Source organism: Phocoena phocoena, chromosome 16, assembly GCF_963924675.1.
Source record: "Phocoena phocoena chromosome 16, mPhoPho1.1, whole genome shotgun sequence".
Taxonomy (NCBI): domain Eukaryota; kingdom Metazoa; phylum Chordata; class Mammalia; order Artiodactyla; family Phocoenidae; genus Phocoena; species Phocoena phocoena.
Window position 1 is genome coordinate 24,380,174 of NC_089234.1, and position 124,785 is coordinate 24,504,958.

The 124,785-nt window shown below is 39.2% G+C and overlaps 1 protein-coding gene across 1 annotated transcript; it reads right to left on the reverse strand.

Moving 5' to 3' along the window:
* Positions 1-14,626: 14,626 nt before the first annotated feature.
* Positions 14,627-120,886, reverse strand: CFAP58 (cilia and flagella associated protein 58). Its single transcript, XM_065893888.1, has 18 exons — positions 120,842-120,886; positions 120,368-120,649; positions 118,188-118,336; positions 115,633-115,789; positions 114,516-114,710; positions 112,334-112,471; positions 110,103-110,262; positions 106,440-106,522; positions 102,418-102,609; positions 90,445-90,606; positions 89,643-89,789; positions 83,519-83,659; positions 82,545-82,768; positions 79,974-80,085; positions 77,416-77,520; positions 21,364-21,483; positions 18,411-18,544; positions 14,627-14,738 (listed from the first exon to the last, which is right to left on the reverse strand). Exons 1-18 carry the CDS (start codon positions 120,884-120,886, stop codon positions 14,627-14,629), a joined length of 2,658 nt encoding a protein of 885 aa, XP_065749960.1.
* Between the last annotated feature and the right edge of the window lie 3,899 nt (positions 120,887-124,785).

The following is a 124,785-nucleotide window of genomic DNA, read 5'->3' on the forward strand; positions in this document are numbered from 1 at the left end:
TGATTTTTTCCCCTTTTCCTCTTTTTGTGAGTGTACGTGTATGCTTCTGTTTGAGATTTTGTCTGTATAGCTTTGCTTCCACCATTTGTCCTAGGGTTCTATCCATCTGTTTTTTGTTTTTTTGTTTAATTTGTTTTTCTTAATAATTATTTTTTATTTTAATAACTTTATTTTATCTTATCTTACTTTATTTTATTTTACTTTATCTTCTTTCTTTCTTTCTTTCCTTCCTTCCCTCCTTTAGACAACGAATCATCCCAAATTGAGGAGGTGGACTTTGAGAGCAAGATTTATGATTTTTTCCCCCTTTTCCTCTTTTTGTGAGTGTGTATATGTATGCTTCTGTGTGAGATTTTGTCTGTATAGGTTTGCTTCCACCATTACTCCTAGGGTTCTATCCATCCGTTTTTTTTTAATTTTTTTTCTTAATAATTATTTTTTATTTTAATAACTTTATTTTATCTTATTTTATTTTATTTTACTTTATCTTCTTTCTTTCTTTCTATTTTTGCTTCCTTCCCTCCTTCCTTCCTTCCTTCCTCCCTCCCTCCTTTCTTTCTACTTCTACTAATTCTTTCTTTCTACTTTTTCTCCCTTTTATTCTGAGCCATGTGGATGAAAGGCTCTTGGTGCTGCAGCCAGGAGTCAGTGCTGTGCCTCTTAGGTGGGAGAGCCAACTTCAGGACACTGGTACACAAGACACCTCCCAGCTCCACATAATATCAAATGGTGAAAATCTCCCAGAGATCTCCATCTCAACACCAGCAGCCAGCTTCACTCAACGACCAGCAAGCTACAGTGCTGGAAACCCTATGCCACACAACTAGCAAGACAGGAACACAACCCCACCCATTAGCAGAAAGGCTGCCTAAAATCATAATAAGTCCACAGACACCCCAAAACACACCAACAGACGTGGACTTGCCCACCAGAAAGACAAGATCCAGCCTCATCCACCAGAACACAGGCACTAGTCCCCTCTACCAGGAAGCCTACACAACCCACTGAACCAACCTTAGCCATTGGGGACAGACACCAAAAACAACGGGAACTACAAACCTGCAGCCTGCAAAAAGGAGACCCCAAACACAGTAAGATAAGCAAAATGAGAAGACAAAAAAACACACAGCAGTTGAAGGAGCAAGATAAAAACCCACCAGACCTAACAAATGAAGAGGAAATAGGCAGTCTACCTGAAAAAGAATCCAGAATAATGATAGTAAAGATGATCCAAAATCTTAGAAATAGAATAGACAAAATACAAGAAACATTTAACAAGGATCTAGAAGAACTAAAGATCTATGAACAACACAGTAAATGAAATTAAAAATACTCTAGATGGGATCAAGAGCAGAATAACTGAGGCAGAAGAACGGATAAGTGACCTGGAAGATAAAATAGTGGAAATAACAACTGCAGAGCAGAATAAAGAAAAAAGAATAAAAAGAACTGAGGATAGTCTCAGAAACCTCTGGGACAACATTAAACGCAACAACATTCGAATTGTAGGGGTTCCAGAAGAAGAAGAGAAAAAGAAAGGGACTGAGAAAATATTTGAAGAGATTATAGTTGAAAACTTCCCTAATATGGGAAAGGAAATAGTTAATCAAGTCCAGGAAGCACAGAGTGTCCCATACAGGATAAAACCAAGGAGAAATAGGCCAAGACACATATTAATCAAACTGTCAAAAATTAAATACAAAGAAAACATAGTAAAAGCAGCAAGGGAAAAACAACAAATAACACACAAGGGAATCCCCATAAGGTTAACAGCTAACCTTTCAGAGAAACTCTGCAAGCCAGAAGGGACTGGCAGGACATATTTAAAGTGATGAAGGAGAAAAACCTGCAACCAAGATTACTCTACCCAGCAAGGATCTCATTCAGATTTGATGGAGAAATTAAAACCTTTACAGACAAGCAAAAGCTGAGAGAGTTCAGCACCACAAAACCAGCATTACAACAAATGCTAATGGAACTTCTCTAGGCAAGAAACACAAGAGAAGGAAAAGACCTATAATAAAGAACCCAAAACAATTAAGAAAATGGGAATAGGAGCATACATATCGATAATTACCTTAAAAGTAAATGGACTAAATGTTCCCACCAAAAGACACGGATTGTCTGAATGGATACAAAAACAAGACCCATATATATGCTGTCTACAAGAGACCCACTTCAGACCTAGTGACACATAGATACTGAAAGTAAGGGGATGGAAAAAGATACTCCATGCAAATGGAAACCGAAAGAAAGCTGGAGTAGCAATTCTCATATCAGACAAAATAGACTTTAAAATAAAGAGTATTAGAAGAGATAAAGAAGGACACTACATAATGATCAAGGGATCGATCCAAGAAGAAGATATAACAATTGTAAATATTTATGCACCCAACATAGGAGCACCTCAATACATAAGGCAAATACTAACAGCCATAAAAGGGGAAATCGACAGTAACACATTCATAGTAGGGGACTTTAACACCCCACTTTCACCAATGGACAGATCATCCAAAATGAAAACCCTGAGAAAACCATAATTTAAAAAGAGTCATGTACCAAAATGTTCACTGCAGCTCTATTTACAATAGCCAGGAGATGGAAGCAACCTAAGTGTCCATCATCAGATGAATGGATAATGAAGATGTGGCACATATATACAATGGAATATTACTCAGCCATAAAGAGAAACGAAATTGAGTTATTTGTAGTGAGGTGGATGGACCTATAGTCTGTCATACAGAGTGAAGTAAGTCAGAAAGAGAAAGACAAATATCATATGCTAACACATATATATGGAATCTAAGAAAAAATAATGTCATGAAGAACCTAGGGGTAAGATGGAATAAAGACACAGACCTACTAGAGAATGGACTTGAGGGGCAGGGGAAAGGGTAAGCTGTGACAAAATGAGAGAGTGGCATGGACATATATACACTACCAAACGTAAAATAGCTAGTGAGAAGCAGCCGCATAGCACAGGGAGATCAGCTCTGTGCTTTGTGACCACCTAGAGGGGTGGGATGGGGAGAGTGGGAGGGAGGGAGACGCAAGAGGGAAGAGATATGGGAATATATGTATATATATAACTGATTCACTTTGTTATAAAGCAGAAACTAACACACCATTGTAAAGCAATTGTACTCCAATAATGATGAAAAAAAAAAAGAAAACAAGGACACAAATATATACTTGTTCATGAATGTTCATTGCAGCATTATTCACAACAGGTAAAAGGTGGAAACAATTCAAGTTCCCACCAAGAGATGAATGTGTAAACAAAATGTAGTATATGCATACTATTGAATATTATTCATCCATAAAATGAAGCTCTGAAGCATGCTAACAACATGGATGACTTTTCAAAACATCAAGCTAAATGCAATAAGCCAGACACAAAAGGACAATATTGTATGATTCCACAAATATAAAATACTCTAAAATAGACAAGTTAGTAGAGCTGGAAGGTAGATTGGGGGTTACCAGGGATGGGGGGAAGGAGGGAAATGGAGAGTTATTGCTTAATGGGTACAGAGTTTCTGCTTTAATTGATGAAATAGTTTTAGAAATACATAGGAGTGATGGTTGCACAACACTGGAAATGTAATTAATGCCACTGATTTGTACACTTAAAATGGTTTAAATGAAGTGTTATATTTTATATATGTTTTAACAAAATAAAACCCAAAAACTACAGGGATGACATGGTCTGAAAAAATATATATAATAATAAATAAATAAATATGTATCTAACATAGGAGCACCTCAATACATAAGGCAAGTGCTAACAGCTATAACAGAGGAAATCCACAGTAACACAATAATACTGGGGGACCTTAACACCTCACTTACACCAATGGACAGATCTTCCAAACAGAAAATTAATAAGGAAACATAAGCTTTAAATGACACAATAGAGCAGATAGATTTAATTGATATTTATGGTACATTCCACCCAAAAACAGGAGATTACACTTTCTTCTCAAGCAGGCACGGAACATTCTCCAGGATAGGTCACATCTTGGGTCACAAATCAAGCCTCAGTAAATTTAAGAAAATTAAAATCATATCAAGCATCATTTCTGACCACAATGCTATGAGATTAGAAATCAATTACAGGGGAAAAAACTGTAAAAAACACAAACACATGGAGGCTAAACAATACGTTACTAAATAACCAAGAGATCACTGAAGAAATCAAAGAGGAAATCAAAAAATACCTAGAGACAAATGACAATGAAAACACGAGGATCCAAAACCTATGCGATGCAGTAAAAGCAGTTCTAAGAGGGAACTTTATAGCTATACAAGCCTCCCTCAAGAAACAAGAAAAATCTCAAACAACCTAACCTTACATCTAAAGGAACTAGAGAAAGAAGAACAAACAAAACCCAGAGTTAGCAGAAGGAAAGAAATCATAAAGATCAGAGCAGAAATAAATGAAATAGAAACAAAGAAAACAATAGCAAAGATCAATAAAACTAAAAGCTGGTTCTCTGAGAAGATGAAGCAAAATTGATAAACCATTAGCCAGACTCATCAAGAAAAATAGGGAGGGGAATCAAATCAATAAAATTAGAAATGAAAAAGGAGAAGTTACAACAGAAACTGCAGAAATACAAAGCATCCTAAGAGACTACTACAAGCAAGTCTATAACAATAAAATGGACAACATGGAAGAAATGGACAAACTCTTAGAAGGGTATAATCTTCCACAATTGAACAAGGAAGAAATAGAAAATATAAACAGGCCAATCACAATCACTGAAATTGAAACTGTGATTAAAAATCTTCCAACAAACAAAAGTCCAGGAACAGATGGCTTCACAGGTGAATTCTATCAAACATTTACAGAAGAGCTAACACCCATCCTTCTCAAACTCTTCCAAAACATTGCAGAGGAAGGAACACTCCCAAACTCATTCTACAAGGCCACCATCACCCTGATACCAAAAACCAGACAAAGATACTACAAAAAAAGAAAATTACAGACCAATATCACTGATAATATAGATGCAAAAATCCTCAACAAAATACTAGCAAACAGAATCCAACAACACATTAAAAGGATCATACACCATGATCAAGTGGGATTTATCCCAGGGATGCAAGGATTCTTCAATATACACAAATCAATCAATGTGATAAACCATATTAACAAATTGAAGAATAAAAACCATACGATCATCTCAATAAATGCAGAAAAAGCTTTGGACAAAATTCAACACATATTTATGATAAAAACTCTCCAGGAAGTGGGCATAGAGGGAACCTACCTCAACATAATAAAGGCCATATATGACAAACCCACAGCAAACATCATTCTCAATGGCGAAAAACTGAAAGCATTTCCTCTAAGATCGAGAACAAGACAAGGATGTCCACTCTTACCACTATTATTCAACATAGTTTTGGAAATCCTAGCCACGGCAATCAGAGAAGAAAAAGAAATAAAAGGAATACAAATTGGAAAAGAAGAAGTAAAACTGTCACTGTTTGCAGATGACATGATACTATACACAGAGAATCCTAAACATACCAACAGAAAACTACTGGAGCTGATCAATGAATTTGGTAAAGTTACAGGATACAAAATTAATGCACAGAAATCTCTTGCATTCCTATACACTAATGATGAAAAATCTGAAAGAGAAATTAAGCAAACACTCCCATTTACCATTGCAACAAAAAGAATAAAATACATAGAAATAAACCTACCTAAGGAGCCAAAAGACCCGTATGCAGAAAACTATAAGACACTGATGAAAGAAATTAAAGATTATACCAACAGAGGGACAGATATACCATGTTCTTGGATTGGAAGAATCAATATTGTGAACATGAGTATACTACCCAAAGCAATCTACAGATTCAATGCAATCCCTATCAAATTACCTATGGCATTTTTTTTACAGAACTAGAACAAAAATCTTAAAATTTGTATGGAGACACAAAAGACCCTGAATAGCCAAAGCAGTCTTGAGGGAAAAAAACAGAGCTGGAGGAGTCAGACTCCCTGACTTCAGACTATATTACAAAGCTACAGTAATCAAGACAATATGGTACTGGCACAAAACAGAAATATAGATCAAAGGAACAGATTAGAAAGCCTAGAGATAAACCCATGCACCTATGGTCAACTAATCTATGACAAAGGTGGCAAGGATATACAATGGAGAAAAGACAGTCTCTTCAATAAGCAGTGCTGGGAAAGCTGAACAGCTACATGTAAAAGAATGAAATTAGAACACTCCCTAACACTATACACAAAAATAAACTCAAAATGGATTAGAGACCTAAATGTAAGACCAGACACTATATAACTCTTAGAGGAAAACATAGGAAGAACACTCTTTGGCATAAATCACAGCAAGATCTTTTTTGATCCACCTCCTAGAGTAATGGAAATAAAAACAAAAATAAAGAAATGGGACTTAATGGAACTTAAAAGCTTTTGCACAGCAAAGGAAACCATAAACAAGACGAAAAGACAACCCTCAGAATGGGAGAAAATATTTGCAAATGAATCAACGGACAAAGGATTAATCTCCAAAATATATAAACAGCTCATGCAGCTCAATATTAAAGAAACAAACAACCCAAACCAAACATGGGCAGAAGACCTAAATAGACATTTCTCCAGAGAAGATATACAGATTGCCAACATACACATGAAAGAATGTTCAGCATCACTAATCATTAGAGAAATGCAAATCAAAACTACGAGGTATCACCTCACACTGGTTAGAATGGGTATCATCAGAAAATCACAAACAACAAACTCTGGAAAGGGTGTGAAGAAAAGGGAACCCTCTTGCACTGTTGGTGGGAATGTAAATTTATACAGTCACTATGGAGAACAGTATGGAGGTTCCTTAAAAAACTAAAAATAGAATTACCATATGACCCAGCAATCCCACTACTGGGCATATACCCAGAGAAAACCATAATTTAAAAAGACACACGCGGGCTTCCCTGGTGGTGCAGTGGTTGAGAGTCCGCCTGCCAGTACAGGGGTCACGGGTTCGTGCCCCGGTCCGGGAGGGTCCCACATGTCGCGGAACGGCTGGGCCCGTGGGCTGTGACTGTTGGGCCTGCACGTCCGGAGCCTGTGCTCCGCAGCGGGAGAAGCCACAGCAGTGAGAGGCCCATGTTCTGCAAAAAAAAAAAAAAAAGACACGTGCACCCCAATGTTCATTGCAGCACTATTTACAGTAGCCAGGTCATGGAAGCACCCTAAATGCCCATCGACAGACGAATGGATAAAGAAGTTGTGGTATATATACAATGGGATATTACTCAGCCATAAAAAGCAATGAAATTGGGTCATTTGTAGAGACGTGGATGAATCTAGAGACTGTCATACAGAGTGAAGTAAGTCAGAAAGAGAAAAACAAATATTGTATATTAACGCATATATGTGGAACTTAGAAAAATGGTACAGGTGAACCGGTTTGCAGGGCAGAAATTGAGACACAGATGTAGAGAACAAACGTAGGGACACCAAGGGGGGAAAGTGGAAGGAGGGTTGGTGGTGGTGTGATGAATTGGGATATTGGGATTGACATATATACACTAATATGCATAAAATGGATAACTAATATGAACCTTCTGTATAAAAAAATAAATAAAATAAATTTCAAAAAAAAAAACCCAAAAAACAAAATACAAGATGAAACATAAAATCCAAATAACCCTATATCTATTTAAAACCTTCCCACAAGAAAAATTGTAATTTCAGGTAACTTTAATGGAAAATTATATCATGTATTTAAAGAAGAAATAATACCAATCCTACACAAAGTATTTCAGGAAATAGTGGAGAAGGATCATTTCCCAATTCAGTTTGTGAGGCCAGCAAAACCTTGAAACCAAAACCAGACAAAGATATTATAAGAAAAGAAAACTACAGACCAATAACCCTGATGAACATAGCTGTAAAAGTCTTTAACAGAAAGTTAGCAAATCTAATTCAACAACATATAATAATGATAATATGTATAAAAATGACCAAGTGGGGTCTATGCAAAGAATACAAAGTTGGTTGAACATTTGAAAGTCAAGGTAATTCACCATGTTAACAAAACAAATGAGAAAAAAAAATATGATTAACTCAATACACGCAGAAAAGGCATTGATGAAACAGTATCTATGCATGATTAAAAACTTAGTAAACAGGCAATAGAGGGGAGCTTCCTCAACCTAATAAAAGGCAACTATGAAAATCCTGCCACTAACATCATACCTCATGATGAAAGACTCAAACCTTCCTCCTAATGTCAAGAACAAAGCACCACTTTAACAATTATTTGAAGTCCTAGCCAGTGCAAGTATGGTGATTACGAACAAAGAAACAAACAAATAATAAAAAGCATACTGATTGGAAACAAAGAAAAACTGTCTTTATTTGTAGAAAACATGTTTATGTTTACAGAAAATCCTAAGTAATTCCAAAAAGCTGTAAAATAAATGAATTTAGCAACGTCATCAGATACAAAATATATAAAAATCAGTTGTATTTCCATATACTAATAACAAACGGAAAATAAGAGGTAAAATACCATTTACAATAACATCAGAAATTGCAAAATACTTAGGCAAAAATTTAACAGAATATGTGCAATATCTACACTGAAAACTATAAAATGTTGCTGAGAAAAAATTTTTTAATCTAAATAAATGGGGATATGTGCCATGTTCATGGATTAAAAACCTCAATTTTGTCAAAATGACGGTTCTTCCCAAATTGATCTCTAGATTCAGTGCAATCCCAACAAAATTTCCAGGAGGCTTTTTTGTAGAAATTGATAAGCTGATTCTAAGCTGTATATAAATATGGATAAAACCTAGAACAATTAAATGATTTCTATAGAAGAAGAAAAAAGTTGAAGACCTTGTACCATTAAATTTCAAGACAAAGTTATTGTCATCAAAATAGATAGGTATAGAGTTACAGAACAGAACAAAGTCCATAAATAGAACTGTTCAAATAAAGTCAACTGATTTTCTATAAATAGGCCAAGGTAATTCACTGGAAAATGACAGTCTTTTCAGCAAATGGTGCTGAACAACTGGATATCCATATGGAACAAAAATGAAGCTCTACTGTAACCTCACACCACACATAAAATTAACTCTAAATGGACCATAAATATAACATAAAAACTAAAACGATAATAAAACTTCTAGAAGAAAACAGATATAAAATCATTACTATTTCAGAGTAGGCAAAAATTACTTGGGACAAGAAAAGTACAAACTACATAAGAAAAATAAGGATAAATTGGACCTCAGTAAAATTTAAAAGGTCTGCTCTTCAAAATACACTATTAAGAAAATGAAAAGGTAAGCCAGAAGCCAAGTGGAAATATTTGCAATGAATATATCTGACCATTTTTAAAATTGTCAAAAGATCTGAAGACACTTCACATATGAATGACAGAAAGCACATGAAAAAAATGTTTAACAGGGCTTCCCTGGTGGCGCAGTGGTTGAGTCCGCCTGCCAATGCAGGGGACGCGGGTTCGTGCCCCGGTCCGGGAGGATCCCACATGCCGCGGAGCGGCTGGGCCCGTGAGCCATGGCCGCTGAGCCTGCGCGTCCGGAGCCTGTGCTCCGCAATGGGAGAGGCCACAACAGTGAGAGGCCCGCGTACCGCAAAAAAAAAAAAAAAAAAAAAAAAAATGTTTAACATTATTAGTCATCGGGGAATACAAATTTAAACCACAATGAGATATCACTATGTATCCAATAGAATGGCTTAAAAAAATACTGACAATACTGAATACTGAAAAAGATTAGAGTAACTGGAATTCACACACATTGTTGGTAGGAATGTAAAATGGTCCAACAGTTTGGCAGTTTCTCATCAAATTAAATGTATACATACCCTTGAATTGATCCAACAATTCCATTCCTGGAAATGATAATATCTGTCTACATAAAGACTTGTAAGTGAACATTCATTGCAACTTTATTCCTAATAGCTAAACACTGGAAACAACCTGAATTCCCATCAACAGGTAAACCAATAGACAAATTGTGTTGTCGATATAATGGCACATTACTCAGCAATAAAAATGAATTAATTACTGATATAAACAACAACATTGGTGAATCTCAAAAAAACATTAAACTACATGAAAAAAAGCCAGGTGCAAAAGAGTGCCTACTGTATGATTCCATTTATATGAAATCTAAGAAAGACATAACTAATATAAGATGAAAAACAGATCCATTGTTGCTTAGGCTGGATGGGGGCTGTGAATATTGACTGCCAAGGGGCATAATGGCATTGTTGGCAGTGGTGGAGGGCAGGGGTTGCAGTTGTGGTAGTGATTGTGGTAGTGGTTACTTGGGCATATGCATTTGTCAAAACTTACCAAACTGTACACTTAAAATCCATGCTTTCATTATATGTGAATTATATCTCAATTACATCTTTGATTTTTAAAAAACAAAATATATCTATATATACTTATTTTAAATGTCCAGAAAGATACACTCAAAATTATAAAACAGTAGTATTTCAAAGGTGATATACAAAATATTTAACAATTGGGAATTACAAGCACCAACCAGTCAGAAGAGATGGTGGGCATGAACAATTGGTACAGCGGATGAGACGTGCATTAGCCCAGGAAAACAATAGTTATCAATAGATGGGGGGATTATTGATGTCCTCTTTCTTTTTGCTTATTGGTATTTTCTAATTTTCTATCTGTAGTTCAAACAGGTACTTTAAAATAGGGAAAAAATCTATTTTTAATTATAAAAAAGAAAAATCGTACCCTGTTGACATCACATTTCATACTGTTATAAAATTCTAATGGATCTCAAAACCCTAATGGAACTTTTAAATAATAGATATGAGAAATGGTATACTAAAACAGCATTGAATTAGAAGTTAAAAATGGATAATGCCATAAAAATACTTCCTATCTACTACAAAGAAAATAGTGATATATATATATATATATATATATATATTTTTTTTTTTTTTTTTTTTCGGTACGCGGGCCTCTCACTGTTGTGGCCTCTTCCGTTGCGGAGCACAGGCTCCGGATGCACAGGCTCAGTGGCCATGGCTCACGGGCCCAGCTGCTCCGCGGCATGTGGGATCTTCCCAGACCGGGGCACGAACCCGTGTCCCCTGCATCGGCAGGCGGACTCTCAACCACTGCGCCACCAGGGAAGCCCATGAGATATATTTTTAAACTATTTTACTATTTTAAAATGCCCTCCCTTTGCTTCTATTACAACTAGGTCTCCATACAACTGATTATGTTTAAGACAGAGAATATCTTTCCTCAAATTGTCTGGGCTCTGAAATGCCATTCTGCTCTAAAGTCATGATATAGTATTTTCTGATGGGTATCTTGGCCTAGGTCAAACTTCAGAATCTGGTTGAGCAAGCCGGGAAATCAAACAATAATTATCAACCCTGGATAAATTTTTATAGCAAAATTACAGCCCATGACAAGGAGAGTTGCTGCCATCTCCTCCTAGCATGACAACCTCCATCCCTACGGCTTATCACAGCAACAAACCTTTGCTCTGAGCAACTTCTTCAGATGTAAGCACAATAAAAACCTGGCCTAAGAGCAGTCGCTGAGAAGCTATGATCAGCAAATAATGCCCAGGGAGTCCCCTTTATCATGTGTCTATCAACAGAGAAACCATACCAGCTCCCCATCAGCCCAGTTGAGAGTCAATGGCTGGTTTAGCAACAGGACTCCTTTCTGAAACGCTCAAAACCCTGGGGTAAAACGATGCTACTGTATAATCTCCTAATGTCGCTTTACAATGCAGCTCAAATATGTGATTTTAAAAGCACCTTAAACCCACCGTGAGTTCACAGTTATCTTTAATGATCTGCAAATCTCAGTGTTTTTAATAGCTCATTTTTGTACTGTGGCTACAGTGGCAACACCTGCACCTAAATAGTTATTGCTTTTAATACCCTGGGCTGTCAGGATGTGCAGTAAATGAGAGGCAGCAGCAGTATCTTCCGCCTTTTCTAAGCCTTAATCTACTCTTCCTCCGTTTGAACATAAGTGTATTGAGTTGATAGAGCTGCTGCGTCAGCTCCCAGAGCCTGTGCGATCTTGGCTCATGGGACCAAGATCAGAGGTCATCAGCAGAGGCTGACCACCCTTCTCCATTACATGGAGAGAAACAAGAAGAAAATGGTAGCTAGAGGCCACCAGGGTCTTTCCCTCTGGAAGCTCCAACTCCTGAAAGTGAAGGATCTGTCCCCAGGTCACAGTTATAAGAAAAATATACAGAAGTTTTCATGAGGTCTCCAATATGGCATTTCTGCAAGATACTAAACTATAAATTGCATTAGCAAATCTAGCTTCATCCAGACATTTTAATGTCACTCACCCGCTAAACGAGGATAAGAATCATCTTTATAGTTGATATAATAAAGTATTATGTAACAACTTTGATTCTCAAATTTCAAAACATAAGGTATCTCTTATGTAATAATAGTAGCAGGTATTTATTGAACAATTACTATGGGCCTGACATTGTTCTAAAGCTTACATACATTAACTCATTTAATCCTCAAAACAACTCAATTGTTATGACGAGCCAGGATTTGAACCTGGCATCTGTCTCCAGAGTCTTTGCCATACTGCAATAGATCAAGAATCACAGACCCCATTTCTCTAGAGAAGTGAACCTCTTACAAAGCCACCCAAGGGCACAGAAGGAAGTTGGCTATGACTATACTTCAAAATGTTCCTGAATGGATGGGAAACCCTCCAGTGCTGCACATGTCATAACTGTCTTGCCTCACCTTACCTGTAAAAGTCTTCTGTCTAAACAGAATGTGGTTGGCTCTGAGGGAATACAGCATCAGTGATTTTCAAAACTGGAAATGGCCCCATTGTGATTCTTCAGGTTTAAGGTTTTCTAAGCAAATTCTCTTGTGTATATAACCATTCTTATGCTCCCGCATGGTACACAAAGTGCTGATGATCACACCTCACCACAGGGTCACCAGCTACACTGGAGGTTGATTTCCATCTGCAGCTCTCGACTGTGATCATGTGAGAGAAGCAAGAGGATGACACTGCCTGACTCAGTTCCCCCAGCCCTTAACCACTTCTGCTTCCAACAGTCAGCAACCACTGTCTCTTTGAGAGCTGGTTTGCCTACAGGGAAGACCAGAAAGACCCTTCCAGAGCAGTCCTTGGCCAGTGACTGGAAGCATGGGGGATATAAATATCCCAGTTCCCTCACCCTGATGGGGACAACTCTGAGATGTGATTACATTGTCTCCAGAGCTCCCTGAAAGGTCCAGCCAAAGTCTCCCACCATGGAACTTGACATTGAGTCTTAGGTTGGTCTCCTTCCCTTCCCTGTCCTACTTTCCCAACTCTTAGGATGTTTCCTGGGATCATTTCAGAATCAATCGCTTTCACGGCCATCATTGCATTGGGTCTGCTTCTGGCGGTGAACTGAGAGGGACAGCGGAATATGATTTTAGATCCCTCTAAACTCCCACCTCTCTGGATAATCTAAACAAACATCTTGGGGCCATTAAGTCTCCTGCTCCTCTCAATGGGAACCTCAGTTCTGCAGCACAAATGGAATGATCTACTTACTTATCCATAAGCTACTTACTCCTCAATTATTTTTAAAAATTACAGAGGTCAAGTTATTGGGAGAGAGATGGCCAGAGTGTCCCACATAATATTACTGACTGAACACTTTAAACAAGGGAACTTTGAACTGATGCCCACATAACTGTGGCTTCAATACAAAGAAAATACAATGGATTCAGCGGCTCAAAATGCTGGCCTGCAGCCTGGAAGGCAAACAGATCTCTGTCCCATGTAACTCTGTTCTCCAAGTGTGAGGTCTAGAAAGGATAGACCTTCAATGGATACCAGCCCAAACCCCTCACTTTACAGTCTTGGTTCCTCTGAATCACATCCTTGGGTTAAACATTTCTCACAGTAGTTTTAAACTTTAATTACGTACTCTACCAAAGCAAAGATCAAAATCTCTACAAAGGTTCTTTTTATTTTTTATGATGAAGCATTTATTAGTATGTCTCTTTGGAATAGATTTTCATACCCCAGGCCTGAAAAGAACTTCCACATAGAAATCACTCTCAGAACATTTTTTAAATACTCGAGAGCGTGTCCTTCTTTCTCATCTCATCAATGACTTGTTAATGAGGAATAATTATAATAGATTCTTATTAATAAGAATGCATTGCATTTCAAAAAAATTTTTTAAAAATATAAAACCTATGCACTGATGTCTATAATAGACATTAGGATCCAAACTTTCATCCGTACAGAGTATCTAGATGTGGTGCATTTCAAAATAAATCAATGTGGTAGTAACAAAAGATCTGCTTCATGGAATGGGTTAGCCTAATTGAACAGATATAATTACACTCTGTTAATATCCATGTGGACTATGTAGAATGTCATCACTCTTATATGTACATGACTATAATAGTTCTGCGTTTCTTTCCATCCTGGAATCTGAGGACTGATTTCCCTAAATGTCTGTGATCCAAGGGATTTCAAAGAGATTCCTCCAAAATGCTCCAGAGTGAATTTCATGAGCTGTTCAACTGGACCCAGCCAGCAGCTCGGAGTTAGGACTTCATCTTGGATGACTTGCTGAGGGGAAATCCACCCCCCGTTAAACGAGGGCCAGTTAGTTTGGCCATTGAGAAGGCATTCTCCATGCCTATTCTGTCCTTGTTCCTATAAGAGAGGAGGTGAAAGTTAACTTCCTTACCATCTTTTTCCTCTTCTATGTTTGATAGTTCTTAGGGTGAATTAGCCACTGAAAACTGCTTTGATCAAAGCTTCCAGTTTGAGACAAGGTGGTGGTTTAAATCTAATTAGGTGTTACTGATAACACACAGAATTAGGGAAAGACACAATTAAATGTGCTTTCCTAATGTTGCTCTAAATACGGACAGAAGGCATCATAATAGCTCAGACCCTGTGGACTGGAGGCTCCTGACTTGTAATCATCTTCCTATTTTATAAAGCATTTGTTTAAGTTCCAAAGATCAGTCAGAAGAATCTTTCTCTTGGCTCAATTATAATGACTAATTCATCATTTATCAACTTTTATAATCCAAAGTTTCAGTGGAAACATAAATATTTATCACACACACAAGGTATCTTCATCAAACTTGGACATTTATAAAATACAAATTTTCCTATAACTTTAGATGAGCAGCAGTTATTATTAGAAATAGTTTAAGATACGAGAAAAGCTGAGAAAGATAAATAAGATGGTATATTTGGCAATAGATAAAGGAAGTTCTAATCTAAAATCTACAATGTATCTTCTATGCAGATCTTCTTTAAATACCCACACATACCCATACACACACACACACACACACACACACACACACACACACACACATTCAGGTTTCCTGCAGAGGTATCTTAAATTTATAAAAATTACCTATTGAATAATTAGGGTCTTATGGAAAACATCTTTGGAGTCCCTTTTTAAAAATAAAAACTGAGCAAACTACTAAGACTAAAACCAATTAGATTTGGCTAATAGAAGTGATTTACTTCAGGGAAGAGAATTCTACCTTTTGCAAAAGAATCTGAATTGTACTGCAGACTCTAGACCAGCCTGGAGGTCCAGAGTAGGGGAGTCAAGGGCAGGTGGGTAGGGGTGCAGGTCAGGACTGGAGCATGATAAAAACAGGGTTTGAGAAAAGTGAAAAAAAAAAGGCAAAAAGGTAAAAATGATATGAGTTGCTATTTTATAAAGAGTATGTGTGAGGAGAATAGCCACAGAGATTATTCTAAATTATTCCATTTGAAAAGAACCTGCAGAAAATTTGTTAATCAATCCAGCTGTCCCTTAGCAGAACTGATTTCATTATTATAAAAGCCGTCCTCCATAAACAGGACAAAAGCTTTAGCCTTGAGTGGGTCCAGCAAAGAAGATTCCTTCAAGTACCCTGACAATTTGTCTACCTCCTGACTATTGCTAGCTGCAGGCAGTGCCCCCCTCCCCCTGCCCCCTCTCGCCTTAAATAACCTAAAATTTCCTCTCTGAAGGAACTTAAGCTTAATGCTTCTGGCCTGATCTAAGTTGACTAATGGGAATAATGTCTCCTTTATATGATCTTTTTAATGCATTTATAGACCATCTTAATGACTCCCTTCAGCCTTCTTCCTTCCAGTCTAAACCATCTCAGCACTTTTGTTCTTGCCTGGGCATATTTCCCTTCAGCTCCTTAATCTTTTTTTTTTCTTTTCCCTGTTCTCCCATGAACTCATAACTCTCTGTCTCCCTCCAGTTTATGGATCCCAACTAAATGGAACGACCAAATGATGCCCTAGCCAGGTCAGACTGGCCACAAGGAATGAGGATTCAAGGCAAAGGCAGAGTCTAGAGCAGTGCTATCTGATAGAACTTTCCATGATGGTGGAAAAGCTCTGTATCTGAGCTGCCCAATGCGGCATCCACTAGCCACACATGGCTACTAAGTAGGTGAAATGTGACTAATGCAATTAAGGAACTAAATTTCTAATTTGACTGAATTGCAATTCACTTTAATTTAAATAGCCACCAAGTGGCATACTGCCCGGGGGCAGTGCAATTCTAGTGAATGGGCCATTGGGAGGGAATGAGCTATCAGAGGGGTGTCCCTCTGTCAGCATGCTCCCTGTGTCCAAAAAACTGTGTGTGCCTGGCCGGAGGATCAATAAGGTCAATGGAAGCTAGGCCAAATCCCAGGGCCAAGGCAGGTGAGTTAATTAGCTCTAGGAAGGCAATTAACTGTTTAGCCAAGCCAGCTGTTTATAACTGTTTCGATTGGACCACTGGTCTCCAAAATGGAGTGTGTGAACTCTACAAGATGAGTGGGATGACCTGTTGTCAAGTGGCAAGAAGATATTAGAGATTCAATATTTTATCTTTGAAAATTAAAAATCTTTCTTTACTAATAATTACTCACAAAGTGACAATAGTATTTGTTTGTACTTTATAAATTAAAATATATTGGAGGTTAAAAACTATTCCATTTAGTATTTTTTTAATTTTAAAAACTATATGCGTATATATTAGGGGGGCTGCAAGTTCAAAATTGTTTTACTGATAAGAGTGCACACTCAGAAAGTCTGAAGGCCACAGAGCTAGACAACTGCCTCACGTGGAAACTAGACATGACATTTGATAAGCACAGCTTTGGTGCCCTAAAAGAAAACTAGTGTTTCTACTCCAACATCCATTCAATTCACATCATTAACATCGGTGGTTCTCAAACATCAGTGTGCATGGAATTCACCTAGAGAGCAATTAAACTGCAGGTTTTTGAGGCCCATCCAGAACCTGCTGAATCCAAATATCTGGAAATGGGGCCTAGGAACCTGCATGTTTAATAAATCTCACCAGTGATTCTGCATCAGACAGTTGCTAGACCCACACATTAAGCCAGACCCATCTAAATTAGCTATAGTTTTTAGCAATATTTTAGTCTACCAAGGAACTGGCATCTAAATGTGGAATGGAGGAATATTCTGATATACAAAAAGGATAGATTTTTACTGGCAAATGAATTCGCATCCAGCTACTTTAAGTAGCTGTTTGCCACTAATGGATTATTGGTGGATGCGTTCAAACCCTGTTTCACCATGTCCTTGAAACGCCCATGTGGATGAAATACCAAGCCTGACTATCAACTCACAATGTGAGCCTCTACAGAATGAACAAGATGATTTGGGCAATGCACACAGCCAAGGTTCAAACCTGCTGATTCATCTGGGCCCACTCACTCACCCCAGGATTAGGCAAACAATAACAAAGTGAAGAGAACATTTACTCTTCAACATGTACGCATCCTGAAACCCAAAATATTCACCTGATACCTGCATTATCATCTCCTAGAAGAGCGCTCATGCTGACACCCTACAGCAGATGCTGAAGTCAGGTACTAGACACAGAAATGGTTCAGAGACAGTTTATCTAAAACATAGGTGAAAATTCCTTGTGAACTGCTCATAATTACGGTGGTTTTAAGCATGAATATGCTTCAGCCCATACAAGGCTAATCGTGAACCTCCTCTGCAGACATAGTTATGGAATGATTATCTCCAAACCGTGAGAACTGTGTGGGGGAAAAAATCACACTAGGTTTCCTCTGCTCCACACAAGGTCCACCAGTGAGCTGATATTAATGAATCCCTGTTAGGGTCCTAAGGAGGGGTCTCAGTATCAAAGGAGACACCCGTCTTGCTCTAACACCAGCCCACTGAGGGACCTGTAGAAAGTAATTTGCTCACCCCTGATTTAGTTGACCCCAGTGAAGTCTGTGACTCTGTGACTGTCTTCAATTATTTTCTTATCAGCAGTTAAAAGGCACAACAGAACTAGAACATTTGACTAATTCTTACTTCTGAATGTATTCTTTACGTTTCTGAGCAAGGTATTTCTTCTTTAAGTTCAGCAGTTCGTTGCTAAGTTTCTCGATCTCATACTTATATTCTTGGCTCTGTGATTCATACATATTCAGTTCTGAAGACAAAACCTAGCGTGACAAATAAAGCAGCGTTAACAGAAGATGCGCGGTGAGACAATATCCTTTTCTGAAAAATCTTTTTAATCTGCGGCCACTTACCTCAGTGAGGCTAGAGATACAAAACCATGCCCAGGTTTAACAATTAATCCGCACACTTCTACCAGTTCAAGGTCTGTATCTGGGTAAAAATCTGATGGAGGTCTGAAGACTCATAATCCAGTGGCAAACAATGGAACCTCATTCCCCTGCTTTAAAGGAGAACTATCAGGCACATGCAAACAGGCTCACGTATGAATGGTGTAATGTGGTTCAAGAATACTGTGAGTGGAAACAGAAAAACTCCCAGACGTACAGCATAAAATTGCTTTTAAAGCCTTTTTTAAATAAAGCATTCAGAAAAGTCATTGCAAGGGAGCGTGATTCATCTGAGGATTATTGTAAAAATTACTCAGAATCATCCTGCCCCCACCACCACTCAGTAGGTATTCAATTTATATGTTTTCCAAGGCTGTTGTTCTGCTGAATGTCAGTCACCTCTTTACTGTGCCCTTTGGGACTATTCACAGGTTCTCTCTTTATCCCAGCACCGGGACTTACCTCTAAGACGCAGGGGGCTATGATATCTGCAGGGAGAGTGTACTGCATGCGAGGGGCTCTAATAGGAAGCCTAATTACCTGCCTCTTGCACTGTGAGTTCAGCACAGTGGTTTCAGGCTGGACAGGGAAAGAGGGAATTTACTCACCTAAACGGATGTGTAGAGCACACTAAAACAAGGGGTACCCCCAACAAAAACCAAGGGGAAAAAAAGGAGGCTACTGTCCTAAGGGGCATGCAATAGATTTGATTTGTTTTTCGTCTAGTTCTGCATTTTTAAAAAATTTGCATAAAAGGCAGATGTTTATCTTTTGAGTGTTCGTCTGCTTCTGAACTATTTCCTCTTAACTGCTGTGAAAAGGATTCTGACGATGTTATCATGAGCTAAAGAATACGCTTTTCATGTTGGAAGAAAAACTGTCTTCAGCCATAAAAAGAAACAAAATTGAGTTATTTGTAGTGAGGTGGATGGACCTAAAGTCTGTCATACAGAGTGAAGTAAGAGTCAGAAAGAGAAAAACAAATACCGTATGCTAACACATATATATGGAATCTAAAAAAAAAAAAGGTTCTGATGAACCTAGGGGCAGGACAGGAATAAAGACGCAGACGTAGAGAATGGACTTGAGGACACGGGAGGGGGAAGGTTAAGTTGGGATGAAGCGAGAGAGTAGCACTGACATATACACACTACCAAACGTAAAATAGATAGCTAGTGGGAAGCAGCCGCATAGCACAGGGAGATCAGCTCAGTGCTTTGTGACCACCTAGAGGGGTGGGAGGGAGACGCAAGAGGGAGGAGATATGGGGATATATGTATATGTATAGCTGATTCACTTTGTTATACAGCAGAAATTAACACACCATTGTAAAGCAATTTTACTCCAATAAAGATGTTAAAAAAAAAAATAGTTAAACTCTTAGAAGCAAAGACCTTGTTTCCAAACAATGAATGTAGAATTTCCTAAAAGAGCCCAGATAATGAGGACAAACTGGTGGACAGGCTTGGTATTATCCACCCCTGAATCTTCCACCAGGGGGCACATGTCATTCAGAGCAAAAATCTGGATATCCTCAGATAAAGGCTTAAAGTAACAAAAGTCTGCTATGAACCACTGAATACAATCCAGCGCTAAGTATGCCTATCTGAGAGTAGTGTAAAGACATGTGCTTTTCTAATTTACACCCACCCCTGAGAAAATAAGTTTTTATTTTATTTGATATATTCAATTGTTTAAAGGGATGAAAATAATCAAAAGATTATGCCTCCTACAAATCTCAAATTATGTCTCAGGATACTCATGTAAAATGAATGCTTAACAGTGATAAGTTGAAAATTAATGCTGTCATTACGTTTCTGTTTCATCTGCCCTTTTTAAGTAAAAGGATGCAATTTTACAACATTGTATTTGTGAAAGGATTAGCAGCGTGGCGTCTATTTTACCCCAGGCAGAAAGGCAACGATTATTACCATCACTGCACAGAAAAGTGCCAGAATTCGGCTACCATGCGCTACATTCTGTGCATGTGTGTGTATAAGGCTTCCCTAACGTGCCAAGAATATCTAAGTACTTTTTAGGAGGTAAAGCTGAGGATATAGTGGGAACATGCAGTTTTTGAGAAAACTTTAAAAAGGCACATATAATACTAAAACATTCCATCTCCCCAGCTAATGTTCTTATGTCACTTAGAAGGGAACTTACACTAACAGAATCCGAAAATGATTTTACTTCCCTTTCATGGCTTCTTATTTCATAGATGGTCATGAAGCAAGGTTCCTGGGGACTGGGGAGTAGCCTGTGTTTTGTGTACATGTATTTCAGGTGGAATGAATAGTAAAAACCTGCTTTGACACAATGATCTGCTTCAGTGGGCAGTGGTGTTAAAATATTCCCTCTGTTCTTTCCCACCATCCGAATCCTCTAAATCATCTTGAGACAATCTATACAAACGTTGTCCCCCAAATTTCTATCCCATTGCCATCATCCTCTCCCCAGCTCTTTCTCCACTTGTTCATCTCCCTGTTTTGTGGGAGTCTATTAGCTTAGGAGCAGAGGGGTAGCTTTAAGGCTTGCCCTGTGCCTCCCAGGACTAGAACACTAAAAAAGCTGATACCAAAGGAGGACAGCATTTGGGAGACTGGCTCCTTGTACTGAGGCAGTAGACTTGTCCACGGGTATTCCCCAGAGTGTGTCTGTCCTTCAGCCAGGAAGGAGCAGAGGCTACCACTTACTTTAAGCTGCTTGGTCTTCTCCCGCAGCGTGTGGCGGTAGATCTGTAGCTGCTCTGCAGCCTCAGGCCCAGGCTGCCGGGCCAGGATATGCTTTAGTTCCACATACAGTTTCTCCTTTTCCTGGTGGAGAGTATAACCACAAGTGGAGATAAATAACCGCATCAAGACAAGGGAAGCGCCTTTAACAGCATGGTCAGGATGATTTGGGATCATGTTAAGGTCCTTCCCAGCTCCACACTGATTACATTCACACGTAGATTCATTCAATCAAGCATCAAGCCACATAGGGACCCGGCACTGCCCACCAGCAGGCCGGCAGCAGCCTTGCAACCCCCAGGTTGTGTGGCAAACCACATGGGAAGCCTACCCTGCCCTCCAGGGGACTTGCAACAACTGCATGAGGAATGGCCTCCCAGCCAGCCCAGCCAGGGGCCAGCTCCACCTACCAACAGTGTTTTGTGACCCACAGTAGTCAGCCCTGCCACAACAGAAGGACACATGCAGTCCACAAAGGGGGTACCACTAGAGCATACAGCTCTGGTGATCAGAAGGGAGTGTGTTGCTGGGCCCTAAAGGATATCTCCTACATAAGGCAACTTCCCCAAGATTGGAAAATGTAACTGATGTACCTAACACATAGAAATGAACACAGAGAATTGGGCAAAATGAGGAGACAGAGTAATATATTACAAATGAAGGAACAAGACATAACCTCAGAAAAAGAACTAAAAGAAGTGGAGATAAGCAATCTATCCAACAAAGGGCTCAAGGTAATAATCATAAAGATGCTCACTGAACTTGGGAGAAGAATGTATGAACACAGTAAGAATGTCAACGAAGAGTTAGAGAATATAAAGAAGAACCAAACACAGCTAAAGAATGCAATAACTGAAATTAACAATACACTAGAAGGAATCAACAGTAGATTAGATGGTACAGAGGAACTATAAACCAGAAGATAGAGTAGTGGAAATTACAAAGCTGAACAGAAAAAAGAATTTAAAAAAAAATAAGGATAGTTTAAGAGACCTCTGGTATAACATCAAGTGTAATAACATTTGCATTATAGGGATCCCAGAAGGAGAAGAGAGAGAGAAAGGGGCACAGAAAATATCTGAAGAAATAATAGCTGAAAACTTCCCTAACCTTGGAAAGATAAGACATCCAGGTCCAGGAAGCACAGAGAGTAGTCTCAAACAGAATCAACCCAAAGAAGACCACACCAAGACACACTGTAATTAAAATGGCAAAAATTAAAGATAAAGAGAGAATATTAAAAAAGCAAGAGAAAAGCAACTAGTTGCATACATGGGAATTCCCATAAGATTATCAGCTGGCTTTTCAGAAGAAACTTTGCAGGCCAGAAGGGAGTGACACAATATATTCAAAGCGATGAAAGGAAAAAACTTACAGCCCAAAATTCTCTACCCAGCAAGGTTATCATTTAGATTTGAAGGAGAGATAAAGAGTTTTACAGATAAGCAAACGCTAAAAGAGTTTAGCACCATTAAACGGGCTTTAAAAGAAATGTTAAAGGAATTTTTCTAGGTGAAAAAGAAAAGGATACAACTAGAAATATGAAAATTATGAAAGGAAAGATCTCACTGGTAAAGCTAAACATACAGTGAAGGTAGTAAGTCAACAATGTATAAAGCTAGAGGAAGGCTGTAAGCTAAAAGTAGTAAAATCATCTATATCACAATATATAGTTAAGAGATACACAAAACAAAATGATGTAAAATATGACATCAAAAACATTAACCGTGGTAGGTGGGGAATGAAAATGTAGGCTGATTAGAATGCATTCAAACTTAAGAGATCAGCAACTTAAAATAATCACATATATATATCACATATATATATATATAAATATATAATAATAGATACACACAAAAAGCAAAAGGCATTCAACCGTAACACTACAGACAGTCATCAAATCACACGGGAAGAGAGCAAAAGAAAAAGAAAGGAACAAAAAACTTTGAAAAAGAAATCAACAAAACACCAATAATTAAATGTAAATGGACTAACTGCTCCAATCAAAAGACATAGAGTAGCTGAATGAATACAAAAACAAAACCCAAATGTACGCTGCCTACAAGAGACTCACTTCAGATCGAAAGACACACACAGACTGAAAGTTGGGGGACAGAAAAGAAATAATAAAGATCAGAGAAGAAATAAATGAGATAGAGAAATAATAAAGAATCAGAGCAAGGACAGCCATCTGCTGGTTCACCTGTTGGTTGCCCCAGAGGGTATCCATGGGCAGTGTAATGGGAGTGTTGTCCAGCCATCATATGATGCTGTCAGATATGCCAGACAGATGTCGCTCAATGTCACAAGGCAGGCAGATGATAACATTGCAGAAGGGACCACAGCGGTAAGTTGCCATGGCAGTGCACTATGGTCAGCTTTTCCTGCTTATATTCTCTCACCCTGAAGTTTCCCTGTTATCTGGTTCTTTCATTCATGGTCACGTGTGGGGGGGCGTGGCAAGTGGTGTAACTGGAAGTGGAGATTGCATCAGCCAGAAATGCAGGAAGCGCATCACTGGAAGTGGAAACGTCATCAAAGCATAACAGGGCAGGGCTAGGGTTGGGGTTAACCTCACCAAAGGGAGTGAGCAGGGCCACCTTTGAAGAGAGAGAGAGAGAGAGAGGACCCAAATAAACAAAAAATCAGAAATGAAAGAAAAGTTACAACCAACACCACCAAAATACAAAGGATCATAAGAGATTACTGCGAACAATTAGACGCCAGTAAAATGGACAACCTAGAAGAAATGGATAAATTCCTAGAAACCTACAATCTCCAAAACTGAATCATGACAGAAGAAATAGAAAATATGAACAGACCAATTAATGAAATTTAATTGGTAATAAAAAATATCTAACAAAGTCCAAGATCAGATGGCTTCACAGGTGAATTCTACCAAACATTTAAAGAAAAGTTGATACTTATTACTATCAAGCTGCTCCAAAAATCTGTGGAAGAAGGAACATTTTTTTTAATTTTTAAATTTTATTTATGTTTTTATACAGCAGGTTCTTATTAGTCATCAATTTTATACACATCAGTGTATACATGTCAATCCCAATCGCCCAACTCAGCACACAACCATCCCCACCCCCCTGTGGCTTTCACCCCTTGGTGTCCATACGTTTGTTCTCTACATCTGTGTCTCAACTTCTGCCCTGCAAACCGGTTCATCTGTACCGTTTTTCAAGGTTCCACGTATACGTGTTAATATACGATATTTGTTTTTCTCCTTCTGACTTACTTCACTCTGTATGACAGTCTCTAGATCCATCCACGTCTCTACAAATGACCCAATTTTGTTCCTTTTAATGGCTGAGTAATACTCCATTGTATATATGAACCATATTTTCTTTATCCATTCATCTGTCAATGGACATTTAGGTGGCTTCTATGACCTGGCTATTGTAAATAGTGCTGCAATGAAAATTGGGGTGCATGTGTCGTTTTGAATTATGGTCTTTGCTGGGTATATGCCCAGGAGTGGGATTGCTGGATAATAGCGTAATTCTATTTTTAGTTTTCTAAGGAACCGCCATACTGTTCTCCATAGTGGCTGTATCAATTTACATTCCCACCAACAGTGCAAGAGGATTCCCTTTTCTCCACACCATCTCCAGCATTTGTTGTTTGTACATTTTCTGATGATGCCCATTTTAACTGGTATGAGGTGATACATCATTGTAGTTTTGATTTGCATTTCTCTAATAATTAGTGATGTTGAGCAGCTTTTCACATGCTTCTCGGCCACCTGTATGTCTTCTTTGGAGAAATGTCTATTTAGGTCTTCTGCCCATTTTTGGATTGGGTTGTTTGTTTCTTGAATATTGAGCTGCATGTGCTGTTTATATATTTTGGAGGTTAATACTTTGTCCGTTGATTCGTTTGCAAATATTTTCTCCCATTCTGAGGGTTATCTTTTCGTCTTGTTTATAGCTTCCTTTGCTGTGCAAAAGCTTTTAAGTTTCATTAGGTCCCATTTGTTTATTTTTGTTTTTATTTCCATTACTCCAGGAGGTGGATCAAAAAAGATCTTGCTGTAATTTACATCAAAGAGTGTTCTTCCTATGCTTTCCTCAAAGAGTTTTATAAACTCTGGTCTTACATTTAGGTCTCTAATCCATTTTGAGTTTATTTTTGTGTATGGTGTTGGGGAGTGTTCTAATTTCATTCTTTTACATGCAGCTGTCCAGTTTTCCCACCACCACTTATTGAAGAGACTGTCTTTGCTCCATTGCATAACCTTGCCTCCTTTGTCATAGATTAGTTGATCATAGGTGTGTGGGTTTATCTCTAGGCTTTCTATCTTGCTTCATGGATCTATGATTCTGTTTTTGTGCCAGTACCATATTGTCTTGATTATTGTAGCACTGTAGTATAGTCTGAAGTCATGGAGTCTGATTCCTCCAGCTCCTTTTTTTTCCCCTCAAGACTGCTTTGGCTATTCGGGGTCTTTTGTGTCTCCATACAAATTTTAAGATTTTTTGTTCTAGTTCTGTAAAAAATGCCATAGGTAATTTGATAGGGATTGCATTGAATCTGTAGATTGCTTTGGGTAGTATACTCATTTTCACAATATTGATTTTTCCAATCCAAGAACATGGTATATCTCTCCATCTGTTTGTATCATCTTTAATTTCTTTCATCAGTGTCTTACAGTTTTCTGTATACAGGTCTTTTGTCCCCTTAGGTAGGTTTATTTCTAGGTATTTTATTCTTTTTCTTGCAATGGTAAGTGGAAGTGTTTGCTTAATTTCTCTTTCAGATTTTTCATCATTAGTGTATAGGAATGCAAGATATTTCTGTGCATTAATTTTGTATCCTGCAACTTTACCAAATTCATTGATCAGCTCTAGTAGTTTTCTGGTAGCATTTTTAGGATTCTCTATGTATAGTATCATGTCATCTGCAAACAGTGACAGTTTTACTTCTTCTTTGCCAATTTCTATTCCTTCTATTTCTTTTTCTTCTCTGATTGCCGTGGCTAGGACTTCCAAAACTATGTTGAATAATAGTGGTGAGAGTGGACATCCTTGTCTTTCCTGATCTTAGAGGAAATGCTTTCAGTTTTTCACCACTGAGAATGATGTTTGCTGTGGGTTTGTCATATATGGCCTTTATTATGTTGAGGTAGGTTCTCTCTACGCCCACTTCCTGCATAATTTTTATCATAAATGTGTGTTGGATTTTGTCAAAAGCTTTTTCTGCATCTATTGAGATGATCATATGGTTTTTATTCTTCAATTTGTTAATATTGTGTATCACATTGATCGATTTGCATATATTGAAGTATCCTTGCATCCCTGGGATAAATCCCACCTGATCATGGTGTATGATCCTTTTAATATGTTGCTGGATTCTCTTTGCTAGTATTTTTTAGAGGATTTTTGCATCTATATTCATCAGTGATATTGGTCTGTAACTTTCTTTTTTGTAGTATCTTTGACTGGTTTTGGTATCAGGGTGGTGGTGGCCTCGTAGAATGAGTTTGGGAGTGTTCCTTCCTCTGCAATGTTTTGGAAGAGTTTGAGAAGGATGGGTGTTAGCTCTTCTCTAAATGTTTGGTAGAATTCACCTGTGAAGCCATCTGGTCCTGGACTTTTGTTTGTTGCAAGATTTTTAATCACAGTTTCAATTTCATTACTTGTGATTGGCCTGTTCATATTTTCTATTTCTTCCTGGTTCAGTCTTGGAAGGTTATACCTTTCTAAGAATTCGTTCATTTCTTTCAGGTTGTCCATTTTATTGGCATAGAGTTGCTTTAGTAGTCTCTTACGATGCTTTGTATTCTGCAGTGTCTGTTGTAACTTCTCCTTTTTCATTTCTAATTTTATTGATTTGAGTCCCCTCCCTCTTTTTCGTGATGAGTCTGGCTAGTGGTTTATCAATTTTGTTTATCTTTTTTAGTTTTATTGATCTTTGTTTCTATTTCATTTATTTCTGCTCTGATCTTTATGATTTCTTTCCTTCCACTAACTTTGGGTTTTGTTTGTCCTTCTTTCTCTAGTTCCTTTAGGTGTAAGGTTAGATTGTTGGAGATTTTTTTTGTTTCTTGAGGTAGGCTTGTATAGCTGTAAACTTCCCTCTTAGAACTGCTCTTGCTGCATCCCATACATTTTGGATCGTGGCCTTTTCATTGTCATTTGTCTCTAGGTATTTTTTGATTTCCTCTTTGATTTCTTCAGCGATCTCTCGGTTATTTAGTAACATATTGTTTAGCCTCCATGTGTTAGTGTTTTCTACATTTTTTTTCCTTGTAATTCATTTGTAATCTCATAGTGTTGTGGTCAGAAAAGATGCTTGATATGGTATCAATTTTCTTAAATTTACTGAGTCTTGATTTGTGACCCAAGATGTGACCCATCTGGAGAGTGTTCCGTGCACACTTGAGAAGAAAGTGTAATCTGCTCTTTTGGATGGAATGTACTATAAATATCAATTAAATGTATCTGGTCTGTTCTGTCTTTTAAAGCTTGGGCTTCTTTATTAATTTTCTGTTTGGATGATCTGTCCATTGGTGTAAGTGAGGTGTTAAAGTCCCCCAGTATTACTCTGTTACTGTGGATTTCCTCTTTTATAGCTGTTAGCAGTTTCCTTATGTAATGAGGTGCTCCTATGTTGGATGCATATATATTTATAATTGTTATATCTTCTTCTTGGATTGATCCCTTGATCATTATGTAGTGTCCTTCCTTGTCTCTTGTAACATTCTTTATTTTAAAGTCTATTTTATCTGATAAGAGTATTGCTACTCCAGCTATCTTTTGATTTCCATTTGCATGGAATATCTTTTTCCATCCCCTCACTTTCAGTCTGAATGTGTCCCTAGGTCTGACGTGGGTCTCTTGTAGACAGCATACATGTGGGTCTTGTTTTTGTGTCCATTCAGCAAGCCTGTGTCTTTTGGTTGGAGCATTTAATCCATTCACATTTAAGGTAATTATCGATAAGTATGTTTCTATTCCCATTTTCTTAATTGTTTTGGGTTTGTTTTTGTAGGTCCTTGTCTTCTCTTGTGTTTCCCACTCAGAGAAATTCCTTTAGGATTTGTTGTAGAGCTGGTTTGATGGTGCTGAATTCTCTTAGCTTTTGCTTGTCTGTAAAGCTTTTGATTTCTCCATCGAGTCTGAATGAGATCCTTGCTGGGTAGAGTAATCTTGGTTGTAGGTTCTTCCCTTTCATCACTTTAAGTATATCATGTCACTCCCTTCTGGCTTGTAGAGTTTCTGCTGAGAAATCAGCTGTTAACCTTATGGGAGTTCCCTTGTATGTTATTTTTCGTTTTTCCCTTGCTGCTTTCCATAATTTTTCTTTGTCTTTAATTTTTGCCAATTTGATTACTGTGTGTCTCTGTGTGTTTCTCCTTGGGTTTATCCTGTATGGAACTCTCTGGGCTTCCTGGACTTGGCGGCTATTTCCTTTCCCATGTTAGGGAAGTTTTCAACAATAATCTTTTCAAATATTTTCTCTGGTCCTTGCTCTCTCTCTTCCCCTTCTGGAACCCCTATAATGCGGATGTTGTTGCGTTTAATGTTGTCCCAGAGGTCTCTTAGGCTGTCTTCATTTCTTTTCATTCCTTTTTCTTCACTCTGTTCCACTGAAGTGAATTCCAGCATTCTGTCTTTCAGGTCACTTATCTGTTTTTCTGCCTCAGTTATTCTACTATTGATTCCTTCTACTGTAGTTTTCATTTCAGTTATTGTATTGTTCATCTCTGTTTGCTTGGTCTTTAATTCTTCTAGGTATTTTTTAAACATTTCTTGCATCTTCTCGATCTTTGCCTCCATTCTTTTTCCAGGGTCCTGGATCATCTTCACTATCATTATTCTGAATTCTTTTTCTGGAAGGTTGCCTATCTCCACTTCATTTAGCTGTTTTTCTGGGGTTTTACCTTGTTCCTTCATCTGGTACACAGCCCTCTGCCTTTTCATCTTGTCTGTCTTTCTGTTAATGTGGTTTTTGTTCCACAGGCTGCAGGACTGTAGTTCTTCTTGTTTCTGCTGTCTGCCCTCTGGTGGATAAGGCTATCTAAGAGGCTTGTTTAAGTTTCCTGATGGGAGGGACTGGTGGTAGGTAGAGCTGGCTGTTGCTCTGGTGGGCAGAACTCAGTAAAACTTTAATCTGCTTGACTGTTGATGGGTGGGGCTGGGTTCCCTCCCTGTTGGTTGTTTGGCCTGAGACAACCCAACACTGGAGCCCACCTGGGCTCTTTGGTGGGGCTAATGACAGACTCTGGGAGGGCTCACGCCAAGGAGTACCTCCCAGAACTTCTGTTGCCAGTGTCCTTGTCCCCATGGTGAGCCACAGCCACCCCCTGCCTCTGCAGGAAATCCTCCAACACTAGCAGGTAGGTCTGGTTCAGTCTCCCCTGGGGTCACTGCTCCTTCCCCTGGGTCCTGATGTACACACTACTTTGTGTGTGCCCTCCAAGAGTAGAGTCTCTGTTTTCCCCAATCCTGTTGAAGTTCTGCAATCAATTCCCACTAGGCTTCAAAGTCTGACTCTTTAGGAATTCCTCCTCCCACTGCCGGACCCCCATGTTGGGAAGCATGACATGGGGCTCAGCACCTTCACTCCCGTGGGTGGACTTCTGTGGTATAAGTGTTCTCCAGTCTGTGAGTCACCCACCCAGCAGTTATGGGATTTGATTTTACTGTGATTGTGCCCCTCCTACCATCTCATTGTGGCTTCTACTTTGTCTTTGGATGTGGGGTATCTTTTTTGGTGAGTTCCAGTGTCTTCCTGTGGATGACTGTCCAGCAGTTAGTTGTTATTCTGGTGTTATTGGAAGAGGGAGTGAGAGCACGTCCTTCTACTACACCATCTTGGTTCCTCAAGGAAGGAACACTTCTGAACTCATTCTACAAGGCCAGCATCACCTTGATACCATGATCAAGTGGGATTTATCCCAGGGATACAAAGATGGTTCATTACGCACAAATCAATCGATGTGATACACCACATTAACAAATTGTAGAATAAAAATCATATGATCTTTTCAATAATGCAGAAAAAGCTTTTGACATTCAACATCTGTTTATTACAAAAACCTCAACAAAGTGAATATGGTGGGAATATACCTCAACATCATAAAGGCCATAAGTGACAAACCCAAAGCAAACTTGATTAAAAGCTGAAAGCATTTCCTCTAAGATCAGAAACAAGACAAGGATGTCCACTCTTGCCACTTTTATTCATCATAGTATTGGAAATCCTAGCTACAGCAATTAGACAAGAAAAAGAAGTAAAAGAAATCCAAATTGGAAAGGAAGAAGTAAAACTTGACTGTTTGCAGATGACATGATACTACATATATAGAAAACCCTTAAGATGCTACCAAAAAACTATTAGAACTAATAAAGAAATTCAGTAAAGTTGTAGGGTACAAAATTAATATACAGAAATATGCTGCATGTCTATACACTAATAACAAACTATCAGAAAGAGAAATTAAGGAAACAATCCCATTTAGAATGGCATCAAGAAGAATAAAATACCTAGGAATAAGTCTAGGAATAAGTCTAACCAAAGAGGTTAAAGACTTATACTCTGAAAACTATACGACACTGATGAAAGAAAATGAAGGTGGCACAAACAAATGGAAGGATATATCATACTCATAGATTGAAAGAATTAATATTGTTAAAATGACCATACTTCCCCAGGCAATCAACAGATTCAATGCAATCTCTATCAAAATACCAAAGGCATTCTTCACAGAACTAGAACAAATAATTTTAAATATTTGTATGGAAACACAAAAGACCCCCAACAGCTAAAACAATCTTGAGAAAGAAGAACAAAGCTGGAGGTATTATGCTCCCTGATTTCAAACTATGCTGCAAAACTGCAGTAATTCAAACAATATGGTATTGGCACAAAAACAGACACATAAATCAATGGAACAGAATTGTGATCCCAGATATAAACCCATGTTTATATGGTCAATTAATCTATGACAAAGGAGGCAAAAATATACAATGGGGAAAAGACAGCCTCTTCAATAAATAGTGTGGGGAAAAGTGGACAGGCACATGCAAAAGAATCAAACTAAACTCATTTATCGGACTTCCCTGGTGGTGCAGTGGTTGAGAATCCGTCTGCCAACGCAGGGGACACAGGTTTGAGCCCCAGTCCAGGAGGGTCCCACATGCTGTGGAGCAACTAAGCCCATGTGCCGCAACTACTGAGCCTGCACTCTATAGCCCACGAGCCACAACTACTGAAGCCCATGCACCTAGAGCCCATGCTGCACAACAAGAGAAGCCACCGCAATGAGAAGCCCATGCACTGCAATGAAGAGTAGCCACTGCTCACCACAACTAGAGAAAGCCCACACGCAGCAACGAAGACCCAATGCAGCCAAAAATAAATAAATTTAAAATATTAAAAAATAAGAACATAGAAAAAATAAATTGTATGCTTACCCACATAAAAAATAAATTAAAAATAAATGCTTTTTTTAAAAAGTTGAAAAAAAAAACCAACTAATTTATCACACCATATACAAAAGTAAACTAAAATGGATTAAAGACTTAAGTGCAAGGCCTGAAGCCATAAAAACTCCTAGAAGAAAACATAGGCAGTAAACTCTTTGACATCAGTCTTTACAATATCTTTTTGGATCTGTTTCCTCAGGCAAGGGCTACAAAACCAAAACAAAAAAACAAATAGAACATGTATAAAACTAAAAAGCTTTTGCACAGAGAAGGAAACTATCAACAAAATGAAAAGGCAACCTACTCAATGGGAGAATATATTTGCAAACAATATAATCAGCAAGGGGTTCATATCCAAAATATACAAAGAACTCATACAACTCAAATCAAAAAAAACCCCAAACAACTCTATTAAAAAGCAGAAGACCTGAATAGGCATTTTTCCAAACGTTTTCCAGACGGCCAACAGACATATGATAAGATGCTCAACATAACAAATCATCAGGGAAATGCAAATCAAAACCACAATGAGATACCACCTCACACTTATCAGAATGGTTAACATCAAAAAAGACTATAAAAAGTGTTGGCGAGTTTGTGGAGAAAAGGGAGTACTTGTGCACTGTAGTGGGACTGTAAATTGGTGTGGCCAATTTGTAAGTTGGAAAGGAGTGTGGAGGTTCCTCAAAAAATTAAAAATAGAACTACCATATGATCCAAGAATTTCACTTACGGGTTTTTGCCTGAAGAAAACAAAAACACTAATTCAAAAAGATATATGCACACCAATGTTCATTGCTGCATTATTTATAATAGCCAAGATATGGAAGCAACCTAAGTGTCCATTGATAGACGATGGATAAAGAATATGTAGTATATGTATACAAAGTGATATTACTCAGCCATAAAAAATTGAAATCTTGCAATATGCAAAAACATGGATGGATCTAGACGGTATTATGCTTTGTGAAATAAGCCAGATAGAGAAAGACAAATACCGTATGATCTCACTTAAATGTAGAATCTAAAAAACAAAATAAAACAGACTCAGGTACAAAGAACAAATAGGTGCTTGCCAGAGGGGAGGTGGGTAGGGGGAGGAAGAAATAGCTGAAGGGGATTAAGAGGTATGAACCACCAGTTATAAAATAAATAAGCCATGGGGATATAACATACAGCATAAGGAAAATGGTCAATAATATTGTAATAACTTTGTGTGGGGACAGATGATTACTAGACTTAGTGTTGTGATCATTTCATAATATATGTAAATGTCAAATCACTATGTAGTACACCTGAAACTAACACAATATTCTACATCAATCATATTTCAACTTTAAAAAGTTGTGATATCCCAACCCTGATCAAGGGCCCAGGATGTGCTAGCATTTGGATACAAATAATAAGACAAATGAGGAAGAGACAGTCCCTCTCTTCCTAAACTTATGTCAGATGACTGAGAGACAAGGATGGTGACAGAAGATTTCTACAAAGTGTTGTGGCCAGTAAAAGCAGGGAGTGACTAACTGTTTGGAGGAGTTGGGGGAGAGTTCACAAAAATGTCACTTAAACTGTCCCTTGAAGAATGAGTAGGAGTTTTCCCCAAGCAGAGAGAGAAAAGAAGAGCTTTTTAGGCCAAGGTTCAGTGATGAGAACAGGAGAGAGGTGAGTCCAGCTCAGCAGGTACATACACTAGGCAGGTACACGGAGAGAAAATGCTGGGTGCGTAGGTTGGCACATGCGATGTGGTTTAGGACCACATCCTTTAAGCAACTGGGAGCCAAGGATGAGCCATGCCTGGGTTTGTCTTCAGAGGAATAACTCCAGCAGGAAAGCAGAGAACAGAATGAGGGGACTGCTCAGGGGACCAGTACAAGCAGAAGATGAAGAAAGCTGGACCCAAGGCCGCTAGAATGGAAAGTAGGTAGATGTGAAGACATTTCTGAGGCAGAATCAGGGAGATTTGGTAAATGACCAGACAAGGGAGGAAGGAAGGAACAGGAGCCCAGAGGACTTCAAGGTTGTTACTGTGGACACCTCGGGGGGTGGAGGTGTTGGCATTGGAGGCAGACAGGCTAGGAGAGGGGAGGATATAGGGAGAGGGGAAGGGAACTGTTACTACATTCTCTGCTGATGATCAGTGGGTTCCTGAAATGTTAAGCTTGAGGCCCTGTGGGACTATCTAGAAGAGAAGTTGAAAATAAGGTCTCAGACTTGAGAATTGAGGAGAATGTTGGAACTAGAGGTAGATCACATCCAGAGCCATGGGAGTGGATCTGTCTACTGGGATGGCTTACAGGGAGGGCCAAGGCAACCCGATTTTTGAGAAAACTAGCATATAAGGGGTAGGTAAGTATGAGAGACCCAGAGAAAGAGAATGAAGGAGAATAATTTACCCCAAACCAAGAAAAGGCAGACGTTTAAAAAGGAAGGAAAGATTTGAATCATCAGTGACATCAAAGGGGTTAAAGAGAAGAAACAGGAGAAGGACTGAAAACAGCCTCTGGGGTGGGCTGTGAGGACAAAGCAACCTTGGTCAGAAAGGCTGGAGTAACGTGTGGGGGTAAAGGTCACAGAGACTGAAGAACAAGTCAGAAGTAAAAAAGAAGTGAGTCTTTAAAGAAACATGGCATGAGAAGAACTGAGATCTGGAACTGATTTGAGGGAGTAGGTAAAAATTCAGGAAACCTAAGATATACAAATTTGTAGAACTAAAAGAAAGGACTTCCTAGGATCCCAAAGCAAATCATAATTCTATGACTTATTTAAACCAATAAGCAATACAGAATTCCCATTTCTACCCTGAAGTTTAATTGCTTGTAATGTATTTTCAGATCCTTGAACTAAAGATACTACACATGAGCCAAGATTTATTTCTAAGGCATCTCAATTCTGGATTCCCATTTCTCTGAACTGCAGTCACCTGAACAAGCACTGATAAAGACTAGCGTGTCGGGCTTCCCTGGTGGCACAGTGGTTAAGAATTTGCCTGCCAGTACAGGGGACATGGGTTTTGAGCCCTGGTCTGGGAAGATCCCACATGCCGCGGAGCAACTAAGCCTGTGAGCCACAACTACTGAGCCTGCACTCTAGAGCCCATGAGCCACAACTACTGAGCCCGTGTGCCACAACTACTGAAGCCCATGTGCCCAGAGCCCATGCTCCGCAACAAGAGATGCCACCGCAATAAGAAGCCCGTGCACTGCGATGAAGAGCAGCCCCCGCTTGCCACAACTAGAGAAAGCCCATGCGCAGCAAAGACCCAACACAGTCAAAAATAAATAAAATAAATGTATAAAAATAAAAAACAAAAAAGACTAGTGTGTCTACTCATTTGTCTCTGTACTTTTACATTTACTTCCTTAAGGTAATTAATTATGCTTAAGGAAAAATATATAAGTAAATGCCCTCTCATTAAATAAACATCCAATCAACTGGAAACTAATTTTTTCCTAGAGTTAACTAATCTTACCATTGTCATCAAATAATCTGTTTTTGCCAGAGAACATAAATGTCATCTAAAAAGTAGGTAAAAGAAAATTCATTAACCAGTCATTGTTACCATTTGTTTTAGTTTTCCCTTGTCGAATTACAGAAAATTTATAACAAATAACATGGCTCTACTTTCAAAAGAGTGTATGCAAATTAAAAATTAGTCAGATGGGATAAGCTTCTGGAGAAACAAATATCAAGATAATACTCACGAGAGGACCTTCAAGATGGCGGAGGAGTAAGACATGGAGATCACCTTCCTCCCCACAAATACATCAAAAATACATCTACATGTGGAACAACTCCTACAGAACACCTACTGAACACTGGCAGAAGACCTCAGACTTCCCAAAAGGCAAGAAACTCCCCACATACCTGGGTAGGGCAAAAGAAAAAAGGAAAAACAGAGACAAAAGAATAGGGACAGGACCTGCACCTCTGGGAGGGAGCTGTGAAGGAGGAAAAGTTTCCACACACTAGGAAGCCCCTTCACTGGCAGAGATGGGGGGTAGCGGGGGTAGGGGTGGGGCAAAGCTATGGAGTGATGGAGGAGAGCGCAACAACAGGGGAGCAGAGGGCAAAGCGGAGAGATTCCCACACAGAGGATCGGTGCCGACCAGCACTCATCAGCCTGAGAGGCTTGTCTGTTCACCCGCCGGGGTGGGTGGGGGCTGGGAGCTGAGGCTCGGGCTTCAGAGGTCATATCCCAGGGAGAGGACTGGGGTTGGCTCCGTGAACACAGCCTGAAGGGGGCTAGTGCGCCACAGCTAGCTGGGAGGGAGTCTGGGAAAAAGTCTGGACCTGCCTAAGAGGCAAGAGACCACTGTTTCAGAGTGCATAAGGAGAGGGAATTCAGAGCACTGCCTAAACAAGCTACAGAGACGGGCATGAGCCACAGCTATCAGTGTGGACGCCAGAGACGGGCACGAAACGCTAAGGCTGCTGCTGCAGCCACCAGCAAGCCTGTGTGCAAGCACAGGTCACTATCCACACCTCCCCTCCTGGGAGCCTGTGCAGCTCACCACTGCCAGGGTCCCGTGATCCAGGAGCAACTTCCATGGGAGAACACATAGCGCATATCAGGCTGGTGCAACGTCATGCCAGCCTCTGCCGCCGCAAGCTCGCCCCGCATACCATACCCCCTCCCTCCCCCCAGCCTGAGTGAGCCAGAACCCCATAAGCAGCTGCTCCTTTAACCCCCTCCTCTCTGAGTGAAGAACAGACGCCAGAGGGCGACCTACACAGAGGAGGGGCCAAAACCAAAGCTGAATCCCCAGGAGCTGTGCAAACAAGGAAGAGAAAGGGAAATCTCTCCCAGCAGCCTCAGGAGCAGCAGATTAAATATCCACAATCAACTTGATGTACCCTGCGTCTGTGGAATACCTGAATAGACAACGAGTCATCCCAAAACTGAGGTGGTGGACTTTGGGAGCAACTTGTAGACTTGGGGTTTGCTTTCTGTGTCTAATTTGTTTCTAGTTTTATGTTTATCTTAGTTTAGTATTTAGTATTTAGAGATTATCATTGGTAGGTTTGTTTACTGATTTGGTTGCTCTCTTCCTTTTATATATATATATAAAATATGCTTATATATATATACTTTTTCCTTTTTCTTATTTTGTGATTGTGTGTATGTTTCTTTCTGATTTTGTCTGTATATGTTTGTTTTTACCATTTGTCCTAGGGTTCTGTCTGTCCATTTTTTTTAGTATAGTTTTTAGCTCTTGTTATCATTGGTAGATGTGTTTATTGGTTTGGTTGCTCCTTTTATTTTATTAGTTTTTTATTTTCATAATATATATATATTTTTAATAACTTTATTTTATTTTTTTCTTTCTTTCTTTCTTTTTTTTCTTTTCTCCCTTTTCTTCTGAGCCATGTAGCTGACAGGGTCTTGGTGCTCCAGCTGATGTCAGGCCTGAGCCTCTGAGGTGGGAGAGCTGAGTTCAGGACATTGGTCCACCAGAGACCTCCCGGTCCCTCATAATTACAGTCAACAAGAGCTCTCCCAGAGACTTCCGTCTCAACGCTAAGACCCAGCTCCACTCAACAACCAGCAAGCTCCAGTGCTCGACACTCCATGCTAAACTAGCAAGACAGGAAAACAACCCCACCCATTACCAGACAGGCTGCCTAAAATCATAGTAAGTTCACAGAAACCACAAAATACACAACCGGACACAGTCTTGCCCACCAGAAAGACAAGATCCAGCCTCATCCACCAGAACACAGGCACCAGTCCCCCTCCACCAGGAAGCCTACACAATCCACTGAACCAAACTTACCCACTGAAGGCAGACACCAAATACAATGGGAACTAGGGACCTGCAGCCTGAGAAAAGGAGACCACAAACACAGTAAGTTAAGCAAAATGAGAAGACAGAGAAATACATAGCACATGAAGGAGCAAGGTAAAAACTCACAAGACCAAACAAATGAAGAGGAAATAGGCAGTCTCCCTGAAAAAGAATGCAGAGTAATGATAGTAAACATGATCCAAAATCTTGGAAATAGAATGGAGAAAATACAAGAAACATTTAACAAGGACCTAGAAGAACTAAAGAGCAAACAATGATGAACAACAAAGTAAATGAAATTAAAAATTCTCTAGAAGGAATCTATAGCAGAATAACTGAGGCAGAAGAATGGATAAGTGACCTGGAAGATAAAATAGTGGAAATAACTACCTCAGAGCAGAATAAAGAAAAAAGAATGAAAAGAGTTGAGGACAGTCTCCGAGACAGCTGGGACAACATTAAATGCACCAACATTTGAATTACAGGGGTCCCAGAAGAAGAACAGAAAAAGAAAGGGACTGAGAAAATATATGAAGCGATTATAGTTGAAAACTTCCCTATTATGGGAAAGGAAGTAGTCAATCAAGTCCAGGAAGTGCAGAGAGTCTCATAAAGGATAAATCCAACGAGATACACGCCATGACACATATTAATCAAACTATCAAAAATTAAATACAAAGAAAAAATATTAAAAGTAGCAAGGGAAAAGCAACAAATAATATACAAGGGAATCCCCATAAGGTTAACAGCTGATCTTTCAGCAGAAACTCTACAAGCCAGAAGGGACTGGCAGGACATATTTAAAGTGATGAAAGAGAAAAAACCTACAACCAAGATTGCTCTACCCAGCAAGGATCTCATTAAGATTTGATGGAGAAATTAAAGCCTTTACAGACAGGCAAAAGCTAAGAGAATTCAGCACCACCAAACCAGCTCTACAACAAATGCTAAAGGAACTTCCTTAGGCAGGAAACACAAGAGAAGGAAAAGACCTACAATAACAAACCCAAAACAATTAAGAAAATGGTCATAGGAACATACATATCAATAATTACCTTAAATGTAAATGGATTAAATGCTCCAACCAAAAGACATACACTGGCTGAATGGATACAAAAACAAGACCCATATATATGCTGTCTAAAAGAGACCCACTTCAGACCTAGGGACACATACAGACTGAAAGTGAGGGGATGGAAACAGATATTCCATGCCAATGGAAACCAAAAGAAAGGTGGAGTAGCAATTTTCATATCAGACAAAATAGACTTTAAAATAAAGACTATTACAAGAGACAAAGAAGGACAGTACAGAATGATCAAGGGATAAATCCAAGAAGAAAATATAACAATTGTAAATATTTATGCACCCAACATAGGAGCACCTCAATACATAAGCCAAATGCTAACAGCCATAAAAGAGGAAATCGACAGCAACACAATAATAGTAGGGGACTATAACACCCCACTTTCACCGATGGACAGATCATCCAAAATGAAAATAAATAAGGAAATACAAGTTTTAAATGATACATTAAACAAGATGGACTTAACTGATATTTATAGGACATTCCATCCAAAAACAACAGAATACACTTTCTTCTCAAGTGCTCGTGGAACATTCTCCAGGATAGATCATATTTTGGATCACAAATCAAGCCTTGGTAAATTTAAGAAAACTGAAATCATATCAAGTATCTTTTCTGACCACAAAGCTATAAGACTAGATATCAATTACAGGAAAACAAACTGTAAGAAATACAAACCCACGGAGGCTACACAGTACGCTACTAAATAACCAAGAGATCAATGAAGACATCAAAGAGGAAATCAAAAAATAGCTAGAAACAAATGACAATGAAAACAAACACAACTACCCAAAACCTACAGGATGCAGCAAAAGCAGTTCTAAGAGGGAAGTTTATAGCAATACAAGCCTAGCTCAAGAAAAAAGAAAAATCTCAAATAAACAATCTAACCTTACAACAAAGGTAATTAGGGAAAGAGGAAGGACAACAACAACAACAAAAAAAAAAACCCCAAGGTTAGCAGAAGGAAAGAAATCATATAGATCAGATCAGAAATAAATGAAAAAGAAATGTAGGAAATGATAGCAAAGACCAATAAAACTAAAAGCTGGTTTTTGAGAAAATACACAAAATTGATAAACCATTAGACAGACTCATCAAGAAAAAAAGGGAGAAGACTCAAATCAACAAAATTAGAAATGAAAAAGGAGAAGTAACAACTGACACTGCAGAAATACAAAGGATCATGAGAGATTACTACAAGCAGCTATATTCCAATAAAGTGGACAACCTGGAAGAAATGGACAAATTCTTAGAAAAGTACAACCTTCCAAAACTGAACTAGGAAGAAAGAGAAAATATACACAGACCAATCCCAATCACTGAAAATGAAACTGTGATTAAAAATCTTCCAACAAACAAAAGCCCAGGAACAGATGGCTTTACAGAGTTAACACCTATCCTTCTCAAACTCTTCCAAAATATAGCAGAGGGAAGAACACTCCCAAACTCATTCTACGAGGCCACCATCACCCTGATACCAAAACCAGACAAGATGTCACAAAGGAAGAAAACTACAGGCCAATATCACTGATTAACACAGATGCAAAAATCCTCAACAAAATACTAGCAAAGAGAATCCAACAACACATTAAAAGGATCATACACCATGATCAAGTGGGGTTTATCCCAGGGATGCAAGGATTCTTCGATATGCGCAAATTGATCAATGTGATACACCATGTTAACAAATTGAAGAATATAAACCATAGGATCATCTCAATAGATACAGAAAAATCTTTGGACAAAATTTAGCAAAACTCTGCAGGAAGTGGGCATAGAGGGAACCTACCTCAACATAATAGAGGCCATATACAACAAGCCCACAGCAAACATCATTCTCAATGGTGAAAAGACAAGGTTGTCCACTCTCACCACTATTATTCAACATAGTCTTGGAAGTCCTAGCCACACCAATCAGAAAAGAAAAAGAAATAAAAGGAACACAAACTGGAAAAGAAGAAGTAAAACTGTCACTGTCTGCAGATGACAGGATACTATACATATAGAATCCTAAAGATGCCACCAGAAAACTACTAGAGCTAACCAATGAATTTGGTAAAGTTACAGGATACAAAATTAATGCACAGAAATCTCTTGCATTCCTATACAGTAATGATGAAAAATCTGAAAGAGAAATTAAGGAAACACTCCCATTTACCACTGCTACAAAAAGAATAAAACACCTAGGAATAAACCTACCTAGGGAGACAAAAGACCTGTATGCAGAAGACTATAAGACACTGATAAAAGAAATTAAAGATGATACCAACAGATGGAGAGATATACCATGTTCTTGGATTGGAAGAATCAATATTGTGAAAATGAGTGTACTACCCAAAGCAATCTACAGATTCAATGCAATACCTATCAAATTACCAATGGCATTTTTTATGGAACTAGAATAAAAAATCTTAAAATTTGTATAGAGACACAAAAGACCCTGAATAGCCAAAGCAGTCTTGAGGGAAAAAAACGGAGCTGGAGGAATCAGACTCCATGACTTCAGACTATACTACAAAGCTACAGTAATCAAGACAATATGGTACTGGCACAAAAACAGAAACATAGATCAAAGGAACAGGATAGAAAGCCCAGAGATAAACCCATGCACCTATGGTCAACTAATCTATGACAAAGGAGGCAAGGATATACAATGGAGAAAAGACAGTCTCTTCAATAAGTAGTGCTGGGAAAACCGGACAGCTACATGTAAAGGAATGAAATTAGAACACCCTAACACTATACACAAAAATAAACTCAAAATGGATTAGAGACCTAAATGTAAGTCCTGACACTATAAAACTCTTAGAGGAAAACATAGGAAGAACACCCTTTGACATAAATCACAGCAAGATCTTTTTTGATCCACCTCCTACAGTAATGGAAATAAAAACAAAAATAAACAAATGGGACCTAATGAAACTTAAAAGCTTTTGCAAAGCAAAGGAAACTACAAACAAGATGAAAAGACAACCCTCAGAATGGGAGAAACTATTTGCAAATGAATCAATGGACAAAGGATTAATCTCCAAAATATATAAACAGCTCATGCAGCTCAATATTTAAAAAACAAACAACCCAATCAAGAAATGGGCAGAAGACCTAAATAGACGTTTCTCTAAAGAAGAAATACATATGGCCAAGAAGCACATGAAAAGCTGCTCAGCATCACTAATTAATAGGGAAATGCAAATCAAAACTACAATGAGGCATCAACTCACACCAGTTAGAATGGGCATCAGAAAATGTACAAACAACAAATGCTGGAGAGGGTGTGGAGAAAAGGGAACTCTCCTACACTGTTGGTGGGAATGTAAATTGATACAGCCACTATGGAGAACAGTATGGAAGCTCCTTAAAAAACTAAAAATAGAACTAACGCACGACCCAGCAATCCCACTACTGGGCATATACCCAGAGAAAACCATAATTCAAAAGGAGTCATGTACCACAATATTCATTGCAGCTCTATTTACAATAGCCAGAACATGGAAGCAAGCTAAGTGTCCATCGACAGATGAATGGATAAAGAAGATGTGGCACATATATACAATGGAATATTACTCAGCCATAAATAGAAACGAAATTGAGTTATTTGTAGTGAGGTGGATGGACCTAGAGTCTGCCATACAGAGTGAAGTAAGTCAGAAAGAGAAAAACAAATACTGTATGCTAACACATATATATGGAATCTTAAAAAAAAAAAAGGTTCTGAAGAACATAGGGGCAGGTCAGGAATAAACACACAGACGTAGAGAATGGATTTGAGGACATGGGAAGGGGGATGGGTAAGCTGGGACGAAGTGAGAGAGTGGAATGGACATATATACACCACCAAATGTAAAATAGATAGCTAGTGGGAAGCACCCGCATAGAACAGGGAGATCAACTCGGTGCTTTGTGACCACCTAGAGGGGTGGGATAGGGAGGGTGGGAGGGAGACGCAAGAGAGAGGGGATATGGGGATATATGTATATGTATAGCTGATTCACTTTGTTATACAGCAGAAACTAACACATCATTGTCAAGCAATTATACTCCAATAAAGATGTTAAAAAATAATAATAATACTCACCATTTAAGAAATAATTCCAGAAATGACACGGAAACCCAAAAGTCCATGCAAAAGAAGAAAACTTGGACAAATAGAATTCCAAAGTGGTGATTCTCCTTTACTGTACAACACCTCCTGTCACACCTTACAATATAATGTTCCCAGTAAATGGATGTAGCAAGCAATGAGAAAGATATCAGGAAGTGAGTTTATTTTCTCTAGCCACTTAATGCCTGCTCTGTTGGAAAAATAACACTTCTGACAAGGCTTCAAGCTTCAATTTGGAGAGGGTAATAAATATGTGGGGAAGCCCATGAAACCGTTTTGTCCATTTCTGTCATCTCATCTTTCTCTATACCCAGAGTACAAGTCGACTTGAAAAGTAAAGAATCTCCCAATGATGAGGAGGAAGCATCTGGTTTGGAATATGATAATGTCTTAAACCGAAAAGGCCATCTTTCTCCAAGAACCATTCAATGTTTCACAGGCATAATTCTTTTCAATTGCTCCTGGTAGAGAGGGAAGAAAGACTCACAGAAAAGACTGGAAGAAGCAAATCTCTTTACCTCATCTCACAGATAAGAATCCCAAGGTCAACAGGAATGAACGATGCGTCCAATTCTTCGACAAGCCAAAAACCTTGTCATGATATACTCAAGGATCACTTTTCCCATGCAACACCTCCTCTGGGGCTTGAAGATATGTTACAACCCTGAAAGAATCTGGATCAAATTGAGCTACGTAATTCCTAAAGGCTACACGATAACATCAATAGAAGAACGGAGTCAGGTTCAAAGCCAGGTGAGAGGGTATCAGAGGTAAGAGCCCAACTCAGCTCCCACTTCTGCTGACCCACTCCATCTGAATGAGCCTTGCCATGTCCTCTAACAGGACGTGCAATCTCCATATACAGACAGAGTGGACAATGTTGCCACTTATCCTGTCTTCTTCTGTAACTTCCTGGAGTTTTATCAAGGCTATAAAATGAATTGAAATGGATTTATTCTAAAGAATAACTGAGTGAACAGTCAGGGTCCACAAGTGTGGAGGGGAAAATGAAGAAACTGAGTGAATGACCATGAAAACTGCCTGAGTATTCAAAGTCAAAAAGTTCTTAGGGTGAAATAACCCAGGAGAAGTGATGCATGTGCATTCATGGTGGATGGAAAGAATACCAAATGAAACTTCAGGGATGAAGACAGTGGGAGAGGGAATGGAGGGTTCTGGTTGAAATGCACTGGCAGGCTTCAACATGCATGAACTTGGGTCTATGCTTACAATAAAAAACCTAGCTTTTGATAAAAGCAAAGTGAAAGCTGGTCAGCATTAACATTCTACCCGTGTGTATCACACAGATTTGTATTTGGGGAGAATGTGCTAGTAATTTAGATAAACATGGAGTGTTTGATGGATTGAAGGTCTTAAGTACGATTGTTTTCCAATTTATTTCTCTCCTAACCCTCTACAAGGGCCAACTAAGCTCTTCAAACATTGTGCAATGGTGTGTATAATAACCCCATTTAGAGACAAAGCATGCAATTCTATTATAAAGAGAATCTAATACAACAGAGACTCGTTAGCTGTCCGACGTATATCGTCTCCATAAGCCAGCAGTGGCAGAACCAGCTGCCTTGTAATACATATCCTGTCCTTCTTCACTAAGCTGCATCCATTTCTTTTTAAACCAAGTCAATTAATTTCTCACTGGGTTAGAAGAACCATATGTCAATGAAATATCATAAGAAAATCACAAATAGTTTATTATTTCCCCACCAACAAAAGATAGCATCTTCAGGTCGGCACTTCTTTATTTATTCAGAGTTTGTGCATAATGCACATCAATATTACTTTGTAGCATGCCTCACTCTTTAAATTATTTTATGAACAGTTGTACTGGGCTATTAACACCAAAAGACTAGCCCTCTCTTTGGCTGAGCATAGCATTAACCTTACTACGTCCATCCTTGAAATGACGTTCTCTTCCTAGACAGCCCAGTCTCTCAGTTGGACAGACCGTCAGACGTGGTTATGGATTCTTTTGCTGCAAGAGACTCTGCCAAGTTATGCTGGATAACAGCACGGCTCATTGTCAATATTGGCTGAGTACATTGGTAAAAAATTAATTACAGTATTAGCTTCAAATAATGCTGTCATTACATGGTAACAGTCTGTAACCCCATATTGGAAGCTCCAGATATGGAACCACTCAGACGTTAGGTATTTGTATTTAAACTGACAGTAAATTAAAAGTCTACATTCTGAACAGTCTATGCAAATAAGAGTCAGTGTTATTCTGCGTACAATTCAGAGGAAGAAATTGAGCTGTTCACAGAACTCCTTTCCCCACTGAGCTACAATTTTATATTCACTGTCTGTTTCTATTCTGTGTCTTCTGATTTGCCTCTTCAGCTGAAAACAGAAGGTAGTTCACATTCAGTGTACACCCTAACACTCTTCTTCCTCAGCTCGCCTACTTGAGGCAATAACTGACTAAGAGGAACTAATTTATTCTGTTTTAATCTGAATCTGAGCTTGGCAAATGACAATGCATTGATTCTGCTCACCCTGGATGCATCAATTTGCTTGCACGAGCATTAGGAATAATCACCTCACCCTGTGGGCTAACTACCTCATGTGAAACAGGCAGCTTTCCTCCTGATCTAAATACACACACTTACCTACACCCGCCAGGGTGAAAGTCACCCACTCAGATGCTTGGATATCACACACTCTAAGGAGAGAGACACCATCTTGCCTTCACTCCTGCTCACCTAATGGGTTCAAGATGAAGTTGATTTTCTTTTTAAATCCCATAACCGCTACTTCTGAGAAAGCCTACTTCACAGGATATACAGAAAATCTCGTTTCCAAAATGTCAACAGATGCCATATGTGTTACTTCAGTATTTAATCTTTATGAGTCCATTCTTTCTCTCCAATTGAATTATGAGCCTTTAAGGTCAGAACCACAATGGATCATTCCATAGCTCCCTTGCAGCTACTGTTGTTCTCTACTCATCCTAGGTGCTCAGTAATTTTGTTGCTTGCAATTATGCTGTCAGCAAACTATGTCCATCATACTTTAGTAGGACACGTCAATAGAGGTAAGATATATTTATGTTGAACTTTTACTTGAATTAGACCATTGGGTACAATCTTCCTGTTAACAGAGCTTGTATATAATTCACCCCAGTGAGCCAGTACTATAAGTTTCACAGATTTGAGCTAAACGTTTTCATTGTGTATACTGTTTATAACTGAGGAAGTCACTTGATCTTTTAGTTATATGTTTATAGTGGTTTTCTGATAGTTCAGGTTGTTTCAAATGCCTTTTTTAATTCAAATGTATTCACTTAATTGGCTCTGAAAACTCTACTTGTATGTGCACATACATACTGATACATGTAAGTATGAAAATGCAAGCATAACTCTTAAACTATAGTCCTCAACTAAATAATATGCTGGCTTTTTCAACAGCCTCCTTAAATACAGAAATTCTAACTGCACACATAACTCTTTTCCATAATTAAAAATAAATGTAATACACTTTTGCCTCTTTGCTTGGTTTTAGTCTTTTTCTATCCTCCCACCCCCATCCACAATTCTTAACAATAGACTAAAGACAAAAGACTAAGATTTAAATGTTTAAACAAAATTGCTTCCCTCTCTCTATAAAGCCGACTCCAGAACATTGCCTAACTTATCTAGGAATGCCTGTTTTCATTAGTAGGAAAATAAATTAGAAACTGTGTAAACATATTACATTTCTATCTAGCTTTAGAAAAGGAAAAAATAACAGCTGATACCTTGGGGCTTTCTTGTTTATTAGCTTTATAACAAAAATGTCAGCTAGACTGAACTCTGGACCTATCTTGTTTATGATGTCATGAAGTAGTAAAGGCCCCTGGAGAGGATGGGAGATGCTGGATTTGGGGATAAAACAGAATTATACAGCTGACTTCCTTATGAGCATGGAACTACTTGGTTACACCGTGGTTCTAGGCTTCAGATGTAGATGATTAAGTGTTTTATGAGGCATACGAGAAATCTGCATGCACTAACCTTCACCATTTTTGTGACAATAGAAAATACTTCTGGCGCTTTCTGATATAAGCAACACAAACTTTCTTTTTTCTTCTTTTTTTAACACAAACTTTCTTGAGAGATCTTTTCACAAGGGATTTTATTTCCGAATGCAAGTATATGTTTATGAAGTCCTGTACAAAGTATATAATTGTCTAGAGGAGCCTGAACTTCATTACCATGACTGTTGGCTTGTTTTACCTTTGTACCTTATCTAGCAACTTAATGTATATGAAGAATTTGCACATGTTAAATAATGATAGTGTTGAGTTTAAGCTTGTAATGAAACAGGTCTAGAAAACTGCAAGTCAACTAAGTTTTTATTTAGTACCAATACCATGCATGTGATTGTCCCAGTTTCATACATACAAAGACAAGTAAGATAAAAAACTTCAAGGAGCTTACTATTCAGTTGAGGAAAAACAAATAATAAGTTATAGAGCAAGACAGAGTAACGCCAGGTCCACAGAGAGGTGGTAGGAGTGGTGTGCAGTGTGTGAGTAGGTTCAGAGGTAGAGATGAGAGCCATTGGTGGGCCATAGAGAGGGAAACAGTTCATTTAGATCTTCATGGGAGTATTAGTAGCAGCAATAATATTTGTATTCATGAATTAGAAAAGGGCCTCACTATCAAAGGACAAATTTAATAGCTAAAGCCACTTGAAGTCAATCCACTTGAAATGTGATCATTTTTCATAGTAAATAAGGAAAAAAGTTTGAATGAGATTTTTTTCCTTGAAAAACTCATCTAAAACTCATAAAAAGAAGTTTATCTTGTCTTACTTAAATTTTTATATTTTAATTGTAGTAATATACTACTTACTAGAACAAAAAATCAATTTAAATAATTGGTTTTTTAACACAACTAACATTATTTTATAGTACAATTTGACTTCATATATCTGACTTTTGCAATACACCATTTTCTTAAATTTTTATTATTTAACAACCACACAAAAGAATATCTATACCATATACAACTACAAAGCATAATAAAAAAATGAATGCTTGTGATTAATCCATCCCCCAACTTATGAAATAGAACATTATCAATACCTAAATCTGTATACCCCTTTCTCTGTCCCATCCCTGTGCCTACACAACTGTCACCATTAGCCAAGGTAAGCACCATTCTGAATCCCATTATCATCATTCCCTAGATTTTTTCATATAGTTTTATCATATACCTATCATTTAATTTTGCTTTGCTTTGAGCTTTATAAAAATATATCCAAGTGTACCTACTTTTCTTTGACTTGCTTGTTTTACTCACCATGATGATTCTAGATTTACTGATGTCATTTTACGTTTCTGCTCATGTAGTTCACTTGATATTCTATTGGATGAGAATTCTACAGTTTACTCATTCTCCGGTTGGTGGGCATTTGGATTGTTTCTAGGGCTTTGTTTTTACCAGCAATGTTGCTATGAACATTCTCGTGCATGTTCCCTAGCTCACAAGTACAAGTCTTCCCAGCATGTAGACCTAAAAGTGGAATTGCTGCATCTTAAAGATACATGAATGTTCAACTTTGTAAGACAATGTAAAATTATTTTCCAAAGTGTTGTATAAAAACTGATCTGCATCTTTGCCATTACTTGGTGTTGTCAGGCATTCCTCAGCAGAGGACCCAGCTAAGCCATACCCATACTCCTGATTCACTGAAATTACAAAATAATGTATATTGTGTTAAGCCGTGAAATTGGTGGTAATTTATAACAGAGCAATAGATAAACAAACAACTTTCATCCCTCTAGAAACTGCAAAATTGTGCCTCAGTGAGGTTGTATATTTCATTCCTCTGCTTATAAAATAAGGTTGAACATTTTTTTTCAAGTTCATTCATCATTCATGTTTCCTCTTCTGAGAAATGCCTATTCACATACATCATTTTCCTGTTTTTCTACTGAGTTGTCTTTTTCTTGTTGACTTGAAATTCTTTATATATTCTGATAGATAAAGATATATAAAGTTTGTGACTTGCTTTCTTTGACTTTTTTTGAGGAGCACTCTTAATTTTAATGTAGTAAGATTTACCCATAATTCCTTTCATGGTTAATGCTTTTTGTATCTTAGTTAAGTACTCAGACCAATTATTTTTAAAAGACTTCCTTCAGCAGAAATATTCAAAGCTCTCATCAATTTCCCCCAAATCCCCTCTTAATCCTTTGATATTTAAAACATTCTTTTTTGAGGTACCTATACTTTACTTGTTCAATTTTCTCTTTTTCCACCAGATGCTGATTTGTCATTGCCTTTGTATATGATTCCATCATTTTTCTAATATCACTTGTGTTGACTTCATGAGACCTGACATCTTTTGCAAAGTTTGCATTTTCACTTTACAACTGCTTTGCATTGTATTTGCACTTCCTGTTGGGTATTAATAACACTGGACAATCCTACTGAAAAATGAGACCAACAATGTCAAGATGGGCAGGAGTCAGTCACATGATGCTGGTTAGGAGGTCTGAGTAGTAATAGTCATATAAATGTCAAGCTCATGATTGAACATATTTATATTATGACAACATACACTTTCCTGCACAATGTCACAATTTGGGATAAGTGGACAAAAGAAAACTTGAAAAAGAGTATCAGAAGCAGTAGCAGCAGCTCTCATTTGTAGAACAGGTTTTATGGATGTGCCAGGCATGATGCTAAGCTCAACACGTGTGTTATTTCAATAACTCATCACAACAAACCTGAGAACTGATGGTTATTATTCCTGTTTTCCAGATGAGGACGTCGCAGCTCTGAAGTGTCAGTGCCTTAGCCAAATGAAACAACTAGAAAGTGGAAGAACCAAGATCTGAACCTATATTAAACAGAACATTTCAAAGACTGAGATATATCCATTTTGCTCTTATGTAACACATGTACTGCTTCTTACAGCAAGTGGAGAGTAAAAGAAGAGAAAAATACAAAGATATAAAGGTAAGGAGTGAGAACACAGAAGACTGCAGATTTACTAGACTAGAAAGGAGGATTGCATGTGTCTTGAGTAACAGGCGGATGAATTTGTTTTCAACATAACAGGCAGTAGAAACCAATGAGGGTTTCTTGGTGGATAATATATTATTACTGTAGTAATAATATTAATATATTCTTATATATTGTATATATGTACTACTCTAATAAATTATTTACAAGATATTGAATATATATAAAATAGAACATTTTAAAGACTGAGATTAATATATATATATATGTATGCATGTATGTATGTATAAATCCTAATATTTTCTTCCAACACTCAGTGGATTGTCTTAAGTGCCCCACTTTGAAGAACACAGGTCTAAGAGAGTAGAAATGAGAACCTAAATCAAGATAGTGGCTGGGAGCAAAAATATAAGGTTAGAAACAGATGCAAGAGCATGTGGAGATGGAATTTACATGACTCAGCAACTGACATGGTGGGAAGAGGATGGCGGAGTCAGACATGACTCTGGTATTTGAAGCCTCTTGGTACCTGGAAAAGCCGCCACACCATCAACGTGCACACACAAGCCAAGGACAGAGCTGGCTTCAGGAAGATGGCGAGTTCAATTTTAAGGGGTGAGTCAATAGGACATCCTTTTGACCAACAAGTATTAAGAAATATGAATCCAAATACAGGAGAGTCTAGATTAGCCACCAGGACTGTATCTACATAAAGGTGAAAATTGAAGCCTTAATAAAGAACAAGATCCTCAAGGGAGAAAGCAGTAAAAGCAATATTCAAAGATATGCCTTGGAGATTGGTTACCATTTAGGGAAGAAGAAAAGAAGAAAAAGAGCCAAGAAAGAAGAGAGAAGGGACAGTCAGCAAGGGAGGAGAATCAGCAAGCTTGTGAGCCCTGAGATAAAGGCAGAAGAAAGTGCAGAATGTGTTTGACAGTATCAAATATGGTTGAGGTCAACAAGGACAAGGGTTGAAACCAATCCACTCATTGTTTACTCGTCCATTTAAAAGTAAATTCCAATAGCCAAGACATGGAAGCAACCTAAATGTCCATCGACAGATGAATGGATAAAGATGTGGTGTGTATACACACAGACACAGACACAGACACACACACACACACACACACACACACACACAGGAATATTACTCAGCCATAAAAAAGAATAAAATGATGCCATTTTCAGCAACATGGATGGACCTAGAGATTATCATACTAAGTGAAGTAAATCAGACAGAGAAAGACAAATACCATATGATATTGCTTATATGTGAAATCTAAGAAACATGATACAAATGAACTTACATACAAAACAGTAATGGACTCACAGACATAGAAAACAAACTTATGGTTACCAAATGGGAAAGGAGGGAGAGGGATAAATTAGGAGTTTGGGATTAACATATACACACTACTATATATAAAATAAATAACCTACAAGGACCTACTGTGTAGCACAGAGAACTAGACTCAATATTTTGTAATAACCTATAAGGGAAAAGAATCTGAAAAAGATAGATAGGTAGATAGATATATGTGTGTAACTGAATCACTTTGCTGTATATCTGAAACACATTGTAAATCAATTTAAAATATTAAAAATAATAATAATAAATAAACATACATTTGTTTGACACCCATTCACCCAACCATTCGTCTATCTATCCATTCAACATGTGCTCATGGATACCCCAGGCGCTGTGCTACACTCCAGTGACATCCCCACTGCTGCTGTGATTGTTCTCATCATCACCAGCTACCATTTTAAGCAACTACTCTATGCCAGTCACTTTTCACAAATTATATCCGATCCTTATAACAATTCTTTCAATGAGTAGATGTCTTCACTTTACAGATGGGGAAATAGGTTAAGTAGGTGACCAAGCTCACTAGTGCTACAGCTATGAAGCTAACCTAATTCCAAAAGACCATACTCGTCCTTGTAGACTGTGTGGTTCTCAAGCGATTTAGAGTCTATGAGAGAGACAGAGAAGTGACTCAACAATGTGTTGTGATAAGAGCAATTCTGGACAGGCACAAATGATACCATAAGAATCAGAGAAAGACAACCCTAAAAAGGAAGGCCCCTGAGATTCCATAACTAATATTGGTCCATCATTTCCCAAGGGCTCGAGGGGTTCATCTGCAAAGGCTGCCTGGCTGGGTCCATATGTTTCTTTCCCCTGGATCTCTCTCTCTCTGGGACCCTTGCATCTTGGTGATTTGTTCAGGGGTGGCTGAACTAGGCTGCATGAATATTGGGGTTCTAGAGAGAGACAGCCTAGGGGGATGCTTTAATCAAGCACACATTTTTTGGTCCTAAAAGTGGCTCCCTCCTCAGGCCCTGTCTAAATTGTCTAAATTAGAAGGAGATCCCAAGGCTTCCTATACTCTTCTTCTTAAAGCCTGGGGTAAAGAGGTCAGACAACGAACTTCCAGCTTCCTCTCACTGAGGTAGGAGATACAAGGAAAATTCTAGAACCATAAAAAAATTAATTAGGCCTATCATATGAATGATCCATTGGGGATTAATAGGAAAAGGCAGGATGATTCCAATTATTCATAAAATAGTAATTATAATAGCTAACACTTATTGAGCACATACCACAAGATCTGAAAAACACTTTACAGACATTATCCATGTAGTCCTCATATATCAACTCCATTTCACAGATGAGGAAACTGAGGCTCAGTGAGGCTAAGTAACCTGAACAAGATCACACACCTATGAATTACAGAGACAGGATTCTAATCCAGGCCTGTGTGACTCCAGACCTGGACCAGCACATTCTTGGCTTCTTCCAGTCTGTTGTCAAACTCCCTCCACCACTCTCAGCCAAACCAGAGGGAGTGAGGGATCAGGGGAGAACAGAGCAGCTTTGTAGCTGTTCATCGACAGTGGTAACTGTTGCATAAAAAACACTACACAACGAAGTTACTAAAACATGCAACGTGGCCAATGAGAGGTAGCTCAGGGAAATCTTGCTAACTTGGAAAATTCTTCAGAAAGTGCATAGCTTTGCGTAAGCCAAATTCAATTTTAAAACAAGAAATACTCTGATGGAATTACATACTCAAGTTGAAATAACTCCAAGTAACTTAGATTTTGTGATTAAACCTTAAAAGCTTCCAAGCAAAATTAGATTCATGACATCACAGGATGGGCTCAGAGTAGAGAGCACTCCATCTTTACTCTGCTCCCCTTCATGTTTCCTGTGAGCCCATCATGTTAAGTCGTTGTCACTCCCTGATCCACCAGACTCTTTTAAGCTTTCTTGCCTTTGTACCGGCCACTCATTTCTCCAGCAAGCCCTTTCCCTACTCCCACCTCCACCCTTGGTCAAACACCTTCTCATCCTTCAAGACCCTGCTCAACCTTGTTAGGAGTAACTTCCGTAGGAGGACTTTCCAATTTCCTCCAATTAACTGCCTCCTTGGCGTTATCACAGTGTTGTTTAACCTTGGGTTGATTTACTCATATTCTTCAATTCATGATACATTATTCATCACTGGTCCATCTTTAAATTTATACATGGTATAAATAGCCCTACAATAAGCATCTTCAGTACAACATTTATACACAACTGACTTATTTTCTCTGAATTAATTTCTTAAAAAGTACAAATTCTGAGTCAGAGTTTGCACATTGTAAGACCTTTAATACATACTACCAACGTCACTTCTAGAAAGTTTACATCAATTCAAACTCCACCTACAGTATACAAAAGTATCTATTACCCCATACATTCTCAGTAAGACTAGGTATAATCAATCTTTTGTCAACTTCGCTAATCTGATAGGAAAAAGGATAGTTATTCTTTTAATTTTCATTCCTCTGATTACTAATAATGTTAATCATACTGTTATATGTTTATTAGCCATTCATATTTCTTCCTTTGTGAATTACTTGCTTATGGTCTCTATCAAATTATTCATTGAGGTGATCATCTTTTCCAAATTGATTTGTAAAAGTTCTTTATATACTAAACATATGGATCCTTTCTCTGCCATATTTGTTGCAAATGTTTTTTCTTCTTTTGCCCTTCCATTGTTAAAGTGTTTTCTGCTATACTGATGATGTTTCAAACTCTTTATGTAGACAAAGCTATCACTCTTTTCTTTTGTGATTTCTGCCTTTGACATTACACTTAGAAAGTTCTTCCCCAACCTCTAGGTACATAATCTAGAGGGATGTCCATCTATGTGTACAAGGAGACTTGTACGAGAAAACCCACTGAAATAGGTTTACAGTAGTGAAAGTTTGGGGGAAAAACTAAATATGCATTGTAAAAAAATAAACATAGTAAAAATATAAATATAGTAGATAAATATGGTGAAATATACAACAAAATTACCTGTAGAATCTATGTGTATCTTCATGAATATTTCTCAAAATATAATGTTGATTCTTCAGAACCTTTTTTTTTTTTTTTTTAGATTCCACGTATATGTGTTAGCATATGGTATTTGTTTTTCTCTTTCTGACTTACTTCACTCTGTATGACAGGGGCTGGACAGGAATAAAGACACAGACGTAGAGAATGGACTTGAGGACACAGGGAGGAGCAAGGGTAATCTGGGACAAAGGGAGAGAGTGGCATGGACATATATGCACTACCAAATGTAAAATAGCTAGCTAGTGGGAAGCAGCCGCAGAGCACAGGGAGATCAGCTCGGTGCTTTGTGACCACCTAGAGGGGTGGGATAGGGAGGGTGGGAGGGAGACGCAAGAGGGAGGAGATATGGGGATATATGTATATGTATAGCTGATTCACTTTGTTATACAGCAGAAACTAACCATTGTAAAGCAATTATACTCCAATAAAGGTGTTAAGAATATATATATAATGTTGAGTAGGGAAAAAAGAACAAAATGAATAATAATACCTGTACTATATTACCACGTGTATAAATATAAGTAATTCTCTATGTTGTTTGTAAATGCGTCAATTTGCAGTAAAAGCATAAAAACATACTGAAGGAATAAACGTCAAATTCATATAGTTGTTGCCTCTAGGAAAGGCAGGGAAAAAAATCAGACTTTGAAGGGGTACAAAGAGGCATTTACCCGATCTGAAAGATCTACTCTATTTTTAAATCAAAAACAAACACGCATCCCAGCCTCACCACCAACCGCCATAAAAACCCCAAGCAAGTTTCCTGCCCCTGCTCTTTCTCAAGCGATTTTTGGATGTGCTTGACAGCCACTCTTATCTCCCCAGAAAGCCTCACTGTTTTGAGTAATAAACCTTTTATAATAACCCTCTTTAAAAAATGTGACAAAACATTAGTCTTTACCATTCTGGATGGGTAGTGAGTTCTTTTGTTTTATTACACTCTATTTCTCTGCACTAACATTTTTCCCCAAATGAAAAAAAGGGGGGCTTACCCCACCTTCCAAGAATATATAGAAATTCACTTTTCTTTTATTCTATAACATGTGCAATATTTCTTAAAATTCAGGATATAAAGTATGACTTGAATGAATGAATGAAGCAACAAAAATGAGTGAGTGAATGAATGAATGAAAAGAATGAATACATAATTCATCTAAATGACTAAATAATTCTCTGCCACTCAAATTCAGACGATATAAACATACTCAGCAAATCAGAAAGAATATAACAGCCAAGCTGATATTCCAGTAATCGTGGCCGTAAGACAGATCTATGCCAGTCACTATGGTAGCCACTCGGCATATGTGGCTTATCAAGCACTTGAAATATGGGTAGTCTGAATTGATACGTGCTGTAAATGTGGAATACATACTTGATGCTCTAGACTTAGCATCCCCAAAATGTAAAATATCACACTGATAACTTTTAAACTTCATTTCATGTTAAAATGATATTGTGGATAAATATTTGGATAAAGAGTGAACAATGCACACTATTAAAATTCATCTCACCCGATTCTTTTTCCCTTGTTATCGGGACTACTAGAAAATTTACAGTTACAGATATCGCTCACGTTACATTCTTACTGGACAGCAGTGAAACAGAAAAACAATGTTGTTTTAAATCTAAAATTACAGAAGAAAACAACATGCTCACTTTTCACATTTGCCTGATCTGAATGCAAATCAACCACATCTTTATATAAATAATGGCATGAAACTAGATGAAAAAATATGAGGTCATTTTGCTACACAGCCGCCAACTTGGAAAATTAGCCCTTATGCAAATTGTTCTACAAAGCACTTAATAAAATTTTAAGGAAGTGGAAAATTTTGTATTAAGTTTTGTGATACAAAATAGATTCATTTGCAAAAGAAGACCATAAGGTGAGAAGGTAACATGAAAAACAACAGCCATAACAAAATGACGTTTTGTTGTCAGTCTTCTAATGTTTCTGTTGCCCCGGGGATCATCACTGTGTCAGCACGCTATTTCAATGGTCATGGGGTCACTCTCTTTTTACTGTGGTCTGTCCTTGACTGGAAAGTGATGATCCTAGTGCAGCCCTATTGATACTAAGACCTATGTGGTCCAGTCACAGAGAAGGACCATGGTCAAAGAAAGCTACTGAAAAAAGTAATTTCAGACTAACTTCAGTACTTCCTTGGTATCAACTACTATAAAGGGGCTATATTATCTACATCAGTTCTTAAAATCCTCCTTCCCTCATAATCTGCAGCTATTCCCACATCCTTGACTTCACAATTCCTAGAAAAACTTCGTTCATGTGCTGCCCGTCTATCCATCCTTCACTGTTACAATGATTATGTATCTCAAAAGCCAAGAGAACTACTCAGATAAGGACAGACACCTCCCTCCAAGTGCAGAGGAGGGCCTGACAGTGAGAGGGCAAAGCCAGAACCCTCTCAAGCAGGCAGAAAAAAGGAAAGGCTGTGGGGAAAAAAAATTAAGTTTATATTTGGTGTCGTGTCCAAACCAGTCAAAGCTATTCTGAGGGTCAACATGAGTAGGTAAACATCTGAAAAACTAAGATTTTATAAAGAAAAGGTGAAGGGTGGTACAAAAATGTACCTTCAGTCATTTTTTACTTAGGATAAATTCAGGATGTATCAGACCTTGCAGAATGGAAGGATTTCACAAGTCAGAGAGCATCTGTAATAGTCTATGTTAAAGACGAATCGAGACTTCTCCAAATACATGCCATTGGGAGACATAATGATTTTCAGAAATGACACTAAGGGATGCTTCAATAACAAGGAAATTTTCATAAACAAATTCAGGGAATAGAGTCTGATATACCACTATAGGCACCGGCTTTTTTTTTTTTTTTTTGCTGTTATCCAGTTGAAATAGTATACCTGAAGTTCCATAGCCAGTTTAATATGAATGCCATTAATCCAAGAGCAGGCTTTAAAATGCTCCAGCTCCATGTTCCCCTCTCTGAATGCAGACTCCTAACCTATTATTTCTCTCCCTCCTTCACTCTCTGCCCTCCCTGGGACCTACAGTCATTCAACCTTCCCGCTCCACTCAGCCCACTGGCCTCCTCCTGGCTTTACTGTTTTGCTTCCCCAACTCCTACCCCACAGTCAAATACTTCCAAGTGCCCTCTACACTCTCAACTCCCTCCTCCTCAACCTTCTGTCATGCCTGCCGTGCACACTCGCAGTACGACCTCTGTCCGACTGTCCAGTTTCTCAGCTCCCAGGCCACCAGTGCTGCTGGAGGGAACTACAGAACAGATGTGCGGAGTGGGGCCATTACTGAGTCCAGCTGTGCACGGTGACATGTTCCCTCCCTCTCCTCAGCAATCCTCACTTTCATGTCTTGTGAACACCCAGATGTCACCTCCTCAGCAGCCTCTCCTGACCTCCTTCCTCGGGACTCCAATTTCACCTTGGTCACACTCCCTCTCAGCAGATGACTTGATCTGAACACACAGAGGTGTCTTAAGAGACCCCAATCTTCATCATAAGACATCAGTGCTAATAAAGGCTCTCTTCCTTCCTGTCCATGTTGAATGAAGAGCTGGACACCTTCATCTGCTCTCCCAGTACGTGTGGATGAATAAACATATGTAGACATACACCCACGCACAGAAAATCACACATACTACACCGCCCCCCCCCCCCCCCCCACACACATATCATGCCTACCTTGAATCTCCTCCTCTCCTTCTTCTGGGCTTACTCTCTGCACTCATGCCTGACATTCACAGTAATCTCACCCTTTCTCTCTAAAATGTTTACCAAGGATTGAAAGAGCACGTGTCACTCCATTACACTCAGGGATGCAACGAAAAGGGACAGAGGTCTTGCATGGTTTATTCTATGTTTCTAAATTCTTTGAATCTTTTGTAACAGTTTATATGTATGTTTTTGAATTTTTTATAATAGTTTACATGTATGTTTTAAAAAACTTTTTCCCCAATCCTTCACAGCCAAATGTCTTACACAAGTAACCCAAGTCTACCTCCTCCATTCTCTCACCGTCTCTTCCCTTCTGGGCCTCTGGTGGCCAGGCTTCTGTGCCCAACAACCTCGCAGAACTGGACTCTAAAAGGGCATCAGTGGGCGGCTTCCTTGTGGTCACATCCTCCCCTCTGTCCTACTCTTGGAAGATGCCAACAGTGATGACCTACCCACCTCTTTGAAACTCTCTCCTCTCTCGGCCTCTACGAGATGCCTTCTGAGTTCCATTGAAAAACTGGACACATTTCACTGAAAGATCCTGCAAGCAATCAAAGGAGCTTTCCCTTTCCTTCTCCTAAAATCAAAGGAAGTAACGGGAGCTGCAGAATGGGAGCCTCTAGATGCATGTATGTGTGTTTGCTTATGAAATGTCATCCTCTAAACAGCACACTACACACCCTCACACAACCTTCTCCACTGCCTCTACTTTGGGGGAAAGCCAAAGATGATAAGGCCACACCAAAGTTTCCATAACCCTCAGCACTGCCAAGAGGACTTCTTGTCAACCATCCTCTCCATATGCCTCCCCCGAGGGCCACAGGGCTGGGTCCTCCCTTCCTGAGCTCCTTTGCTCAGCTTCCCTCCACTCCACCTCTGTCCATTACCTCTCTCTTGTGAGGAAGGAGCAAAGATAATGTCTTCCTTGAACAGGGTTTTGAGAAATGAAGAGAGGTTCAGCATGTGGACAAGGCAAGGAAGGACATTCTCCGTGGGGAATTTCATTTTCAAAGACAGAAAAGAGAAGTCTGCATGTAGAAAACCACCATTAGATAAACGTTTTGGGTGCACACTAGAAACCAGTGAGTGTTGAGTATTCAATGAGGTCATGTAGGTGGGAGGATTTTGCAAACTGTAACTTGCTGGGCAAATGTTAGATACTTCTCTTGTCATCTATCTCACAGAGTTGTTGGAGACCAAATGAGACAATATATGGAAAACGGCTTTGTCAACTGGAAAAAACACTTACAAATTGTAATTAGTATGTGATGTTTTGCCTCTAGGTAGATTAAGAATCAGGCCATGGCAATACTGAAGAAAATTAAAATACTGGCTAATTTCTTTTAAATCTGCATTCCTGGAGCAGTTTATAACCTGAGACTTCTAATTAATTTCTATCTTCTCAACTCTTTTCAGATGAATTGATTGCAGTAAACTTCAAACTCTATTAACAACGGAGTCAAGTTCCCGGTGACTTCTAGATTACCAAACTTTGGATTTGAGGCCCGAAAGTCATCTTTTGTGCCCGGGCCACAATAACAAGGCCAGCCCATTTTCTCTTGTGACTTCCTTTCAATTTCCTTGGGCATCATAACATCATGATTCTACTGCAGTAGCCTCCTGGCCATTCACTCAATCTTTAGCCTCTCTGATTACAATCCATCCTTCCTACAGATGCTCAAAAAAATCAACATTATTTTTGTTATTCCAACTAATTTTTTTAAATATCGATATTATAAACAAAGTGATGAGTCAGGAAACAAAAACAAATTGAATAATTATTGGAAAGGAAGAAGAAAATCATCACTTCTTAGAGAAGGTATGATTATATACCTAAAAAGCCCAGAAAATATACTGAGAAGCTATTTAGTGTGGTGGGTTGGATACAAATAAGCATGCAAAAATCAACAGCTTCCCAATATGCCAGCAGTAACCAACTGGAGTACATAGTGAGGGAAAGATTTCTTTCACTCTAACTGCCAGTGCCCACCAGAGGCACAGTTAGGAAGAATGAAAGTGGGGAGGAAAGAATTACTGGAGTCCCTCTTTTTTCTGTAATGATAACTGCAGCCCTTATGTGACACGGGGTTTCTTTCCTGTTTTATTTTCACCTTCTGTTCAAGATTTAGAGCCTCATGGTCCGAGTTTCAGCCGGGGCAGCTCTGTACGTGGGTGGGGAGGTGGGAAAATGGTGGGAGAGTAGGAGCAGGGTGGGTGTGATGTAGTTAACAGGCCCCAAGGCAGTGATCCGCTGCACCAACCTGGCAGTTGTCACTGGCAGGATGGAAAACTGAAAGCCACCTTTGACTCTTCTCCTTTGTCCTGCACAGACGTTCAATTGCCAAGTCATATAAATTGATCCTTTTAAAGATTTCATGCATTTACTCCTTTCTCCTCAACCCTAGTACCTGTCCCTTGCCAATATCCTCAGTAACTTGGGCCTAAATTACAACCATCTCTTAATGGCTCCTTCAGCCCCAGTCCCTGACTGGGGACTTTCTGTCTTTCCTTCTCATCTCTTTTACTGTGTCACACCCCTGACTGGTTAATATCCTATAGAAAGTAGGCCTGGCAGGCCAACCAACCTGGGCTAGAACACGGGGTTCACCTCTCACACCAGACTGAATGGGTTTGAGCCCCAAGTCTGCCACGGGTTAGCTCTGTGACCTTGACCATATCGCTTGATCACTCTGAGCCTCAGTTTCCTTGTTTGTAAAATTGGCCTAATGCATAGTCACAGGAATTATTGTGAGGATTAAAAATAATACATAAAATACAGAACCCATCATAGGACTGGACACACAATAATACAACAGGCATTCAAAACCCATCACTGTTGCCATGAGAATTGTGGTCGTTATCATGATTAGAGTCCATAGTTGTCTGCTGGAGCACGTTTAATGCTGGTACTTGGTCTCTAAGACCATATAATTGGTCCCCACCCAACTTATCCAAGGCACTCCCCAACACAAATTAGCCAGTTATGCATCCCTGCTATTCAGTCCCATCTCCACACCCCAAATGTACTCACCCCTATCCCAGAACTTTGACTCTCCATCTTCCCTCGGCCTAAAGTGCCCTTTGCACTTGTTTCCAAATATGCCTCCTTCGGGAACTCCTTCCATTACCCCACCCTTGTGTCTCCACAGTGCCTTTTCCACCCCAGAAGCACCAACGTCACACGCAGTGAGCTCTTACCACCCCACATGTCCAGCTCTGTCGTGGGCAGTTTGAATGAGTTACCTCATTTCATCCTCACAACAGCACGAACAACCAGGTACTATTACTCTCGCCACTTTACAACTGGAGTCACTGGGGCTGTGAGAGGGTGAATTGTTTACCCAAGGTCACAAAGTCAGCCACTGGTAAAACGAGGACTCAAAAACTAGGTCTGCACTCTCAACCACTATCCCATCCTTCCTCAACTCATATTTTTAGGTAATGGCTGGATGAGTCACCTTAACACATCAAAGTCCAGCCCAATCACATCTTCTTTGCCCTTGAGGGAGCCAGTTCTTATTACTCTCCCCTGCTCTTACCCCTTGGCACTTACAGCTGTTTTAAACAGCAAACACCGTACTATATACTGCCCTAGACCGCATCTATACTGCATAACAGGGCGCTCACTTTTGTCAGTATCCAGTATAATGTGATTAATCATAATTGGGTACCCTTCACTAAGTGGAACCATAAAGTAATGATCTGGATTTTCACACGCTGCTCACAGAGACCAGTCTCATTTCTTCCCAGATATACCTCAGGAATCTTCTCAAATAGAAATGTCTTGCAGGTAAGGATCACATCCTGCATTTCTTTGTGTCTCACAAACTTCTGCAGATATTAGAGATACCCCAAAACATCTTTTGGCTCATAATTGGTCTTCCAAGCAGGCTTTCTTAACTGGGGTGGCAGCGTGGGGTGAGGTGGGGGGGAAAGGGCAGGTCCCTGGAGGTATGCAGGACAAAAGGATCCAAGATGGAATGACCTTCTGTTACTATGTCAGAGCAGAGAGTACACCTGGGTCCCTGTACACATTGGGAAAAATGTTTCCAGCTCTCAGAAGCCTGAAGCAAACTGGATTTGATGGCATCAATATAATGCTTAATATGCTACATATTTAGCATCTGTTCCAGAGAAGACTGTGTGTCAGGAACTCAGAAGAGGTCTCCTGGGCATATAGGCAGCTCCCGGTCTGTCTCCTACACATTAAATATACTCAGGGTAGGGAATACATATTTTTAGATGCATGAAACATGAGCCAGACTTGACACCGATCTATCAGAGCTGCTTTAAGGATAATAAAATCAGTGCTGCCATTATAAGGAGAGGGAACTTGATGACCAACTAGAGATTTCTTCCAATCTAAACGATTCTATAAATTCCCCTAAAATCATAAATAAAAAACAGATTAAGGATTCAGTAGGTGTCTGAACTACAAATACAAATTAATTTCTGCTCCAGCTGCAGTTTTTTCTCATCCTTGTGAGAAGCACCTCTAACTCTGAGATATTTCTGGGTGAAACATAGCAGCTAAAAATAGGACTCCCCCAGGTTATCGTTGGCAACTATTTTCTTCTAATTTCACAAGTAAATCTGCATCTTGAAATGAACTGAATTGAATCTTGCTGCTGTCCAGAAACATTTATCACTGGAAATCTGTTTCGTTTGGGGAGTAAGATATAATTATGCACAGATTCAATAAGAACCTAAATGTTCCACTGAGAAATTCTTTATTGAGAATGTTTTGTTTGAACTCTAAGTAATCTATTTAGTTCCATTTTCAGTTACTAGCCATATTACTGCTATCTGTTTTTGCATTAAAAATATCCTGTTTAAACACTGCTCTCACAAAAAAAAAAAACTTGAATAGTTTCTGACGCCAAAACCCCACGTTATTCTGCTTATCACTTGGTTTTGTGAAACTCTATTCAAACTGGCCCTTATAAAATAATTTTTTTAAACATTCCCTCATCTATTAGAGCTCAATAACTAGAAATCAAAAGAAAATAGTAAATAACATTTTTAAAAGGTTAATTTATCAACTTACATATTTTTGGTTCACATATTTGCTCTTATTCAATATGAAGTCAAAGACCAAAATAGAAATAAACAAGTGGATTATGGGTCATGTTTCCAAATGCATGGGGATAAATGCATATCCCTAAGGAAACGTGCTCAGTTATGACATCACAGCTGTTTCTCCTATAAAAAGAACTATGTCCTTCAGCAAACTATAATTTCCCAAATAAAGAGAATAAAAGATTAAAGAAAAGAAAAACATGTCAGCAACAAAATCCAAGGAGAGCGACCAGATGCCAAGCATATTAAAATACCATATCTGACAAAGGATTAAAAAAAGAGATCTTATACCACTCGAATGCTTAAGTGCAAAGTACTTCCCCTCAGATCCACAGAAGAAAGGAGACTGTGGTATTACTGTTGCAATAATGGCTGCATGTCTCACGATCTTAGTCCTCTTCCACATTCACTCTGGGCTTGGCCATGTTACTTGCTTTGGTCAATGGAACATTAGCAAGCATGACACAAATGGAGGCTCAAAAAGCACGTGCATGTTGGGGCTTGTCCTTTCTTGCTGCTCTTGGAAACCCTGAGACTGACATCAGGAGAATAAACCTGGGCTAGCCTAGTGGACACATGTGGTCTGTCACTCCCATCACTCCAGCCAAGTGCCAGCACTAGCACCATACATGTGAATTACACACCGTCTAAGTCAACCAGCCCCTAGCAGCCTGCCAGCTGCCTGCAGAAACACAAGTGAGTCCAGACAAGCCCAATAGAAAAACTGGCTGGCTGAGCCCAGCCTAAATGGCCAACTGATAGGATCAAAATCTAATAAATGACTTTGTTTTAAGCCACTACGTTTTGGATTGGTTTGTTATACAGCAAAAGCTATCTGATACCAATGTCATCTCAGAACCTATTTCATGAGCACACCAGTTAATGCTCCAATCACCACAGAGAGAACGTGAGAGGCTTCCCTAAGAATGTGTGGGTCTATGTAATTATTCCCAAAAGTAAGTTTGCCTATGAAATGCTGAGTTGTTATACTAAGCCATTTATAAGCTACTAGTTTGGGAATCCCTCTAAAATCTACATCCAATGGGCAATCTATGATAATAGCAGCTAACATTCATTCAGTGCAAGCATGAGGCTATGTGCTTGATACAAATGATCTTGATTAATCTACACAAAAACCTCATATGAAAGGTATTATTATAATCTGTATTTTACAAATCAAGAACTGAGGCTTAGGGAAGTAAAGTAACTTGGTTGGGGTCACACAGTATTATGAGTAACCTTGGACTCACACATCTGATTTGCTCAAGAGTCTGAGCTCTTAATCACTATGCTTTTCTATCTGATATCACCCACACCATCTGCCATGAAAGGCTTCTCTTGTCCATTGGGCTGGATAATTGTTGGGACCAAGAGATTTCATCTCTCTCTCATCCATCTCTCTCTCTCTCAAGATACAGAGGATTTAGGGTGGACGGTGGACATGGTGGATCTTGCCCTGGCCTGCTGACCTCTGACACAGAAACTGGAAGAGCAAGAGAGCTTCAGCACAGGGGCAGGAGCTATTTAACATATGACGACCTGGCCCACCAGCAATAAGTGGCCCAGGTTTCAGGCTGTGACCAATCAGATGAGCAATGACTCCCTTTCTGGTCTTGGGGGGATGAGGGTGGGGAGGGCAAGGAGTCTTGGAAGGGGCTGGAGAAATGGGTGGGAAGTTGGGCAGAAGTTCCTTTCTTCTCGTGGGTATAGAAGGTGTTCCCATGAGGAGAGGGAGGAGCCTCCGTATCTACCTCAGACTTACTGTCTGTCTGTTCTTTGATAATGAAACCTCTGGAATCAGGCCTGCTTTGCCCTGGATTTCTGACACTTTAAAATGCCTCAACCCTAACTCAATACTGGGATGAAAATAGGGGTGAAGAGAAGGAAGTCGATCAAGACAGCCCCTTTCAAAACTACTTGTTTCAAATCACATAACATGAACAAAACCCTTCCTAACCAAATCAAAGGTCTAGCCCACCAGTCAGCTGTGGGAATGCTATGGGTACCAAGGGGGAATGAGGGGGGTGGGAGGAATTGGGAGATTGGGATTGACATATATACACTATTGATACTATGTATAAAATAGATAACTGATGAGAACATACTATATAGTACAGGGAACTCTACTTAACGCACTGGGGTGACCTAAATGGGAAGGAAATCCAAAACAGAGGGGATATATGTATATGTATAGCTGATTCATCTTGCTGTACAGTAGAAACTAACACAACATTGTAAAGTAACTATACTCCAATAAAAATTAATTTAAAAAAAGAAAGGAATGCACAAAAAAATAAGAGAATGCCATTTCAAAAAATAACATCCTACATCTCCAAAGGCAAGAAAGGACAACGGAAAAAGAGAGGTCCCCAAAACTAAAAAGTAAAATTGGCTTTATGCTACACATTGTGCTCTTTCATTACAAACCAAAGAATATTTGTTTGGAAACATACAGAGTTTCCCAATCCCCAGTCGAACATTTGGGAATGACTGAGATACAATACATGGAAGGCACTTTGATAATGTGCCCATCAGACACTAATGGTTGCTGTGGTGCTCTAAGATCATGAGTGAGGTGCCACCCTCTCTAAGCGCTCACACTGAGGCTGACTAAGACAGACCAGGTGGATAGAGGTATATGGTGCCCCGCGGGCCACCCACATGGATGTGTGTGCATCTCTGTGTTGGGCCAGCATTAGCAGCTTGTTTTTTAACAACCCATCTCCAATTGCTCCTTCCATCCTCCCTGACATGGAAGAGCATGTGCAGGACAGCAGGAATCCTCTGGGATTCCTGGAAGAGGTGGCAGGGTAGCAGCAGCCCACCAGGAACATGCTGGGGAAGAAGCCACCGCCACCAGTCCCAACACATTATATATTCTCTGGTGAGGACAGCAAGGCTCTCCAGGAGGTAATCCCCCTCTCACCTCATTCTTCTTCACTTTGATTTTAGACCAGAACAAAAGCCTGCAGACGGGCTTCTAGTCAACAGCTTCAGCTTACACTGTGCCTTTCAGTCCCTCTGTCTCTCTAGGGAGGGAACATCTTCAACCACTTCAGCTCTGTTTGGGGAGCATGGTCACTTAGCTATCCTCGAACACAATGGGCAAGAATTGTGGTTGGTGTCCATCACACCACCAGCAACTGGGACATGATGTTAGAATTCACCTTCCATATCTTAAGGCAGTGCATTAATAATTTTATAATTACTTTGGAATTTGGGAGAGAAAGTGGTCATGTAAATGGGATGCTTAGTGGCTTTATGAGGAGGCACCATAGAACAGTGGTGAGAGGCTCTGTTCTGGATTTCAGTGACAAAGGTTTCAAAGAGGAGGCAGGAAACCCTTCCTATAAAAGGCCAGACAGTAAGTCCTATGGACTTTGTGGGCCACACAGTCTCTGTCACAACTACTCAACTCTGCTGTTGCAACATAAAAGGAGTCGTGTACAATAGATGAGTGGATAGGCGTGGCTGTGCACCAAGAAAGCTTGATTTGTGGACACTGAAATTTGAATTTCATATCATTTTTACATGTCACAAGATATTATTCTTTTGATTTTTTTCTAATCCCTTAAATATGTAAATACTATCCTTACTGTGGGCCATATAAAAACAGGCGGTGAGGGCTTCCCTGGTGGCGCAGTGGTTGAGAGTCCGCCTGCCGATGCAGGGGACACAGGTTCGTGCCCCGGTCCAGGAAGATCCCACATGCCGCGGAGCGGCTGGGCCCGTGAGCCATGGCTGCTGAGCCTGCGTGTCCAGAGCCTGTGCTCCACAACGGGAGTGGCCACAGCAGTGAGAGGCCCGCGTACCAAAAAAAAAAAAAAAAAAAAAAAAAAACAGGCGGTGAGCCAGGTATGGCCCACTGCAGGCCATAGCTTACTAAACCCTGGTTTATAATTGTAGCTCTGAAATTTCTTAGCCATAAAATCTTGGGCAAGTTTTGTTTCCTAGCCTCAGTTTCCTCCTCTGTAAAAATGGAAACAATAACAGCCTCAACCTCAACTGGGTTTCCTATGGATACAATGAAAGCAAAATGTTTTCGCACAGAGTTGCTGCGCGTGCTCGCAGCAGGCAGTAAGTGTGAGCTGTCACTGTCATTTTCCTCCACTCTTCAAAACGCTCCGCAGCTTCTGCCAAATGCATCCAGGCTACTATCAAACAGGATCAAGGATCCTCATGCCTCTATTAACAAAGAAACATTCCAGACTTTTCATACTAACATCAGTAGCCTTCAAGAGTTTATGGGGTCCTAAAACATGCCTCAAACCCTGGGTGCACTCATTTGTCAGTTTCCTCCCAGATCTCAGTCCTTGGAATTCAAAAGCTGAGGACCGAAGTGTCAGGTTAGTATGCTGCAACCCAGAAATACAGTCATCCCTTGGTATCCATGGGAGGTTGGTTCCAGGACCCCACACAGATACCAAAATCCACGGATGCTCAATTCCCTTATATAAAATGCCACAGTATTTGCACCTAACCTACACACATCCTTCCATATACTTTAGTCTCTAGATTACTTATAACACCTAATACAATGTGAATGCTACGTAAATAGTTGCCAGCATGTGGCAAATTCAACTTTCGCTTTTTGGAACTTTCTGGAATTTTTAAAAATATTTTTGATCTGCAGTCGGTTGAATCCATGGATATGGAACCCACAAATATGGAGGAGGAGCTATAACAATATTTTTTGAGCACTGGCCAATTCTCAAGCCCCCTGGCATCTGCTAAGTGCTCTATGCAGTTCTTTCCCTTCATCTTCACAACAACAAAAGGATGCTGACAAGACGATGAGCTCCAAGTTTCAGAGAAGGAGGCCAAAGTATAAGAAGATTAGATTACTAGGCAAGGCCATGCATGTAGTAACCAAGAATCGTGGGGTTCCTTCCTGAACCATGGCTCTTGCTTTGGAGCTAAGAAAGGGGCCTCAGTGCTTCTCTGTCTGAACCAGTATCCTGAATGCCTAGGGATTTTGTTATAATGCTGGTTATGATTTATTAAGGCCTGGGGAGGTCCTGAGATTCTGCATTTCTAAAAAGCTGTCAGGTGATGCCAATGCCACTGGTCCTAGGACCACGCTTAGAGTGATAAGGCTCTAGATGCAGTGAGAAATGAGACCTTTCCCCATTAATGACCAATGTGGTCTGCAGATGAATCAAATCAGTGACCTAGTTTTCCATGGAGCCAGACTGCCACAGTTAGACTCAAAACTCCACCAAATGCCAGACGTGTAGCCTTGGGGACAAGTCTCTAAACTTTTCTGTGCCTCATGTTTCCTGCCTGTGAAGGGAAAGATAATAGCTCTTATCTCATTGGGGTGCGACAATGATTAAATGACATAATACATACACAAAGCATTTAGAACAAGGTCTAACCCTTTGTAAACATTCAATAAATGTAAGACAACCAGAAGATCAAGAAAAATGAAGATCTTACCAAAGGATTATCTAAAAATGTGCTCTATGAGGTTTGCTCTCCCTGCACAGCTAATAATTTGCACAGATCCACCCAAACCCTCTTATCATTCAAGCCATTTTACAGTTAAGTAAACCAACTTGCATCCAGTCATAAAATTAAATTAGAGAGAAAGTTCACCTTGAAAGGGCAGGACCCAGATGCCAAGAAGCAGCAGCTTTCCATACTACTCAGCCATAAAAAGAAATGAAATTGAGTTATTTGTAGTGAGGCGGATGGACCTACAGTCTGTCATACAGAGTGAAGTCAGTCAGAAAGAGAAAAACAAATACCATATGCTAACACATATATATGGAATCTAAAAAAAAAAAAGGTTCTGAAGAACCTAGGGGCAGGACAGGAATAAAGACACAGACATAGAGAATGGACTTGAGGACATGGGGCGGGGGGGAGGGAAAGCTGGGACAAAGTGAGAGAGTGGCATTGACACATATACACTACCAAATGTAAAATAGGTAACTAGTGGGAAGCAGCCGCATAGCACAGGGAGATCAGCTCCGTGTGGGATAGGGAGGGTGGGAGGGAGACACAAGAGGGAGGGGACATGGGGATATATGTATACATATAGCTCATTCACTTTGTTATATAGCAGAAACTAACACAACATTGTAAACCACAGTAAATTCCAGGCTCCTGCAAAGTTAGAAGTTAATAACAGAAATGCAGAGGCAACAGGAACAATAATTCCCATAACGTCTCAGAGCTCAAAGACAGAACTCAAATGACTGTGGGACACGTCACTTATTGAAGGACCACCGTTCTTGCAACATTTAATCAGTCACTAAATAAATATTTGCGAGGGATGAAATAATCATTGTGATAGACATGGGAACTGCCTTTGTGAAGCTTATGGTCTAGCAGGAAAGTCACTAAGCACACAATTGCAAGTATTTCATTAATTACAAGTGTGACAGTGGTAGGAAAGCAAAGTCAAGGTATGGGAACGTGTACCAAGAAACCTAACCTAGAGACCTAAGAGGGACCCCTGAGGAGCGAGCATTTAGTCTCAGGTCTAAAGGGTGAACAGGAGTTGCCCAGGCAAAGAGCCTGTCCATCTTTACTGAGCACTTATTAATGCCTGGTCCTGTATCAGGCATTGGGGTTAGAAGGATTAATTAACAAATGCCTTTCCTCAAAGAACTCAGTCTACTGGGGGCAAATAAACTTCCATTACATCTGCTGCTGGGAAATAATAGGGGCTCTTCAGCACCATGTAACAGATTAAACAATCATTTAAAAAATGTTCTGATACTAAGAATTCCACCAAAAATCTTCCTAATTGCAAAATGTTCTGTTGTGAGTTTAAAGAACTTCTCTAATAATTTAATAAAACAGATGAAATTGAGAAACTGTCAAACCCCGTGGAGCACCCGGTGTTTCACCAAGATACCAAGGCTTGCTTGTCAGCAGATGCGCAAGCTCTGGAAGAAAACTCACAGCAGACCCAGGGCAGCCCAACCACCCAAAAGAGAGGTGAAATGAGAAACTGGACAAAGGGGAGTGAAGCAGGATATTAAACTTTGGAGACCTGGAAAAAAATGCTTTTTGGTTAATAATATTAACAATCATCACCATAATGTTAATGATAACTAAACACTCTGGTCAACCTGTATGTGCACCTCCACTCAATTCTGTGGGTGGGTACTTATTGTCCCAGTTTATGGATGAGAAAACTAGGGATTAGAATAAACAAGAAATTTCTGTTTATGGCATTATGGCATACTAAATAACCTGAAAACTAAAGTCCACAAAGCATTAGACTTGCTCAACAAAACAACACATTCTTTTAATAACAAAATGGAGTTTGCAAGTAGTTTGATCCTCAAATATCAAAATCAAAGGGTGAACTGCGTATTAGAGCAGTAAATAGGAACTGCAGCTCTCCCTTGGGGGCTGACTGGGACAAATGGCTGGACTCGCTGAACAAGGAGCTTGGAGTTTAACGGCCATAAGAGGATAAAAGATGAGGTACTGAGCCTGCGTGAAGTGGGTAGATAGTACTGAGACGCCTCCACATAGAGTTAGGAACTTAAAAGAGTTACAGCCTCAGTGTAAAGAGACAACAAAGAGAAATTCACCCACTGGGACAGGAAGACCACAAGGAAATCCAACTATCTCTCCTGGGTACTGCATGGGGAAAAAAATGCCTACCCTGAGAATTTGTATCCATGGGTCTTCTATCATAAGAGTTTAGAGTTCTAATATACATCAACCAGGTAGTCTAGAAAGCCCCAAAATGAGAATTTAACATAAAAAATTATCCTAAGCAAGTGATATGTCTTACAGCATCCAACAGAAACAAATGAAAGGACATACCCTTAACCTGGACCATTTCCAAGTTCCATAAATAAAGCCTTTCTGAAAATGAGTTCATAATCCAAAATCCAACACAAATGGAAAAAGTCCACCATGAATGAAAGTCAGCAGTCACAGTAAACAATAGGAAAGACCTCCAAGACCTTCAAATAATAGAACAATCAGATAAAGACTCTAAAATAAATGTTTCCATTAATTGAAGACATAAAGAAAGGAATAAAAACATAAAAGATCAAGATACTATCAACAAAGACCAGTCATATGTGAAAAAGAATCTCTAGAAAATAAAAATTAAATTATTGAAAATAAAATCTCGATGGATTGGCTATTAGCAGATAAGCACACCTCAAGAGAGACTTAGTGAACAAGAAGATAAAGCTGAGAAAATGTAACACAATAAATAAAGAGAAGAAAAATATCAAAGAGGTCAGTAGACAAGAAAAAAAGAATGGGAAGAAGTCCAACATACATCTAATAAGAGTTCCAGAAGGAGTGAAAATAGAAAGATAAAGGAGAGATTATTCAAAGACACAGTGTTAAAAAAAGAGACAAAAGGCCCAAAACGCAGTCACTTGTGTTAAGCCCACATCAACAAACTGAGACTTAATGCCTAACCCAATTGCAATTTCAGCCTTTCCGAGAAATGTAATCTCAACTGGTCAGTCTGAAATTACCCAGTCAGCACTGGTCATTCCTGGTCAGTGAGGAAATCTGCCTGACAGACCCCTGCTGTACCCCAAAGGAAGGTGACCTTGCCTGAGACAACTCACTCTTTGCTAGTAACTTCCTGGTCCTGCCCCCTTCTGCCTATAAAAGTTTTCCATTTTGTACAGCTCTTTAGAGTTCCTTTCTAATTGCTAGATGGAATGTTGCCCAATTCATGAATTGTTGGAAAAATCCAATAATATCTTTAAAATTTACTCAGTTGAATTTTATTTTTTAACAACAGGAATCCTCAGATTCAGGAAACACAATGAGTCCTAAGCATAGTAATTATTGTGCTGAAATTCCAGAACATGAAGGACAAAGAGAAACTCTAACAATCAAACAAAGAAAGGGCAGGATACTTAAAAAGGAGCAATAATAATTAGACTGACAGCAGACTCCTCAATAACATCATTAAAAGCTAACACAGAGGACTAACATCTTCAAAGTACAAGTAGAAAACGGTTCCAACTTAACCATTTACAAGTAAGGCCAAAATAAATACATTTTCAGACAAGCAAAAGACAGTGTTAGTCATTGAAAAATTTGTCATTTTAAGAACTATGAAAGGATGCACTTCAAGAAGAAGGAAATGGAACCTAGAGGTAAGAAACTGGAGAGGTGAAGAAACAGAAAACAAAAGAACTGGTAAATATTCTGGTGAATCTGAATAAATAATTCATAGACTCTATAAAATACTGATGATGATGACTAATACTGGGAAGACTGTAGGAGGTAATTGGAGTTAAAACATTCCAAGTCCCTGCACTGTTTGTAAGAAGGATAAGGATATTGATCAACTTTACATTTGTTTAGACTTGATGTCAACTATGCATGTTAAACTTTTAAGGAAATCAGAGAGAGACAGAATTACACTGAGCGGTGGTACTATTCAGCAAAAATAAATAAATACACCAGGAAAAGGAGAATAGGGAGCAATGAGGAGAGAGAAGTGAGTGGTGGAGGGAAAAAGAGGGAATAAAGAAAACTCAGTCCAACAGAAAGCAGGAACACACTATTTTTGAGCATTAAAAAAAAAAAATCAGGGTAAATAATAGAAAATAAGAAGTAGAAATAACCCTAAAATTATCAATAAATATAAATAGACTAAACACACAAGTCAAAAAACAAAGATATCAGATTAGGTTTGTTTTTTTATTACAAGAGACTCACGGAAATATAAGGACACCAAAAGTTTAAAAGTACAGAAAAATGATGCAAAAAAAACTGGTAAAGCTATATTAATATCACACAATTTTACAAGTAAAAGCATTAAGGATTAAGGAGGGTTCTTGCATAATATTAAAGGAACAATTCAACAGGAAGAAGTATTAACTATAACCTTTTCCTCACCTTGTGAACATAATCTAAAATGTACTTAAGGCCAAAAACTACAAGGAAAAATAGACAAATCTCCAAACTTTTTTTCTGTAATTAGGTAGACAAAAAAATTAGGAAAGGTATAGATTTAGACAATGCAATTAACAAGGTTGGTCTGACGAACATCATATAGACTCCCGAATCTTTAACATTTGGAGAATACATATCTTTTTCAAGCACCTAGGCATTGGTTATAAAAACTGACTATCAGCAGAAGCAAGAAGAACTACAATTCTGCAGCCTGTGGAACAAAAACCGCATTCACAGAAAGACAGACAAGATGAAAAGGCAGAGGGCTATGTGCCAGATGAAGGAACAAGATAAAACCCCAGAAAAACAACTAAATGAAGTGGAGATAGGCAACCTTCCAGAAAAAGAATTCAGAATAATGATAGTGAAGATGATCCAGGACCTCGAAAAATGAATGGAGGCAAAGATCGAGAAGATGCAAGAAAGGTTTAACAAAGATCTAGAAGAATTAAAGAACAAACAAACAGAGATGAACAACACAATAACTGAAATGAAAAATACACTAGAAGGAATCAGTAGCAGAATAAGTAAGGCAGAAGAAAGGATAAGTGACCCAGAAGACAGAATGGTGGAATTCACTGCTGCGGAACAGAATAAAGAAAAAAGAATGAAAAGAAATGAAGACAGCCTAAGAGACCTCTGGGACAACATTAAACACAACAACATTCACATGATACAGGTCCCAGAAGGAGAAGAGAGAGAGAAAGGACCGGAGAAAATATTTGAAGAGATTATAGTCAAAAACTTCCCTAACATAGGAAAGGAAATAGCCACCCAAGTCCAGGAAGCTCAGAGAGTCCCATACAGGATAAACCCAAGGAGAAACACACAGAGACACACAGTAATCAAATTGGCAAAAATCAAAGACAAAGAAAAATTATGGAAAGCAGCAAGGGAAAAACGAAAAATAACATACAAGGGAACTCCCATAAGGTTAACAGCTGATTTCTCAGCAAAACTCTACAAGCCAGAAGGGAGTGGCATGATATACTTAAAGTGATGAAAGGGAAGAACCTACAACCAAGATTACTCTACCCGGCAAGGATCTCATTCAGACTCGATGGAGAAATCAAAAGCTTTACAGACAAGCAAAAGCTAAGAGAATTCAGCACCACCAAACCAGCTCTACAACAAATGCTAAAGGAGCTTCTCTAAGTGGGAAACACAAGAGAAGACAAGGACCTACAAAAACAAACCCAAAACAATTAAGAAAATGGTCATAGGAATATACATATAGATAATTACCTTAAATGTGAATGAATTAAATGCTCCAACCAAAAGACACAGGCTTGCTGAATGGATACAAAAACAAGACCCACATGTGTGCTGTCTACAAGAGACCCACGTCAGACCTAGGGACACATTCAGACTGAAAGTGAGGGGATGGAAAAAGATAGTCCATGCAAATGTAAGTCAAAAGATACCTGGAGTAGCAATACTCTTATCAGATAAAATAGACTTTAAAATAAAGAATGTTACAAGAGACAAGGAAGGACACTACATAATGATCAAGGGATCAATCCAAGAAGAAGATATAACAATTATAAATATATATGCATCCAACATAGGAGCACCTCAATACATAAGGCAACTGCTAACAGCTATAAAAGAGGAAATCCACAGTAACACAATAATACTGGGGGACCTTAACACCTCTCTTACACCAATGGACAGATCTTCCAAACAGAAAATTAATAAAGAAACACAAGCTTTAAATGACACAATAGACCAAATAGAGTTTATTGATATTTATAGGACATTCCATCCAAAAACAGCAGATTACACTTTCTTCTCAAGTGCGCACGGAACATTCTCCAGGATAAGTCACATCTTGGGTCACAAATCAAGCCTCAGTAAATTTAAGAAAACTGAAATCATATCAAGCATCTTTTCTGACCACAGTGTTATGAGATTAGAAATCAATTACAGGGAAAAAAACGTAAAAAACACTAACACATGGAAGCTAAACAATATATTACTAAATAACCAAGAGATCACTGAAGAAATCAAAGAGGAAATCAAAAAATACCTAGAGACAAATGACAATGAAAACGCCACAATCCAAAACCTATGGGATGCAGCAAAAGCAGTTCTAAGAGGGGAGTTTAGAGCTATACAAGCCTACCTCAGGAAACAAGAAAAATCTCCAACAATCTAACCTTAAACCTAAAGGAACTAGAGAAAGAACAAAAAACAGAATCCAAAGTTAGCAGAAGGAAAGAAATCATAAATATCAGAGCAGAAATAAATGAAATAGAAACAAAGAAAACAATAGCAAACATCAATAAAACTAAAAGCTGGTTAAAAAATAAATAAATAAAACTGACTATTTAGCTGGTCACAAAACAAGTCTCAATGAATTCCAAAGAATCAGTATAATACAGATCACAATGCAAAAAGTGAGAAATCAATAACTAAAAGATAACTTAAATAACTATATTTTAGAAATTTAAATTTGTACTTTTAATTATCATAGGAGAAACAGTGGATATTTTTTAAGACTTACTCTCAAAATAGAAATAATTTTGAAAATAGAAAATATTTAGGACTAGATGAAAATGAAGATACCACGTTTCAAAACCTGCAGGAAGAAATGAAAGTTTTTCAAGGACATTTTGTACCTGTAAATGCTTAGTTATATTAGCAAAGTAGGCTGAACATTAATGAGCTGAGCACCAACCTTAACCAGGTAGAAAAAGAACAGAATGAACCCAATGTATGGTTAATATTATGGGCTTTGGAATTAGAAATAATAAGAATAATTGGTCATTTATTTGCCAAGCATAATGCTAAGCTCTTTCAATCCTCCTTTCAACATGCCTTTTATTTTTAACATTTTGCCAATTTTATTTCATCGATCCTCCATCTCCATAACCATGTGTCTCCGATCCCTTCCCCCTTTCTTCATTTCTTTGCTGGAAAATTCTAAAATAAACCCCAGACTATGTATCATTTCATTTGTAAATACTTCAATACATCTCTCTTATAAAAAGGCTTTTTTTTTTTTTTTACAAAACATAACCATAACACTCCTACTACACCTTATATAATCAACACTAATTTCTTAATGTCATCCAACACACATCCCATGTTCAGATTTCACTGACTGTAGAGAAAACAATGAACAGAGACACAGACCTTCCATGAGGCCAGCCACACGGAGGGCCCAGGCAAAAGAGGGAGCTACTGTTGTTGGTACATGATAAACGGTGACCGAGGACATTGAGGTGTCATGCTTTCCCCGTGTGGGGATTGAACGAGAGTGATGAAACCTGAGACTATGACTGAGGGCAGCTAAAATGAAGGGGGATACATGAATTCTTTTGGCACAATTACGTGCTAGTTTCTGTGCTGCCTGTAGAGTGAAGCCATGCTCTTCCTTTCACTGAATTACGCAGTTTCGTAGGGAGCTACTGAAGTTAAATGGTTACACTACTGGGGACAAGTAGCCTTATATTCTAGAATTCTCTACCTAGTGCTGGTTAATTTTATTACCCAGGAGAATCACAGGCTTTCCCCACACTAGAGTGCCCTCAGAAATCAGGGATATGGGCCAGGAGCAAAGTATAGGAGCTCTCTCCCCACATCTGGGGAGTTAGGACCCAGGCAGCCCAGGAGCATCTATGTGAGTGCACGAAATAGGACAATGTATGATGTCAAAGATGGAGATCCTGAGCCATTAGTCTTGCACACTCTTAATGTCCCAACAACATCCCTTTTCATAGGTTCTATATTGTCCCATAATACAGATCAAGAACCTCAGGTGCAGAGAAGTTAACCTCACACAGCTACAGATTGGCAGAGGCACGATTCCAACCCAGGCCACCTAACACCAGAGTTTATATTCTTTATCCACACCAAACTCCTGAGGTTCATCTTCCTCATCCGCTGATTGGGGATGACAACCCCCAACCCCAGAACTGTGAAGAGGAATTGAGATGAGGAGATAAAGACACCAGCACAGTATCTGGCACGATGATGCTAATGGTGATGAAGGAAATGATGGTGGTGACAACTGGCACTTGCAAAGATACAGGCCCACAAGGCTGCTACCATTGTTAATTGCTCCAGAATAACTTACTGCATAAAATCCTCAAAAAGATACCTTTCCTTCCATTTCACTCTCACAAACCTTCAAGAGGACATTTGCGCTCTATGTGAAAGCTAGTTTTCAAAGTCAAAATCATGGCATTTCACATTATATGAAGATATGAAGAAAAGTATTTAAAAGAATCTAACGAATAAAACTGACGAGCAGCGGGGAGCTCACATTACCCAACGCAGTAAATGTAGCCTTGAACTTAATTTTCTAGAATTCTTGAAATATCAGTGATGGCAGCATAAAAGACCAACAAACAATCAGGTTGTTTGTTCTCTGTGTGTGACTCCCTGTTGCCATCTACAGTTAAAATTGGGGCATGCAACACTGCCAAATAACTAATTCTGAAAACATTGTCCTGGAGATGATGGTGCTAAGAAAATATACTTGTTCAATGAGTACAGACAATGGAAATGCTACCTGAAGGAGCAGCTCTTTTTCAACCACCTCTTCTGTCTTGCTGATGAGACGCTTCTGCAGGGTATGAATTTTCTGTATCAGCTCAAAGGTACTGGGGTCACTGGCCTACTCAAGGGGAGCAAAATAAAGTAGCTGAAATTATCAGTTTCAAAGCACTGAGGTCCCTATGTAAAATAATTATTGTTCTGTTAAAATCTATTGCAAAGATGTAGACCCAATACAGAAAGAATTAGAACCAAAAAAATAAAAATAAAAAGTACAACAGGGGCTTCCCTGGTGGCGCAGTGGTTGAGAGTCCGCCTGCCGATGCAGGGGACATGGGTTCGTGCCTCGGTCCAGGAGGATCCCACGTGCCACGGAGGGGCTGGGCCCGTGAGCCATGGCCGCTGAGCCTGCGCGTCCGGAGCCTGTGCTCCGCAACGGGAGAGGCCACAGCGGTGAGAGGCCCGCGTACCGCAAAAAAAAAAAAAAAAAAAAAGTACAACAGATGAGACACTCATCAAAACAGACTGATGTTTGGCTCTAGTTAGCCAATAAATGGAAAGTGAGTATGTTTATTCCACCAGGGGAAATAATAACAACAGCGGCAATAACGGTAGCTCCTGGGCCAGATACCTGGTTCTCTGCCGCCATCTGGACACTATGCTAAGTGTTTTTCATACATTATCAAATTTTAGTCACATGACAGCCCTACTAGACAGTATTATCTTCCCCTTTTACAGGTAAGGCAACTGAGGCTCAGAGGAGGTCATTTACACACACCGATAAAGGTCAGAGCTGGATTCAAGCCCAGATATGCCTGGCTCCAAAGCCTGGGCTTCTTAATTACTATGCTCTGAGGTTTTCCCTACCATCATTTCTGTTTCCATAGGAATGAGACAGGGTTCCCTAATTCATTCGGTTTCAGGATTCTCCTTTCATAATTGTCAACAAGAAGATTCATTACAGCCTATGATGGGGAAAGTTTCTAGGATGTGGACATCTGCTAATAATTGGCAGCAGAACAGGACCATGGCATTTAGCTCTCAAACGGCATTATCAATCCGTAAGGCTCTGATGCGCCTTCAGTAGCTATCTGTGTACAATGCAAACAAGATCTACAGCTACATATTGATAATTTGTCCTCTAGACGTTGAACCAAAGCTTTACTTTCAACTGTACTGACATTCTGAATTAATCTAGCAGCTAAATATTTTCAACTACCTCCCAGAGTCTCTATTTTCTAATTTTTTTAATAGACATTGACATGGAATTGGAAACTTTAAAGATCTGCTTGAAAACACATGGAATAAACTAATGTGACAGTAACTGAATTAAAAATATTCAGCTCCTTAGAAAAAGTATAGATACATGTATATGTACAACTGAATCACTTTGCTGTACACCTGAAACTAACACAACGTTGTTAATCAACTGGACTCCAATTAAAAAAAAAAAGTTGTTCAACAACCAAAGCTACCGCAAAAATAAATAAATTAATTTAATTTAATTAAATTTTCAGCTCCACTTCCCCAAACGCATCCATGTTATTGTTATTTAGTAAGCTACTCCACTCTTGGCATTTGAAGAGGAATAAATGAGGGTCCAAAAGAGGTGGGGGGAGATATTCCATTGACTATGACTTTGCTTAAGAAATACTAAGCAGTGCCAACCGATATCCATATTTTGGAAGTAGGTTTGGCACACATTCACTTGGCAAGACTGGATGTCGTTAAAACTCAGGCCTCACGTTTACATAACAATTTATAATGCGTTATCCTTAATGCTTTCTTCATTTAAAGGAAAAAGTGAAAATAGAAAACGAAAACCTACTTGGCTGTTTTCCCCCTTGCCCTGCTCTTTCTTATATCCCATACTTCTATTCTCCCAACACCCTAATTGTTCACTTAGTCAAAGCCCCTTCTGGCACCCACATTGCTGGGTACAACTAAAGGAGATGGGCATTTTTTTCTTGAATAAGCAGAGCTTGTCTGTTACTGTTATCTGCTGGTGGAAATGTCTATCAGGAGGTCATAAAATAAAATATGAGGTTTATTATCCGTCACCTACCAATGGGGCTTTGGCTGTGTTCCCAGATCCTAAAAGAAGGAGTTTGACTAACACAATGCTAGTTCTTTGAAAAGAGGGCAAGTTCACAAAAGCCCTATTTTCTTTGGGAAATAAAAGGGTGCAAGGGCCAATTGAAAGATGGCGAAGACGCTGGTAGCCAGCGCAGCTGAAGGCAATTAGCCATCCAAGACAAACAGGTAGCCGCAAAATTGCTGGTTGACCAAAAACTGCTTAAACAACAACAAAAAATAATAACAATCAATGTCAACTGGTGAGGCCAGTTCACAGCTTTCACTGGGTCTTCTTTAGGCAGAAAGGATTTTGTCCAAGACTTTTAAAAGCAAAACCCAAATCTGGAACAATCCAATTTACATTTGATCTAGCCTTGGATTTTAGGTGACAATGGCATAGCATTAAATAAAAACATGCTTCTTATTGTGCTTTAGGTAAGAAGACAAGCAGGTTAGAAGGAGGTTTGGGGGTGGGAGGAAGGCTCCCCCGAATGTTACCTCGAGCTTTCTCCATCTGTGCACATTCATGGGGTTCTCCAGTTCCTCCTCCAGGGCTCGGCATCTTGTCCTCTCCTTCAGGAATTCCCTTTGCGTGTGAAAAAGCTCCTGCCTGAATAAGACAAAGTTTCTTTTGCAAAGAAGTTCTGCACCCATTTGAATATCCTTTATGTGCCCACTACATCTTATACAAAAAGCTGGGATCAGAGAGACTTCAGGACCACTGAGACTAGCCTCTTAATCAGCGCAAGACACAGATGATGTCAATTCCTGCAGAGTGCAGACTTCAGCTTTAGCTTTACAAAAAAACAGTACCAGAGCTTCAGAATTATGATTCTGGATACCCAAGGAATTTTAGAAGTATATGGAAAGAAGAGGGAGGAGGTAAATTATGAGGATTTCAATATATTGTTCAGTGTGTCTAAATGTCTCCTACAGTAGCAGAAGAAAACAAGCCACATTCCACCATGAGGTATGGCATCTGAATGCAAGAGATTGAGGCTCAGGTGAGAACCTGACATCAATTAGGGCAGTGCATCACCACCCTGATGGCATACTGGAATCACCTGGGGAACTTGGGGAACCTGGGGAACAACATATCTTTGCCTGGACCCAACCCCCAAAGGGATTCTGCTTTAATGGGTCTAGCATGCAGCTCGGGTTTCATAGATTTTTTAAGTCCTGCTGGTAATTCTAATGTGCAGCCAGCATTGAAAAACACCAAATTAGAAGTGATCTTTTCTCTCATGTTCCACAACTACACAGATGGCTGAAAAAGTCCCGAAGAACTAGCTCTGGCTCAAACATACTTCTAAAATCTGTAGGAATCCCCAGTTAATAGGTAACGTGCTACAGCCATCCACAGTATCCAGTGAGCTGGCTGCCACCCTATTGAAAGAGAAGCTCTGCTGGGAGGTGGAGAAGAGGCAAGCACTCGCGTTGACACGGGCAAGAGGATATAATTATCTGTCCTCATCTGCTGAGTGTGAGCAGATTACTAATACTAAGCCATCTCTTTTACTTAATTGCTTCATTTAAACCAATAACACAACTTCCCCTCATTAGCAAGACAAACCATTAGAAGTAACTGCATAATGTTCACTCAACAGGGAGCTCAAGCTGCTTAGAATTAAAACCATATTTTTGACACTACGATTTTCTAGAGTGTCATCAGCAGCAAAGGGCAAGACTATTAGCTACTATTATTGATGACTTCTTTTGTACCAGACTCTGTGCTCGGCATATTACGGTCCTTTTCGTGTTTAATTTTAACTGCAAGCCTTAAGCTCAGATAAGTGATTTGCCCAAGGTCACACAGCTTGTAGGTGACAAGTCTGAGATTGGAATTCATGCCTGCTTGCCTCCAATATTTTTATTGTCTTCCTATTATAAAGAAAGGTAAAATCTATTATCAACAAACCAGCAATGTTGACTGAGAATGGGTAGAATTTGGTCCTTTGCGTATATAATAAAAATAACACATGGCTGGCAAGTTTAGTGATGGTCCTGGAGATCATTCGATAGCTACTTAGAATGAACCCATTTGTCTCCAAAATGTCAATGGTAGCATCTCTGGATAGTAAACTTATGAGAGATTTTCTAATCACGTCTTCATAATTTTTCTGCATGCCCCATGTTTTCTACAATGTATCTGTACTACTTTCATCGTCTGAAATATGAGCAACTCTTTAAAAGAAAAAATAGAGTATTGATCTGTCCAAGATGGTGGCAACTTCCCTTGCTCTTCCTGACCATATTCACTGCATTTAAATATCAAAACTATCTAATTCAATTAATTTAAGAAGTAGATCCAAACTGTGTCCTTGTCCCAAGGTGGCCAAGGATACTGTTCATCTACAAGTCTGTGGAGAATAAGATAGCTACTGTGAAAACACCAGACCTATTATGTGGTTTCCTGCAATTGCCTATATGAAATATGGTGATGTTTTCCCAAAGGGAAAGTAGATCTTGTGTAATGTAAGATTTAAAGCAAAGAGAAGGCACACTAAGCTCAAATGAAAGCCGCAGATGATAAAGCAAGAGTGAGATGCAAAATCTGGCCGCCTTCTAAGGAAACAGTTTTCAAACAGTGTAAAATTAAATTTTTCCCCTCTTTTCATTCTGCATGTTATTCCAAGAAAAAGACGTGCAGACGTTACCAGGATTCAATTTAAATATTGATGCTCCATTTCTTGCATACTGCCTTATTAAAGAAATTCTAAAAAGCTCACTGGGGGAATTTTTTTCTGAGTTGTAACTAGTTTGTGGTTATGATTTGACTTGAAATTTCTTTTTCTAAATCCAGAATAAAGTTTTCAAAAAATCCTTTTGCACTTGCTCATGTTCCCCTGAAAGGAAACCAGTTCATTTTTTGTGACATAGAATGGGCACGATATAGATTCTGGATTATGGAAAAGTTGTTCTCATTATCTGCTAATCATTTCAACATTAAAAAAATTACTTTATGCAACTTGATAAAGACCTTCAATGACCAACAGGAGGAACACAAGGTCATTTCAGGAGCTCCCCACAGAGTGCTGTGTGCTCAGCTCCCAGGGGGTCTTCTATTACCTGAGTTCGTCAACATTAGCCACACTCCTGGCAAGAATCCCCTTTTCCCAGCGAAGCTTCTTGATCTCAAGTTTGAGGATTCTCATGTCCTCCAACCTCTGGTTGTACTGGCTCTCGCCTTTATTCAGCACGGACTGCTGGATCTTGATCTTCTCGTAGAGCAAAGCCAACTCATCATTGCGCCGGACTAGCTGTGACCCAAGGATATCTCTCTCGCTGATGACCTAGAAAGGTAGGGAAGGGCACGGCCACCAGGGGACAAAAAGTCCCACGTTTCATCATGGCAGCAGCATTCAGTCTGTCAATGAACACCCATCCAATGGCCACATGTGCTAGGCACCCAGTGGGTGAGGCCCTGGAAATAGCCTGCTAGACAACCAACACTGGACTCCTCCCATGAGAGTTGGCAGCCTTGTTGGAAAGGGTACAACAAATAATCCATAATAATAATAATACAATAATCCTTGGCCCATGCCTGTTTGCTTGGTTGGTTTTCTCCAACACATTTTAAGTGTTTAAATTTGAATGCCTCTAGGGTGAGCTAACTCTTGCCAAGTTCTACTATTCCTTACTGTCTTGCATTAGCCAATGTCTCTTTTTCTTAACCTGCCAGATCTCTGAAAGCATTTAAGTTTCTAACCCCCAAATTATGTAATTATTCACTGTAATTACACACGGGCAATTATATTATGCTGGAATGTAAGCTCCCTGAGGACAGGGACCTTATTTTCTTGTTGGTCAGTGTATTCCCCAGAGCCTAGAGGAGTGGCTGACACACAGTAAGTGCTCATAAATAGGAGCTGAATAAATGAATGAATATTTCATAATTAATCAACAGAAGGTGGGCCTCTGGGGCTGTTCTTCTGAGAGACTGAAGGGAAGAGCTTGGAAAAGAATGAGGCTTTGTGAAGAGTTGCATCAATCAGTTGTGTCTGCTGATAAGGTCTGCAGGTCTGGTGAGGAGATGTTCTTACCTGGTCTAACTCCTTCTTCTGTCTCAGCCTCTCCCCATCAGCCTCGGCAATGATTCGCAGGAGTTTTCTCTCTTCGGCTTCCTGCTTTTCAATGAAGTGTTTGGTCTCCAATGCTTGTTGTCTCAGCTTCTGCAGCTCAGCCTGACAAAGAGTGAAAGACCAATTTCGCTCTGTAACAGCACAAACCAGGACGGCAGGGCCCAGATTTAGATGGACAGTGTGCTTCTTATACTTCCCTGTGATGTTTCATTTAGCATGGTTTGATCATCCTCACAAGCAAAGCAAGCTTCATACACACACACACACACACACACACACAGCCTGTAAAGAAACAACAGTGCACATTAAGGTGATCATGTTTTATTCTATGAGTTGTGCCCTTGAGGGATTTCCATCATTTTTCTATATAAGTATAGCAGGGACCTCATTGGTATTCAGCAGCAGTTCTCTTACCAGCTAAACATGGGGAAAATTCACAAATAGTACAGAGAAGGATGTGGGGAGCAGCATGGTGGGGGGTTGGGTGAGGGCAGCTCTGTATGTACCAGCTCCTATAACAGTCCTAACACCACCAGCATATCAACTGCAGAGATAAAGCCTATTACAAGCAACACTTAAATTAATAAAGATAGCAACCAAGGGTCTATCATATAAAACATCTTGATGGAACAGAAGAGAGGTTATAGTATAAAAAGATATATAGATCCTACTCTTAAGACGATTACAGTCTAGATGAGAAGATAAGATATATAAGTATTATGCAAATATTAACAAGTCCAGGCAATAATGTTCCAGGATCTTTATTATCACACAGACAGTGAATTGATGCTACAGGAGGTCAGAGGACTGCAGTTGTTAGCAAGACTTCCTGGGAGAACTCAGATCTTGAGGCTCCTGAGGCTACATGGAAATCCTAAGAGTGATGGGGAAAGCATGCTATGAACTGGTAATTTTCAGAAGGAAAATTCCCCTCATCAAAGGACACATTTGCTTCAAGTCCACAAGTATATTTGTGGCTTACAATATCCCTGGCCTGATATTAGGTATTTTGCCTCAGTACTCTTATCCCCATTTCACAAATGCAATTACAGAGACAAAGAAAAGCAAATCAACTTGACCAAGGTCACACAGCTAATAAGTAGCAGAGTTGAAATTCCATCCTAGATCTTTTGATTCAAAGCTTTTGCCCCCTTTGCTATCACCACACAATAGTTCCAAGTCAAATACAGAAAATGAGTAAGACGTGAGGGATTCACCACCCATCGAAGATGACAAATATAACCAACTACACTACGGTGTGGAAATGCTCTCTACTGTGTGAAGAAGGACATGGGAGAACAGGAAAGAGGTCATATTTCTTCCTGGGGTTTAGAGGGAAAAATCAGTCAGGGTTTTCACAGTTGACAGTTATTTCTAAAATGGAGAGGTATGTGCTGGGGAGAGAGCAGTCAATGGTCAGGCTTGTGTGAACAAAGGCAGGTAAACTATAAAGTACCTGGTGTGTTGACCGGACAGCAGAGCATCCAATGTGGCTGAGTTAGAGTATTAGGGAGGAAATAGCAGGAGGTAAGGCTGGTAAAACAGCTGAGCCAACCTGAGAAGGGCCCTGCATGCCATGTACTGTGGACAGTATGCAATGGGGAGCCACAAAGTTAATCATATTAAAGGAAAGAAGAATAAGTCTTCAAGAGCTTCCAAGCCCATACAGGAAGGACAGGTGGTATCACAACCAGGTCAACACAAGAAGGAAAAATGAAAGAATTCTGCTTTCACCCATGCCTGAAATCACAAGGGAGATGACAAGACAATATTAAGGCTCCAACTTTTCGGACTTCCCTGGTGGTCCAGTGGCTAAGACTCCACGCTCCCAATGCAAGGGATCTGGGCTCAATCCCTGGTCTAGGAACTGGATCCCACATGCCGCAACTAAGAGTTTGCATGCTGCAACTAAAGATCTCACATGCCATAACTAAAAGATCCCATGTGCCGCAACTAAGACCTGGCACAGCCAAATAGATAAATATTTAAAAAAAAAAAGGCTCCAACTTTTCAATGGCCTGCAGGTCAACAAGTGAAAATGAAAAAGTAATAATTTTCTCCTTCAAGAAAGTATTGGGTCCCCCACCTCCATCCACCCAGAAATGTCATTGGGATGATAGAACACCGAATATTTGCCAAGTGAGTGCCTGCGAACCAACCCAACTCTAGTTGCAGCCTGCCTCTAATCCATGAAGACCAAGAGTCATTAATTCCATAGCTCAGACTTATGCAAACAGTACAAGATACTATGCACCTAGCAAAAGACCTGTAATGTCACAAACTAAATGCAGCTAGCTACTATAAAACCCAGAGTTTCCTTTATGACGTTTTGTTTGTTCATTCATGAAATATATTTTGGTCCAGGGATAAGCAAAAGGAGATACTTAGTGAGAAAAGATCTGGTCTAGTATTTACCACTTTGGGGGATTGCCTGTTAGGAAAGAGAGTGAAGAACCAGCCTTTCTACTTCTATAATCATCTAAGGTGACAGGAAAGACAGCAATAAAATACCCGTTTGGCTCATGCTTTCTTTAATAAAACTTTTATTTTCCCAGATGTGTGACATTCACTTCCCTGTTCCTAAGTGCCGAGAGCTGATCAGAATCCATCAGCAGAACAAAATGAAATGGCTGTTATATTAAAATGCAATCAATGGTGTGTAAAAGTATCTGTCTGAAATGTAAAACCATTCATGTGTTTGGCATTGCTGGGTGTTTTTTTTCATAATATATCAAAATTCTGAGTGGTCTCCTTATGTCATAAATTTATGGGCTGTAAACAAGATGTGCCATTAGACGTTGGCAGCAAATGTTAACATCAACAAAATACCTTAGGTCTAATGCATTTAGCAGCTGTAAATCTGAGCTGTCTCATCCAGGAAAGATGGTAAGAACTACTGTGCACACAAAAGCTCATCAAGTAATGTTCTAGGTGGGACCCAAGGTATGAAGTTGTAATACAATGGCAGGACACACTCTTTCGTCACTGCCTCTACAATTTTACAGTTTTGTGACAGGTGTTGACAGAATATATATCATCCAATCTTGCTGCAGGCATAAGTCATATCTCAAGAATCATACTTGAGGGAGTTTCACCCATTCATACAGGATCCCAACATTCACTGGGTTTCACAGAAACCATCTGTTTATTTCTAGCAGAACAAATAGGACCACCTAAAGTCTTCTGGCCATGAGAATAAGTAGGCTTTCTCTCTGTCTCCCCCACTCTCCTCCGACAGTTCCCATCCGTGTCACTCTAGAGAGTCAACTAAGTACAAGGATATGGTGCCCTGAAGCCAGTTGCTAATGTGATGCTGAGCTCTGGACATAGAGAATTTGCTGCTGAATTATTCACCAAGAGTCAAAGTGCTGTCAGATTGATGTGGGATGATTGGGAGGTGACAAACAGAATCAAGAGCTTGTTAGGACTGGAAGGCAGACACTCCACATGAGACGGCCCCTTTAGTGCTGATGAAACAAGACGGGGACACAATGGACAGATGAACGCAGATGCAGCAACATCTACAAAGATCTACTGACATTCTGTCATAACCATCATGTGCCGACAATGTCTAGAATCCTGAGGAGTCAGGAGAGCCTGGTAGCAACTGAAAAGGAAAAAGGAACATGGAAGAAGCAAGACTTTTCTTTTGAGGGGGATGAATGAGGATGGGGATGACCTATTACAGACGATTGTTTGTCTGTCGAGTTGGAGAAGCAGTAAATTGGGTTGTCCTGTCAAAAGGCATCTCATGGTCTACCAAACAGGCTAGGGCTTGCCCTTCCAGGAGGGCTTATGTAGCCACATAGCTCTGTAGAACTCATAATAATAAACTACATGTCTCTCATGGAGCAGAGTTACTAGAAAATCTGCCCTCCCCTCCAGGGTTTTGGTTCGCGAACCTCAGATGCATGAAATCCAGAGACCTCTGTAAACGTGATTCATCTTTCAGGCTAAAAAAGTCAAGAGGCTAAATGAAACTCAACATTCAAGCTGTCACATTTTTCAAAAGAATGTCAAATGGGCTTAAGGATAGGCCAAAATTATCCAGTCAAAGCACCACTGCAAGTTCCCCTTGGATAACCTCAAATAATAAATCAAGGAGGCAGCCTTTTTCTGTTCCTAATTCTTGCCTTAATGGGAAAACCTGAGGAAAAGGCATCCTAGTTTCACAGCAAGTCCAAAGCAACCATCTTCCTATAATCGATGACCCAAAGCTATCCAGACCTAGGATTCCTCATTTAGAGCAGACTCTCTAGAGCAGAAGCCCTTTAATCATCTCTCTTATTCACAAGCTGCCAACTCTGCTGGCCCAGGACCAAAAAGCAGGACCCTATTATCCTTTATTTTATTATGATGCTTCTTTGGAGCTATGTGTGTAGATGTCTAATGAAGGAGGGTGTAATTGAAACCAATATTAACCAAAGTCAAACTAAGGAATCAGGAGTAATTGCTTTTTTGCATAGGACATTACTTATTCTAAAGCAGGATTTTGTCTACCTTGGACCCCATTATGCAGCAATAGTTAATCTTTTGAGAAGAGCATTACTTGGGAAAGTAAGAGATGAGGATCAATGTCATCCTCTGAAACGAAGAGATGATGTACCAAGTCAAGTTACACTGAAGCCTTGCTAACGTGGGTCCATGAGGCCTGTGGGTGAAGCAACGTTTACAATAAGATTCTTCTGCTTCAGCCCATAATAAATAAACCCCATCCCACTATAGACTCCAGGGTGGTACAGAAACATACTACCTTCTATAAAACTGTTTTCAAACAAGGAAAATAAGAACAAAGACACAGGATATTTTCAAATTTTACAAAATATATTTATGTTTCTTTATATGTAAATAAACTTTAGTACAGAATTTTCTGTTTTTTTCTGTCATGAACTAGAGTGGGGAGATGACAGTTTTAGGTAAATAAATCAATTAACATATCTCTATTGTAAAGGCACTTTTGTTACATTTTAATCTTTCTCAGACCTCATGTATCTTAATTTAATGTAGTAGTTCTGTTTCCATGAAGACCTATCATTAAGTTGACAGAACCTATTATTAAACTGAGAGTGCATAGGTCAATCTATGGCATCATGGAATCAAGGAAATTTGGCATTAAACCTGTCCAACACGAGATACACGTTTTCAAGATAGGAACTATCTCTGAAGTTAATTATATGCAGAAACTGAGGTAACCAGTCTCATTGTTTGTAGAAAGTTCCTGCAAGTGGCTCATAAACATATGCAAAAAATAAAAGTGGCATCATTCTCTTAGAAGTTCCTTTTTTAATTCTTCGGTCAAATGGATCAGAAGGGAAATCTACTGGATTGGATAGGAAAAGGAAAATACATTAGGTTTCGTGACTGTGTACAGTAAAACATTTAGTTCAAGGATTTGATATGGTATAATTATTTGGCATGTATTTTGGGGAAGAGTCTTTATATTATATTAGTAGACATAGAATGTTCTAAATTAGTAGATTTAAAAGTATATATCTTAGTAATACGTGTGAAGACAAAGGTGATTCCCTAGAGGAGTGGCTGCAAAGTTCTTAGATTCACAGAAGTAAGGTGAACAATGAACCTAGTTGAGGGCAAATCAAGTGAGGACAAAGCTTGACACCTGGTAGTTAATGATGCTGAGGGCAGCAAAGGCACATGCACATGAAGTAAATAAGGATTAGGACAGAGGGACAAAGGGTCCTGCCAGCATTGCCTTATAGAAGCCCCAGGGAGGAGTTTGGGAGGGTTGAGTACAGGCAAAGTGCTGGACTTGGGCTGTAAATGCAAAGAGATTGTGGTCAGCCTGAAAGTTCCAGGACTTCCTGGGACCTGCTAAGTTCTCTTGCACTGATGCCATGATAGCCATCACAGGTAAACGAGGTGCTCTGCATCTCCACCGGCCCCTCCCCATTCTACCTGAGAGCACTCCTCTAGGGAAGGCTGACCTGGAGGTGGTGGAGGTCATCCTCCAGGTGCTTTGGTTGTTTTTCCTGCCCCCTTACTCCCCTCCATGAGCACGGAGCCTGGCCCCAATAGGTCTAATAGATTGACTATTGGTTCATTGCTTTTATTATAAGGTCTGTACCTTCAACGTTTCCTTCTCCTTCTCTATGTGCTGTTGTTCCAGATGTAGCTTCACAAGTGCTGACTCCTTGGCTGAGATTTCTTCTTTCAATTGATCTACCTGATGAGTCATAATCTTTAATTTTCTATTCATTTCCATTATTTCATCCTAACAGAATAAAAGGAGAAATGTTTGAAAGTGAATTAAATAGACATCACCATGCCTATGGAAGTTCAAAACACATTCAAGAGCTTTTAAGGGAGACTCACTCAAAACAATGGTCTCAACTGGGCTATTCCTTTGTATCTTGTGCCCATCAACCTCAAAGTGCTTTATAGCATTAACTCTCCAAATACTCTCATGAGATAAAGTATACATAATGAATATGTCATACACACACACACACACACACACACACACACACACACACTTACTTTATTCTTCACTGTACAAGAGAGGAATTGGAATCACAACAAGCATTTTTAACTAAAAGATTACAAAGCAAAGCTCTGCAATTAAATGACAAGTGTATACTGCTCCCCTCTGAGTCATGGTAGCTATTAGCAGTTTTAAAAATTAGAAAGAGGAGAATGGCAATTCTACATAATAATTAAAACCAGCACCATGATCTTCGCATCCAATCAAGTTTCATTATTTCCATTTCAAACAATCTGACAGTTCTGCATAAACTGATCTCTTTCAGGTGAATTCCACGATATTTCTTTCTGCATCTATTTTAAATCCTGCCATTAGGATAACAGAAACTGCTTTAAACCCAGGATGGGGAAGAATCAAAATGTAAAGACATAAATATATTCTTTACCTGAGCTTCAACCAGATTTTTGCTATACAGATTCCTGTCTGACCGCACAGCTTCATACAGGTTCTGTTGCTGTTTTAATTTAGTCTCTGATTCAGCAATTTTTTTCCTGTAGTCAAAAATCTGCATTTCACGGACTTTTATGCCTTCCATGTTCATGAGGACCTGGAGGAGAAAGAAGTAATAAAGATGGTTGAATAGCCCATCTGTGGTTATCGGTTCAGGACAAACAGATTTTTTTATCGAAGGGTAGCTCGTAGAAATGCCAGCAATCAGAAAATGTGACTGTGGCTATAATCACTGCAGTACAACACAGACATTCAGCCCAGCTGATGAGGGGCACACATATACTTTATCTATGCCGGAGTTCTGCTCAAGCATGAAGGCTTAGCGCAGCTATTCTGTGATCACAAGAGGGAAAAGAAAGTAAAGAAATTCCTTCAATTCTGAAAACCTCTCTTGACCACCCCACCCACCAAAAAAGGAAAGAAAAAAAAAGAAGCACAGGCTTAAACAGATCTTAACACAAAGCACTAGGAAGGATAAGAGATAACTTAGCTGTTTGGCCATACTCATGGCTTTATAAGGTTGACCACGAGAAAGAAAAGTGGCCTTTGAACATTGATAGCGATCATAACACTGTCTTGCCAATGTCAAACTCACTCCATCAGGGAAACCCAAAGGACTTCATAAAAATATGTGTTCTATTGTGCATGAAACACTTCTAGGCAAGATGAGATGCAAGAATTACTGCCTCGGGACTTCCCTGGTGGTGCAGTGGTTAAGAATCCGCCTGCCAATGCAGGGGACACGGGTTCAATCCCTGGTCCAGGAAGATCCCACATGCTGCAGAGCAATTAAGCCCGTGCGCCACAACTACTGAGCACGTGTGCCACAACTACTGAAGCCCATGTGCTTAGAGCCTGTGCTCTGCAACAAGAGAAGCCACTGCAATAGGAAGCCCGTGCACCGCAACGAAGAGTAGCCCCTGCCCATTGCAACTAGAGAAAGCCCATGTGCAGCAATGAAGACCCAACACAGCCAAAAATAAAAAAAAAAAAAGAATAACTGCCTCCTTTTTGCAAGTATGAAGAACTGAGGCCTGAAATTCTACCATGAGCCTATACCTCTCAACAAGCAATCCATACAGTAGAAATAAGGTAATCATGACTCTCAGCTGCAATGGCCACAGAAATTGATTTTCTAAGGACAAACTTCTTCAAAAATTCCTTAAGAAAAAAAAAAATTTAGCAGGAAGACTGATTAAATCAATGGAGCTTATGATCTAACAACAGTTAGAACACACAGGAGAAAATTCTTAAGAATATTTCACTGCATTTCAGTGGAGTTCTCTTAATTAATGATTACAGTTGAAAGAAATAAGCAGAGCAATATGACAGAGAAGGAAAGAAGGGTTTCCTCTAAAGAAGAGGCACTTTACCTAGAACCTAAAGGTCAAAAAGGACCTAGGCCTTTTGCCACGCCGATACTGTGAACCAGGTGCGGACCATCTGTGAGCATCACGTTCCCAAGCCACTGCACGAGGGAATTCTTTTACTCCACTTGTGGAGTTAGTATTCCAGAAAATATACTTCAAGAAACCCTCTTCTAATGTCTTCCCATTAGAGTTAATGATGGCTGGTGTTTAACATATTTTCCTTTATATCGTTAAATAAACACCTTTCAAAGTTTTCTTAGGCTTATATTTAAGGAGGGATGGGATTAAATTTTAGTCAGTGTCTTTTTAGCACATATTATTTTGCACTACATTATTGGGTCTACTGATTTAATATACTTAGTAATAAATATTTCCTTTTACAAGTATTTTATTTCTTTATACATAGTCCCATGTGCCACAGTTCTACATGAATGCATAAATGGAAAACATACCTTTATTTTCTTTTCCTTATTTACTTGGACCTTCCTTCTCCCTTCAACCTACATCAATCCCTCATTGATACATAAAGTAACCAGGTTAATAATCTACTATGTGTTCTTCCAAATTTTCTTTGAATTCTGCATATTCTATTCAGGTCTACTAATGTCATCATTATAACATCATCATAACAATAGCTAATATTTCTCAGGTACTTTCTATATACCAAGAATTTTACATGTATTAACTCATTTAATCTTCACAAAAATCCTATGAGATGTGCATTATCATCATCCCACTTTCACAAACAACTGAACTCACAAACTGAACTCAGTTTCACAAACTGAACTCAAAAGAAGTAATATAGTTCATAGCTGTTCAACTAGTGAATATACAGATACAGGGATTTGTTTGTTTTCCTTTTGCTTTTTGAGTTTGGTCTTTATTTTTTAGCAAAATGGGATCCTCTTATATACCTTTATGCACCTTGATTTTTATCACTTAATAATACTTCGTGGAAATCAGGTGGATTAGCTCTAATTCATTCTCTTTGAAGGGGACATAATGCACTACAGTGTGGATGAACCATCATATACTCAGCTCCTCCCCTCTGATGGGCATTCACTTGGTTTCCACTTTTTTGCCTCTCTGAGCCATGCTGCAATAAACATTTTATACATGTGTCCCTATGCACTTGTCCTTTTACTTCTATTGAGATGGATTCCCAGGAGTGGAATATCTGGCTCAAAAGACATATATATTTTTAACTTTAATAGATATTGCTAGATTGCTTTCCAAAATGGCTGTAACACTTTACATTTCCATACCACCAGCAATAGTTTTCTTAATAGAAAACTATCCTTGCAGTTGCAGGATAAACCCTCTTTGGTCACACTGGATGATTCTTTTAATGCACTGTTGAATTCGGTTTGCTAGAATTTAGGATGCTGCATACCTATTCATAAGTGACCTAAGTCTAAAGCTTTCTTTTTGTTTCTATTTCAATATCAAGGTTTCTGCTTGTTTCAACGAGTGAGCAGAGTACGCTTCTGTTCACTCATTCATCCACTCACCTTCTTATTCATTCACTCACGGAACATGCATTGAGGACCCATCTATGACAGGCACTGTAAAAGCACTAGTGATGTAAAGAAGAATAAGATGCATTCCCTACCCTCAAGTTCACCTCTAGTGAGTGACTCCACCATAAAACGGATAATCAAGGAATGGATACAACCAATAATCTGAGATACGCATAGGGTGTTATGACAGAATTAAACACTGGGAGGTTAATAGGATGGTCATTCACATCTTATCTAAGAAGTTAATATTTGGTATTTACATAATTTGTGAGAACCACCTCTCCCTTCTTGTTCCTCAATCACCCCAGCCAAGGACTCACCCCAAGCTCTCTCCTCGGCCTGGAGTCTTTGTTCATTATCACAGCAGAAGGCAGGAGTTACGTCAGTATAGTAATGCCAATCAATATTACCCCAAAGAATATACAGTACATTTTTCTAAATTCACACACACACAAAAATTTATATAGCCTGAGAATTATCTGATTCTTCAAAGTTTGAAGGAACTGAATTCTAAAATAATTAGGTCCCCAGTGACAGTGTTGGAGCTAATTCTCTCTCAGCCTTTTTGGTGGCTTCCATGGTTATTAATCTTTCTATGGTTTCTACTTCTCCTTGAGTCAAGCCTCGATGTGTGTACATATTTTCAAGAAAATTATCTATTTCAACCAATCTTTTAAATTTATGCAACCAGAGTTGTACAAAGTATTTTTATATGATTTTGCTGTTTTATTATTATTAATTGCTATCACTCACTTTGTGTGGAAAGAAAATGGCCCAAGGTAAGAATGTATACAGACTCCGTGATGAATGGCTTGCATCATTGGTTGTGGGGCTGGAACAAAATTAGAAAATCTGAGAAGAGGAGGTCTGGAGAAGAGGCACATGGACAGATCTGAAATGAAAAGAAATCCCACTCCTTCCTCCATCATTTTTTTTGATCTGTACCTTTAGAATCCTTAAAAATGAGTAGCAGGTGGCCTTTTAATGTACTACCACTAGGAACTAAAATGTATAAGTTAAGAACAAATGTGAAACCTAAATAAGGTATCCATTCCTGGATCTGTTACTTGTTTGATTTTTTAAAAGAAAGGGACTATCTCAGCCCAAAATTTAGCCTTTCTATGGACATGACCACCCTTGTTGGGGTCAGTGAAATGAATAGATTGAAAATACTTTGAAGAGCATCATCAGCATTCAGAATATCAAGCAGCACATCAGAGAAAAGAAAAAAAATTACTTGTTCAATCACTTTGGGAGATATTACAGCAAGAATAATCCTTCGCACAGACAGAATCATGCTCCAGAGAAAGGATGCAGACAAGGACATTTCTTTTTTGGGCACCCAGCTAGCAGGGTCCATCTTTCTGCAAACAACAATGCACAAAATCAAACTTGCTTTCCGGATTGTTAAAGCTGGGAGTAATAGGAACCCATCATGATACCAAGAAGATCAAGGGTATTTCATTTAAATGACAACGAAAATTGTAAAAGTATTGAAACAAAGGGAAAAGACAATTCACAAAGCAATTCAGTTCTAAGTGTTGGGGCTCAATTTGTTTTGATGGAAATCATTCAAACCAATGTCACACAGAGGTTCAAATCCTGAAAATTCATAAAATATGTGGAGTGTTAAATAGAGGCAAAACCCTTAATCAGCATAATGTCCCCAGTTTAAAAGGATATATCAGAGAATGTAGAATGCCAGCTATGGGGCTGGAGCTTGATTAATTGATTACACTTTAGATACCTCAAACCAACTCATGAGCTAAATCACAACCAAATATAGAAAGTTTTATTATAGCCAGAGGATTGGAGATCCTAGCACGTGGAGGCCTGCTTCAGAGTGCACTATCACGGTACAATCTCAGTTTATAACCTACTACCTTTTCTTTTTCTGTTAAAACAAGCTGCCAATAGAAACGAGTGAGATAAAAATCAATAACGCGTGCTGGAAATCTGCAGCCATAGTCAAAACGGCATATGGACTTAGGCAGGATGAGAAAGTGGGTCATTGAATTCGGAATCCTCTAACTTGCATTTGATGAAATATCAGTACAATAAACTCAAAGTTTTTCTGACTTGATATCAATGGTTTCAATGCTGACAACGCCTTTACCTCCATAATGAAACTGGAAAACTCACTCTCAAAAAAAAACAAAGAAAAAAAACTATATGCCCAGCCATGTGAAATTTTAAGTCTTCTCTGTTTTTCTTGCTTTCTTATTTTATCCCCTATCTCAAATTTAGAGAGGCATATCCATTTTTCTATCTGCTTTTAATAACATGTTATGGTACAAAATGAGGGATATAATATCTGCCTCGGAGGGCTATTATGAGGATATAAGTGAGAAAAAATATATTTATGCCATCATAGAAGTACCAGGCATATCATAATTTAATCATTTAATAAATGTTAATAGATTATCGTGATAGGTTAACATTATGTGATATTATATAATATTAGCACTTAACAAATCAATTTGATTTTCTCTATGGATCAAATCCTGTTCTCCTGCGGGGAAATAGTGATCCACAGTATACTTCTTTTATTATAACACGAAAAAGTTAAAATTTGTGTATGTCCCCTTGAAGGCTCTCTCTAAGGTTCTAACCCTATTAAAGATGCTCTGTATAAAAAACTTCAAATTAATATTGAAGAAACAGAAGTTTCATTTTATGATGAAGTACGTATTCAGTGAACAATATCTCTTTGATCAACTTTTGCTATCCTCACTTACTTCCAAGTCCTTGCAAGCACATTATTCATTTCTTGGAAACTCTGTCTAGAAGAGCTTTGCCTGACACTGTTATAGGCAAATAGACAGCTAAGAAACTTGTAGGTAGGGATTCATTGTGAAAAACGCTTTTTGGCATATAAGCTGTCTGTTATATAAGCTGTTATATTTTGGCATATAACCAAAAATAAATTAATTAAAAAAACTAAAGACGTCTTTCCTTGGCTTACAGATAATTAAAGCCAAGCGAGAAACAAATGCTGGTCTTTTCCTGTGGTAACCATGTCACAAGTAATTACATACGGCATCAAGTACCTCCCCCTGCATCGCACGCCTCTGCTTTGAGAACTGACTTGGTGCTGCTGGTGTGTGGGTTCTGCGCAGGCCTCCCTGGTGGCCCGGCCTCCCTTCGTTAGCTCCGGGGCACTGAAACTACGGGAAAACAGGAGCAGGTGGTCCAGAGTGGGCAGTGACCTAGGAGAGGGCTGACAGTTTTTACTTTTAGACAAGTAAGCAATGAAAAAGTGTTCATGACTGTTCCCTTTGCAGAACTCTCCCTTCAGGTTCGAACTTGGAACTTGCCCGCTTTGGTCATGTATTTTATGCCCTTAAAGGGTTTGTACTTCTCTCCATACATATCCAGACGATTCACCCTGAGTCCAGAAATGGCCAGCTGCTGGATCTTAAACTGCAGGTTAATCGTGGGGTTCTCATCGGGTTTGGAAGCTCCAGCCTGGGAGGTGATAGCCAGAAGAAAAAGGAGGGGTCCTAAAATGAGCCAAATGCATAATGTGCAAAATGTTCCCCGGATTTAATAATTAACTGGAAATGATTTTACCTAGAATTTATAAAAGTCTACAAAAGAAGTAAATATGGTGGACCACAACTTCTGATGCCGTTCCTGGTGCCTCTCAATTTACCCGAATAATAAAATTCACAGTGCAGCAGAGGAAAACCCATGAAGATAAGACGGGAATAAAGACACAGACCTACTAGAGGATGGACTTGAAGATAGGGGAGGGGGAAGGGGAAGCTGCGACAGAGCGAGAGAGGCACGGACATATATACACCACCAAACGTAAGGTAGATAGCTAGTGGGAAGCAGCCGCATAGCACTGGGAGATCAGCATAGCACAGGGAGATCAGCTCGGTGCTTTGTGACCACCTAGAGGGGTGGGATAGGGCAGATGGGAGGGAGGGAGACGCAAGAGGGAGGGGATATGGGGATATATGGGTACATAGAGCTGATTCACTTTGTTATACAGCAGCAACTAACACAACGATGTAAAGCAATTATACCTCAATAAAGATGTAAAAAACAAAAAAAGCGCTGCAACATTGTAGTAGATTGTTTTACGGTTCCGTGAATATTCGCTCCTAGCACCTCTTGCCCTTGCTGTTGAGGGTGGGCCTGGACATGTAACTTGCCATAGTCAATGGGGTGTCAGAGAACATTTGGCTAGTAGAGAATCGTGAAATGTGCTTGCATGGTTGGGTCTGTCCTTGGCGTTCCTTTCTTTCTCCATGAGAATACCATGTATTCTGGAGGATGAGAAACATATAGAGCAAATCTGGACCCAACCCACAGCCCAGGCCAAGCCCAGGCAAGCTCAGCCTACAACAGCTGATGCTAGTCAACTGCAGGTGTGAAAGCGAGCAATAAGTGCTTGTTTTTGCATGCCAGTGAGATTTGGTGTTTATTTATTATGCAACAATATTGTGGCACATGTTGACTGAGACAAACACATAAAGAAAGGGTTTGGGATTCTGAGCCATCCAATTCTGGCACAAAAACAGGATCTTCTTTCTCATTTGCAAATGCCAAGTTAAATTAATAAAATGTGATGTAGGGCTTTCAGCATCTTAGATGGCACTTTTTTTCTCTAAATGAAAAGAGCTAGAAAGCGAATGTTGACACTGTTTTTGCAGCCCAGAAGGAAGAGGACATCAGGCCAGAAGTCACTCACAGCTAAAATTGCCAAAGATAATTTAGATAGCATTGTCCATTATGGCAACCTATTTCAAATGAATTTAAAGGAAGGCAGACCCATAGTGATAAACAGATTACTGAAGAAGAATTTAATATAGATACCTAAAGTTAAATCTTTGACTAGTTGATTCAGATGTCTAATTATGCTTTCCATACACTCTTTCAAAATATATTTGAGTACCTATTTAGTGAATAAGTAACACAAAGAGCTCAAAATTGAAGGAGACTTGCCCTTAAGGAAACTTGTAAGTAGCATGAGGCAGACGCAGAAATGCAAAGACGGTAATAACATCAGATTTCTTCAACTGCCAGAGAGGGGGACCAAGTACAGATGGGTTAGAAAACATTTTTAATAAAGCTCCTTGGGAAACGTAGGATTTTATTGGTCCCTGACTGAAAGGCAAAGTTTTTTTTAATATTTTTTCTTTCTTTTGGTCAAGATACTAAAGTAATACATATTCACTTCAGAAAATTGGAAAAATACAAAAAGCACAGAAGAGGGAAATTAAAACAATCTGTATCCCTACCACTCAGCGATAAGTAGTATTCACATGGTGGTGTGTTACCTTCCACTCTTTTTCCTTTTTTTAAAAAAAAGGCAAGTAAGCTTCTGCTTTTTCTTCTTGCCTAATTCTCAGAGAGTACTTTTCTGCATCACTGTGTGTGAAACAATACACACACAACTTTCTCCCAGAGCAAGTCTCTGTAAGATTCTCCTGTCACTGATTTTGCCTGACACATACTCAATCCGCATGTACAGTTCTTTCTTCATTTCCAGAAAATATGTTCCGTTACATCTTTGACTTGGGGCTCAGTTCCTCCATCAGAGACCAACAATCTGTAGATTGGTTTATGTTCCCTGTCCTTCTTATCTCTTATCTTCTCTTCAATTATTTTTATCTTTTCTTTCCACCTGCATTCTAGGAGAACTACTCAAGTTTGCACTCCACTATTTTCCACATCAATTCTGTTCTTTACTAACTTCAATGTGGATTTTAAATCTGCTATTGCTTGCTTTTGTTTGGTTTGGGGTTTGTGTGTATTTTAGTCTCTTTACAACTGTTCCTTATTTTATCCATCACTTCCTTTCTGTTTCATCTCTGCTTTATCATAGAGGTAATGTCATCTTGGACTTATAACCCAGATGATAGTCCTCTGTCCTGTCAGGGTCACTGTGTTAACCACAACAGAACATCTAGAATCTTCATTCTGTGTGCTAGGAAGACCAACATCCCACCTAGTATCTCCAAAAATTCTTAGAGGAATTATATTTCTCCTATTCACTGTGGCTTTGATTTCCTGTTTCCATAGAATTCCGGATTCTCAATTGGCACTTTTCTCTGGCATATACTGTCCCTTTTCTGAGATTTGTTACCTCACATCCCTCACCACCCCATCCCTGACCCCACAAAGCACAATCCAGCCACTGGGTTGATGCAGCAGACTGTCACCAAAGGTTTCAGGTACAGAGCACAGTAAAGAACTTAAAACCAACCTTCGGACATCCCATTCTTAGCAATTCCTTGGTCATTCCTGCTCTGAGAACTGGTCATCTCTTCCAGAAGAGCCCAGCCTACTGCCTCGCTGTTGGTGTTGTCTGCTCTTCTCTCTCATCCTCTCCTATCTCCCCCCATTTCCTGCTCACCACCACCCCTCCCCTTCTCAATTGCAAGCAAATTCAAGGGACTGTGAGTTGAGGTCCAGGTAGATTTTCCTCAATTCACCTCTATTGGCTTTAAAGTTCTCATCCAGTCTCTTTCTTCTATTTTAGCATCAGGCTTTATTTTGGCCTTAGTGTTTGAGACTGTTAAAACTTTTCATCTATGTCTGTACCTTATTGACATTTAACAAGAAGTTGAAAATAGCTACATTCAAATGCCACTTTGAACAAAAATTCTGGGCTGTTCATCAACAAATTTATTTATTTATTTACTTGCTTATTTATGAGATGTTTCATAGCATTTACTATCTGCCAGAGATCATTCTAAATGCTTTATAATATTACCTCATTTAATCCTCACCACCACCCCATCTGCACACAGATGAAAGTTAGGTCAAACCATATTAATAACTTTGCATTTTGTTTTTATCAGATTCATACTGTGACCATGTTCCCCATTTAAAAAATATTTTTCAAAAACATGATTTTAATGGTACATAGCAAATTTGCACAATTTATTTTGAAGAATATTCTTTTATAAAAATCTTTGCATTATTGTTTTTTCATATATTCAGTTTTTACAAAAGAAATTGCTGGGTCAAAAGGATAAGCTTGGAACAACTCACTTTAGAAGTAGATCAAAATATCAGTTTCATGACATCTTCCCCACCCCTGGTATTATTCCTCAACTCCCTATAAACAGAATGCACGAAAGGGAACTTTCTGTTTCTGGGAATGAGGGGTGTGTGTGTGTGTGTGTGTGTGTGTGTGTGTGTGTGTGTGTGTGACAGTAAAGAAAGAAATAAATATGGGAAGGTGTTAAAAAGACATATATGTTTCTAATAAGAAGTCTAGAGGTGACACAAGTTGCTGTAGCAACTGATATATGCTGTCAGGGGTTAAGTAAGAGAGAAAAATTATAGTCGATAAAGAACATTTTAAGAACTCGTGCTTAAATTGTTTAGGTAAGACATTATGTAACCTTGTGCAGTTAAACATCAGAAACTGTGAAAAACTGTTACCAGCAAAACTTGGTACCAGTATCTCTCCTTTACAATGAAACAGAGAGAAATATACAATCCTATGTTAAAATCAGTGGCAGTATTCTTTTTATCACTCATCATCTATCTATTTGTTCAACAAACACTTTTTCAGCACCTACTATTTACCAGCATGCTGAAAATGAAAAAAAGAATGAGATAAAGTCCTTGCTCCCAAGAACTCACTATAAAGTAGGGAAGACAAAGGTACAAATAATTACACTAGAAGATGATAAGTGCCATTCCAGAGACATCAACAAACCAATAAAGTAGGAAGTGACTAGTTCTGCCTAGGGAGTCAAAACAGGCTTGACCCCAGAAATGAGCATGTGAGCTGGGTATTGAATAAGAATTTTCCATGCAGAGAAGGGAAGAAAGGCCTTTCCAGGGAGAACGAAGAGCTTAGACTCTGTTGCATAAGTCAGAATATACCAATGGCTGTGTCTTGCATGGGTTACAGGTATGTACCAAAATACAGGTATGTACCACCCACAGGATGGCCAGGTGGGACCTGGGCAGCTAGCATCCCTGGGTTAGTCCCCTCCAGCCCTGCACATTCTCATCTCTCTCATTCCCACATACTGTAGATATAGAATTTTCTATGATACTGTGATGCAAAGAATGTTAGGAAGCACTGCCCCAGGTTGCTGAGAGATGACAGAGGTTTGTAAGGCTGGGAGTAATAATAAGATCAGGTTGGAATTTTTAACAACTTGATGGCAGACAGGAGTGGAGAAAAACTGACTCTTGGGAAGGAGAAGTAGGAGGCTGCAACAGATTATATGTTCAGATACACTGGCTGTCTCAGCAGGTAGGGCCCCTCCCTTAGTAGGATCACACTCCTGCTTGGGGATACCAGGCTTAATCACGTAACTTGCTTTGATCAATGAAATGTGAGTGGACAGACCCTGTACCCTTCCCTTGCCAGCAGAAGTTCTGAGAGCATATCAAAGGTCCACTATTACACTGTTTTCCCTCTGTAAGAGGCCAGCACATCCCAACAGAGTCAGTCTGAAATAAACAGGACATGAAGCAGGCCTACAGCTGACTCTCAAAGACCAATAATGTGAGTAAAACATAGATCTCTGTTGCTATAAACTACTGAGACTTGAGGATTATTTGTTACAACTTAATCTGACTGATACAGAGGCTAACAAGGTCAGCCAAGATAGAGAATATGAGTGCCTGAACTGACAGTTAGTCCTCTCAGAGTCAGTAAATCAATCAGTGGAAGTTCTTAAATGATAAAGTCGCAAGAGAAATATGCTGTTTTACAATGGCTCCCAATCAGGGGTACGAGGATCCCCGGGGGTCTTTTACAAGGAAGATATGTCCTGCCTGGGCAGGACTGACCATATGCATTTGTGCTCCTCCAAGCTTACATTCTGCAAATATCTGCTCAGCATTTATTTACTCTAAATGGGAAGTAGCTGATTTCCTAGCAAAGCTTATTTCCCACTATCTTAAATCTGCATGTGAACCACAAGCTGAAATCTGACTAATTCATCTTTGCAACAGTGTGTGGCAATCAGAAACGTGACAATCAGAAAGAATGTGCCGGTGCTCGACCCACACCGTGGAGGAGTGGCTTACCTTTTGGGTAAGGTCACTGGCTTCATTGATGTACCGATCTCGCTCCTTTTCCAGTTGAAAGATAATCTTTCTCTGCTTCTGAGCCTCTTCTTTATAGTTCTGGATTTCTTCCTCCAGGTTTCTCTTGGCTTGTTCATGGAGCTTTACCAGGTCTATCTGTTTCTGGGTTGCACTGACCGCCTTAAGCATATTCTAAAAATAAGGACAACACACCAGCCCCATTACTCAAAATGTTGGGAGATTTTTGGTTAAATGTACTCCCTGTCTTAATCCTAAAATAATTAGATGCATTGTTTGGGAGATGAATAAAAATAATCATATTTTTTACAGCTTATTTAGAGCTTGTTATGTTAATTCTGCACAGAGCACTATAGACATACATATAAATGCACTAAGAGACAACATCCCCAGGAAGTGGGCACTATATCGCTCCCATATTAGGGGTAGGAAACTGAGAATGAGAAGTTAAGCTACTTGCCTACAAGTTCATACAACAGTGGAGTTAGGATTTGAATCCAGAGCTAGCTGACCCCAAAGCCAACCTCTGTCCCAGCTCTTGCCTTTTTCTTGTGAAGTTAGAACAGCTGAATCTAATCATGTAACACAGGCTTTGACTACAAAATAAAATAAAACCAACTTATTAAAAATACAGATACCCAGAATTAACATACACTCCAACAGTATCACTCAGAAGAATAGAAAACAGGTGTTCAAACAAAAACTTGTACGTGAATGTTCATAGTATCACTATTCACAAAAGCCAAAAAGGGAAAATAACCCAAATGTCCATCAACTGATGACTAAATAAACAACATGTGCTATATCCACACAGTGGAATATTATTCAACCATAAAAAGGAATGAAGGGCTTCCCTGGTGGCCTAGTGGTTAAGAATCCGCCTGCCAATGCAGGGGACACGGGTTCGAGCCCTGGTCCAGGAAGATCCCACATGCCGCGGAGGAACTAAGCCCGTGAGCCACAACTACTGAATCCCGCGTGCTACGACTACTGAAGCCCGTGCGCCTAGAGCCCATGCTCTGCAACAAGAGAAGCCACCACGATGAGAAGCCCGTGCACCGCAACGAAGAGTAGCCCCTGCTCGCTGCAACTAAAGAAAGCCTGTGCACAGCAAGAAAGACCCAATGCAGCCAAAAATAAATAAATAAAAAATTTTTTAAAAAAGGAATGCAGTACACGATACAACATGGTTTTAGCTTGAAGACATTATTCTGAGTGAAAGATGCCAGACATAAAAAGTCACATATTGTATGATTCCAGTTATATAAATATGCAGAATGGTCAAATCCACAGAAACAGAAACCAGATTCATAATTTCCAAGGGTGGGAGGAGGGGAAAGTGGGGAGTGACCACCTCGCAGGTACTCACAGGTACAGGGTTTCCTTTTGGCGTGATGGAAATGTTGTGGAACTAGACTCGTGATGTTTGCACAACATTGTGAATGTGCTAAATGCCACTAACGGCAAATTTTGTTTTGTGTGTATTTTACAACAGTAAAAAAGAATTAACCCGTTTTTTTTAAAAAACACAGATGTCCCAGCTCCAGAGACTCTGATTCAGTGGAGCTGTTATGCACCTAAATTTTTTTAAAAAGCTGCCCTGGTGGTTTCTGATGCTATAATGGAAATGCCTCGGGTTGGCTGCCCAAGGAGCCAGGTTGTTCCTCTGGAACACAGAGTTAATAGAGTGCAACTCTGGCAGCCATGCTCATGACGGAGCAGAGCTTGTCTGCTTCTCTAGCCACAGCTGAATGGACCCAGTGACTTTTGAAATAGGGCCTCCAGATTTTTGTAACTCAGTAGAAGATGTAAACTTGGGAGCTGCTGGTGATAGCTTTCTTCTGCCATATGGACAGGGAAAAAGAGAGACACGATCTTCACTAAAAGACAGAAATGAAGCAAAAACTCAGCTGGAAGTCTAGTGGTGGGGGTAGAGAGCTTTCTGTGCATCCCAAGAGTGTTAGGCCAGGTTCCTATCTGTTCCTGAGGCCCAGCTGTATCCTTGGGTTCCATGAGGTGCCTCATAATTCCTCCACAAATCTCTAACCAATACAGACCTTCAGCCAGGTCTGAAAACCACTGGCATAAACAGGTTAAAAAAAAATGAACATTAAACCTTGGTCGGACGACAATGTAGAAAATGGAAAAGGTCAACTTTACTTTCAAGTATTGAATTAAACATTTGCTCTATGAAAGATAAAGCCACTTCAACATGACACTGAAAGAACCAAATATATTAACATCGCCGCCTGTCAAAACTATGTCACTCACTCACTCAATGGTGGCATTTCAAGTCAGTGGGGAAAGAATGTATTATCAGTAAAGGTTGACTGCATACCTGCAGAGGGGCAGGTGCTGTGCCGGGCATTAAGGATGCAACGGCCCGGGAAAAAAAAAGTTATAAAAGTACCCTGCCCTAAAGAAGGAGTTGACGTAGTCAGATCAAACAAAATAAGTATAAAATTAATGTGTTAGGTGTCCTATTGTGGCAGAAAACCTATAGGTTGTTTATCAGAATATATAAAATATAAATGGATTAAATATTGTATGTGTTACAAATAAATTTAAAAATCTAAATCCAACATTATTTACATATATAAATTTATAGAATAAAGAAACAGTTACTAGGATTATGCAAAAAAAATTGATGACTTTCTTAAGCAGTGCTCAGCATGTAAAGATATCTAATCTTATACTATTTCCTGAGATTCCCTAAATAGTCTACTTTAAGCTAGAGGGTAATCTATTCAATACTTTGTTAACATTTATTCAATTCTGGGAAACTTAAAGAAGTAATAAAAATTCGGAATGAACAAATATAGGCTGTATCTACTTTGATGAGATGAAGCTATCTTGGCCAAAAGCCATCAGGCTGTCTGCTCCGGAAGCAGCCTGCCCACTCTATACCTGGCCCATCGCTTTTTCCTCCCTGGAGGAAATCCTTGAGCAGGAATGTTTACCCTAAATCCTTGAAAGTAGTTAATCTCCTAAGAGTGACTGTCAATCAAAGGAATCCTCTGGAAGGGGCAAGGAGGGGAAAGGGGTAGTGGTCTGCCTTGAATGGAGGATTTCCAGGCCTCAAGCTCCCCCAACCCCTCCCTCAGCTTTGGACCATATTGAGCTCAAAGACTAGGAAAAATAAGGGCCAAAGACAGAAATGGAAACCTACAACACTCCTGAAAAGATGGTGGAAAGGTTAGAGACTCTTTATATGGCCAACCAGCCATCCTTCAAACACCTAGAAGTTAAATTTTATTCGCACTCACTTGTATTTTCTGGATTAGCACAAGTTGCAGATTATAGATATTAAAATCAGAAATTTTGGACTTCCCTGGTGACGCAGTGGTTAAGAATCCGCCTGCCAATGCAGGGGACACAAGTTTGAGCCCTGGTCCAGGAAAATCCCACATGCCGCGGAGCAACTAAGCCCGTGCGCCACAACTACTGAGCCTGCACTCTAGAGCCCGCGAGCCACGACTACTGAGCCTAAGTGCCACAACTACTGAAGCCCGCGTGCCTAGAGCCCGTGCTCCGCAACAAGAGAAGCCACTGCAATGGGAAGCCCCCGCACCGCAACCAAGAGCAGCCCCCTCCCCGCTTGCCGCAATTAGAGAAAGCCCACGTGCAGCAACGGAGACCCAATGCAGCCAAAAATCAATCAATAAATAAATTTATTAAAATCATAAATTTTGATCAACTGCTAAGATGCCAAATAACACACCAGCAATAAAAACAGAAACCACAAGACACCCTGAAATCCCCTGCTGGTTTATATGATAATTCTCCGAAGTCCCTTTGTGCTCACAGGTGATAATGCGGTTTTAATTCACAGCCAGTGAATGGTGGAATGTGGATAGCTGCTTAGAGGAAAATCGAGCACTATTATTAATTCGAATCTACTTTTGTTTGCCTCAGAGTTTTCTCTCCCCTGCAACCAGTTATAGGCAGATATTATAGCACTAAAGAAAGACATTTATTTACCAGTGTTAGTGTAACAAACTCACCTTATTCAATAGGTCCCTTTCTCTCAGAAGCTCAACCATTGCTTTCTTATCAAGTTCTGCTTGTTTCTTAGAAGCCTCCACCTCTACATCACCAGGGAGAAAAACAATAATAAATATAAAGAAAACCTAAGAAAGCATCTGCCAAAGCCAAAGTGACATAAAAACTGCTTTATAGGGGCTTCCCTGGTGGCGCAGTGGTTGAGAGTCTGCCTGCCGATGCAGGGGACACGGGTTCATGCCTCTGTAGCTATAAAACTACTTTTCGTTGAGTGTTCCGTGATCTTCACTATAACTCAGTGAGGTAGGTCTTCCTGTCCCCGAGGCTTAAAGGCCTATATGCCAAGGGTGCACAGCCAAGAGGTGGCAGGGCTGAGATTGGGAGTTTGGTCTTTCTGACTTCAAAAAGTCCTTGCTCTTTTTAAATCTTTTTTATTATACAAGTAATTAGAAATACAGGAAGAAATTGGAAATAAAAATAAACAGAAGGGAAAATTTTCTAAATCAGAATCTAGTTAGGATTTTGATGTGTCTCTTTTCTGACTTTTTCCTATGCAAATATACATGTGTATATAAATATGAATATTTAGACACCACATACACCAAGAGGGAATCATACCACACATACAGTTTTGTAACTTGTTTTATAATTAACAAACATAAAATAAATACCTCTCTATATTATAAATGTATATCTACATCAGAATTTCTAATGACTTCATATTTCACTGTATAAAAATGTATAATTTATTTAGCCAATCCCCATCTTAACATTTAAGTTGCTTCTTCTTTTTTACTTTTTTTGCAATTATAAGCAATAATCCTATGAAAGTTCCTGTTCATTTGTTCCTCTAGGAGAGGAAGTCCTGGATCAAAAGTGATTTTCTTTTTAAAGACATTTCTCCCCTACTGCCGAATTCTCTCCAAAAATTAATAGCAGTTTAAATCCACACCCAAACCACCACTGTTATTATCATTCTCTTTGATCTTTGACAACCTGATAGATTTTTCTAAACCAGTATGTCCATATTTAATTTACATTTCTTTGACTAGTAGTGAAGTAGACTACTTTTCCTGTTTAATAATCATTTATTTGTTTTTCTGTTTTTCAAATTGCCCACACTGGCTCTTTGCTCATTTTTCTCATGAGCTGTTTACCTTTTTGTGAATTGGTAAGAGCTCCTTATATATAATAAGGATACTAACTCTTTGGCAATATTTTAGACAATTTGCCTTCATATATAGTCTTTTGCTGCTAAAAAAAAAATTACCTTTAATTTCATTAAATCTCTGCATTTTGGCTTTATTGTTCCTGCATTTGACCTTAACTTTTTTCCCAAAAAGTAGTTTATTGTCATACTACCATTTTCTTAATAATCCATACTGCACACTGGTATGAAATGACACCTTTATCTTAGATGATAATCGTGGGTCTTTTTGTGGCCTTTCTGATCTCTATTGATCTGTTTATTCAGGCATTTTCACTAAACTATTTGATTACTGAAGTGTTATAATACATTTAAACACCTGGTAAGGCAAATGCTCCCTTCTCACTCTTCTTTTCCAGAATTTTATAGCTATGGTCACAAGTTTATTCTTCTGGAGGAAACTTAGAATCAGTTTTCAAGTCCCAAGCAACATAACTCACTGAAACTTTTTTTGGAAGTGTTAAATGTGTAGATTAATTTGGACAGATTTATATCTTTATCATATCGAGTTTTCTCATCCAGAAACTTGGTGTATCTGTCCATTTTTCAAGTCTTCTTTTATACCCCTCAAAAGAATTCTGTAGTGTTTTATATATATATGTCTTACAGCTATCTTGGTAACTTTATTCATAGATATTTTATTACTTTAGTTGCTATTGTGAAAGGGGGGTTTTCCATCATATATTGTAACTGGTTCTTTGTAGGAAAGAAAGCTATTGATATCCATATATTTATTTTATAACCTGCACCCTGTTTGAACTCTTGTTAGTTCTGGCAATTTTTCAGTTCATTTCTTGGATTTTGTGGTAGGAAATCATAACATATGTGGTAGGAAATCATGCTCCTAACCATTATGTCACTCTTTGATAGGGCACATCAAAAGGAAGTGCTCCATAAGAAGAAATAATGATGTTAACGATATCTGTAAAATAACCAGAAGAGAAAGCACGATGACTTCTGTAAACATGATTTAGGGATGAAGGATTGGGTTCAATACTTAATGGATAAAATTTTTTTTCAAAGCTTAGAACTATCACCAGCAAAAATACAGAAATTTTAATATGGAGTGTTTTCTGAAATTCACTAAGCCAGTTACAAAACATGCTCTACTAGTTCTATTTTTTTTTTCATATCCGTCATTGAAGACATTAGATTGTAAACTCATGCTAGGCTGTAAGCATCCTGAGGGCAGGAACCTCCACGCACCCAATGCCTAGCATAATGTCTGCACATAGCGTGTACTCAATTTATTGAATGAATAAATAAATGGAGAAATTATCAATATCAGCTGCAACTGTACCTCAGTAAAAGATTATTTCCGATGTCTTAGGAGGAAAAATACCCGCACTCCTCAAAGACGTGACAAGTATTTCTAATAATCTTATCTAGACATTTATATTTTACTTAACTTTTAGGGAGTCACTGTACATTTTTATGCTTCTATGTATGCTATCTCAGTCAGTAATTTACAGCTGAGGTCAATGAGGTGTTCCTACCCCACATTTTCTGGTGCAGTCAGAATTCAAACCCTGATCCTCTGTCTCCAAGTCTCTGAGCTGTTTCTACCACCCCAAATTTAACTAGCATATCCTATTTTTAATTATATTCTTTTTCAGAATGAGATAGTATTCTCTTACTACTTTTATAAGTGGTATTATATCTGGATAACAATAGATGACTTTTTTTTTTTTTGGCCGCACTGCACGGCATGCATCCCCGACCAGGGATCGAACCCACACCCCCTGCAGTGGATGCACAGAGTCTTAACCACTGGACCGCCAGGAAAGTCCCAATAGATGACATTTAGTAAGCACTTACTGTGTGCTAGGCACTGTCCCAAGAGCTTTCTATATATTAGCCATTTCATCCCCAACAGCTAAATGTGATAGAGGTGGGATCTGAACCCAGGTAGATTTGACTCGAGAGTTTGTATCCTTAATGATGTTTCTGTACTACACAGCCTCCTGTGGCACTTAAATTTTCCCTCCACAAGTTGGCTAAAACAAGTGTTTGCCATATGGTAAAGTACTAACAGAGGAAAGGAGTTAGAAGCCATTAATTTTTGTCTCACTGATTCTGGGTATACTATTGTCTCAAATACTGCTCATGCGGAATATTCATTTGAATTTATCCCGCATCTTCGGTGAAAAAAGAAGACTGAAGGAAAAGACATGTAGAACCCAGACCTAAGATTATAGATGCTATTTACTCCATTGACAAATACTGAAAAATACTTTGGGCTCAGTATAACGTGTTGAAGAGTTTTTTAAGGTAAGAAAGTTCAAGGTATTCAAAACCATGTCTCCTCCATATTATCTACTTACCAGTTTGAATGTTATTTTACTGAATTCACTTGGCATGGTTTGTGTTTGCATGCATGGAGTTGCCAAATGACATTGGTTACCAATGAAACGCTCATAAACTAATAAAACAAAGCACAAAATGATTCTTGGCTTACCTCTCTCTAATCCCAAGACCTGATTTTTCAGGGTTTCCTTGTGCTGTTCCGCTTCTCCCTTTTGACCTTCAATCTGGTGCAATTTCTTATGGATTTGTTCTCTGATTTTGTTGAGCTTCCCAATGTCAAGGCGCATCTGATGGACTTCTTCCTCTTTGGCCTATGATTAGTGACAGAGGATTAACCAGGGACACTCAGTCAATAAAGAGCCAGTGACTGGATGATGGTAAACTCACAACCAATAAAAGGACACTGTTCCTATGTCAGTGTAAAGCTGTTCTGTGGGATTAAATCAAAACACACACTGTTTGGTTTTTGAGAGAAATTGAAAAAGTCTATATAAGCCATAATACAATATATGGCTATATGAGCTAAAAACATTGAAAAGACTGATTAAACCTGATACCTCAAGATATCATGGAATTGTTGAATCAAACAAGATAAGAACACTGAGTTGTATCATAAATGTGTGAAATTTGTGTACAAATGCTGTAGTGATTAGCAACTTTCATAGACTCACAAAGTGATCTCTCTTGGAGGTTATTAACATGCTATAAAATATTGAGTCTTTTGGATCCACATGTCCACTGTAGTGCAATTACATATGTTAGAAAAGGGGCCCTCCTTCCTCAGAGTATGTTAGTCAATGACTGTATATATGGACAGGTGGACAGGGTAGCATTAATAAGCAAGTCTACACGATGTCAAAAGGTATCAAAACAGCAATTGCAGGAAAGTAAAGCACAGATTTTTGTCTATGGATTTCAAGTTTTATGAATTTTTTTAAAATTCACTTTTTAAAAAATGTGCCATTCTTAGAAATGACTGGGAAAGCAATTAGTGATTCTTCTACAAATAAAGAGTAGCAATTATTCCCAGTTCTTGACAATGAACAGGCTGCACTTAGCTGGGCACGTTATCCTCACATCATTGCTAGAAGCAGAATCCCATAGGTTTAGGATCTGATAACAAAAATATTCCATCTTTCAAGGTGCCCCATGCATGTCATCAAAGGAGAGAATTATTGGCATAAGTATTTTTCCTTTAATTTCACCTTAGGGGCTAATACATTATTTTGCCTTCAGTAGTCGTTTCATTTCTGCTTTAACTTGGAGCATTCTCATAAAGAATGGTTTTGAGTCAAACATTTCTGGACTGCTTAAATGTTCCTCAGCCTCAGATCCTACCAGGTCCAAATTAATTCATCTAAGGCCCCTTTCAATTAAAACAATAAGATGTTCTAATTCAGTAGTTATTAATCCAGACCCCATGGTTAGAAAAATTAATCCAGACCCCATGGTTAGACTTCAGAAAAATCCTGTAAACCTCTAAGACTGCATGCAAAACAAGACACAAGATGTGCAAATAAGTGTGCGTGCGTGTGTATGTGCACGCACACACACGCTTTCATCAGATTCTCAGAAGGTGCTGTGATGCAAAAACTGTTAAGGTTTACTACTCGAATCGATGTATTTTCCTGATTAGTCACTCATTTTATGCCCAGTATTCTAACATAACTAGAGTAGGGCTTATGGATTTTTCAGAATTGGTGATAAACTTAAAGCCGCTCTGCTAAGCATGTAGGCAGACAATATGTATCCAAGTATAAAACGGTTGTCTAAACTTAATTTGCAAGCACTCTTCAATCAGGGCAGGGGGAATAGGAGACCTATCTTGAAATTTACATTGGACAGAAGTGAAAATCATGATTCTGTAGTCCTCAGCGTAGATATCAAATAGTACCAGTCCGTCCCCCTCCCCTCTCACTCCATACAAGCAGTGAAATACAATCTCACTTCTTTGCCACTCACATGTGTAAATGGTTTGGATGACTGTATATATGGACAGGTGGACAGGGTAGCATTAATAAGCAAGTCTACACGATGTCAAAAGGTATCAAAGCAGCAATTCCAGGAAAGTAAAGCACCAGATTTTTGTCTATGGATTTCAAGTTACTTGCAAGGCTAAATCACAGAGGTGAACATCTGGGCTCACTTTGGAAAGTATTTGCATAGTCATATGATTAATAATCAGCTTAGCAATGTTGTAAGAATGGAAGTTATCAAACTGCTTCTGGGCATAAAGCAAGCACTGTAGGTTTACACCTGCCTCTGAAGGACCAAGGCTAATCCAGGTTATCCAACCAAAGGCTAGAACAGCATCAGCCAATTCATATTAACAGGGAATGAAGGAGGGCATGCTAGGGAACAGATATGCCACTTGGTGTTTACTTTGAGCTCCAACGCCTTCTGCTGGTTTTCCTGGGATAGCTGCTCACAGATCAAACTATGTTGTTCGTTTTCTTGCTGAAGTTTAGCATTTCTCATCTGAAACTGCTCCAGCTCCTTTGCAGCTCTCTCATTCAGTATCTGAAAGATGCAGAACGAGCTGGTTAATGCTTTTGAATCTGATTACAGTAGCTGCACATCCACGCAGGAGGCCATGCAGACCTCCTGGGACAAGCACGGCAACCACACTTTTTTTGTCTTTGCAGAAATTGTTCTTTCTCCCCAGTGAAAGCATGAAGGCACTCAAATATGATGAATGTTAAATGGCTGGGGGAAATGATGCCTTCTAATGAATAACACAGAGAACATAATCTTTTTTTCTGGGCACCTTGGGAAGTCTTGTTCACAGGTGGTGGATAAATATTTTAATGCCTGTTTGCCATTTGGCAGGCTTAGCGTACACAACAATTGCTATAATCATTACAGATGAGCTAGAGGTCCAAACGAGCTTTATCGGCTGTGGGGCTCAGAAGCTGTATCTTCAGAAGCAAATCCTGCATTAGCATGCCTACAATATTTTCGTGAACAGAACCATTCGCTCGCACCAACACAAAACAATTCCCCTTCATCCAACTTAAGTCAAAACTGTGGAGTAGTAGTGGAATGATTTCTACCTCCCTGACTTCAGTGTCAGTTGGATTTTCCCCTTCCCAACTTGACTATTCAGAGAAGACAAGGTTTTATAAAAACAGAGGATTATATTTTGGGAAGTCATTTCTATTGGGAAAATATTAGGGAGATGGAGGGATATCAAAAAAAAGAGAGAAGATGGCTTAGAAGACACTTACTCCAATATATAACTTCCACTCAAGCAAAAGTTAAACACAGAAAGAATCTATCCAACTTCCCATCAATAGGGACTAAATAAAATTTTCCATGGGTCCTGGATGTTGCTAAACAAAGTACTATAGTTTTAACGTGATAACCAAAAACCTCTCAAATTTCAGGCTCAAAGAAAGCCACATGTTTTTTTCATGGATGTTGCACACTGCATATTATCTATTTGATTTCTGGCTTTATATAAAATTAATAAGGCAATTGACAAATGTGTTCTACTATCTAATTTTTTAAGTAGAAAAATGATGTATGACTTAAAAATACTTTGGAAACTTCCTAAGAGAACATATTTTCAAGAAATGACTTTTTTCAATTAGATGAAATGGTTCTTCTTTAAGAAATTAGAAAAGACAGACTAGCATGTGTTACCTTAAACTGTTATTACAGAGGAAATGTTTCTTAAATATTTAAAACGCATAAAGACAGTGTGTGGTTTCCCAAACTTGAAACTTAAAATTAAACCTGTTGAATATAAATCATGCTATATTCACAGGCTGGAATGCTTAGAGCAATGAGAGTGAATGGTCTTCTGAGCTCTGTCCAATAGAACTTCCTGCGATGAACTAAATGTTCTCTATGTGCACTGTCCAATACGGTATCTACTAGCCCCATGTAGCTATGGAGCACTTGAAATGGTGCTGGTGCAACTGAGGGACTGAATTTTTAATTTCATTTAATTTCAAATAATTTAAATGTAAATGGCTGTATGTGGCTAGTGGCTACCATATTGGATACTGTGGTTCTATAACTATGTGGCAACAACGTAAGTGAATCTCAAACACAGGATGTTAGGAGAAAGATATTAGACACAAAAGAGTACATCCTGTATAATTTAATTTCTGTAAAGTACAAAAGCAGGCAAAACTAACCTCTGCTTAGAATTCAGAAGAGTGCTGACCTCTGGGGAGAGAGTGACTGGGAAGGGGCACGAGGAGCCTCCCGGGGTGCTATTTCTCAGGCTGGGTGGGGGGTAACCAAGACGTGTTCAAGGGGAGAAAATTCATCAAGCTGTATACTTGTGACTTATACACTTTTCTACGTGTATGTTACACATCAATAAAAGGATAAAAAGAGATTAACCTGTTGGAGCATGGCAGGAGGGGCTGGGGGGACAGAGCATATCCACCATAAGAGCCATTCAAAGACCAAACACAGCACAGTACTACGTGCTGTGTCACCAACATCCACCAACATCTGCAGTGAAGGGAGTTTGCTGCTTTCCAAAGAAAATTCAAAAATCCCCGTGCTTGTCTGGCCAGGCCCCGTGGTGCAGCCCTGCCCAGCCCACCTTCTGCTCCTTCAGCTGCTGCTCCAGCTTCTGAAGCTCCTCCTTGCTCTTCTGCACGTACTCCTGCAGGGCCTTGATTTCTGTCTGCCTGGTGTCCATGTCCGTCTGAATCTGCTTGAGCTCTTTCTCTAGTTTTTCCTTCTTCCGAGTCTCCCGCAAAGCTTCGTTCTGATGTTGCTGAATTTCTTGTTGGAGCTACAGGCACGGAAAGGACGATGGGGGTTGGGGTGCAGGAGATGAGCCCCTCAGGATGGGTCTCAACCAGCCGAACCTCTCCCGCTCTCAGATATTTTCAGGGCAATGACTCTGAAGTAGTATTTCTCCTGTAGGAGAGTCATCTTTGAACTTCAATGTTCAAACTTTTCAAGAATATTCTGTATTATTTTTCAGAGCCTTGGCACCAAACAGCCACCCTGATGGTGGGAACAAATCCACAAAGAAAGGTATAAAATCCAGTTAAATACTGGAAGTCCAGAATTCTAGGGAAGTCAAACATGGAAAGAATTCATCTAACTCTCCATCAACAGAAACTAAATAAAATGTAGCCAGCTACCCTAAATATGAAAGTGTATTTTCCATGAGTCCTGGATATTGCTAAACAAAGTACTACAGTTTTATCATGACAGCCAAATTCTATGAAAAGTCCTTCTCCTATCTCATGATCAAAGGAGTCTCCTGTTTTTCTCCTCAAGCCTGCACTTGTATACCATCTATTTGACTTCTGGCTTTATAGAAAAGTATTCAGAAGGATTCAGCTAGATGACTTCCTTACACAGGAGAAAGGCCAGGGGAACTGCTTTCACCATCCCCAGATGCAGGGCATCCTGGCTGTCACAGGGGACACCTTCTTGGGCCAGAAATGTAAGCAGTGCCCTATCTTGGTAACTTCTCAGACAGAGAATGACTCAGGTAAAACTGCTCTTGCAAAAACAAACCAGAGAAACAAGCAAAACAATGGATGCTTCATTTGGTGACCAGGCCGGGGGCAAGGGGGGGTGGGGGGGAGGGAGGGTCATAAATCTGAGAAAGGAGCAAGACCGGAAGGGAGCCTGGAGAAGGACAAAACCTCCTTCTGGAAGGTAATGGTCCTTGTCTTGCTCTACGTGTCAGAGCAGACCTGACTGATGGTCTGCTCTGCCTCTTCCCTGGACCGCTCCATTTCTTGTTGCTGTTCAGTGGTCTGAGCTAAGGCCTCTCGTAATTTCACCACTTCTGACAAGAGTTTGTCTCGCTCCTTTGTCACTTCTTCTTTGAACTTCAGCAAATCTCGGATACTAAAAAAGAAGAACACGGGCGTCAGACGAAATGGCCATCTGCTCAGGAAGCCTTCTTATCATCCTCTGAGCTCGTTTTCATGGGAAAGACTTATGGTCAAGGATCAACACTATTCAGGTGTGAAAGAGAAAGATCTTTATGCCCTGACGTGGGAGCTGTTTCTGAGGGTTTTTTTGTGGGTTTTTTTGCGGTACGCAGGCCTCTCACTGTTGTGGCCTCTCCCGTTGCGGAGCACAGGCTCCGGACGCGCAGGCTCAGTGGCCACGGCTCACGGGCCCAGCCGCTCCACGGCATGTGGGATCTTCCCGGACCGGGGCACGAACCCGCGTCCCCTGCATCGGCAGGCGGACTCCCAACCACTGCGCCACCAGGGAAGCCGTTTCTGAGTTTTTAACTGAAAAAGAGGATGTTCCAATAATAACATGCATAATATGACCCCTTTTCTTATTTTTAAGCAACTACAGTCTGTGTGTGTGTGTGTGTGTGTGTGTGTGTGTGTGTGTGTGTGTGTGTGTGTGTGTACTTTAGGCATTTTTATAGAAGTCCAGAAAAATAGGCATCAAATTGATAACTGGTTATCTCTGAGGAGTGAAATTTAGGGTGGAAGAGTTGGGGGGGCTGATTGCTACTCCTTGCTTTCCACACCCCTGTAGTATTCATTCTGAAAGTAGAAAAACTATGTCTGGTAAGACCTGCGCAGCAGAGTTCATCTAGAACAAGGCAGCTACTTTAGAGCTGAGAAAGCAGAGAACTTGCATTTGAGACACTCGCAGCTGACAGACATCAAATGACTGTGGGAAACACAGTAATTCGATAATATGTATTGACCAACTATTTTGATATAATTGTTTAATTAAGAACTTTCAAAACCACAAAACCTTGTTTCTTCCATAAACAAGACCTTAAATTCTAAGGTTACTGTAAAGATAGACAGCTACACCTAAGCGCACTGCTGAAGATAAAAGTCTGAGTTGGGTGGTTTCATCAGTTCTCCTCATCATGTTCTGATTTTCATGAAAACTCCTCGTAACCAAATCAGTTCCCTCACGATGCTCTTCAACAGTTGTTCTTCAGTAGCTGCTCTGATCGTGCACGACTTCTTTAATAAGAAAATAGAGTCCATTATTATGAACACCACATCTACTGTTTATTTTACCTATTCAACATTCGATAAACGTATCTAGAAAGTATAAGAAACCTAGACAGCAGGTAGATTTAGCTAAGGATGCCTAAGGAAGTGTATGCTCCTTCCTGGCTCATTAATTAATGCAAGGTTTTGCATGCCCTACAGAGTGCTAGATTCCTGGAGGAAAGGTAAAGATAGATGTCTTCCCTCAAGGAGCTTACAGCTTAATGGGCAGAGAAACTCAAATAATTTCAGTACCATACTTGAGGGAGATGTTGGGTCCTGTGGAAACAGGGAACACAATGACTCTTCTGCCTGGTCACTGGGTCTGAGGTTTGGGAGGAGGTTGGAACAGAGATGCTGACGGTGATAAAGTTAAGATGGTGTTTAAGATAGGTCTTGAAGGATGAATAGTTGTTTACTGAGTCGAGAAGGGAAGAAAAAGGATCCCCGGCGTAGAAAACAGTATGTCCAAAGACATGGAGGCAGGAGCAAGTGTGGTGCTGCTGGACGTGAGTCTAGCAAGGCTGACGGGGGCAGATCTACAAAGGGCTCTGCAAGACATGTGCAAGACTTTGGTCTTTATCCTTAGGAAATGGGTAGCTGTCGAAGGTGCATATGCTGGAGATGGAAGCATGTAGCTACATGTTTTAGAAGAATAAGTCTGGTATGGAAGATGGTAAAGAGGGGAGATGTCTCCTCAAAAGCAGGGAGAACAATTAGGAGTCTACTGCCAAATCCAGCAGAGAACAGGGGAGCCGCTGCTGATAGGAGGAGGGTAAGAATGAAGTGATGTTTAGAAGACTGAGTCAACCAGACGAAATGTTAAGGGATGAAGGAGTAACAAGTGTGAAGAGGCAACTGTTTTCTGGCCTAGAATCTGAGGTGGTAGGAAGGATAGTGATATGGCTAATCATGGGGCAGGGGGTGTATGGGAGGGGCTGGGAATCTGGGTAGAAAGTCAGCCATTCCACACAAGTTTGAGAGAAATAAAGTTAAAATCTTTACTCATTTTAAAACTGTAGCACTGATTTTATAGAGCCAGAAGTTTGATATAACCATGAATTAGAAGCTCTTGGGCATGGAGAAACGGAGTATTAAAAAGAAAAAAATGGCAATAGATAGAAACCTGTCTCTGGGAACCCAACAAAGTAGAGTCTTGTATTCACAAAGAACATTCAAGATGGTACCAGCAAGCCCCAGGCTGTCTGTTGAAGAAGGAGGCCTCTGCAAAAGCAAGTTCAACATGAATCAAGATGGCTATGACCTACTTGCTATCCTGGTCCATGGGGAGTCCAGACCCTTGCTCGACTAGTTTGCTTAGGTTCACTATTTCCTCTTTCAGGGCAAGAATCGTCTCCTTTGCCTTCTGCTCTTTGTCATAGGCTGAGTCCACCATCTTCCAAGCCTTTTCAATTTCCTAGGTGGGTCATGGGATATCAGTGAGAAAAACCAAACTAGGTTCCAGATGCAAGCTAAATTGAATAAATAGAATAATAAAACAACTACGTTATAGAAGCTATTTATGGGGAAAGAAGATTACATGTTATACGCTATATATTAAATGTATACCGATTTACTGCATTGTTCAACATGAGTTAGTCAATACTGAAAAGCAGTTTTAAAGGGGATACTGGCAAAGGCTATTTTCTCTTGTGTAGGTAAATGTGGCCACAGGGCTCACATACTACAGGGGCTGCTATAACTAATGGTATTATTTCTAGTAAAGATGTTAAGATAGGTTTACAAAATCGAAAATGAAAGCATATGTGCTTTCCAAGTCCAGATATTTTATAGGAAAAAAAAAAAGCTTTATCTCATAAGGAATGGTCTTAGATCCAAGTCCTAAATTTGAAGTTCTTGATAGGTTCCATATTAAAAATATATTTTGCCCTCAGGCCCCAAGTGAGCTCCTGGATGGCAAGGTGAACTTTAGAGCCATCCATAGAAATGAGGTCTTGGCTGTCACCTAATTGTACACAACAGCCTTGATAATTCCCATTTCCAGAAACCCAAGCCCAGGCCTTCTCATCAAAGGCTTATAGGGGAAAAACAAAACTATTCTGAATACAAAGTGGAATATTAACAGAAATACTTAAAAGTGAATTACAGCCATTCGAGTACACGGACGAAGGACAGTAAATGTTGCAACAGCCTTGAGTTTTGCCCTGCCACTTAATTTTCTTGCAAAATTTCATCAAGTGCAATGTGAGTCCTTTTATACAGGTAAGAATCTATATGCTTAAGGTGAAAATATTATTTTATGTTGACAAGGAATAAAATGAGTGGAAGAAATTATTTAATTAAATAAATTCATGCTATTACATTAGAGAGAGAGAGAGAGATGATTCTTGGGTAACTGCAGCACATAATTTAGTGATTCAAAACAAAATGTCAGTTTAAGGGGTATGTTTTTCTGTAGCAACCATATGTACTATTTTTGGCAAAACAAATGAAGGATATTTAAATGAAATATGATTACATGAAATCTTGTCCAAAGCAAATTCACCAATTATATTTTAATCTATTCATGACTTCTATTTCCAGTTTTTTAATTTACAATAAAAAGTGGGGTCTTTTCTCATCATAACACGATTTAAAGCCTTCTTATATTGGTATTTTGCAAGGAGAAGAAGAAAATAACAATAGAGAGAAAAAGACACTAAAAATAGTGGTTCCTAAGAAAACAGGTAAGTTACATTTTGCACTAGTCTTGGAACTTCATTAGAATTGGGATATGTTTAATTGCAGGATATCAAGGGAATTATCTTAAAAAATTAAAAATTATTTCTCAGCACTAGAGTTTCAATTATAAATTAAAATACCTTAACCTCTTAACACCCTGCAATCTACAAGGAACATTTGTGTTTTACCTTCAAAATAATGCAACAACACACTTGAGGATGAAAAAATAAAGTGTAAATAAAAGCCATACTTCCTCAATATCCCTCCCAGACCGAATCCCTGTTCTCGCATTATGAGGAAATGGGACGATCAAGGCAGAAGCAAAGGGGCGATAAGAGGAAAGATCATGAAAACTACCATCTGGAAATTCTCAAGGTAACCTCTCCTAAAACATTGGAAAACGTAGAAACATGAAAAGATCTTTTACAAGCTATCATCATAAGATATTTAATTACTTATCTTGGGTCAAACAAGACATACTGATATTCCTAATACTATACTTACTTATGGCCAATTGTTTTTGTGAACACAGTATTTCTTATTCTACCTTATTTTCTGCATTGTGAAATTCACTCAAGCTAATTAAGTTCTTTGAAAGTTAACATTATTCCCTAGGCTTAATGAATATATAAATCATGTAAATTTTTACTTAATAACTCTTTTACTACCAGCCTAGAGCTGCCAGTATAATGAAAGGATGATGTTTTAAGTACAGGATGCATTTATGAAAGCTCGCCATTGGTTCCATTTCTAGAAGATCACTGACCTTCTTCAGGGATGTGATGGTGGTCTGATCATCCTGAGAGAGCTTCAGGGCAGTGGCGACTTTTGCGGAATTAACCACAATCTCCGCATTCAGTTCTCTGCACTTGGCCATCAGACGCTTTTCATTGTCATAAGACTTTTTCATGACAGCATGAAGCTTCTCATATTCAACCCTAAATCTCTCCAAACCTTTGTCCCCTGTAAGTTCGCTGAGAACCTCCTGAAAATCCCTTTCTATTTCTTCATACGCAGTTTCCTCCAGCACTAGTTTTTCACTCTTTTCCTGTTCAAAAGGGCAAAGACGGGAATGAAGATTGAAATATTTACCCCATCACTATTCAGGAATGACTTATTATTCATGAATAAAAGACCTCCATACAAGCAAAGATTGAAATATTTACCCCATCACTATTCAGGACTGACTTATTATTCGTGAATAAAAGACCTTCGTACAAGCAAAATAAAAGCCACTGACAAGCAGACGATTTAAAGCTATATGATGGGAAGACTCCTTGTTCATCCCGATACCTGTATATATGTATACGTAGCACTGGGATAGTAATATTTTCTACCACATAGTGTTAAGGATTAGATTAAATGGGATAATTCATGTTAAACACTTAGCCAAGTGCCCGGCAAACAGCAGGTACTCAATAAATTTCAAGAGCTATTATGATTATTCCAAGCCTGCTTCTTACTGCCCCCAGGCCTGCAGACGGAAGCCACGGTATATTGAGGTCAGACATAATATGGATACCATGAAACCACACTTACAGTGGAACCCACCCAGAATATGGAATATTCTCTTTAAAAATATTCCATCATTTTTACCCCTTAAAAAATTAGCCTAGGTCATCTCCACAGGAATTTTGAAATGTCCCCTGGGCAATGGTCATGGGCCTTCACATTTGCTTTCCATGATTAGCTGGGCAGCAAGTTATTTAAAATGTAAGCCCAAACATACAGATGTAATTCAAGCAAGTCTGACTACGACTTAGATGATAACCCAGGACTATATGGTTATATATGAATTCTTATTTCCCTAGTGTTATGGTTGAACTGTGTCACCTAGAAAGATATGTTGAAGTCCTAACCCCCAGTAACTGTGAATGTGACCTTATTTGGAAATAGAGTCATTACATATACAATTAGTTAAGTTAAGGTCATACTGGAGTAGGTGGGTCCTAATACCATGTGACTGGTGTCTTTATAAAAAGGGGGGAAATTTGTAACTATATGGTGTGATGGATGTTAACTAAACTTATTGTGGTAATCACTTCGAAATGTACACATATATGTAACTCTCCTGGCGGTCCAGTGGTTAAGACTCTGAGCTCCCAATGCAGGGGGCACAGGTTCGATCCCTGGTCAGGGAACTAAGATCCCACATGCTGCGCAGCCAAAAAAAAGAAAAAGAAAAAGAGAAATGTATACATATATCAAATCATTATGTCATACACCTAAAACTAATACAATGTTACATGTCAATTATAACTCAATTAAGAAAGGGTGTGAAAAAAAAAAAGGGTGTGGCATTTGGATACAGACACACCCTACCCCCCACACAAGAACTCCATGTGACCAGTGAAGGGAGACATTAGGCTGGTATAGCTGCAAGCCAAGGAAAGTTAAGGGTTGCTGGCTACCACCAAAAGCTAGGAAGAAGCAAGGAAAGATTTTACTCAGTCTCAGAGCATGGCTCTGCGGACACCCTGATTTCAGACTTTGTGGCCTTCAGAACTGTGAAATAATAAATTTCTGCTGTTAAGCCATCCAGTCTGTGGCACTATGTTACAGATGCCCTGCTTCAAACTCCATACAGCACAATAATAATAAAAAAAGAAGGAGTATGGTTAATATATTTACTCAGAAAATATTGATCGAAACTCTGCTGTATGTAAGTTGGAATGATGGAGGCTGGAGGAGATATCAAAGTAAGGACTACACGGCCTTCCCATAGGAAATATATACATGAAGAGCTGATGTGGTATGTGGGCAGAAAATGGAAGTATAGAATTTGATACCTGCCATAAAATGGATTCAGAGTTCTACAAGAACCTATAGGAAGACGGAATTACTCCCAGCAGCAAGATTTAAAGCAAATTTCATAAAGGAAGTGGCATTTAAGCAGGCACAAAAGGGAGACTGGAGTTTTCACGGGTAGATGTAAAGAGAAAGGGCATTCCTGTCCCGCGGCAAAGCTTGATCAAAAGGCTCAGGGACAAGCAGGTATCTAGGATTTGAGATTGGTTAAGAAGCTCAAGTTAGCTTAAAGTACAAGAAATATGACAGGGAGAAGGAAGGAGACTAGACAGGGAGTTAGGGACAGACTGGAGGCCTCAAATGACATTCTAGGGAATACAGAGAAAATTATTCTGGAAGCCACAGGTAATCACTTAGCCTTTTGAGCAAAGAACTGATAAGGTTTGAAAGGTCTTATTTATGTTTGCGACATTATGCTTTGATATTCTACACTGAAAAGGACTTTAACATAAAAACTCTATTGCTAACAATGTTGGTGGGAATGTAAATTGATACAGCCACTATGGAGAACAGTATGGAGGTTCCTTAAAAAAACTAAAAATAGAGCTACCATATGATCCAGCAATTCCACTCTTGGGCATATATCCAAAGAAAACAAGAATTTGAAAAGATACATGCACCCCAGTGTTCACTGCAGCACTAATTACAATAGCCAGGACATGCTTCTGCAACCTAAATGTCCATCAACAGAGGAATGCATAAGCAAGATGTGGTACATATATACAATGGAATAACACTCAGCCATAAAAAAAAATGAAATAATGCCATTTGCAACAACATGGAGGTACCTGGAGACTATCATACTGAGTTAAGTCAGACAGAGAAAGACAAATATCATATGATAGCACTTACATGTGGAATCAAAAAAATGGTACAAATGAACCTATTTACAAAACAGAAATTGAGTCACAGATGTAGAAAACAAACTTATGGTTACCAGAGGGGAAAGAGCGTGGGGAGGGATAAATTGGGAGATTGGGATTGACATATACACACTACTATATATAAAATAGATAACTAATAAGGACCTACTGTATAGCACAGGGAACTCTACTCAATACTCTGTAATGACCTATATGGGAAAAGAATCTAAAAAGAGTGGATATATGTATATGTATAACTGACTCACTTTGCTGTACACCCAAAACTAACACAACATTGTAAATCAACTATACTCCAATAAAAATTAATTAAAACAAACAAAAACAAAAAGCAAAAAAACCCTCTACTGCTAATCAAAGAAATTAACTGAGACAATCTCTAATCCCAATAATAAATAAAATTCAAACTCACCCTGAAGATTTTGGGTAAGTAGTCTAGTTTACCTTCTGCTTTGACAAGCCTGCCTTGCCCAACATGGAGAAAGTCTTCATATTCTTGCTTTTCAAAAACACTTGTACTGGGGCTTCCCTGGTGGAGCAGAGCTTAACAATCCGCGTGCCAATGCAGGGGACACAGGTTCAATCCCTGGTCCGGGAAGATCTCACATGCTGCAGAGCAGCTGAGCCCGTGTACCACAACTACTAAGCCTGCGCTCTAGAGCCCAAGAGCCACAACTACTGAGCCCACGTGCTGCAGCTACTGAAGCCTATGTGCCTAGAGCCCATGCTCTGCAACAAGAGAAGCCACGGCAATAAGAAGCCCGTGGACCGCAAGGAAGAGTAGGTCATGCTCGCCACAACTAGAGAAAGCCCGCATGCAGTAACAAAGACCCAATGCAGCCAAAATAAACAAATACAATAAATTTATTAAAAAATAAAACACTTGTACTCTTGATTACACTTCTAAATATGATATGTAAACAAAACAGAGTCCACATCTTAAAACAGATGTGGAGTCACAAGCATATCTATATAACATTTTTGTATAACAGCATTAGTACTAACGTTAAACTCAACACAGGTTTTCTTCCTGACTAAAAAGCAGATTATCGCAAAGATCACAATACAGCGATTCCACAAAGGAGGAAAAATCATATTAAGGAACGGTGCTGCTGCTCTGTACTTTCCCCTTGTTGATGCTAAACATGAACACACACAAACATTTATCACAGCAATGTTCTAGGTTCCATCCCTGTAAACGGTATTAATGTCAACACTTGATCACTAGCCTAATGATTTGTTCACAGAAAAGGTTTTCCCTGTACACTTGGCACTTAGCACAGGAATGGAAAAATATCAAAGAAAGAAAAGTTTTAAAGAAATTTTATGAACAGAAGAGATTTATGTTGCCATTTTAAAATATACTGCTATTAAAAGCAAAGCAAAAATAATCTCTTAGCTGTGACCAATAACCAGTTGGTATCTACACTATTACAGCATATAATGCTATCTAATTCAGAAGCATGATTTCAACATGAATTGATCAGAAAGGAAC

Coding starts and splice junctions, on each gene's coding strand:
- CFAP58 (XM_065893888.1), bottom strand. CDS start 120,886: ATGAACAAGGAGTCTTCCCATCATATAGCTTTAAATCGTCTGCTT. Junction 90,607..102,417: donor CCAGTGACCTTACCCAAAAG/GTAAGCCACTCC, acceptor TTTCTCCTCCAG/GTCCTCATGAACATGGAAGG. Junction 89,790..90,444: donor AAAATCTGGTTGAAGCTCAG/GTAAAGAATATA, acceptor TTATTCTGTTAG/GATGAAATAATGGAAATGAA.